Genomic DNA, 136,594 nt, shown 5'->3' with positions numbered 1-136,594 from the left:
TCTTTCTTTCTTTCTTTCTTTCTTTCTTTCTTTCTTTCTTTCTTTCTCAGATGAAGTCTCACTCTATCACCCAGGCTGGAGTGCAGTGGTGTGATCTTGGCTGACTGCAACCTCCACCTCCCAAGTTCAAGCAATTCTCCTGCCTAAGCCTCCCCAGTAGCTGGGACTACAGGCGTCTGCCACCTATAATGGCATTTGTAAAATACAAATGCTCAGCTAATATTTGTAAAATACAAATACTCAGCTAATATTTGTATTTTTTAGTAGAGATGGGATTTCACCATATTGGCCAGGCTGGTTTTGAACTCCTGACCTAGTGATCCACCCGCCTTGGCCTCCCAAAGTGCTGGGATTACAGGCATGAGCCACCACGCCTGGCCCACATTTGCTTATTTAATCTATTAGGAGTACTGATTCATTAATTGAGTCAGTAAGTCCTTCTCCACCTGCTCCTTTTCTGGAAAACATTTTGCCTTTGAAGTTGATTTTATCTATCATGCACTGCCTAACTAGCTTGACTCTTGGTCTCTGGACATGTCTCCTGGTCACCAATGGGCCACCTCCAAGGCAGGACCTCCATTGTGCCAACTCAACAAAGCAGGCTGGGCTACATGTCCAACAAGTGCGGTGGAACAGTAGAAGGGAGAGCCTTTACTCGGCTTATTCAAAGAACTTCATGGAATGGGTGGGATTGGTACAGGTTTTGGAGGATGCTGGAATTTGAATAGGCAGAAAGAAGAGGGAGGTGGTATATTTAGGTGAGCAGAAACTTGGAGGAAGACAAGAAAAAAGAGGTCACAGGCCTGCTAAGGAGAAAGCTATGAAGGAGAATCTGGGGAGGTGAAGGCGGAGAGAGTTAGAGCCAAAGGAGCTCATGCAGTGGCAACGGGGAGCCGTGGAAGGCTTTTGTGCGGGGTGACACAATCAAAGTATAACTTCAGGAAAACTAAGCTGGCGGTGGAAGAAGAGCCTGGTTTTAGGCAGATCGAATGCCAAGTAAAAGATTCCCAGAATAGAATTATAAATAGAGTTTCCACAAATACAAAAACTCTTGCCCTAGTTCACCCTAGGCATCTGTCTGTGCAGGGGGATTAGAATTTGTCACAAATGGAACTCCCAAGAGAAGGGTAAAAAGGTAATATTGTGCTGCTATATTCAAAAATAGCATTAAGCAGCAAAAACACATTTTGCAAGCCAGACTGTTATCTAAAGAAAGGATCCCCCAAGTTTCTTTCTTCCTTCGGCATGTCAGCATGTGGGCTTGGAAGACTCAGCCCACAGAGTTCTCCTGCAGTGCATAGGAGAGATCCCAGTTCATCACTAAAGCTTAGCTGGAAGCAGAGTGAAGGAAGATATGATGTAGGAGAAGTAAATGAAAAGCCCACGTTTTTTCTGGCTTGGTGGATGGAGGAGAGAGAGTAAAGAGAGTGAGGAGATAAAGCAGGCAGGCGTGGGACCCCCCATGTCCCCATCAAGGCTTGCACTTGGACAGGGAAAGGGAGCATTAAATAAGTTCAAGGTTGACATCAAGGACAGATGATCATATCCAGGCTGCCTGCCATGGCAGGATGAGGTGGCTCATGGCAGAAGCTGGGGAGGGCAGCTGGGCAGGAGGGCAGGGGCAGGACAGGGCAGACACTCCGGGGCTGCAGCTAGGGTGCCCCTATTGAACCCTAATCACGTAAGGGAAGACCGAGTCACAAGGCACTCCAGCCTCAGACGTTAATGGGGCAAGAGGAATTCAGGTGGGTCAAACTCATCACCTAGGGAACAGAGTGGGAGTGGACACCATCATCGAGGACTCCAAGCGTTTACGTTGCGGTAAGAAAACGTAAACCCTTCTCTGATACCACCAGACACCATCTTGGAGCCAGAAGAGGTGACTGAGAGACTGAGTATCTGTATCCAAATGCAAGACAGTTTCCTAAAGGGGCCATTTCAGTGAACAGATCGGACCATGTTTATGCAGGATTGAATATAACATTAATTGTTTCCACTAATCAGTGGGTCGGGGTGGCTGGACCTCAGGAGAACAGACCACATTAAGGATGGAAAAATTTTAAATTGCACTCTCTTTCCTCTGCATATCCGAGGGGCAGTGAGTTACATTTTACTCTACCAAATTATGAACTAGGTAGAAGAGACAGGAAGCTGTGGGGTCAGAAAACTGGGACAATGTTTGGCTATGCCCTCAAATTGTACCTAGAAAACCCAATCGTCTTACAGAATGTGAACCTGTGCATGTCTCTTGTTTCTGCTAAAGCCACTGTTAATAAGAACATCTGTCTCTCCCTTTTATATGAAGCAGGGTTACAGCTGGCAAACTTCCAGCACTAATTAGCACTCTGCAATAAGCAGCTCTCCATCTTGAGGGCTAATGTCCCTCTCTCTCCCTATCTCGTGCCTCGACTCTCAAAGAAACAAGCCCATAAACTGGGCATGGATCAACATTTCACAACCCGTATCATCATGCAGCGTGCAGCTCTTGTGTATATCCTAGTGGAAGCTGAATTTGTTGGCTAATAGGATACAAGACAGGAAGAGCTTAGAATCAAGGGTCCAGGAGACAGAGGAGTAGGCAAGACTGTCTCCATTACTTTCTCCTCTGAGACTGAGGACAATTCACACAAATGTGGTCAGAGACTCGCACTCTGAGAACTGAGAGAGCCAGCGGTAGGGGAGTCATTTTTGGTTGACAAAGAAGCATTGCAGTGGATTGAACTGATGAGAGACAGGCTGCTTGCTGGAGTCTTAGCAACCACCTTTTCTGAAAGGAAAGAGAGGCAGGTGACCACACTGCCAGCACCTTCTCCTGACTGTCTTGCGTTTGCTCTCCCCTCACTGGAACCTGATAACTAATTCCTTGTATAGTAAGGGGATACTACTGAAGTTTTCAGTATTGTTAACATCATCCAAAAACACTCTTATGTTGCCTTCATATACGTACATTGAAATGCTTACTGCATTTATTTTCAATGTAAAGAGCTATGTGATAGCAACCTTAAAGGAAAAAAAAAGTTTACAAATCAAAATTGGCCAGGCGCGGTGGCTCAAGCCTGTAATCCCAGCACTCAGGAGATCGAGACCATCCTGGCTAACCCGGTGAAACCCTGTCTCTACTAAAAAATACAAAAATCTAGCCGGGCGCGGTGGCGGGCGCCTATAGTCCCAGCTACTCAGGAGGCTGAGGCAGGAGAATGGCATGAACCCGAAAGGCGGAGCTTGCAGTGAGCTGAGATCTGGCCACTGCACTCTAGTTTGGGCGACAGAGCGAGACTCCGTCTCAAAAAAAAAAAAAAAAAAAAAAAATCAAAATCACCCATAATCCCAATATTCTAACTCAAAACAGCCTTTTCCTGTTTTGCACACTAACTTCCACATCCACACTTGTTTTATAACCTCGTAGTCAAGTGTATAGACAGTATGGTATTCCCCTTTTGTTTTCATTAATGGTATGTCAAAAGCATTTTCCCACATTTTCATAAAAATGATTAATAATGGGGCCGGGAATGGTGGCTCATACGTGTAATCCCAGCACTTTGGGATGCCGAGGTAGGCAGATCGCTTGAGGTCAGGAGTTTGAGACCAGCCTGGCCAACATGGTGAAACCCTGTCTCTACTAAAAATACAAAAATTAGCTGGGCGTGGTGGTGGGTAATCCCAGCTACTCAGAAGGCTGAGACAGGAGAATCGCTGGAACCTGGGAGTTGGAGGTTGCAGTGAGCCGAGATCGCACCACTGCACTCCAGCCTAGGCAACAGAGCAAGACTTTGTCTCAAAAAAAAAAAAAAGATTAATAATGGCTACAATCTATTTCCTCATATGTCATATCATGATTTACACCATGTATTTTTTAAGTTCAAAGCAGAAACTCTGTCCCACCTACCATGGTGCTCTGCCACAGTGGAACCTCAACAGATCTGTCAGGACGTCATGTACAAGATCAATACTCAATAGCATGACAGCATCAGTATTCATCTTGGCCTTTGTCAACCTCCAAGGTTTCCTGCCTCATCCCACTGCTGCCTCTGCCTATGAATAAGGTCTCTCCTCTCTCAGCCCATTTCCTACACAGAAGTGGAAACCCCAGGTGGGCACACTGGCTCACAGTTGGCAGTCCCAGCACTTTGGGAGGCCGAGGCAGGAGGATCACTTAAATTCAGGAGTTCGAAATCAGCCTGAGCAATATAGTGAGACCCTGTCTCTATAAAAAATAAAAATAAAAAATTACCCAAGTGCAGTGGCACGTACCTGTAGTCCTAGCTACTTGGGAGGCCAAGGCAGGAGGATCACTTGAGGCCAGGAGGTCAAACCTGCAGTAAGCCATGTTTGTGCCACTGCACTCCAGCCTGGACAACAGAGTGAGGCCTTGTCTCTGCGGGGAAACCCCAGAGGCCCACAGTCCCAGCCCCTTCCAGGCAGGCCTGAAAGGAATGGCAACCAAATGGAGCCACGGATGGTTCCAGAGGGCTGCAACAGTGGAATGGCAAGCCCCACTGCCCTATGTTCAGAAGTGGTCATAGCCGTGTCCCTTCGTGTTGTGGCCCTGGCCAAGGCTGTGGTCATTGCCCAGTTCTCAGCTCCTGTTTATTTCCCACGCCTGTCTCTGCAGCCCTCTGGCAAGTCTAAGAGCTACCCAATATGCTGTCAATAAATCTCTTTTCTGCGTCAACTAGCCTGAGTCTGTTTCTGTTTCTGTTGTTTGCAGAGACAACAGAAACAGATTGGTTCAATCCTCATTTTCTATTCCTATCAAAGCCTGTCCAAGAGAGAACTAAAAATCTATTTCCACTGAAGCAGAAAAATACCCTCTCTCATTCATACAAAGCTTTACTACATACAATATTCTTTTTTCATTATGCATGTTCTCATTTGATTTGTCAAGTCAAAGCATTATAACTTACCTATATGTATTATGTTCAACTAAAAGATAAGAAAAATAGGGCCCAGAGTGGCTCAGTGAATGATCCAGAGTCACACAGTAAGTCATTGGGTCTTGTAACTGGAAATTCCGAGCTATCTTCACTTATCAAGCTACCTCCCACATCACAGGCTCGATTTCAGGCATTGCAGGATGGCAGGAAACTAACTGGGGACAGGGAGATGGAGTACAGAACGGGGGAGGCTTCTCAGATGGAGAAGTTAGAACGAGTAGGCATATAGAACAAGCAGTGATTTCTGCCAGTTGACGGGGAAAGAGGTCTTGGAGACACATTCACATGCACACACACACAACACTCACACACTCACCTGGCTTACACACCCTTTCTGCTTTTCCATTACAATGTGCTAAGCCTCCTATGAATTGGTGAGCAGCCACCCAGCCTAGCAAAGCACACCTTTGATGAGCTTCTATTTTTGTGACACTAAGTATTCCACCCTGCGGACTTGAAAACCTAACGCCCTCAGTTGAAATGACTCACACGCTGAGACCCTGGTGAGGTAAAGGGAACAAAACTGCTGCTTTGCAAGTTTGGTATGAGGGCAGCCAGACCCCAGCCTCCTGCTGCTGAACCACCCTTGCGCTACCTGCAGGCGGGAATTCAACCAGCTTTGGAAAGGTTCAGACATAAATGCAGGGAGCAGCACCAAACAGGTGACAAAGAAACGTGAGAGGTAGGCCCCTGACTGTGTGAGGCAGACCCCTAGCATTATGAGGCTGAAATCACAGAAGACGAGTAGAGGCTCCTCCCACAGATCCACTGCCACTGACCAGCTGAATAGCAGGTCAGTGCCACTGAATAGCAGGCTCCCGCCGGGCAGGCACAACACAATGGAAAGCACACGGCAGCACCGGGGATGCCAACCTGCCAAAACGAGAAAGTGAGGAAGCTGCATCCAGCTGAGCTCTGGAGCTAACCACGATTTATTAGACACAGGAAGGTGTCTTAGCTTGGGTTCCATTGAGAGAATAGCCTGGGAGGAGGATTTGGGAGCTGGTCTTTTATTTGGGAGATGGTCTCAGGAAGGAGTGTGGGAGGGGGAAAACCCAGAAGAAAAGACAATGAGTGTGTGTTACTGACAAGGGGTGGGCACCCTGTTTTAATACATTAATGATAAAGGTTAAGTATCATGTACGGTGATAATAATAATACTAAAGGCCCACAAAAGATGGTTACTATTGTGGGTAATAGAGGCTCAGTCTTGTTAGGGACCCTCTGAAGAACCATGCAGAATGTGCCTCAGAGTTATCCGACCAGAGGATGGGGAAGTTGGAGAATGTAGGTACCACTGGGTTTTTTGGCGTTTTTTGTTTTTTTTTGAGATGGAGTCTCACTCTGTTGCCCCAGCTGGAGTGCAGCGGCACCATCTCTGCTCACTGCAACCTCCGCCTCCTGGGTTCAAGCGATTCTCCTGCCTCAGCCTCCTGAGTAGCTGGAATTACAAGCATGTGCCACTGTGCCTGGCTGAATTTTGTATTTTTAGTAAAGACAGGGTTTCACCATGTTGGCCAGGTTGGTCTCAAACTCCTGGCCTCAAGTGATCTACCCACCTCGGCCTCTCGAAGTGCTGGGATTACAGGCATGAGCCACCGTGCCTGGCCCCATTGGAGTTTTGTTTTTTGTTGTTGTTGTTCTTTGATTTTTTTTTTTTTTTTTTTTTTTTTTTTTTTGGAGACAGAGTCTCACTCTATGGCCCAGGCTGGAATGCAGTGTTGCAATCACTGCTCATTGCAGCCTCGACTTCCCGGGCTCAAGGGATCCTCGTGCCTCAGCCTCCTGAGTAGCTGGGACTACAGGCGCATGCCACCATGCCCAGCTAATTTTTATTTTATTTTTTTGTAGAGGTAAGGTCTCATTATGTTGCCCAGGCTGGTCTGGAACTCCTGAGTTCAAGTGATCCTCCCACCTCAGCCTCCTAAAGTGCTGGGATTACAGGCATGAGCCGCTGTCTCCAGCCATTTCATCAGTTAATGGTTGTCCCGGGAGCGTCAGTCCTTTCCCCATTACCTCCCTCTCCTGATGAACACACACAATGTCAGGAGAAAACCATGAGTCAGTGAAGCAGAATAACAGCTGCAGTGCTTAACGTGGGGCCACAGTTTCCAGAATGTAAGCAATGCTGAAACCAGGCATGCCCAGGCAGTGTGGCATGCAAACCTCCGCTACCCCGGGACGGAGGAGTGTGCAGTGTCACCGTGTGGATGCCGTCAGCCAAATCCAAACAACTGTGGAAAATGTCTGCAGGACTCATGACCTGGTTTCTTCCACAATTAAATGGCATTAAAAAGAAAAAAAAAAGAAGGGGAACAGACATAAGAAACACACCTATCCAACGCCACACTTACTCTTTTAAGGATCCTAATTTGAACAAACCAACTGTAAAAGACTGTTTTGAGACAACTGAGGAAAACTGAATGTGGCCTACATGTGAGATAATATTAAGAAATTTATTGGCTGGGTGCAGTGGCTTATGCCTGTAATCTCAGTACTTTGAGAGGCCAAGGTGGGAAGATCACTGGAGCCCAGGAGTTCAAGACCAGCTTGGGCAACATAGGGAGACCCTGTCTCTACAAAAAATTTAAAAATTAGCTGGGCGTGGTGGTATGTGCATGTGGTCCCAGCTACTCAGAAGGCTGAAGTGGGAGGATTGCTTAAGCCCAGGAGGTCGAGGTTGCAGTGAGCTGTGATACTCCAGCCTAGGGGACAAAGTAAGATGCCATTTCCCCCACCCACTGCTCTCAAAAAAGAAAAAGAAATATATTCTGTTAGGTCTGAGAATGGCATGTAGCTGAGTTTGTTTTTAAGTCCTTTCCTATTAGAAATCTATACTGAAATCTTTATGGATGAAATTACATGATGACTGAGATTTGCTTTAAAAGACTCCTGCAAAAACAAAATGTTGGTGTGACAGCAGATGAAATAAGAATAGCAAAATGATGATCATTGTTGAAGCTGGGTGGTAGGTATAATATGGTAGTATGCAATTTTCTCTACTTTTATGAGAAATGTCTCTAAATAAGGTTACATTTGGGGAAAAAAGGAAAGCAATGATAGGCTCCAGGAGGCATCATCTATCCACTGCTTGTTTATTAAGTAGCATTTTTGTGTGTTCAAAGATGAGTAAAATCGTTGTACCGTCTGTGAGCAGAAGGTGGAGGGACAAAGAGGAGCTAAGTCCTCAAGCCTTGTGCACAGTTAAGAAGCAATACCACACCACCCCTGGAGGCTGCCTCCCAGCAGTGATGAACCAGCTTCCATGGGAGTAATATTGACAGCAAGTGCTGGATGGAGCCTGCACTGGAGAAGAGAGAAAAGGTGTGGGGCTTCACACCTATCCCTTTTGTGGAGCCTACAGCTTAATCGCCTATATTAAAACCTTCCTTCTAAACCCTCATTTTTATAAAATTCAATTTGATTTCTGATTCTGAAGATTCCTGTACATTCAGTCAGCTAATGCACTCAAATATTATTATTAGTGTTTTGAGAACACCTAGGCTGGAAGTGAGAAAGTTGGGTCAGAATTCCACAGGGCCTTGGCATCGGGCTCATGCCTAACAGGAAGGAGGAAGCAAGCTTTCAAGATGGGGTGAGGGTCCCATTCGTTTTTGCAAAGCTTTGCACAGAGTCATGTGGTACCCCTGGCCTGGGGCCAAGGGCACCGAGCAGGTTCTCCTGCAAGTGCTGTTCAAGCCGAAGTGATCAGGAAGAGCTTCTTCCATCGAGGACACCCAGGCAACTCTGTCTCTGATCCCCAGACTGAAAGCGGGGAGTCATCACAGTTCAACTCAGTTAAACATTTTTGAACTTTACTGTGTGTCAGGCCACACACTGGCCCTGGAGCTACGGAGACCAAGTGGGTACGTTCTCTTTGTCAAGGTTCTTTGATAGTACAACAGAAGCGACCTCCGGATGTGAGGGAACTCACAGTCCTAATGGAAAAGCTGAAGAACCAAGCTTCAGAGAGGACAGACACCAGAGGAGCTCTGGGGACCTAGGGACTGAAGCCATAGGACAGGCTCCAGCCATGTTCAGCCTTTTTGTCACCCCACTCAAATCCAGACACCGGGAAAGAGGCTTTTGGAGGGACCATCAGAAGCATGCTTGGTGGCAGATGTGCTACCCCTCAATAAGAAAGGTGTTTTGTTTGGTTGGTTTTTGTTTTGAGATGGAGTCTTGCTCTGTCTTCCAGGCTCACTGCAATCTCTGCCTCCCAGGCTCAAGTGATTTTCGTGCCTCAGCATCTCAAATAGCTGGGACTACAGGCATGCACCACCACACCCAGCTAATTTTTGTATTTTTAGTATAGATGGTGTTTCGCCACGTTGGCCAGGCTGGTCTCAGACTCCTGACCTCAAGTCTATCCGCCTGCCTCAACCTCCTGAAGTGCTGGGATTACAGACATGAGCCACTGCGCCCAGCCAATAAGAAAGTTTTTAAAAAGGGAAGTTACTAGCCACTCCTCTCAGTCAGATGCACTGGCTTCTGGCTGTCTGGGTTGTCTAGAGGCAGACTCCGTGCAGGCTGAGCACAGCAGGGAAGGGGCTCCGTTAGATGGGGGATGAGTCTTTGTTTCACACTGACTCATCCCTGCATCCTGAGGCTGTTGACTGTGTAGACTCAGCCCTGGCGTAGGTGAACTGGGGTCAGGCCTGTGGTTCTCACTTGTAAATCTGAGATAATCTATAAATGGTTTTCTCCCTAGTTTTCTTTCCCAGTAGAAGCAGTTCTTTTTTTTTTGTTTGTTTGTTTGTTTGTTTGTTTGTTTGTTTGTTTTTGAGACAGAGTCTCACACTGTTGCCCAGGCTGAAGTGCAATGGTACAATCTCGGCTCATTGCAACCTCTGCCTCCAGGTTCAAGTGATTCTCCTGCCTCAGCCTCCCTAGTAGCTAGGCCATAAGTGCATGTCACCACGACCAGCTAATTTTTTGTATTTTTAGCAGAGACAGGATTTCATTATGTTGGCCAGGCTGGTCTCAAACTCCTGACTTCATGATCTGCTCACCTCGGCCTCCCAAAGTGCTGGGATTACAGGCGTGAGCCACCACACCCAGCCTAGTAGAAGCAGTTCTTACGGAAAAGTTTCTGTTTGCAAGAGAGGTGACTCAAAACTTGATACTTGATTTTGTTTTGCTGTAAATGATGCTAAACATTTTTTTAAATCCTCTAGAACTTTGGAAGGGGAGGCTCCCCTGCCTGGGGCTGCAGACTGTGGTAGTGGCTGCCAGTCACATCAGTGGGGGCTGGGCACACCCAGGACCCTCCAAGGGCTCATTTCTTACCCCGGGGTCAGGGTAAGCATCTTTGGTGACCACAGTCAAGGTCGGCTTGGAGCCACAGATTCTATTTCATGCTGACCCGTGCCTGTGAAGTGCACCCAGTCCGGGGAGTTGGAATTACTCATGCCCAGTCAGTCAGCTACTGAAGATAAAAATCAGAACAAAAACTAAAGACACTTGGGGTTGTGGCGTGGTTGAATAGCTGAGTCACACTTCATCTTCTTCCACTCTCAGCTCAAAGATCGAAAGGAAGCCCAGAGTCTGACAGTCATCGAGTCTGACGTGCTCCCACTGCAACAGAAGTTTGAATACCCCTCTCCAGCATTCTGGCCACCGAGTGGTCCCTGCTGTCCTTGAGGGTCTTTGGTGACAAGGAACTCACCTTCCAGGGAAGCCTCTTCCACCTTAGGACAATTCAGATTATGAAAGAACTCTTAGATACGGAGCTGAAACTGTCTTACCTAATTGTTCCTTTTGGGTTTCACAGAAAAAAAAAAAAATTTTTTTTTTTGAGACAGGGTCTGGCTCTGGCTCTGTCACCTAGTCTGGAGTGCAGTGACACGCTCTTCAGCTCACTGCAACCTCCACCTCTCCGGCTTAAGCAATTCTCAGGCCTCAACCTCCCAAGTTGGAACTATAGGCACACACCACCACACCCAGCTAATTTGTTGTGTTTTCAGTAGAGATGGGGTTTCGCCATGTTGGCCAGCCTGGTCTCAAACTCCTGGCCTCAAGTTGATCTGCCCACCTTGGCCCCCCAAAGTGCTGGGATTACAGTGGTGAGTCACTATGCCCAGCCAGAAAAAAAATTGTTTTTGTTCTTCTTTCAATGGATAGTTCTTCAGATATATGATAACAGTTTTCAGAGTCTCTCCAAGCTATAGCCTCAGTCCTTCAGGTTATCTCCTGTGACATGTCTCAAACCTCCCCACCAGCCCTAGTGGCTCCCTCTGCATGCAGTTCAGGCTGTCCCCATGTCTCTGAATGCCTGTGAGCACAACAGTCCAGTTTTCTGGGTGAGCAGCACGTGGCTGCTAATACTGCGTGATGCTTGGCACCACATAGGCAGCCATAAGCACTGTGGAAGAAAGGAGAAAAGTGGAGTAGAGAAGACAGGAGGGAGAGGGGGAAAGAAAGGGAAGATGAAAAGAAAAGGAAGGAGGAAGGGTAGATGGCTTTCAGCCAACACCTGCATGTCATTTCTAGCAGAGTTGCTGTTGTTGCAGTCTCCCCTGCCTGGGCTGGACTGCGCTGTCCCAGACCCTGTCCCCAGGTGCCCCCACAAACTTTCTGCAATTCAGAAGGCTGGCTGTCTTGGAGTCCTCAGCATACCTGCTCCTGCTCCTGGAGAACTGGGCCCTGGAGAGAGTGCAGCACACAGAGGCAGCCTGGAAAGCTGACAACCTCCCAGCCCCATTCAGCACCATATCCTAGTACTTAGAGCTGGGGCCCTAGCAGGGATGCAGAGGTCCAAGTTTGGGCTCCGGAAACTGCTGGCCCAAGGCAATCAGTGGCTGCTCTGCTTCCAGTTGTGGAATGCACTTCAGAACTCACCCCCAAACTTCCACACCACTTTCTAGGGCCAAGAGAAAACAGAGACAGGAAGATGTAGCGAAACGACGACCAGAGGCATTTTCACTAACAGGGCGCTTTCGTACTCATGATCTCATTCAGGCTCGCTGGGACCTTTATTTTCTCATTTCACATATATATAAGCAAAGGATCAGAGAGGCCTGCCCAAGGTTAATCTCAGTATCATTCAGAGAACTATAGTTCTGTAGAGTCTCACAGCAGAACCCAATCTCTATTTCATGTCATTCTCTCCTCTCCCAGGTCCTGGTAGATAGATGTTGTTCTTACTTTCAGAGATAGAAACTGACAACCAGAGATTTAGGTTAGTGGCCCAAGGTCACACAGTGAGTGAGCATCTCGGAATAAAAATCCTGGTTGTTCAGGCTAACACACATGCTGTGTCCACTTGATTTATATGGGAAATAAAACACCCCATTGAGCTAACGATACGAGTAAGCTGTATGAAAAGTCTGTTCTGTTCTGTTCTTATGCTAACTCCTTAGTCTGTGGAAACAAAGCATTTCACAGACACCCAATAGAAGCCATGAAAACATCTCCCATTGTCTTTTCCATGATGTGCTCCTAAGAGGAAAACTGATGTGCCAACAAGGATTGGCCCCAAGCATGGAATCTCCATGAAAGAACAATGCTTTTTTTAAAGAAGGCATTATAAGCAGAATACAAAATTAGAGGTTCACTGTGATCACCACGGAGGAGGATGAAATGCATATGGAAATAGACAAAGGCTGGAAGGGAAATGCAAACATTCAATCAGTTCAATGGCAAAGGGATGGTTTATTTTTCTTTCTTAAAAATGTATTTAATGTCTTTATCATATTTGTGCAATAACAAAAAAGACTCTCATATAATGCACAAATATTATAATCTGAAATACAGAAGACCTCCACGCAGTGGTATAAACCTAAGCTGCAGCTGCCAGAGTCCCTGGGATATTCCTGCTTGGTTGACCATGTTTGACCTTGACCAGTTCCCTTAACAGTCACCATAGAGATGGAGCAGAGAGGGAGGCAGAGCAGTCTTTCCACCATGCAGTTTGGCTGACTGCTTGTTACTATAACATTTTGAACACAGACTGTTCCCGACGTCTCCGTTTTTGTAGAGCCTTGTCTTCAGGTCAGAGTTAATTAAATTCTGCTGACTTCCCAGAGCACCTACTATGTGCTGAGCCCCGGATATACAAAGAAAAGCAGGATAGGTCCCTGCCTAGTGACAGCTCATAGCAGGCTCAGTTCCTGGTGGTTTTTGGAGCCTGTGGAGGGTGAAGAATCATATGCTCCTAAACTGCTTCAAAACTTAAAAATAATAGAACCCATAATGTACCCTCTGAGTCTCCAAATCTTGCTAAGTAATTGCTAATCTTGCTAAGTAATTGCTAAGGCTTTTTCTTTTCTTTTCTTTCTTTTTTTTGGCTCACTTTCTTTTTTTTTGCTCACTAGACAGGACATGAGATATGTATATTTTATGTATATTTTATTTTTATCCCTAGACTGTATCATCAACTTCTGGAGAACAGAGGCTGTGCTTTAATTACCTATATTCCTGGCATAGGGCCTAGCACTGGCCACTTACTGAGCAGTAGGGACTCAGTGTTTGCCGAATGTACTAAGCATCCAGAATGAACACTGCATTGTGCTTCTGAATGGAAGAGTGAATGGATGGGTGCATGGATGGATGAGGGGGTAGAAGGAAGGTGGAAGGATGGATGGATGGATAGATAGGTTGATGAGTGAATGGATGAACGGTGGATGGGTGATGGGTGGATGGATGGATGGGGGTATGGATGGTGGGAGGTTGGATGGATGGATGGATAGATGGATGAGTGGATGGATGAACAGATGGATGGGTGGATGGATGGATGAAGGGATGGATGAAGGGATGGATGGATGGATGGATAGATGATGAGTGGATGGATGAATAGGTGGATGGGTGGATGGATGATGGATGGATGGATGGATGAATGGATGGATGGATGGATAGATGGATGGATGGATGGGTGGAGAGTAAGGCACTGCATCAAGATACAGATGCAGAAGTTGGGAAACAGTAGGAAAGTTTAATCAAGAACTATTCACAAAGTGGAGGAAAATGTTTATGGCAATCAGTAATGGATGCAGTTTCCTGGGGTAAGAAACAGAAGGAGCAGTTACCACCCCAGTCCTGAGGGACAAAGGGAAAAAAATAATGACCAGAACCCAAAGAGAGGAGCTGACCAGAGAGGAAGCATCAGGGAGAGGGAAGTAGGCAAGTCACACATACAATGTGTGGCCTTTTCCCTCTGACTTTTTTCTTTTTTTAATTATACTTTTAAGTTCTAGGGTACATGTGCACAACGTGCAGGTTTGTTACATATGTATATATGTGCCATGTTGGTGTGCTGCACCCATTAACTCGTCATTTACATTAGGTATATCTCCTAATGCTATCCTCCCCACTCCCCCCACCCCACGACAGGCCCCGGTACGTGATGTTCCCCACCCTGCGTCCAAATGTTCTCATTGTTCAATTCCCAGCTCTCAGTGAGAACATGCTCTGACGTTTTTCGTGTAGCATAATGTCTTCAAGGTTTATGCATGTTGTACTTTATTTCGTTTGTTGTCTAGTAGCATTCCGTCCTGTAGATATACTACATCTTGTTTATCTGGAATGCATTATGAATGCTGCTATGAGCATTTGTGTGCAAGTTTTTGTGTGTACATATGCTCTCATTTCTCTTGGAAATATATGCAGCAGTGGAATGGCAGGGTCATGTGGTAACTGTTTAGCCTTTTGAGGAACTGCTAGACAATTTTCCAGCCACTGTTAAGTGTCTGCCCCATTTAACATTCCCACTAGCAGCACACAAGGGCTCCAGTGCCTCCACATCCTCAACACATTATGATCTGTCTTTTTGATATGTAGCTGTCTTTTGATGCATCCTAGTGGGTGTGAAGTGGTGTCTCATTGTGGGTTTCATTTGCATTTCCCTGAGAGCTAATGGCAAACATAGCTTTGCCTTGTTACTTCATCTGCAGCAGTATCAGTAAAAGACAGTGTGTTAGGTTTGGAGGGAACTTGGATGTCACTGCTCCAACTTTGTCATTTTCTAGATGGGAAAACAAAGGCTCAGAGCAGACCAGGGGCTTGCCCGCATTCATGCAATCAGTCAGGGGAAACCCTGGGGATAGAGCTCAGGTTTTCTGACACCTAGACTGTGACTTCTTTCTCTGTCATCTGGATCAGAGGACAGGTGCTATGTCCCTCCAGCGCTGTCCCACCCTTCTTTACCCTGCACTGTGCCCAGAGAGGCTGGCGCATACCAGCTACATCAATGCATCCCTTGCCCTCTAGTTTCTTTTTCTTTTTCTTTTTTTTTTTTTTTTGAGATGGAGTCTCACTCTGTCTCCTGGGCTGGAGTGCAGTAGTGTGATCTCAGCTCACTGCAACCTCCATCTCCCAGGTTCAAATGATTCTCCTGCCTCAGCCTCCCGAGTAGTTGGGACTACAGGTGCGCACCACCATGCCTGGCTACTTTTTGTATTTTTAGTAGAGGTGGGGTTTCACCATGTTGGCCAGGCTCGTCTGAAACTCCTGATCTCAGATGATCCACCTACCTCAGCCTACCAAAGTACTGGGATTACAGGCATGAACCACCATGCCTGGCCCTAGTTTCTTTTTCTTTTCTTTCTTTTTTTTTTGAGATGGAGTCTTGCTCTGTCGCCCAGGCTGGAGTGCAGTGGCACCATCTCAGCTCACTGCAAGCTTAGCACCACCACACCCTGCTAATTTTTGTATTTTTTGTAGAGACAGTGTTTCACCGTGTTGCCCAGGTTGGACTTGAACTCTTGGCCTTCCAAAGCACTGGGATTACAGGCATGTACCACAGTGCCCAGCCGCCCTCTATGCAGTTCAACCAGTGGAAGGCACCAGCTAGAGATTGGCGTGTAAGAGGTGCTGAGGCTGTGTGACCTGGCTCCCTTGAGGGTGGACCAGAGAGTGAAGAGAGGCTGGGAGGGAGACTAGGTGAGGGGAGCAGCCAGCCAGCAGGAGCCTCCTTCAGAGGAAGATGTGGGTTTATTTATCTCTCTTGCTCTCTCCTATGCAGAAAGCTCTTCACTGCTGCTCAGCCCTGGAGAGGCAGGAGAGGGGCAAAGCTCCCCCAACCCCACAACCCCTTGCAAGTGATTGCTAATATTTATCATGTGTTTGCCAAGTGCCAGGACAATGCCAAACACCTCAAAGGTGTTAGCTCATTTTATATTTGCAGGAACCCCAGGAGGCAAGTCCAGTTTCCAGATGAGGACGTTCAGGTGCGGAAGGAGTAGCTGTCAAGGTCACGCAGCAATGCAGGTGCAGTCGGTGGCAGGACTAGACATAGAAACTCCTGTTTCGGCACAATCCACACTCCATTCCTCACCACTCCCCCTCCCCCAAACCCTGCATTCTGCTGCAGGGCCAGGCCGTGCCACTGACAGGTCACCATCTGTAGCACCCGCCTGGCTGCCTTGAGGTCTAGAGTCCTGGGACTGTGACAGGACCAGGTAGGTACCAGTTGGGAGGCAGGCCATCCATAAAGACCTCATGGGAGCTGAGCAGGCCTCACTGGGCATGGAAAACAGCCCTCCCTACTGCACCATGGGTCACTGTTGCACCTGGGGAGGGAGGAAATCCAGGTGTATTACACTCGCGGCACATCTCAACGCAGACTCATCACGTTTCAAGCGTTCAATAGCTACGTGTGCTTAGTGGCTACCATATTAGTGCATTTTGAAATGAAATTTCATAATAAAATTTTAATAATAAAGGCTCAGGAAAAGCAAGTAACCTTTCCAAGGTCACATAGCTAGAAATGGCAGCGTTGAGGTATGAACCTTGCCTTTCTGACACCAAACCTGGGCGTTGCCCACTACCCCACACAACTAGGGGCCTCAGGGTGCAGATCTGGGTGTGGTTTGGAACATTGCATCCTGCACAGCCTGGGCAGAGGGGCTGCCTGCTGACTTCCAGCTCATGACTTCTTCCGGTTATGAAGATGGCACTCAGGGGGTGCGGGGTCGGGTAAGGAGGCAGAAGGATGCAGTTTGTGTGTCCTGTAGGGAGGACTTGTACCCAAGAAGACAAGAGAGCCCTAGCGGTTGAAGCAGTAACCCAGAGACAATCAGTCATTTTCTGCCACTCATTTCTGTCTCAGCAAAGCCCACCTGGTTGCAGGGCCCAGCCCTCCCCAGGAAAGCCAGGAACATGCTGTTTCCAAACTCCCAATATTTGCTGTCCTTGCAAACCAATAAGGCCGCAGCCTGCAAAGAATGCTGATGGAATCAATGGCAACTGAGGGTGACTTTGAAAAAGAACAGGAGCACTGCTGAAACAGCTCACTCAATGACAGGGACATCAATGAGAGAACTAGAGAGGGATCAATACCCTGAAGGTGAACCGTTTGCAAACTAGAACCACTATTGAGCAACTGACAAGCCAGCCTCAGAAGTGGGCATCCATGGGAACATAAAGGGAGGTGCTTACAAGCTCCCCAACCCATCTTTTTTTTCAAGCAGAAAATTCTGCTTATGCACATGTAATGGAAGTCTCTTTACCAAATCATGAGTCTCTTTGATTTTCGGAGCTTCAAAAGAGATCCTGGCTTCCTTTGACCTGAGTATCATTTCACGAACCACTTCAGGTGTCAATAAATAAGAAATGGTTTCAGCTCTGAAGGGCCTGCTTTACACACATAGTGCAAGGGTCTGGAACCAGAGCCAGGTTAGAGATCTGGATTCAAGTCTTGGCTCAGACATTAACCAACTGGGAGCTCTCAGATACCCCATTTACCTAGTCTGAGCTGCAGTTTCCCCTTCTATAAAGTGGGTCTGGATGACGTGTGATGTCCAAGGTGTGCCCATTCCTTAGTGACAAGGGGGAGTCAGGATTGCTGGGAAGATTTGAAGAAAAATATCTCACGTATAGAAAGAGCTTAATAAGGGATTGCAAACTGAATGAAGGTAACAGGTAAATTCTAGATCCCCCTGAGCTCCATTTACCGTTTTTTGTACCCACCCCCTCTGCCCCATCTCTCACTTTCCCTGCCTGGTACTTGAAGCTCCCAACGTTATCTCCCTGTTTGTGTCTTCCTGAGCACACTGTTTTTCATGTATGACTGTCTTTGCATATGCCGTTTCTCCTGCCTAAAACTCCCCTCCATCCTGCACCGGCTTGCCTAACCCTTATTCATTCTTTAAAACCCAAGGTAGGCGTCCTTTGCTCCTGACCTCCCTTCCTGTATGTTATGAGTGAGTTTCCATCCCCAAACAGCATTGATCTCTTCTTCTCTGGGGCTGCCTCAGCACTGTGGAGACTTTTGTCCCTGTGTGTAGAGAATTGTACTGTAATTGATTTTTATCTCTACTGAACTGGGACACCCCAAGGGCAGGGACTCCTTGTTCCTCATTGTGGCCCCAGCCTGGGACCATGTTCAGGAAGATGGGTATGGTTCTAACTTGTTCCACAGCACCTTATTCCTCTGAGGAGGCCCGAGGATGTGCCAGACATCCTATCTGGGGGGGCTTTTTTCCCCTGAAGAATCCAGGCTTTCCTCTATCCGGGAGATCCCTTCCCCAAACACTCCCCAGAGATATGTTCTCCCTGCAAGTAAACATGAGGCTGGGTCTATGGGGGCTGGGCGCTGGCAAGAGCCTGGTGAGGAGCCCTCTTTGCAGCCAGGACACACCAAGCCCACCCTTCCTCTTCTTCCTCCATTGCTGCCATTGTCCATTAAAGCAGCACTGCCCCAGAGGACCAAGGGAGCCGGAGGAGTAGACAGGTTATAGGGAGTTCCCCTCCACCCATTCCCTCTCCTCCCCTCTAGCTCTCTTTCTCCTTTAAAAAAACATTTGTGGACAGCTTGCCACGGGATCCACAGTTACTTATCACAGTTACTTGGGATACAGCAACCATCGTCACAGGCCCTGCCTTGGGAGAGCTCATGGGCCAGTGGGAGGAAGCACAGAAGGAAACCTATGGTTGCAAGGGAGGGCAGGAAATGCAATGCTGAGGTCCACCAGCTGCCAGCATGCAATGAGAGAGCAAGGGGCAGGGCAAGGGCAGACACTGTGCAGATGGCTGAACAGGGGAGGGAGCTTCAAGAACAGCCTGCACCCTTGGTGGGCTGCCTCTGCTGTGCCTCTTCTCTGGATGTCTCCTGAACCTTGCAAAAGCACCATGGTGGGCAGTGGTGGCCCTGGGGTCCGGGCTGTTTGGAAAAGAGTTAGAGAAAATTTAGAAAAGAAGAACCTTGGTCTTAAAGGATGAGTAGACCTTTGTTAGTAACGAAGAGCGGGACGTTCCAGGTAGAGGGAAGAGCATGATGCAGGGAGGGAGGAGGGCGGAGGAGGGGCTGGAGAGCAGGGGGACTGCCAGAGAGAGCGGAGAGGTGGGCAAGGACCAGGACTGGGGTCCTGATGCCACGCTCAGGGGTTTAATTATCCTGGGCAGGTGGACAGCCATGGAAGGGGTGCACATGCAGGGGTGACATCATCTGCCTCTCCTTCTACTTAGGTCCCCCAGAACCTCTAGGCTCTCTGTAGGTAGAGCCACAAACACTACTCACATGCCATGTGTTCAGTTTCTCAGCCTCCTGAGGCCTCCTCAGGATTAGCCCCAGAAGCAGCCAGCTTCACTCTCCTGAAGTAGCCACGTCCTCGCACAGCTTTCCTCACTGGGAACCCATCGATGCAGGTCTCCAGTGCATCAGGTCCAAACCACCACTGCCAGGAGTGACAGTCAAAATACCTCACCTCCGACCCAAAGACCCAACATGGCAGAGTCCCAGAAGCAGCAGAGCTGGAGGCCCCCACCCACCACCCCCAGGGCTGGGCCAGGCATTAACCCTTTCATTGCTAGATCAGGGTGTGGAGAATTTATAGGGTTCCAGAAAAGAATGGGAGCAACAGGGGGGCACACATGATGCTTGTGAGCAGCAAATCTTTACTCACGGGAGCAGCCTATTTCAGTATGTTCACAACCCACACACCTGTCCGGGCCACACACCATCCACATCGGCCCTTAGGTAAAGACCTAGAAGAGATGCTTCCTGAAGTCCCTTCCAGCAATGACAGGGAGGCCCCTAATCCAAGTGATGAAGGGCTCAAAGTCATGTTTAGTGAGATGGAGGGCTCACTAAACATGACTTTGAACTGGAAGGCACTTTTGTTGGTCAGTTACCATAGCACAGTTACTTCTGCGTTAACCAAGAGAATGACTCTGTACTTGAAACTCTGGTCAGTGATGAAACTCACTTTCGAAGAACTTTGGAGTACGCGATGGTTTTCCTGCCTATGCTTTTTCACAAAAGCTGCCAGGAGCCTAGAATTCTGCACCGGGAAATACAGACAAATACTTGCTGTCATCGGAAAGCTGTAAAACTGGTCACCAAGTGAAGAGCCTGTGTGAACAGGGTCTCTGATGAGACATTGGTCCCTGCAATGCCTGCTGGATACTCACTTTTCAATCATCATCAGCTGGCCACATGGGAATCCAGGCAGACACGTACGAAAACGTATAGCACGCACTGATCACAGGCAGTCCCGAGTCGTGTCTCACTTACTTGAAACAAGGAATTAGGCCTGGCAGGTGACTAAGTTGGAATTTCTGAGGTTAATGATCTAGAATAAATAATGTGTGCTACAAAAGATGCTCGCAATTAATATTTATTGAATACCTACTACGCATTCACCACTCTGTTAGGTGCTGGGAGAGACACAGACACAGTCTCTGCCTTCAAGTTGGGGAACTACCATGGCACATGGTGAACAATAAATTGCTTTTCAACAACACTGAAAAATGTAAAGGACCCTAAAACTATAGGGTGATACAGAACCTCAAGCCTCACAACCAAAGTAACTTCAAAATAGATGTTTAACTTCATGAGCAATTTCTAAACACAACTTGAAGCTTTTTCCATCAACAAATATTTGACTCTTACCAATCAGTCAATCGGGTATGTGCCTAGCCCTGTGGATTGTTGTCTACAAAGTAAATGATTTTAAACTACATACTGCGAAGAAGAAAAACACATGGCTTCTCTCTTAGGTAGGGAGCTCCTAGCCCTGTGGGAACAGTCCAGGCTAAAGCCGTTTCCTATTGTGTGGGTTTCCAAGATGCCTCCAATCCATGCACCTTCACTCTAGCACCTGTGTCTCTTCTCAATCAATAGAGTTCACATTGGCCCACTCTGTGTTTCAAATACAGATGTCAGCCCTGCACCAAATCACAGCCCAGCAGCCACCTCAGAGCTCAGAGGTGTCCCTCAGCCTGGCCTCCCACAGGGAAAGTCCCAATATCTGAGGCTCTAGACAAGATTCTGTACCCAGAACACAGCTTTCAAGAGGGCACCCAAAGGGGAGCTCCGAGTGGCAAGGAACGCTCTGAGGCTCAGAGATAGGGGGCAGAGGAGCTTCAGGGAGGGGTCTATGGCCTAAGAGAGAAGAGAGAAGAAGGTCTCACCCCTTCTCTACCTCTAGTGCGCCCAGATTCAGAGGAGATGTTGGCATCATGGGGGCAAAAAAGGAAACAGCACAGCTGCTAAGGAAGACTAGACAGGGTGATTTGGGACCAGAGTAAGTTGGGAGAAGTGAGAAAGGAAGAGAATGAGGCTGGCGGAAATGTCACACTCCAGAAAAGCTGAGGCTTAGCCTGCAGGGATGGGGGAGGCCCCGCAGGAGGGTGGGACACTCTCTTCAGAACAACCAGGAATGGACAGTTTCGTCTCCCTCTCAAGAACAACTGCAGGCCGGCGCGGTGGCTCATGCCTGTAATCCCAGCACTTTGGGAGGCCAAGGCGGGTGGATCACAAGGTCAGGAGATCGAGACCATCCCGGCTAACACAGTGAAACCCCATCTCTACTAAAAATACAAAAAAATTAGCCGGGCTTTGTGGTGGTTGCCTGTAGTCCCAGCTATTCAGGAGCCTGCGGCAAGAGAATGGCGTGAACCCGGGAGGCAGAGCTTGTAGTGAGCTGAAATGGCACCACTGCACTCCAGTTTGGGGGGCAGAGCAAGACCCCGTCTAAAAAAAAAAAAAAAGAACAACTGCAAAGCGCAGGGCGTCAGGGCTGAATGAGTCCTTGGAGATGATGATGATGATCAGTGTTATCATAACAGACAACAGCAACCACTATGAGCTGAGCACTCACTGTGGGTCACATGCTGCACAGGGCTTTACACAAAGCATCTCATTTAATCCTCACAACAACCACTGCGCTAAAGAGGAAACAGAGATACAGAGAAGTTAAGCCACTCTCCCAGGGTCACCGAGTTCGTGGCAGACTGGACTGGAACCCGGGTCTTCTGATCACTTCAGATCCTGTGTTTAGTCAGACCAGCTGTCTTTTGAATGCAAGCTTCAGATAATTCTTCTTAGTACAGGAAATGTTCTGAATTGTCATTGCACATTTCATGACCATAAACTACTTTTGTAAATGATTTCTCTTTTATGAAATGGATTAGAGCATGCAATGGTCAAACTTACCCTAAAGTCCTCTCACACATCTTACGGGAATGATATGGGAGGATGTCCGACACCCTCTAAATAGCCTGTAATTTTGAAATATTTATGAATTGCTAGGGTCAGAGGATTATTTAAAACTCCTGTACGATCATAATCGCCTCTCTGTCTCACACAAGAATGGGTGTGGGGGTTAACACCATGAAAATAAAATAGAAAAAGACGCCTCGGGCTGAGTACAGTGGCTCACGTCTGTAATCCCAGCGTTTTGGGAGGTCAAGGCGGGCGGATCACTTGAGGCCAGGAGCTCAAAACCAGTCTGGCCAAGATGTCAAAATCCTGTCTCTACTAAAAATACAAAAATTAGCTGGGCATGATGGCACGCGCCTGTAGTCCCAGCTACTCAGGAGGCCGAGGCAGGAGAATTGCTTGAACCCAGGAGGCGGAGGTTGCAGTGAGCCCAGATCACACCACTGCACTCCAGCCTGGGCAACAGAGTGAGACTCTGTCTCAAAAACATAAATAAATAAATAAAAATAAAAAGATGTCTTGGAGTGACCTTGGATGCCTCTTGATTTCCGCATCTAATCAATATCTCCGCAATCTCTCTCGTCACCCTCCTGCACGCACCCCCCCAACCCACTGCCACTGTCATCGTCACCTCTGGAGTTCTCTGCAGTCGCCTCCTACCCCAAATCCTCCAACCTATCCTTTACAATGTAGCTGTGGGGACTTTTCTTAAAAATCCCAGCAGGTGGCCCTCGGGCTTAAAAGCGTTGATGATAGAGACAGAAAGTAGGATGGTGGCGGTTGCCGGGAACTAGGGTGAGGGGAGCATGAGGGGTGGGTGTTAAATGGGTGCAGAGTTTCAGTTTTACAAGATGAAAGAATTCTGGAGATGGATGGTGGCGCTGGCTGTACATCTGGAGATGGATGGTGGTGCTGGCGTACAGCATTTTGAATGTGTTTAATGCCACTGGACTGTACACTTAAAAATGGTTTACATGGTAAATTTTATGTTATGTATATATACCACAATAAAAACATCAATTTAAAAAGTATCTGATGATTTCTAATGGTCTCAGGATACAATGTCTTTTCCTCAGGGAGATACTCAAGGGTCCTAAGAATGTGGTTTCAGGCAAGGCACAGTGACTCACACCTGTAATCCCAGCACTTTGGGAGGCTGAGGAAGGAGGATCACTTGAGGCCAGGAGCTTGAGACCAGCCTGGGCAACATAGCAAGACCTCTGTCTCTACAAAAATAAGAAAATAAAACAAAATGTAAAACTCAATGGGTTAAAAAAAACAAAAACAAAAAACAACAACAAAAAACCCCAGCAGGTTTTAAAGATTGGGGTAAAAAGAACGTGGTCCCAATCTTTGTTTTTTTTTTTTTTGTTTTGTTTTTCTAGAGACGGACTCTCACTTTGTCGCCCAGGCTGGAATGCAGTAGCGCAATCTCAGCTCACTGCAACCTCCACCTCCCAGGTTCAAGTGATTCTCCTGTCTCAGCCTTCTAAGTAGCTGGGATTACAGGCTCCCGCCACCACGCTCGGCTGATTCTTGTATTTTTAGTAGAGATGGGGTTTCACCATCTTGGCCAGGCTAGTCTCGAACTCCTGACCTCGTGATCCACCCACCTCAGCCTCCCAAAGTGCTGGGATTACAAGCGTGGGCCACCGTGCCTGGCCATGTGGTCCCAATCTTTAGCAGCGACCTCACCTCCCACCTCCTTGCCTGCTGCCCACACACACACCATATCCCAACAAATCCGTTCCAAAACCGCCACGCCTTCTCATGACTCCTTGCCCTGTACATGCTGTTCCTTCTCTCTGGGATGCACCTCTCCCTCTACCAATGGCTGGGAACATCTTAAGACCCATTTAAATAAGTCACCTCCTCTGCAAAGCCTTCACACCTCCACGCACTTGGCACCCAATGTGACCTTCTTCTCAAAGGCACAGGCCACGTCTTTGTGCCCTAGGTCTCCCCAAGGCCTAGCAGACACTCAGTGAATGTTTGTTAACTGTTTAATGAATATGAGTTTTGTCCTCATCTGGGGGAGCTTGACAAGACCTACATAAATGAAGTAATTCATTTCTAAAAAGTGTGATGCAATCTAGAGGTAGAATCACATCTTCAACAAGAGGGAGATCTTTGTGGGTCTCGGAGGAGGGCAAGTTTGGGGAGGGAAAAGCCTTCCAGGTAGGGGCATCAATGACAGTAAAGCTCCCCCAACCTTTTCCAGAAAGAGAAAGATGAAATCCAGGCTAAGGCTTTTCCCAGGCTCCAGCTTCTGCACACTGTCCATGCATAGCTTTTGCTTCCTTTTTCTGCCATGTAGACTGGAAACCCAAGTATAACTGCAGGGAATGTGCTATTTTGGGCTGCCCAGCCTCTGAATCCCCTTTCTTTGTTGGAAGAATCCCCCACTTTATGAATCTTAGTGGGAAGTGGAGCCCAATTTCCCCTTTGAAAGGTGTACATTCTAGATACTTACTCTCCCTAGCTTATCTTGAACCCTGGCATGGCACGTGACTTGGGCCCGGCCAGAAACCACAGCCAGGATTTTGAATCTGGAGTGAATGATCCAAAGCAGCAGGGACTGTGGAGAATTCCTCTGTGGGGCAGCAGCAAGGCTTAGTGTCATGGATTTCAATGAGAGTAGAGGGTACTGGACTGTGTTGGCATCCAGGTTCCAGGACCTGGTGCCATGGAGTCAGTGCAGCATGCTGTGATGTCTGCTGTTCAGTGGCAGAAGCCACAGGGATCTCCCTGGGAGAGGTCTGCACAGTGATTTGGGCCATGGTTCTAGCTGCACACCCTCCCAGTGCCTGCTCATTCGATAAGCCTGCTTCACCAACCTGCCTCACCATCAGTAAGAAGTAATAGTCTTATATTTCAATCCACTAGAGTTGGTTTCTTTCACTTGCAAATAAGGACTCTGATATAGTAATTAATACAGACCAAGCTAGGCCCCTGGTCTTCAGGAAAGGGAAAGAAAATATGCATTTTCTGAGCATCTACTAGGTGCTTACTAGTGTTCTAAAAAATTCAGCTAATGTACTAGATGTGCTTTTTTCCTGGATGCTTTGAGGATCTTGGAGTGATAATCTCATCTGCACTGCCCAGACCTCTGACAGTGTAGGGGCTGTGAGAGCCCTGCTTCAACATCACCTCCAGGCCGAGGTTTCAGCATCAGCCTCCAGATCTCAGCCCTGGCAGGGACAGCTTATATGGCAGCTACAACTGTCCAGCAAAGACCCAGGACTGCCTGCTTTGGCCTGGTGAGCTAAATCTTCATTTCACCGACTTCTTGTATTTTTTATTTTAATCTCTCTCATTTGGTCTCATGTTCTAAATCTCTTGGCTCGAGCAGCAACAAGTTGCTACCTTTTGTCCTCTATTCTAGGAAGTTTGTGTGACGGTGGTAGCAGCTGGATTCCGTCTGAACACATTCCAGCAATTTGCCTGCTGCAGGATCCTTCAGAGTGAGGTTGGCCGCATCAGTCTGGTCAGCTGCAGCTCTGAGTTTCAGAACCACAATCACTGAGTGTGGCTGGGACCGTTTGCATCAATTACAGCAATTGCTGTCCCCAGGCAGAGAGCATCTCATATTAATAGCTGAGTGGGTTGGTGAAACTCCGTTTTTTTCCAGGGGTGGCTTTTGATGCAACAAGCTTTTATGTCTTTTGTCTAGATGAATGAGGGCCCCAAATATCTTACCTGGGTTTTCCCTGGTTTAAGGAAATCCAGAAGAGAAATCATCCAAATAAATCAGGGTGATTGATCACATTCAAAAGGGTTCTTTTCTCTCTCTGCAAAAGGTTTCTTCTGGGTTCTCTCAGCTGCCTTCTGGTGCAGTTGAGAATTTGTTTACAGAACTGGACATGACTAAGGGGAAGGAGGGCGGTCAGGGGCTGCCTGGATCTTCCAGCCCCTCCCAGCTAGAGTCACGGGTGCCTCCAGCTGTGTGCTGGAGCCTGGCCAGAGCCTGAAGCTGTCCTGACTAGCAGCCTCAGCTCTGTCCTTTGGGTACTGTGCACTAGCCTATGACTCCTCCTTCCATCCTTTGTGAATTCGTCCACTTGGCCATTGCTTTCTTGGCACCCAGCATATCTGCCAAGCACTCTGCTAGGCACTGGGGCTACACAGGCAAATCACATGGATGTAGCACCCCCTCTCTGAGACACCTTCAGCTACTGGACAAGTAGACCAGGGGAAGCAACATCAAATAACTACCTGCTTGGGGAGTCCAGGATGGAGGAGCTCACCTAGCTGAGAGGGGCTCAGAGCCCTAGAACACCCCAGGGAGAAAGTGCCATTTCCTCGAAGACCTGAGAGATGAGTGGGTAGCCAGGGGAAGATGGCAGCAGAGCAAAGCCCAGAAGAGGCTGAAGCAGAGAGAAGGAATGGAGCCAGAAGGGAAGACAGAGAGGAGTCGGGGAGCTCCTCACCAGCCTTCCTCCCTGGAGCTTCCTAACAACCCTGTGGGCTAGGACTCTCACTACCATCATCCCCATTGGCACAGAGCGGCCAGCTGACCTGCCCAACGTCACATATCTCATGAGTAGTGCAGCCATGATTTGAACCCAGGTCATCTGGCTCCTGAGTCCAACCACCATGCTGCGCTGCAGCTGAATAACGGTGAAGGGTTTTAAGTCACAAAGCACAATGAAGGTCACACTTGCGTTTTTTACAGAGCTGCTCCTGCTGAAGGGGTTGAGGGTAGCACAGCGAGTCTCCCAGCATGTCCTGTGCTTTTAAAGTGCCCACGTGCTTGGTGCTGAGCTGGTTAGGGCAGGAGAAGGAGAGGTAGAAGAGTCCTCTGCACCACGGCTGCCTAGCTCTCCTGGCTAGTCACATTCCAACTTCGAATCCAGATCCACCTTTTCGGGAGTCAGCCCCGTCCAAACGAAACTCCAGCACAAGGAGAAACACCTGTGCCTTCCTCCCTTCCCAGGGGCCCCTCCAGGGGCAGCAGGAAGGATGGAAACACAGACTGGCATGACCTCAGTGGCTGTCCCCACAGGGGTCCCTTTCACTCCATAGCCTTCGGGTGCCTGAGCCCACACTCATGTCTCCCTTGCCTCAACTCCCATAGCACTTATTGTGAGAAGCACACAATCAACTCCTGTGTGCATTGTTCTCTAGCTGTTTTGTGGTCATTCATCTCTTCAACTATCTCGAATTGTCTGGAGATGAGTCATAATTAGGGAGATGATTATGTACCAAAACTTAAAAAAATCCCAACTCTCATATATGTCCAGAGAGAGACAGAGAGAGAAGGTATATGTCTACATATAGTATGAAGCATAAAAATACGAAACATAATGACCATTTTTTGGTGATGATTAAGGCTAATTGCTGCGTACCGAGGGCCTGCCTGGGACATATGGGCCATGTACCTCGACATTATTTGGCCCTGGCCTCTCCAGCTTTTTTATGAGCTCTTTATGGGTTTGTCGTCTCTGCCTTGTCCACTGATTGCCTTGCATAGACCATAGAAATGGGCTCCCCAAAACCCTACCTGTCACTCTACTCAAAGTCATCTGCGGAAATGTGGAGTAGATTTCAGAGGAAGTATCGGGAATAATTCTGCTCCCACCTTCTAAGTAGCCACTTCTGGACTGCTGTGGACCCGGAAACTTGGTAACTGAACAACTTGCAACTGAAGAGAAAGGGGATTTTCCCTGCCTTTGCTGACCTCCAGGTTAGGCACCCACCTCTCTGTTCTCAGTCAAGCTCCTTCTAAGCACAGACTGTGTCTTAATCATGCTGGAAACCCCAGCCCTTAGGACAGCATCTGGCATGTGGAAGACCTTCAAACATTTTGTGGAATGAATTAGCAGGAAATTGAGTCTGAGCGAGGGCTTGGAGAATGCTCCTCTAAGTCTTGTACGTGTGAGCATCAGTCTGTGATCTTCTGACAGTTTTCTGATGGCTCAGGGACCTTCTGTGCTGGCTTGAAGGTTCTGGGTATACTCTTCCGAGCAGAGGCAATCCTGTATCTATGGAACATCTGCTGAAGACGCAGCTCCACCTTGTGTGCTTTCCTACTGTGGCTTTACTATTCTAGTGACTCTGCATATGGTTGGGCACATAGTAAGCACACAAGGCCAATGGTCAGCGTTATTGGAAATGCATCCTGAATGGTCTGGATCCACTCTCCAAACAAGCCTTCACTGAATGCCTTCTGTGGCCCAGTAAAGTCACCAGGGACATGCAGGTCAGATGTAACTTCTCCCACTGGGAGGTAGCAGTCTGATGGTGGTAGTGGGAGAGGAGGAGAACCATGTAGACAATTAAGGGGAACAGACAAGGGACAAGGAGGCACCTCTTTCGTTGCTGGATGTGTTGAGCATAGAAACATAGCCTTCCACATGAAAATAAAATCAGCCTCTGACTCACGGGTAGATACATATTCAGCCGCCCACCAGCCTCAAATAACTAAACATTGTTCCCAGGCCAGCAAACACTGGAGCTTCTGTCTTCCATTGCAGGTAGCACAGATCCTTGCTTGTTGTAATAGAAGATTGAAATCAGACAGACCTGTTTTTAAGTCTTAACTCTAAAGTTTACCAATTGGGATAAGTAATTTAACCTCTCTGAGCATCAGTTTAGTCAGCCAGTGGGAACTATAATAGCTAAGTTTACCTAGCTGTTGAGCAGTCACCGAATACAAGATTTAAAACAAACAAACAAACAAACAAACAAAAACCCTTACCCTCAAGAGGCTCATGGTCTGGTAAGGGAGAGAAGAGAGACTGGTATGTTGCAGACACACATTAAAAGCTATTAAAAAGATATCCGGCCGGGCGCGGTGGCTCAAGCCTGTAATCCCAGCACTTTGGGAGGCCGAGACGGGTGGATCGCGAGGTCAGGAGATCGAGACCATCCTGGCTAACATGGTGAAACCCCGTCTCTACTAAAAGATGCAAGAATCTAGCCGGGCGAGGTGGCGGGCGCCTGTAGTCCCAGCTACTTGGGAGGCTGAGGCAGGAGAATGGCGTGGACCCGGGAGGCGGAGCTTGCAGTGAGCTGAGATCCGGCCACTGCACTCCAGCCCGCGCGACAGAGCGAGACTCCGTCTCAAAAAAAAAAAAAAAAAAAAAAAGATATCCATATCTGACCAGCCGTAGTGGCTAGCACCTGTAATCCCAGCACTTTGGGAAGCCAAGGTGGGCAGATCACCTGAGGTTAGGGGTTCAAGACCAGCCTGACCAACATGGTGAAACCCCATCTCTACCAAAAATACAAAAATTAGCCAGGCGTGGTGGCATGTGCCTGTAGTCCTAGCAACTTAGGAGGCTGAGGGAGGAGAATTGCTTGAACCCGGGAAGTAAAGGTTGCAGTGAGCTGAGATCATGCCACTGCACTCCAGCCTGGGCAACAGAGTGAGGCTCCAAAGAAAAGAAAAAGATATGCATATCATTTGTTGGGTAAAAAAAAAAAAGGTTACTAAATGCATTCAATAGAATACACACATGTATTTATATGTATGTGTATGTGTGTAAAGAGAGAGAGATTTATTAAAAGGAATTTGTTCACACAGTTATGGATGCTGGCAAGTTCAAAACCTGCAGGCCAGCAGGATGTAGATCCAGGAGAGCTCATGTTCCCTTTCTAGTTCTAAAAGCATCCGCAGGGGACACAGGAAGGGCCGGCACTTCGGATGGAGTCTGAAGGCAGTCTGCTGGAGAATTCCCTCTTGCTCAAATAAGGATGCTCTTTGTGTTCTTTTCAGGTCTTCTGACTTGATGAGGCCCATCCACATTAGGGAGTGCAAACTGCTTATTCAAAGTCTACTGATCTAGGCCAGGTGCAGTGGCTCACGCCTATAATCCCAGCACTTTGGGAGGCTGAGGCAGGTGGATCACTTGAGGTCAGGAGTTTGAGACCAGCCTGGCCAACATGATGAAACCCTGTCTCTACTAAAAATACAAAAATTAGCCAGGCATGGTGGTGCACATCTATAATTCCAGCCACTCAGGAGGCTGAGGCAGGAGAATCGCTTGAACCGGGGAGGTGAGGGCTGCAGTGAGCCCAGATCACACCACTGCGCTCCAGCCTGGGTGACAGAGTGAGACTGTCTCAAAAAACAAAACCAAAAAAACCACCACCAACAACAAAGTCCACTGATTTAAACGTTAATCTCATCCAAAAACACCCTCACAGAAACACCCAGAACAGTGTTTGACTAAGTATCTGGGTATCGTGATCCACCAAGTTGACACATACAACTAACCATCACCCTGAACAAAGTGAATAAAGTTTCAAACTAAGGAATATGTAGAAAGACTTCCTTGACCAGCCTCCCTTGATTTCCCCACCTATCTGTGACTCTACGAAACCTCATTTAGCACCCACAGGCCAGGTGGGGGCAACTCTTTATCTGCCCACTGCACAGAAGCACCGACAGTAATTATATGAAGATTTTGGGTGAAAAGTCCCACTCAAATGTTTGCTTGTCACTAAACTAGCTGCCATATGGCACGAAAGGAAGAAGTTTCTGGCGATCCACTGGTCTGAGTAAATAAATCACTGAAACAATTTATGAGAGTGAGCTCAACCAGGTCTCATTCATTCTGAAATGTACATGGAATGCAGTCATTCTGTAGACCATTAACTGCACTAATTACAACAATGATTCGAGAGATAAGCTTTCACTAAACATTTAATAAAGTTCTAAAGTTCCTTGCAGCTGGAGAGCATCCCCCCAGCACTGTACCCCATCCCCAAGCAGAGGGAAAGAAGGAAAAAAGAAAATGCTACTTACTGAACACCTGTTATATGCTCAGCATTTTCCTATGTGACAGTTCATCTAATCTCCAAACAACTCTTGGATGTTGCGATGATGATGATGATGATGATTTTTGAGACAGGGTCTCACTCTGTTGCCTAGGCTGGAGTGCAGAGGTGCAATCATGGCTCACGCCAGCCTCAACCTTCTGGCCTCAGGTGATCCTCCCATCTCAGCCTCCCAGGTAGCTGGGACTACATGTGTGCACCATCACGCCCAGATAACTTTTATATTTTTTGTAGATACAGGTTTTTGCCATGTTGCCTACACTGGTCTGGAACTCTTGGGCTCAAGCAATCTACCATCTCAACCTCCCAAAGTATTGGGATTACAGACATGAGCCCAGCTGGGATTATTTTTCTAGATTACAGATAGAGGGAACTGAGTTTCACAGAAGATCAAGGTATCCAAGCTCAAATCACATATAAATAGCAGGGCTAGATTTTAGGGTCTTCTGGCTCCATGTTAATGTGCTCTTTTTTGTTCCAGGAGTTTCTTCACACCAGGTAACTTAGAAAAAATAATAAGAACTTCATAAATAAGGTAATAATTTCTCAGTACTCCCTTTGCTAGCTGTCTGTTCCCTGCACTTCTTCCCAATATGTTGGATGTGATGTTTAACAGGTTTCATATTTACTAGGGAGAAACTTCTAGAAGACAGAGGCGGGTCTGATCTGTCCTAGGTTCTCTACAGTATTTAGCAGAGATCTGGGGAGGCTTGGTGAGGCAGCCTCAGCAGTGGTTAAAAAGATGGGCTTTGGCACCCAAACTGCATGGGGTCCATATCCAAGTTCTGCCGCTCTCTAGCTGTGTGGCCCTGTACATCATGCTTGACCACCCTGTGCCTTCATTTCCTCGTCTGTGAAATACAGACGGTGAGCATAATAACACCTACTTTGTAGTGGCATTAAGCAGATTGGATACGTTAATTCTTGCTAAAAGACTTAAAATAGTGTTTGACACATGCAATCACTCAACACACATTAGTTCTTTCTGTGTCCAGGGACTTCAAGTTCCCAGAGCCTTATTTCTCTCCAACCCGAGTCCTTTCAGGCACAGAAGCCTTTAGCTATGCAGAGGGTCCTCTGAATCTTCCTAAAATGCAATTTTATACTGCATCATTGGTTGGAAGCAGTTTTTACCCATGATTCCAGATGACTGCAACTAGATGAGTTGGTGTTCAATAAATATTTGATTGAATGAAAGCAGAAATTTCAGAGACTGAGGTACAGAAAGCAGCAAAAACTTGCCCACGGTCACTGGGGGAGACGGCAGCACAGCCTAGACTTTCTGACAAAGAATTTAGTGTGCTTGCTCCTTCTGGTAGCACCTCTCCCTACCACAGAGGTCCCATCCCCTGATGATTTCCTCTCCAGGGTCTCTATCCCCCATCCACCTCCACTGGCTTCTCCCCTTGCCCGCGTTGCCTCTAATTTTGGTAAGCTTGAAATTCACTGGTCATACAGAAGGCATTTTATCTGACCTTCCACATGCAAATTCTTTCCATTGGGATTTCTTGGTGTCCAGCTCCACCCCAGCCCACAGGGCCATAAACACTCATGTGTCTGCAGTGGGGCCCCAGGGATTCCAGAAATAACAGCAGGGCCCTCCATTAGAAGGCTGGAACATAGTAAGGCATTTCTGCCTTAAGACACAGGCCCTTTCCAATCCAGGCCGCTCCTGTCTGTCAAAGCACAAAGCAACCTTTACAAGTCAGGACAGGGAGGGGCAGTCAAGAGGGAGTCTGAATTTCTGGAAAGTCGGCACCTTCTGCTCCCATCTGTCTGCACTCTCAGATCTCCCATTCTAGAGATTCTCCGGATTCGCTCAGGTCTCCACCGAGAATGGGAAATTCTTTCTTGCCTGTGGCATTCTTGGGCCTTCTATGATCCATTCTCCCTAAGACCTGCTGGAATCGGGATCATAGCAGCGTGAACCCAGAGGGCAATTCTCATCTTAAGATGGCACAAAGGCCACTCGCCAGACGGGCAGGACAGCCACCCTACCTGGATGGAGTTAGGGGACTGGAGTGCCAGGAGAGACAGGAGTGGTTTAAAAGGAAAGGGAGCTGCCAGGGATTACCCTGAATGGGAGGGGCCTGGGGAAATCTTTCCCACTTCAGCAGGGTGTTCCCCAGGAGGAGAAAATCAGAAATCGACATCCAGGGAGAGGATTTCGGCTTTTCAAGTGTGCTCTTACAAATAATACCGGAAACAAAAAGCTGTGCGCACGTGACAATGATGTGAAAAATTATAGATTTAGATGCATAACCTGGAAAGCCTGAAAGAAACATAAAAATTGCTTTTTTAGGGGGAGCGATGTTATGGGCAGGGTTTTTTTGGGGGGGTGGGAAGGGGTGGTTCTAGGTGTTTTCCTGCAGATGGTGCTGAATGTCATTTCCCATTTTAAAGAAAACCACAATACTTGGCATTGTCACAGACACTCGCCTGGATCTTCTGGGACGTATCTTTTCACAAGGGAAGTTTTTGTTTTAGGGTGCCCATCTGAAAACCTGAATTCATCACATAGGTGCCATACTGAAGCCACTGTCTCCAGGAATCAATTATTCTTTAATAGGGATGCGGTTTGCTTAATTCCCAGACCTAATGGCAACGTGATTAAGGTCTGGGTTTAGTATCTTGGGATCCAAACCTTTGTCACAGAACGGAAGGTGGAGGAAAGAAAGGCCCCTGTGCTCCAAAACAGCTGAATATGTCACCCTCCAGTCCAAACTCGTCCAGAGACCTTGAGATGCAATGCACCATCCGCACCGGGAGACGTAGTCTCCGCTTCGGAGGTCGTGCGCGCCTCTGGGTCTCGTGCCGCACCCAGAAGTGCCGGGGTGGTGGGGAGGCTGAGGGGAGTTGGTAACGGCATCGCCATGGCAACAGTGACGTCCTTTTACCCTGGATCTAATTGGAGGAAACCCCGTGGCCGAAGCCGCAGCCTGCCGGCCAACCGAACTTCCCCGCGCCGACCCACCCTCCTAGCCTCCGCGTTCCCTCCCGCTCCGCCCCCCTCGCCCCCTTCCGCGCGCTCGGTCCTCATTGGCCAGCGGCGCGTCGGGGGGCGGGACTCTCTGGCCAAGCTCGGCGCATCATTGGGCGGCGGACGGCCCCTCGGCTCCGGGGTAGGCTGAGACGGGAGGGTCCTCAGCTAAAGCCAAAAGCAGATCAAAGTGGTGGGACTCGCGTCGCGGCCGCGGAGACGTGAAGGTGAGCGCCTGGGTCGGCCCGCGGGCATCCTCCGGCCGCTCTGGGCTCTAGGGCCGGGCGGAGGTGCCGCCCTCGGGAGCAGCCGGCTGTCGATGCCGCTCCCCTCAGGGACGGCTCCGGGCGGGAAGGTGCGGGGCCAACGGTCGCTTCCATCTTGGGCCGGCCGGGCGGGGGTGGCGGGAGCGGCCGCGGCTCGGGCTCCCTGCATGCGGGGCCTCCGCGCCGCCCCCGCCTCCTCCCGCCGCGGGCCGCGGCCTCCCCGGGCGCCCGGCGGGGGCGGGGGCGGGGGAGAGGGAAATTCAAGCGGCCGCATGTGCGGGAGACAAAAGCGGGCGGCGGGCTGCATTGTCTGACGGCGCTCCCTCCCTGCTTTTTGTTCTCGCCTCGCCGCCCCGCCCCTCCGCAGCTCTCGAGGCTCCTCCCGCTCTGGGTCGGCGCTCTCCCTCGCTCTCCTCGCCCTCCACCCCGGCCCCGGCCCCGCGCCCGCCATGGAGAAGACTGAGCTGATCCAGAAGGCCAAGCTGGCCGAGCAGGCCGAGCGCTACGACGACATGGCCACCTGCATGAAGGCAGTGACCGAGCAGGGCGCCGAGCTGTCCAACGAGGAGCGCAACCTGCTCTCCGTGGCCTACAAGAACGTGGTGGGGGGCCGCAGGTCCGCCTGGAGGGTCATCTCGAGCATCGAGCAGAAGACCGACACCTCCGACAAGAAGTTGCAGCTGATTAAGGACTATCGGGAGAAAGTGGAGTCCGAGCTGAGATCCATCTGCACCACGGTCCTGGTGAGTCCTCGGCGCGGGGAGCAGGGGAGGCCTTTTGTGCGATACTTTTCATTGAGAGTTTCGCGGGCACGGAAAGAAAGGTGAGCCGGGGCTTACCGGAGTGTCTGTCGAGGTGGACGGTTTCAGGTGAGCCCTGACTTCCCTACTGTCCCTCTCCGGTTCTTGAGAGTCAAGAAGACGCTTTTCCAAGGATAAGTTCTTTTTTTTTTTTTTTTTTTTCTTTCCCCCAGATGCTGGGTAGCTACCAAACGATGGAACTTGGAAACATCCAAGTAGGTCTCTGCGAGACTGAAAGGCTTTTTTAAGTTTCTTGTGCGGGGAGATCTGTGAGCTCTCTAATGGCTTCAGGCAGTTGAAAGAAGGCGCAGGCACCTTTTTGTTAGACAATGTAGTAGGGATTTTTTCCCAAACCCAGTAATGGAAACTTACTTCGAAAATCTGAACAGAGACTTTATTTTTCAAGCAAGAGTGTGTGTTGGGCTTCCCCCCCACCCCCCATAAACAGGAGAGGAGGGGAGTTCGGTAAATGTGAAAAGGGCACAGCTCTCTCTGAAGAACACAGTGTCCTGGTAAATTTCAATATTTAATAACATTTCCTTGCTGTTGCACAGCTGTGCTTAAACACTAGTGTTGACGTGAATTCGTTTCTAGTGTGGAGCGGACAAGGAAAGCTTTCCAGGTTTTGAACTGTCCAGTCTTAGCAAGGACGATTGTTGGGTGGAGTAGGTGGCTGCTGTGATTCACCCTTATTAGTGAGAGAGAACATTTTTAGCTTTGTCATTGCACGGATCTTTTGATCCGTAGGATAAGTTTTTCAAATTGAAATACCAACATTATATCCAGGAGTGTTTTTAAATGTTTCAGTGCTGCAAAGAGTCATTTCTATGGATAAAATAGGAAATAATCTGATATGGTTTGCCTTTCTTTAAGTGTCACTTTTACAAGAGGCCTACTTATTTTTGATATGTTTGTGCACATCATATTTTAGGTGGGCTTTGATAGACAAGCATAGTAGACTGGCGATTTTTTCAGAAGAGAGTGGAAGAAAGAATTTCTCCCTGGCCCCCTCCTCCACCCCCGAAGCCTTCTTTCTTCATGTCATCAGAATGGTGGGGCGGGGAATATGTTCCCCACCCCTTGTTTAAAAAAAAAAAAAATTCCACGAAACCTTTTTAACCTTTTTTGATGACAGGCGATCCGGACAAAATCATGGCTGATGGAAATAACTGGTAAAGGGGGAAAGAAAGTATTGTAGACAGAGTGTGTACTAAAGTGGAGAAAACTTGAGATTATTTACTTTATGAAGTCAAAACTTTGTTGTATTTATCCGTGTGCTCTTAGCTTCCAGTCCCTGCTTGGCATTGAAGAAACACTTGTAAAAGCTTTTTGGACTGAATTGCTTGTATTAAAAAATTTTGCCAACTTGAAAGTAATGGTAGACTTCAACTTGAGTAACATATGGTAATGGCTATTAACAGCATTATCTGTTACCAAGGGAAGACTCACAAGAATTACATATGTTAAGGTTTTCTATATATGTATTTTGGGTGCTCTCACAGCATATTTCAATCTCTTTCTGTTCAGTTTTTTACTTTTCATTTAGTTATCTTGAAGCAATTCAGAATCACCACATGATTTTTCTTCTTCTCGAGCAAAGTGACTCTGAGCCGAAGGAATATTCGTTTTATTTTGTGGCTCTTATAAATTCTGATTTTTATGATGGCATTAGTGGCATTTTTATGATGGCATTAGAGTTTTGCTTAGTTGATATGTAGCTTGAGAGACAGACCAGGCGACATTAGAATAGAACTTTCATACAGACCATTTCAATGGGGCCAACCCCTGAATTTAGGACAGTCTCTTTTATATACTGAGAAGAAATAGAATAGTTTAGCTTGATGAATCTGAGACACCAAGGTGTAAATGAAATATTCATAAAATGACATAAGAAGCTAACTGGGGCTTGGTGGCCAACCTATAAAAAAATATCTTGGGAAAGCACTTTTTCAAGTTGGCAACTGTATTAAGAGCTTTCTGTGTGCCAGGCATTGTGCTCTAAGCAATATGGGGAAGTACAAAACAGAATCGTGGATTTTGCCCTCTGATGATTCATAATTTAGAGAGCATGTGAGAGACACACAAACATAAATAACACAATATTCCCATCAGATGGTTAATGAACACAGTGCTGTGTAGTCTGAAGGAAATAGAAACCTTTGAAAAGGCTTCACAAAGATAGGTTTTTAGGGGCTGAACATTGAGGAAAGAGGCTGGCGGAGGTGTCAGTATTAAAGGCCGAAGGAATACCTGAATATCTGGGATAGGGCTTTTTCAGGAAACAATGTGTCGGCATGGCTGGAGCAGAGTTCATGTGTAGAGTTGTTGCAAGAGACAAGCCTGGAAAGGAAGGCAGGAATGATCATTTATAGAAGGTTGGAGTAAGGGGATTTCTTCATTTGGTTGTTGGGAAACTGGAGTTTTTTTAAAGTTTTATTTATTTATTATAGAGATGGGGTCTTGTTATGCCCAGGCTGGTCTTGAACTTCTGGCCTCACGCAGTCCTCATGACTTAGCCTCCCAAAGTCCTGGGATTACAGGTGTCAGCCACCACTGTACATGTAGCAGCATCTAGAATTTGTGGTTTGAGTGCTAACTAACCAGTCTGATCTGAACTGATGGACAAGGAAGTGATAGACAAGTGAACAAGAGTCTGATAATTGATGAGTTAGTAATTTAATAAGGAGTCTAGGAAAGTAGAGTAAAACCTAAAGTTTCTGAACATGCATGCTAATACAGGGTTTTCTTTTTTTCCTTTGGTGAACAGGAAGAAAAATTTGGTGTGAAGGAGGTGAGACTTGACTTGGTGGTTATAGAAGACTAGTAGAAGTAACATGAAGGATAGCCAAAATTTTGATAGAAAAGAGCAGATATTCTCAGCCTCTTCTTTCCCTTTCATACAGTAGATTGGGGCAGAATTACCCGAACCATGTATTCAAAATAACTCTGTGAACAACTCTCAACCCTTATAATCATTGTATTGAAAGAGGTTACTGAACCGTGGAAGCAGAAAAAAGTTAAAATCCAAGAGTAAGGAACTATAAGTGGACCAAACTCTCTAAGATGAGAGGAGTTAGAGAAGATTTCATCCAGTTAGAGCTGTCTGTCAGTGTCATTGTAAAACCGAAGACTTTGGGCTAAACTTTCTAAGTCTCTTCCAGTTCTCATAGTTTGGGGCTGTAGGGTAAGTAGGTCCTAGCCATTCTGCTCTGCTCTGACATCCTTCCACCTCTTAAATGAGTAATTTTTAAAGTCCAGATTGAAGAATGTGAAGAATACATAACAGGTTGAAAACTGGTGACTTCAGTGAAATGGCTTCAGAAAGAAGTGAAGCAGAAGTCATTGGTGATCTTACTGAGTGTTGGGAAGAGCAAAATCTAGGCAAAAAAAACTGGGCTTTGGCTGTGGTGGCTCATGCCTGTAATCCCAGCACACTGGGAGGCCAGGGCCGGTGGATCACCTGAGGTCAGGAGTTGGAGACCAGCCTGGCTAACATGGTGAAACCCCATCTCTATTAAAAATACAAAAAAATTAGCCAGGTGTGGTGGCACATGCCTGTAGTCCCAGCTACTTGGGAGGCTGAGGCAGGAGATTCGCCTGAATCTGGGAGGTGAAGGTTGCACTCCAGCCTGGGCCACAGAGCGAGACTCTTGTCTGAAAACAAAAACAAAACCCTGGGTTTAAATATTACAGGTAAGATGTTTAGGAGTCATTAAGAAGAACTTGGGTGTGAGGAAAGGGCAAATGGAAAAAGTTAAGAGGGATTCACAAAGCCCCGTCGGGACTTGGGAACAAAATCTGTCATTTACAAAGTCAGTGACCTTGGAATAAGAACCAGGCAGTTTGAATGTATACAAGATAATTTCTATCTTAAACATCATATTATCCTCTCCTGTACATCAGTTCTAGTAGAATTTCAGTAAATTGCTTCAGTATAATGCATAAACAAGTTCAGAAACTAAAGTGCATATTATGATTTTTAAAAATAAGAGTCAGTTAAAATAATATGTAGAGAATCTCTGAAAGTTGTCTGTCTTAGTGTAAAAGCTTTGTAACCTTAATTGAGTAATATGCTTGAATTTAGTTGTGTTTAAATTTAATCTCAATAAAAAAATGTCATATGCTGGCCATTATTTTTGAGTAAGACTGATAGGTTTTTCTTCATAGTTAATGAATCTGAATGTGATTTTATTGACACAGTGGAAAAAGTATGGACTCTGAATCAGTTTTTGAATCATTGCTCCTTTACCTTTTAGTTTCACGGACACTGGCAAATTTCTTAATCTTTCACACTCTTTCTTCTGTAAATTGATGATGATGGTGCCTGTTTTTGTAGACTTGTAGTTAGAATAATGGCTCATAATTGACATTTACCAGGCATTCACTGCACACTAAACACTATTTTAAGCATTTTATACTCACTTTGCTCCCCTAAGGTAGGTTGATAGTATTTCTGTTTCACAGTTGAGGAGAATGAGGCGTAAAGAAGTTAGTAATGTGGTCAAGATTATAAAGCTAGTAAGTGGTAAGAGCAAGGATTTGAACCCAAGTGGCGTAACTGCTTATGACATGGACCACAGTAGGCCCTAAGTGCGTGGTAGCTCACTTAAGACCATGATGTGAATTTATGTTTTGAGGAATTTGTGCATTTTAATAAATACAAGACATTTAATGCTTCTAATGAGGAAGGAAGGTAGATCTGTGATGGGCAAAACTCCCAGTCTGTAATATTGAAGACTTTCTTATACACACAATACTGTAATAAGATTTAAAAACTCATTGACATTGAGGGTTTTGCCTTTAGGTTGTAGGCTGCTTAGAGGCAAGAATTTTGGGGACGAGGGGAGTTGGGTGTTTTTTTTTTTGAGGTGGAATCTTGCTCTGCCACCCAGGCTGGGGTGCATTGGCACCATCTCAGCTCACTGTAACCTCTGTCTCCCGGGTTCGAGCAGTTCTCCTCCCTTAGCCTCCCAAGTAGCTGGGATTACAGGCATGACCACCATGCCTGGCTAATTTTTTTGTATTTTTAGTAGAGACATGCCTGGCCAGGGTTTTTGTTGTTGTTGTTTTTTAAAGAATGAAATGGGCTGGGCACAGTGGCTCATGCCTGTAATCGTGGCACTTTGGGAGCCTGAGGCAGGTGGATGACCTGAGGTCAGGAGTTGGAGGCCAGCCTGGGCAACATGGCGAAACCCTGTCTCTACTAAAAATACAAAAAGTTAGCCTGGCGTAGTGGCGGGTACCTGTAATCCCAGTTACTTGGGAGGCTGAGGCGAGTTGCTAGAATTGGGGAGACAGAGGTTGCAGTGAGCCGAGATTACGCCATTGCACTCCAGACTAGGCGACAGAGCAAAACTCTTGTCTAAAAAAAATAAAGTGGAATAGAATATTGTAAGTTTAAGGTTAAATCCGTGTTACCCAACCAGGTGATTTTTACCCACTCCCCACTGCCCCCAGTGGAATTTTGGCAACATCTGGAAACATTTAGGGTTCAGACTTGAGGAAGGAAGGTGCTGCTCATGGCTAGTGGGTGGAGGCCTGAATGCTACTAAACATCATGCGGTGCACAGGACATTCCCCAACAAAGGACCCAGCCCCCCAGTGCCAATAATGCCAAGGTTGAGAACACCTTGGATTAGACCATAAATAAAATGAGCTGTACTAAGTTGTATTGGATTGTGTCATGCTGTCCTTTGATTTCTTCCTAACGTGTTGGTATCTTACCTGAACCTCTTGTCTAGCTAGACTTGTTATTTTTCCCCTTGTCTTTATTGTGTGTATGCTGTTAAACTCTACAGTTCACCTTACTGAAAGTTATTCAGTGGGTCCTATTTTTTGTTTGATTTGGTTTGATTGTTTTTATTTTTGAGACAGAGTCTGGCTCTGTGGCCTGAGCTGGAGTGCAGTTGCGCCATCTGGGCTCACTGCAACCTCCACCTCCCGGGCTCAAGCCATCCTCCCACCTCAGCATCCAGAGTAGCTGGGACTACAGGCACTTGCCTGGCTAATTTGTATTTTTTGTAGAGGTGAAGTTTTACCATGTTATCCAGGCTGGTCTTGAACTCCTCGTGAGCTCAAGCAATCCACCCAGAGTGCTGAGATTACAAGTGTGAACCACTGGGTCTGGCTGGATCCTATATTTTCAAAGTGCCACCTCTTCGTAGCTGTCTCCAAAGCCTTGAGATTTGCTCTTTTAAAAACTTTGCACAGACTGCAATTGTATTGAAATCTATAAATGCAGTGAAAATTGATGAAGGGCAGATATACTCCCCTCCATCATAGTAGCTTGGCATATGTGATTCAGACTTCCTTTTTTCTTTTTGTGATGGAGTTTCGCTCTTGTTGCCTAGGCTAGAGTGCAGTGGCGCAATCTCGGCTCACCTCAACCTCTGCCCCCGGGTTCAGGCAATTCTCCTGTGTCAGCCTCACAAGTAGTTGGGATTACAGGCATGCACCACTACACCCACCTAATTTTGTATTTTTAGTAGAGACGAGGTTTCTCCCTCTTGGTCAGGTTGGTCTCAAACTCCCGACCGCAGGTGATCCTCCCGCCTCTGCTTCCCAGAGTGCTGGGATTACAGGCGTGAGCTACTGCACCTGGCCGTGGTTCAGACTTTTTTTTTTTTTTTTTTTTTGAGACGGAGTCTCGCTCTGTCGCCCAGGCTGGAGTGCAGTGGCTGGAGTGCAGTGGCCGGATCTCAGCTCACTGCAAGCTCCGCCTCCAGGGTTTACGCCATTGTCCTGCCTCAGCCTCCCGAGTAGCTGGGACTACAGGCGCCCGCCACCTCTCCTGGCTAATTTTTTGTATTTTTTAGTAGAGACGGGGTTTCACTGGGTTAGCCAGGATGGTCTCGATCTCCTGACCTCGTGATCCTCCCGTCTCGGCCTCCCAAAGTGCTGGGATTACAGGCTTGAGCCACTGGCCTGGCCTTGTTTCAGACTTTTAACCCAGGGGTGAACATTTAGGTTGTAAACAGTTTTTCTCCAAACAACACTGGGAAGAAGATCGTTGTTGCATGCTTTATGCTGGGATTTACTTAAGTTCTTGGAAGTGGAATTTCCAAATCAAAAGATTTGCGTTTTTTTCCAGATAGCTCTCTGAAAAGGTATGCGTGTACGCTGTCATCAGCAGTGGTTGAGAAGGCCATTCATTTCCCCTAACCCTTTCCAGCACAAGCAAGTTTAAGTCTCATGTAGTTTCATTTAGAACGTAGCATGGCATGGGATTAGTTGAGTCAAGGTGTTGGTTTGGCAGTTGGGAAATCTGGTTGGCTGCTGGCTGTGTTAATGTTCTCTATTTTTGTCGTTAAGACCAATTTTTGTATTTAGCACTAATTGTTTCTAAATAGCAACAGAAAATGTATCTGAGTTTATACCATTGACTTTCTGGGTATCAAGGGGCTGGTAGAGAGGCATCATTTAATAGATGTGAAGAGAAGACAGGTTTATCAATTGCTACTTTAAACTCTTAATCTATAGGTAAGTCAGTGATAAACATTTTATGATAAATTACTAGATTTTAAAGCATTGTTTGCATATTGAGTATTTAAAGACAAAATGATGATAATATCTAGGACTTCAAAGTAATTGGGGGAATACAGATGAAACAGGAGTGTCTATGAAGTAATATAGTTGCAGCTGGCTTTAATTGGAATTCATTGTACTATTCTCTGTTCACCTGTGTACCTTTAAAATTTCCCATTACAAGTTTTTCCTCCCCTAGAAATTCCACTCTTAGGTGTTTACGCAAGAGGGAATGATACATGGGGCCAAGATGCATAGGTACAAGAATGTTAATAACAGCTTTATTCTAAGAGCAGAAAACTAGAAATAATCCACTAGTAGGAAAATTGATAAACACTGATGTATATACAAGTGGAATACTACTCAGCATTAAAAAGGAACAGACCACTGGGCGCGGTGGCTCAAGTCTGTAATCCCAGCACTTTGGGAGGCGAAGATGGGCGGATCACAAGATCAGGAGATCGAGACCATCTTGGCTCACCCGGTGAAACCTCGTCTCTACTAAAAAATACAAAAACTAGCCCGACGAGGTTGCGGGCACCTGTAGTCCCACCTACTGAGGCAGGAGAATGGCGTAAACCCGGGAGGTGGAGCTTGCAGTGAGCTGAGATCCGGCCACTGCACTCCAACCTGGGCAACAGATTGAGACTCTGTCTCAAAAAAAAAAAAAAGGAATGGACCACTGATACTACAGTGTGAATGAATTTCAGAAACATGCTAGGTGAAAGAAACTCTGCATGGAAAAGTACATAGTGTGTGTGATTCCATTTATATGAAATTTTAGAACAAACACAACTTGTTTATGGTAGGAAAAAGAAAGATCAGGAATAATGACCTCTGTGGGAGAATAGGCAGAGATTGATTGGGAAGGGGCAGGCTTCTAAGATAATTGTATTTTTTTTTTTTTTTTTAATACTTTTAAGTTCTGGGATACATGTGCAGAACGTGCAGGTTTTTTTCATAGGTATACACGTGCCATGGTGGTTTGCTGCACCAATCAGCCCGTCATCTACATTAGGTATTTCTCCAATGCTATTCCTCCCTTAGCCCCCCACCCCCCGACAGGCCCCGGTGTGTGATGTTGCCCTCCTTGTGTTCATGTGTTCTCATTGTTCAGCTCTCACTTATGAGTGAGAACATGCGGTGTTTGGTTTTCTGATCTTGTGATAGTTTGCTGAGAATGATGGTTTCCAGCTTCATCTGTGTCCTTGCAAAGGACATGAACTCATCCTTTTTTTATGGTTGCATAATACTCCATGGTGTATATGTGCCACATTTTCTTGATTCAGTTTATCATTGATGGGCATTTGAGTTGGTTCCCAGTATTTGCTATTATGAATAGTGCTACAGTAAACATACATATGCGTGTGTCTTTATAGCAGAATGGATAATTGTATTCTTTAGTTGATACGGGTTTGAGTTTTATACATTCATCAAAACTCAGCAAATGTGCACCCAAGATTTGTGCATTTTGTATGTAAATTTTGCTTTGAAAGAAAAAACTAGTGATATGTATATACTGATGTCTTCAGTTTAAAACTGCTAGAAATGGATGGGTATCTGATAAAGCAAGTATGGCAAAAAGTTAATGGTAGGATCCAGGTGGTGGGTATATGGGTATTCACTGTAATTGTTGGTTGCCATGTATTGGGTGTTATGATATTTCACATCACTAGTTGAGAGTCTTTAATACATATAGCAAGAAGATAGTGTAGCCTGTGTCTTGTTGTCCTCAAGATATGAGAATGTATAGAAAGGTTTTGATCCCCACTTAGGAGACATGACTGGCACCATCACTTTTTGGTTTGGGTGATGAGTGCTAAGTAGATTGATGGAGTTACCAGATGCTGTGTAAGACCTCTCAATTGGCCATACTCTAGGACAGTGGTTCACAAACTTGATCTCAGAACCCCTTTTTAGAAAATAAAATAACTTTAACAAAAATTGAATGAGAATAGCAGCATTGCTTTTCATTCAACCTATTGTAGCATCACACCTCTTGTAGCTTCTGGAAAACTCCAGTTGTGAGAAAATGACAGTGGGAAAAAAGCAAATATCATCTTAGAATTATGAAAGTGATTTTACTTTGTCTCCTCTCCACCCCACAAAGGGTATAGGGGAGACCTCTAGGGGTTCCCAGACTATATTTTGCTCTATGGGAATTTAATTACTGAAGTTAATAGAACTGCTGTTCCACAAGAATTTTATTACTGTGGTTGGGTGATTGAGCAGTTTATTTTCTGAGGAGTCATCATATGTGGTGATAATGAAATTTGTAAAACCTTCCCCACCCTTCCCATTTCTCTGCCCCTTCACACCATCTTATCCCTAAGAATACAGGTTTGAAGACCAGGAAAATCACAGATGTGATAATGAAGAAAGGAGAATAGTTGATATTAGACATTGGGTAATAAAATTCCCTGTTAATTCCTGGAAACCAGCTAAAGAACTGGTATGTTGGAATGTCTTTCTGCTTCCTTGTGTTGAGAAGGATAATATGAAGTTAATCTCTTCACTTGCCCCTCCCAATACCTGACCAAAAAGCAGAGTTGACATCCATGAAAAATATGGATAATGGTCTTTCAGAGCTGTTGCTTTTAGGTTTTAAAAATACACAGCTTTTGGAGGTAGTAAGTCAGGTTAGCTTTTAACCAGCTTTGGTCAAAATATTTATCAGTGAAACTTGTCTTCATACCAACCTTTGATTGTCAGTTTACATGTTTTTCTATCCAGATAAGTAGTATTTCATGATCTCTTTGTCATCTGGATTTTTTGCTACAGTATCCATTTGGGTTTGGCACAGTGTGGTACTAAATACATATTCTGTAAGATACCCCTCATTAGAACATTCTCTCTCCTGTACGTTTGCTACAGGCTTTACTTAGAGAAATGGAAAAATAATGGTGCAAGTGGTGAGACCATGACGATAAGAACTTACTTAAATTTAAATGCTTTCTTAAAGCATGGTCATAGATTGTGAATGTCATGTTGTGGTGATTAGAGAAAATAAATGGAGAAGTGTATGAAAATGCTTTAAAGCCATAAGCTATACGGATCATCAGATTAGACATTTTATTCTTGATAAACTCTTACTGATGTTGTTCTTCAATAATTAGTACTCCATTTTCCCTTTTGTTTTGTACATTCCACCAAACATTAATTGAATGTGGCTCACAGAATTTTTGCTCTTTAAAAAACTGCAGTTGTTAAACATCTGCAGTTAAACATATTTATACTAGGTGTTCTGATCTTTCAGCCTGGAACTATTTCCAGTAATTTGGGAATATGCTTTTTAGATCTTCACTGCTAGTGTTTGCCCTCTTGGGATTCTGATGGATTAGTGAAGAGGTTGGAAAGGTTACATTACAGGTTTAAAATACTCTTGATTATTTGGGGCCTGATTGCAGAGACCACCATTTGGAAGGATAGAATATCCCGTTAAATACAGCTATGCTCTGTTTACGTTACTTTTTACATAATTAAATTTTTAATATATTTTTAATTTTTTTACATATAACTCTTTTTTTTTTTTTTTTTTCTTTTTTGAAACAGGGTCTCCCTCTGTCTCCCAGGCTGGGATGTAGGGGCACAATCTCAGTTCACTATAACCTCTGCCTCCTGGACTCAAGCACACATATAACATTTAAACATTTAATATCTTTTTTGGTATTACCATATTTCTCTTTTTTTTTTTTTTTTGAGACGGAGTCTTACTCTGTCTCCCCAGCTGGAGTGCAGTGGCCGGATCTCAGCTCACTGCAAGCTCCGCCTCCCGGGTTTACGCCATTCTCCTGCCTCAGCCTCCTGAGTAGCTGGGACTACAGGTGCCCGCCACCTCGCCTGGCTAGTTTTTTGTATTTTTTAGTAGAGACAGGGTGTCACCGTGTTAGCCAGGATGGTCTCGATCTCCTGACCTTGTGATCCGCCCGTCTCGGCCCCCCAAAGTGCTAGGATTACAGGCTTGAGCCACTGCGCCCGGCCTGGTATTACCATATTTCTCATTAGGGTTTTTCAGGTCTTGTTTGTTGCTGTTTTAAATAGTGTAGTGTACACTGATGCAGTTTGAATAACTTAGGTAGGATTTAAGGTTGTATACCTCTGTTTTGTTGTTTACAGTCAGCTGTACATCCCTGGGAAGGTGATCCTTCTTATACAGATAACAGAAAGTACTTAGTGATTTATTTTTTGTCCAGGACAGGTTACTGAGCATTTCTGCTTGTAATTAAAATGGCCTGATAGATGTTCATAAACTTATTTTATCTGTTGATAAAACTATAGTTTTCTTTTAAGTTTATATCAGGACACCAAAGCAACATATTTAGCCTCCAAGTCTGTTGAGTCTTTAAAGGACCCACTAAGATTATTAGTATAGATTCTCAAATATTATTTTTTCAGAAGGATGTATTCCTCTTTTTTCCTGTGGTAGTAGAATTTATAATTAGAATTTATGGAGAAAAAGGACTAAGGGGAGGGGTGGAGGTCACAAATTTATAAAAGCCCTGAACTATTTCTCATTTAATACGTGTTCGCCATTGTTTTGTCTAGAGTGTTATTTTTGTTTGTCATTTTGAACATCTAAAATAAACATAGTCTGGGCAGGGTGGCTCACACCTATAACCCCAGCAATTTGGGAGGCCAACACGGGAGGATTGCTTGAGTCCAGGAGTTCAAGACCAGCCCGGGCAACAAAGTGTGAGATGCTGTCTCTACCAAAAAAAAAAAAAAAACAAAATCAAAACATTGGCTGGGGATGTGGTGTGTGCCTGTGAGCTAACTGGCGGTTGAGGAAAGAGGATTGCTTAAGCCCAGGAGGTTTAGGCTGCAGTGATCCGTCTTCCTGCCACTTGACTCAAGCCTGGGTGACAAAGCAAGTCTCTGTCTCAAAAAACAAAGTGAAACAAAGACAACTCTAAAAAGTATAGGCACATATATTTAAAAGTCATAGTGATGATTGCTACATAAATAATTTCCCTCTTTGGAATTCATTTCTCTAAGGAAACTTAATGATCTCCTTTCCTTAAAGTTTCAAAGACATGTTTACAAAATAATTTGGCTTAGTTGTAGATACTATCCTTATTAGCGAAGCTTTCTATCTTGTTTTTTGTTGTCCCATTTAAAAACTTGGAGTGTCAGTTTACATATATTTTTAAATTAAATATAATTCAAATACATTACATTTTACCTTTTTAAATATGATTCTGTGGTTTTTAGTTTATTCACAAAGTTGTGCAGTCATCATTAATTCCAGAACATTTTCATTACCACAAAAAGAAATTCTATATCCATTAATAGTCATTCACCATCTCCCTTTACCTCAGCTCCTGACAACCACTAATCTGCTTTCTATCCCTATAGATTTGCCTCTTCTGGATGTTTCATATAAACAGAATCATATAATATGTAGTGTTTCGTGTCTGGCTTCTTTCACTTAGCCTAATGCCCTCAAGGTTTATTTGTGTTGAAGCTTGCATCAGAACTTCCTTTTTTCTTTTGGCAGGGGCTCTCACTCTGTCACCCAGGCTGGAGTACAATGGCATGATCATGACTCACTGCATCCTCAAACTGCTGGGCTCAAGGGATCCTCCTTCTTCAGTCTCCCAAATAGCTGGGATTACAGGTGTACACCACCACCCTCAGCTAATTTTTTTGAAACGGGGTCTCACTTTGTTACCCACGCTGGTCTCAAACTCCTGGGCTCAGATGATCCTCCTGCGTGGCCTCCCAGAGTGCTAGAATTACAAATGTGAGCCACACACCTGACCTTTTTTAAATAAAACTCTTGTTGTGTGGTAAGAGACACGTAACATAAAAGTTAGCATTTTAACCGTTCTTAAGCTACAACAGTTCAGTGGTATCAAATACATTCATTTTGTTGTGCAATGCAACCGGCAACCATCACCACCATCCATCTCTGCAACTCTTCATCTTGCAAAACTGAAACTCTATACCCGTTCAACAAACGCTCCCCATTCCCCCCTGGCAACCACCATTCTACTTTCTATGAATTTGACTATTCTAGCTACCTCATGTAAGTGGAATTATAGAATAGTTGTCTTTTTGTGTCTGATTTATTTCATTTTGCATAATGTTTATGTAGAAAAATGTAACAGAATTTTGTGCTTTTTTTGTGGCTGAATAATATTACACTGTATAGAAATACTTTTTAAATCTATTTGTCCATCGATGGACATATTTGGGTTGCTTCCATCTTTAGGCTGTTAAGAATAATGCTGCTGTGATAATTTGCATGGGCATGTTTTCATTTCTCTTGTGTATGTACCTGTTTAATGTTTTAGGAACTGCCAGATTGTTTTCCAAAGTGGCTATACTATTCTACATTCCCACCACAGTGTAAGAGAGTTCCAATTTCTCTACATCCTCACCAATCCTGGTGGATATGAAATGGTATCATGTACTTATTGACCTTTAGTATATGTTTTTTGGAGAAATGTCTGTTCAAATCCTTTGCTCGTCTTAAAATTGGATTATTTGTGTTTTTATCATTAGGTTGTAATCCTTTTTTTTTTTTTTTTAAATATATTCTGGATACTAGACCTTTATCAGGTACATAATTTTGCAGATGTTTTTCTCCCGTTCTGTAGATTGTCTTGTTAGTGTCTTTTGAAGCAGAAACATTGTTAATTTTGAAGTCCTTTTTTTTTTGGTTGCTTGTATTTTTGGTGTAAGATCTAAAAAACCATTGCCTACTCTAAGGTCATGAAAATACATACTTAGGATTTTTTCTAAATTTTATCATTTTAGCTCCTGTGTTTAGGTCTTTAGTCCATTTTGAGTTCCTTTTTGCATATGGAGTGAGGAAAAGGTCCAATTTTATTCTTTTTGCATGTGGATATCTAGTTGCCCTGGCACCATTTGTTGAAATAACGATTCATTTATCCTTGATCTGAAATTCTCACAGAAAATATAATCAGAGCTAATTGGGTATAAGGAAAACTCAGGATTTCTCTGTTCCCTGTGGTCTAGTCAAGTTGGCAGCACTGTATTTTGTTTCCATTACTCTACTGTAATGTATTTCCTCTCCCTTTCTACATGCTGAAATCACACCCATCCTATGAAATGCAATTTGGGTACCATTACATTCTATAGTTACAAATTATAGCTTGTTAATACTTTTCAATTCTGTTACCTAGCACCATCCAGTGTGCAGTTATGGGTAGATAAGACATGGGTAAGGACATTGTAAAGAAATTGAGGCATGTTAATTTACTCAGTTCCACAGCTAGTTAGCTGTGAAACTCAATTCTCCTTTTCTAGAAACATGTTCTTTCAGTTCTACTGCCTTTCATTTTAGAGCCCTCCTTTACAGGACCCTATTCTTCTGAGATATCTCTCCTTTATCTGAATTCTCTTGTGTGTAAATGGGGAAGAATCTAGGCTTTAAATATGTATACCCTTCAACCAGTGTGCTCCCTTTTATCTGTTTTAACATACTGGTATTGCTCATAAAGACTTGGGGAGGGAATAATTACTGCTTCTTCACCCAATCATTACCATGTAAGATGGAGTTTGGGTTCCCTGAGAGGACCTCTAAGACCTTCCAGCGTTTTTCTTCAGCCTCCTTTCTCACTCATTGTTCCCTCTGTCCTCCAACCACATGAAACTACGTGTGGTTCTCTCCTCTGTTGCTCACTTTCTTACCTTTGCTCTAGTTCTTTTTTTTTTTCCTTTTTATTACTTTCTGAATTAAAAAAAAATTCTTTTTAAGAGTAGTCAGGTGCAGTAGTGAGAAGGGGGAAGAGTGGAGCAAGGAGTTTGATTTGTAACTGACTGAGCAATCAAGATAACTCATTACCTTTGGACCAGCCTGCTCTAATTTTCTACCCTGTATAAGAATGTGTGATTATGTTTATATAGTGTCTTCTTTTTTTTTTTTTTTTTTTTTGAGACGGAGTCTTGGTCTGTCGCCCAGGCTGGAGTGCAGTGGCGGGATCTCAGCTCACTGCAAGCTCCGCCTCCCGGGTTCATGCCATTCTCCTGCCTCAGCCTCCCGAGCTGGGACTACAGGTGCCCGCCACCTCGCCCGGCTAGTTTTTTTGTATTTTTTAGTAGAGACGGGGTTTCACCGTGTTAGCCAGGATGGTCTTGATCTCCTGACCTCGTGATCTGCCCATCTCGGCCTCCCAAAGTGCTAGGATTACAGGCTTGAGCCACCGCGCCCGGCCTCTATAGTGTCTTCTTTTTCACTAAGTTTGGTAGTGAGACCCAGTTCAGTTCTTTTTTTTGAGATGGAGTCCCCAGGCTGGAGTGCAGTGGCGCACGGTCTCTGCTGACTGCAAGCTCCGCCTCCCGGGTTCACGCCATTCTCCTGCCTCAGCCTCCCAACTAGCTGGGACTATACAGGTGCCCGCCAACATACGCAGCTAATTTTTTGTATTTTTTTTTAGTAGAGACGGGGTTTCACCGTGTTAGCCAGGATGGTCCTGATCTCCTGACCTCGTGATCTGCCCTCCTCAGCCTCCCAAAGTGCTGGGATTACAGGCGTGAGCCTCTGCACCTGGCCGACCCAGTTCGGTTCTATATTGTCTGGAGTTTACCGGTTTCCTAAGTTGCTCTTGTGACTGCCCGCAAAGTAAATTATGCCCAATTCAGATCAGTATTGGTAAGCTGTAAGGGCATAAGAATAAGGACTTCATCTTTATTTTTTCCTCTATGTACTATTAAACACTACTTCATTTCCAGAGTTTTTATGTTGTCCTTGGGGGTTCATTTGAATATCATCAGTAACTCATATAAGTTTAGTTGTAAATGCAAAATAATTTTCTTCACCATAGGCTCTTAAATTCCTGTTGACTCTGTTCTTCCCTTTGTACCCCATAACAGAACTGATAGACTAGAGGCAGGAAGGGGTTGTATATACTTCAGCTGCAGAGATAAATGTATATGGGATGTGTTAGTTATAAATGGAAAAGTTAGCCTGTAAATAATAACATAATTTCTATAATGTAGTAGTGGCTTAATTCAGTTTGCCATATAGAAAAGGCAAAGCTCAAATCAAAGTATAATTGTGTCCTTGCTAGTATAAACCATTTTCTATCTTTAGTAGTCTTCTTAGGATATAGCAAAACTTGACCCATATATACTAAGTTAGCAAGGCAATTTTGACCTAATTTTGTTTGAGGGAACATCCTTTCTGTTAAGTATCAGGATGTCTGTCCATTTTGATTACTTTGTGACCAGACCAAGATTTGACTCCCCCCCCCCTCCCCCCCGGTTTTAAGGAAAGTTCTTTGTTTCCTCATGATTTGTCCTTTTCCTCCCCAAATTAATGGCTAAAACTGATGTCCTTCCCAAATCAGTAGCTAAAACAGCTCGTGGGTGCTAGTAAATGGTAAATTCTCTAAGGGGAATAAAGTATGTATAGACATTGGCATTTATTTGCCTTGGTTCTTTTTGTAGCACTGTCCTGGAAATGTTGCTAAATGATGGTGATATATGTGTAATTGTTTTTAATGCAGATTGACAGATTGGAAAGGTAGTATGTGTCACCAGTGGAGGTATTAAACTTTTCTTCCAAACCTGAACATCCTGGGAATCTTGGAGTAGAAGGTAGAACATTTTATGTTGCAGTTATGGCCACTCACTATCCAGCTGCTCAAATGTGGGGATATAACATAGGAGGTCAGAGACTGGACATTATGTTTATTGCTAATAACATCGGGAATTGGTTAAGCTGCATTGGATGAAGTGAAAGAACAAAAACTCTGATTTTCTCTAATACTGGCACATTGCAGCTCACACATACCCTTACTTTATTGTCCCATGACTTATCAGAGGCTGCCATCTTTCTGTTAGGTATCTTCACCACTGCAGTCACAGCACCTCAGTACCTGAGTTGGAAGATAGGATGAACATTTTTCCTCAACTACATCTTTATTTTTTTTTTACGTGGTTAATTGTTTGGATCAGGGGCGAGGTAATACTGTGCTCACAAAAAGGCTGTCCCTTTCCCTGTAAGACACCACTGTGCTGTAGCAGGTGTTGATACCAATATTACTGTATGTAATTTTGCCTGGGTTGTGGGATGGTGGTGGCTAGAGATCAGATGGACTGGGAAAAGATGTTGAGAAATATTTGGGTCACGGAGATAATGCTTCTTTGTATTTAGAATCTTGGATTTTCTTCATCTGCTGCTTCCCTTTCTCTTTTGCCTATTTATCCTGTCGGTTTTAGCTCCTTATTTTCTTTAGCCCACAAAAATAATAAACCACTTGATTGCATAGACTACCTACCCTTTGGCTTATTGTTGCTTTCACTATAACTACAGTGGCACATATCCCAGTGAGTGTGAGGAGCCCATATTCTCTGACATCATGACAACTTATTGTTTAATTCATGACATTAATTAGACAAATATTCCAGCTAGTGTTGGGTTTTATGCCTTTTTTGTTCCTTTTAGACTTAAATCTCAAAAGTTTGAAAACCTTTTATGCGATGTGATTTTTAGTCTGCACACTGATATTAATCCTTTTTCATCCAGAAAGGCATATTCACATTAGTGCTCCATATGAAGGCCCAATAAAATTTTTTAAAATATATATTTTTGAAGGATTTTCCTTCTTATCAGGATAAGGAAGAGGTAGTAGGGTGCTAGGTGAGTAAAATAGTAGTGTACATTCATGGTTAAGGGTTTGTCCCCTCCCTCATCCTTATGGGCTCCCATATCTAATTTGTTGGTCTGTTGAGAGAGGAGCTGCGAGGATTAAGTCAGGGAAAGAGACATGATCGAACCGTGTTTATTGTTTTTTGGTAAATGTACAGGAGGACCCAAATTACCACTAGAAGATTGTGTGGTAAACACAGAAATCAACAAGAGGCTGTAGTTGGATGACTTTAATGACCAGTCACTCTTAATAGTGCTGCATCTAGCCTCAGTGTAGCTGCCTTACTGTTGAAAGACTGTATTCATGGGCTCAGGTGGCTTTATCTTTGAGTAGTGCTGGAGATATTTACAGTGTTGCTTTTTAAACTTTCCTCCCAGTACCTGCTGTATTCCTAGCATCCTGACATAAAGAATACTTACATATGTTACTTCTTAGAGTGCCACTTATGTTTTTGTGAGGCACTTTATTGTTGCTCCACATTCCTCCTACTGGTCCAGAAAAGGTCATAATAGACATAAGGTTGATGTCAGTCAGGAGATTGCTTCCCAACTCCTTTTGTGTAATGGCACACAGAATAACCGTATTTGTATAGTACAGAGGAAAATGGATTTCTCACCCTGCTGTTGTGGTGACTGAGGGGATCAATATCTCTTTACCATTTAAATTACTTGGAAGCTCTAGGTTAGGGTCTGATTCTGCAGGACCTTGAGTCTACAGGACAATGTCTGGCTTTAAGTTTATCCTTTAACAGGCTATTGAGGGTTTTGAGCAGGAGTTAACATGCCTGCAATGGAATTAATCTGGCAGCAAGGTGTAAACTGGATCCGAGAAAGAAGAACCCAAAAACCTGGTAGATCAGTTAGATTATTGGAGTAGTGGAAGTGAAATGATATGGTTAACCTGGGTAATAGAAATAGGCATGATACTGAGAAGATAGATTTTCAAAAATACTGTGACAAAGGTGAAATCAGTAGGACTTTGGCAGCTCGTAGTGGAATGGGAAATGGAGAGTGAAAACTCAGAGATAGTATGGATGAACCTAGGTGGCTGGGAGATCAGAGGGTGAGAGAATAATTAGTAGAAATAAGTAATACAGAAACAGGGATGGGCACAGTGGCTCATGCCTGTAATTCCAGCACTTTGGGAGGCCGAGGTGGGTGGATCACATGAGCCCAGGAGTTTGAGACCAGCCTGGCCAACACGGCCAAACCCCGTCTCCTGAAAATACAAAAATTAGCTGGGCGTGGTGGCGCATGCCTGCAATCCCAGCTGCTCGGGTGGCTGAGGCATGAGAATCACTTGAACCCAGGAGGCAGAGGTTGGGGTGAGCTGACAGCGCACCACTGCATTCCAGCCTCTGGGTGACACAGCAAGACCCAGTCTCAAAAAAAAAAAAAAAAAAAAAAAACAAACTATAGAAACAGGTTTGAGATCTAGTAGATATATATATTTCAAAATATGTAAGGATACTCAGGCATGTAACACGACAGAGAAGTTAGGAGTGTGTTGGGGGGGGTATTTCCCAAAAGATGGAGTGGGAGGGTTAGCATTGCTCTTGTGAGTTTACTGCAGTTCATGGTGTGGCCTTTAGCTTTATAAACTATACCAGGGTGGAGCCATCTTTCAAGCCTAGATCCACAGTGATCAAGCTCATGTGACTGGTGCATAAAACCAGGAAAGTTAGCTTACTCATTTACAGTGAGCCATAACTAGCACAAATATTGCAATACTGTGTTGACATGACCAGTATGTTCTCTTTCAGGAGGCAGATAGACTCACATAGGAATCAAGACATAATCAGGAAGTTGCTTAGTAAGTGTGGTATGCCAAAGAAGAGTTGGATGCTGCTCAGATGTTGAATGACCATCGTCTCCACTGTAGGGGTAGATTTGTTAGTGCGTTGATAGTGGTTCACCCTTTTTTAGACTATATATTGGATCCTTCAGTGTCCTTATGTATCAGACCCAGACAAGAAAATATCTTTTCCCTCAGGGGCTATAAAGAGAAGAGAGATATATGTTCTCAAAGTATACTATGCTTACTTGTCTGAGAAAAGTTTCCAAATTAGTCTTGACTTCCTGGAGAAAACTACTTCCACGGGCTTGGGTGACTAAATATAGAAGGCAGGGGAAATGAGCCCAAAGAAAGCAGTAGGGTGACACCTAGGTTTCTGCCTAGGGCTCCTGAGTACTTTTCCTAAGACAGAAAATTGAGTAGGGGAGCAGAATCAGTGGTAGCTCGTGTCAGGAAGGTAAATTTAATTTTTAAAAAATGAGTAGGCAGGACGCGGTGGTTCATACCTGTAATCCCAGCACTTTGGGAGGCCCAAAGCAGACGGATCACCTGAGGTCAGGAGTTCGAGACCAGCCTGACCAACATGGAGAAACCCCATCTCTACCAAAAATACAAAATTAGCCAGGTATGGTGGCACATGCCCGTAATCCCAGCTACTTGGAAGGCTGAGGCAGGAGAATCGCTTGAACCCAGGAGGCGGAGGTTGCAGTGAGCCGAGATCACACCATTGCACTCCAGCCTGGGCAACAAGAGTGAAACTTGTCTCAAAAAAAAAAAAAAAAGGTAACGTTTAAAGTTCCAGTGGTCCATCCAGATATCAATATATGTAGGAGGCACTTGGTCTGGTATGTAAGAGAAAGATTTGTGTCATGCTGTATGACAGCATTGAGGGTTATGTACCAAGCAGAGTTTGTGTTAACTCATTTAATCTTCACAACAACTCTGTGAAATAAGAATTGTCATTAACTATTTTACAGATGAAGAAACTGAGATACAACTAGGGAAGGAGCAAATTTATGAGTTATTAGCATGTAGGTATTGGTTAAATCATGCCAGTGAATATCTCAAATGGACCCATGTCGTCTTGTCGTTTACCTTAAGATGGCTATTGAAATATTTAGGATCCTTGATTATTCTAGTGAAACATTTTCTCCTGGAGCAAATAATCAACAGTTCAGTTGTCAGATTTTAGAAAGTATGGTCTTAAAAGGCAGACACTTGGTAGATTAAGGAGGAAAAAAATCATGTAACTGTCCTCAAAAATTTAGATAATCCTCTGAAAGAGATGTGGGAAACACTTGTCCTCTTCATGCTTCTTTGCTTTAATAGCCAACTCAGTCCTTTGCAGTACTCTTATTTTAGGTACTATTAATACTCTAATTGATGACTTCTTTTATTCCATTACTTCTTCCTTCCCACTCTAAAAAAGTTTATTTTAGTAATGATCTATGAGTGAGAACGTCTGTCTTTCTGGAAATGTCTTTTTTTTTTTGCACCTGTTTTTGTGTGGTACTTTAATTGGTTATGGAATTCTAGCTGACAGTTGTTTTTCTCAACACTTTGAAGATACTTGATTGTTTTCTGATGAAAAATGAACTGTCGGTCATATTGTTGTTTCTTCCTTTATAGGTAATGTGTCATTTCTCTGGTAGCTTTTAAGAATTTTCTTGTCTTTGGCATTCCACAATTTTACCATGATCTAGGTATGAATTTATTTTTATTTTATCTTGCTTGGGATTTATTGTGCTTTTCCAATCTGAAGGTATTTATACCATTAGTGGGAGTCTTGGCCATTATCCCGGAATAACATCTCATCCTCGTTCTTTCTGTTCTCTCCTGGAATACCTGTTGGCTATTACCTTAGACCTTTTCTTTCTATTTGTATCTTATAACCTTTCCACTTTTTTTCATCTTATTCTTTATTCTGTATTCTGAGTAGTTTCTTCAGATTTGCCTTTTGTTTTATTAATTTTCTTTGTCCAGCTCCAATTTTAAAGTTGTTTTCATTTTTTTAATTCTAAAAGCCCTTCTTCTTCTCTTCTCCCACCTCCAAGCTGCCTTTTAAAATTCTCTGTATATACTGTTCATTTCTCCTGGCTTCTGTTTTTCTTTTAAAATCTTTTTGATTGTCCAGTCAGGAAAAATTTCAAACTTAAACTGAGGTGAAGAAAGTCCTGTAATAACCCTGTGTATCTAGCCTCAACATCTTTAAAAGATTAATTATTTTCAGTGTATTTATGTTTTATTATACACAGTTTTAAAGTTCTTGGGAACTGACCATCCTGTTTGTGTCTGCTAACCCCTCATGATAGAGAATCCGAGAATCCATCCCTTGAGTATTTTTTTGTTTGTTTGTTTGAGTTGGAGTCTTGCTCTTTTGCCCAGGCTGGAGTGCAGTGGTGCAATCTCGGCTCACTGCAACCTCCACCTCCCGAATTCAAGTGATCTTCCTGCCTCAGCCTCCTGAGTAGCTGGGATTACAGGCACCCACCAACACGCCCGGCTAATTTTTGTAGGGATGGGGTTTCGCCCTGTTGGCCAGGCTGGTTTCGAACTCCTGACCTCAAGTCATCCACCCACCTTGGCCTCCCAAAGTGCTGGGATTACAGGTGTGAGCCTGTTATTTTTAATGGCGTGGATGTTGCTTTTTTTATGGCACTTGTGTGTACCTTAGATTGTGAGAGTCTCTCTCTTTACACAGTAGTTTTGATTATTTGTGGGGGCCACACTGTGCTCCAGCCCATTTTTAACATTTTCAGCTTGTGTTTTCATACATCATGCATGAAGTAAACGTTTGACTAGCACCTGCACAGAACATAGGTTGGAGTTTCTTTTTTTTGTAGGAGACTACACCCCCGCAAAAAGCCCAGGAAATAGATTTCTTACTACTTTTTATCTTGAAGTCCCCACCCAACAAAAAGCCCAGGAAGTAGATTTCTGCCTACATCTCAGCGATGACAAAGTTTTTCTGTGGTCCGCAGCCGCCTCCACACTGTTGTTGTGTTGCAAACTTTCACTTATTGCTGTAGCTTTCTTTCCTCTTATCTAGCGCCTGGATATATCTCCCCTTTCCTTTGAAGCTCTACTGTATGTTTTTTCTATTTTTATGTACTTCTACTTAGCATTTAGATTATTTTTAGTAGAAGAGGTATTCTCCTTAAACTCAGTCTATGTTGCCAGAACCAGAAAGTCATGTTTCTGTGAATCTATTTTAAAGTTGTGAGTCACAAATTTCTTAGGTACTCCATACTGAGAGTGAATGCAGTGTATTTTAATCTGATATACTGCTCTTTATTGCTCTAAAATTAGTAACACTTGGCCAGGCTCGGTGGCTCACGCCTGTAATCCCAGCACTTTGGGAGGCTGAGGCGGGCAGATTACGTTGATTTCGAGACAAGCTTGGCCGACATGGCGAAACCCCATCTCTACTAAAAATACAAAAGATAGACGGGCGTGGTAGTGATGCCTGTAGTCCCAGCTACTTGGGAGGCTGTGGCAGGAGAATTGCTTGAACCCAGGAGGCAGAGGTTGCAGTGAGCCAAGATCGCGCCACTGCACTCCAGCCTGGGTGACAGAGTGAGCCTCTGTCTCAAAAAAAAAAAAAAAAAAGAATTTAGTAACCTTTAAAATGTGTTACCATTTCATATGGTCAGGTAGACAGTAAACAAATTCAGATTTGCATTTCAATTAAAAGCCTCCTCTTTGTGTATTTTATTTGTGCTGAAATCACATAGTCATATTCACTTGTGTCTCCTATTGGTCAGAAGTGTTGGTACTGTTTTATCTGATTTAATGTACTAGAAAAATGCCAGGTGCGGTGGCTCATGCCTGTAATCCCAGCAGTTAGGGAGGCTGAGGGGGGTGGATCACGAGGTCGGGAGGTCGGGAATTGGAGATCAGCCTAGCCAGCATGGTGAAACTCAAGTCTACTAAAAATACAAAAAGAAAAAAAATTAGCTGGGCATGGTGGCATGTGCCTGTTAGTCCCAGCTACTCGAGAGGCTGAGGCAGGAGAATCACTTGAACCTGGGAGGCGTAGGTTGCAGTGAGCCGAGATCGCACCACTGCACTCCAGCCTGGGCAACAGAACAAAACTGTGTCTCAAAAAAAGAAAAAGAAAGAAAAAAAAAGTAATAGAAAAATATTAGGCCAGGCGTGGTGGCTCATGCCTGTAATCCCAGCACTTTGGAAGGCCAAGACGGACAGATCACAAGGTCAGGAGTTCGAGACCAGCATGACCAACATGTTGAAACCCCATCTCTACTAAAATACAAAAATTAGCCGGGTGTGGTGGCCCATGCATGTAATCCCAGCTACTTGGGAGGCTGAGGCAGTAGAATTGCTTGAATCCAGGAGGTGGAGGTTGCAGTGAGCCAAGATCACGCCACTCTACTGCAGCCTAGGCGACAGAGCAAGACTCCGTCTCAAAAAAAAAAAAAAAAAGAAAAATATTAAATGCAGTTGTGTTGCCAGACAGACTGTTTACGTATAGTTTCATCTGAGAGACAGCTAGAAAACGAACTAATTAGTATATAGAGTTCCTACAAAGCAGTAAGGAAAAACTCATTAGGAAAAGGGCAAAGGATATAAACTCACCAACATGGTGCAACCCTGTCTCTAGTAAAAATACAAAAATTAGCCCAGTGTGGCAGCACGTGCCTGTAATCCCAGCTACTTGGGAGGCTGAGGCAGGAGAATCTCTTGAACCCAGGAGGTGGAGGTTGCAGTGAGCTGAGATCATGCCACTGCACACCAGCCTGGGCAACAGAGCGAGACTCTGTCACACAAAAAAAGAATATACAGATGTTCACCTGAATTTATAATAAGGAAAGATGCTAATAAAACTGTAGTAAGGTATTTTTCACTCATTAGATTGGAAAAAAAAAATTTTTTTTTTTGTATTTTTTGTATTTTGTATTTTTGTATTTTAGTAGAGACGGAGGTTTCGCCGTGTTGCCCAGGCTGGTCACGAACTCCTGAGCTCAGGCAATCCGCCTGCCTTGGCCTCCCAAAGTGCTGGGATTACAGGGATGAGCCACCACGCCTGGCCGGAAAAGGTGTTTAAAGTTGGTTACACACTGGATTCAGAAAGATGTTGAGAAATGGGAACATTTATGCATTGCTTGTGGAAGTGAAATTAACTCCAGGGAGGACAGTTTAACAATTTATCTTGAGGATCAAGTGTACATTTGGTGCATAGTTGGAAATACCAAGATCGGAAGCAACCTAAGTGTTCCTCAGAGGAAGCTAAATAAATAATTAGGGTACCCACACAGTAGAATACTATACATACGGTGTTATACATAGAATGAGGCAGCTGTTAAATATATGGACATGGAATTATCTCAGAGGGACTGTTAAATGGAAAAGCTAAGATGTAGAATAATGTGTAGTGTGCTAACATGAGGGACAGGGGAACGTACATGGACTTTAAATGTTTTGAATCCTTAGAAGAATGTACAAGAGGCTGGGTGCGGTGGCTCATGCCTGTAATCCCAGCATTTTGGGAGGCCACAATGGGCAGATCACTTGGGTCAGGAGTTGGAGAGCAGCCTGGCCAACATGGTGAAAACCCTCCTCTACCAAAAAATAAAAGTTAACTGGTCGTGGTGGTGCACGCCTGTAGTCCCAGCTACTGGAGAGGCTGAGGTGGGAGAATTGCCTGAACTTGGGAAGCAGAGGTTGCAGTGAGCTGAGATCGTGCCACTGCACTCCAGCATGGGTGATGCATTGAGATCCTGTCTCAAAAACAAAACAACAACAACAACAAAAAGAATGTACAAGAAACTAGTAAATTTCTTGTACTGTCTTAGGCAGGGGGCAAGAATTGGACATATCAAGTGAGGATTTTTTTTAAAAGTACTCCCTGAAGGAGCTTAGAAACAGAGCAGAAGCTGGTGTGTGGTGGCCTCATGCCTGTAATCCCCGCACTTTGGGAGGCTGATGTGGGAGGATCACTTGAGCTCAGGAGTTACCAGCCTGGGTAAAATGGCAAAACCCCATCTCTACAAAAAAATAACAAAAATTAGCCAGATGTGGTGGTATGCATCTGTGGTCCCAGCTACTTGGGAGGCTGAGGTGGGAGGATTACTTGAGCCTAGAAGCTGATGCTGCAGTGAGCCGAGATGTTGCCACTGTATTCCAGTATGAGCAGTAGAGTGAGATCCTGTCTCAAAAAAAAAAAAAAGAAAGAAAGAAAAAGGGAACAGAATGGGGAAACTCATTTTTCCTCAGGAATTTTTGAGTGGTTGTTAGTTACCTATTACATATTATGACTTTGATCAAAATAAATATTTAAAATAATTCAAGTATCACTTCAAAGTGGTATTGTGTATGAAATTCCATTTCTGTTGCATCCGTTTCAACATGTTGCCAGGCCATGGCTGATGTTCATTTGACAAATAATGAGTCCTATGTGATAGACACTGTGCTACATTTTGTGAATGACAAATCCTGAGGAAACATTTTTATTGAGTTCGTCTGCTTAAGAGTTTGCCCTTTTGATTTAGTGCTTCAGAATTACTGTAGATTCTTAAAATGAGAATATTTTTTATTATAGCCATCGCTCTGTATCTGAGGGGAATTGGTTCCAGCACCTCCTTGTATACCAAAATCCACACATATGCAAGTTCCTCATTCAGCCCTCTGGAACCTGTGGATACAAAAAGCCAGCCCTCCTTATATGCAGGTTTTGCATCTCCTTAATACTGTGTTTGTGATCCATGTTTGGTTGTGGTTGCGGAACCTGCTGATAGGGAGGCCTGACTGGAAAAAATCCGCAGAAAAGTGGACCCATAAAGTTCAAACCTGTGTTCAAGGGTCAAATGTATTTTGTAGAAGAGGAGATGAAACTGAGGAACTTGATCTAAACTCATACTCTAAAACCAAATTGCTGGTCCAGTGCTCATTCCACTGAGTCAGTCAAATGTAATTCATAGTGAGTACTGTGAAATATTGGTGTCTTTAGTTCTCTTTGTGGTTAGAATTCCTTTCTTTTGTATTTTTTTTTTTTTTGAGACGGAGTCTGGCTCTGTCGCCCAGGCTGGAGTGCAGTGGCCGGATCTCAGCTCACTGCAAGCTCCGCCTCCCGGGTTTACGCCATTCTCCTGCCTCAGCCTCCCGAGTAGCTGGGACTACAGGCGCCCACCACCTCGCCCGGCTAGATTTTTGTATTTTTTAGTAGAGACGGGGTTTCACCACGTTAGCCAGGATGGTCTCGATCTCCTGACCTCGTGATCCACCCGTCTCGGCCTCCCAAAGTGCTGGGATTACATGCTTGAGCCACCGCGCCCGGCTGGAATTCCTTTCTTTTATAAAGATTACCACCTTCAGTGACTTTCTACATCTTTGTGCAGATAAACCTTTTCAAATGCCAGTCTTTGCCTTGGAATGCCTTTTTCCCCTGTATTTTCTGCCTCTCATTTGATACCTTCTTAAGAAAAATTCTTCTAATTCCATAACTAAATAATTATTTTTTATTTTGAGCTCCCATAACACTTGTATATTCCTTTCTCTCAGTGTTTCTGCTCAGGTGGGGAGGGTAGCACTGACTTTGGACAGAGAGGTCAGTGATGCTACACATCCTTTAACACTTAGAAGTCCAGGCCTGTGTAAGGAATTGTCCAGCTGCTCTTTCAGTTAGGTAAAAACACTTAGGGAGCTATCTGAGGCCAAAGCCTAATTTGGCTTTACATTTAAAGACAAAGTTTTAGTTTATGGGTTTTGTTGTTGTTGAGATGGAGTGTCACTCTGTCGTCCAGGCTGGAGTGCAGTGGTTTGATCTCAGCTCACTTCGACCTCCTCCTGGGTTGAAGCCATTATCTTGCCTCAGCCTCCCGAGTAGCTGGGATTACAGGTGTACACCACCATGCCCGGCTAGTTTTTAGTATTTTTAGTAGAGATGGGGTTTCACTATGCTAGCCAGGCTGCTTTCGAACTCTTGACTGTGAGTGATCCTCCTACCTCAGCCTCCCAAAGTTGCCTGGCCTATTTTATGGTTTTAATAACATACAGAATTAACCAGGAATGCATCTACTGTGTAAAAATCAAGGGAAGCCAGGCATGGTGGCTCACGCCTGTAATCCCAGCGCTTTTTGTAGACTGAAGTGGGAGGATCACCTGAGGTCAGGAATTCGAGACCAGCCTGGCCAACGTGGAGAAACCCTGTCTCTACTAAAAAAAATTAGAAAAATTAGTCAGGCATGGTTGTATGTGCCTGTAATGCCAGCTACTCAGGAGGCTGAGGCTCAAGAATCACTTGAACCTGGGAGGTTGAGGTTGCAGTGAGCCGAGATTGTGTCACTGTACTCCAGCCTGGGCAACAGAGAGAGACTCCGGCTCAAAAAAAAAAATTGAAGGGAGAATTGTACTTTGTTTTGCTTGTAACTTGACTGGTCAGGCCATTCATGATATTTGAACAGATTGTAAGTCTGTATTTGAAGGTTGTTTATTGTTGTTGATTCTTAGAGGCAAATATCCAACTACATTGTGTTTGTACTTTAGGTATATAAATGTTTATTGAAAATACTGTTTTATTAAAAATTACTTTGTTCCTTATACCTCAGGAGATAAATGTACATTTTAAAAGTGTTCCTCAGTCAGGTGAGGTGGCTCACGCCTGTAATTTCAGCACTTGGGGAGGCTGAAGCAGGAGGATCACTTGAAGCCAGAAGTTCAAGACCAGCCTAGGCAACATAGCAAGACCATGTCCCTACAAAAAATATATATATATGTGTGTGTGTATGTGTGTGTATATATATATATTTTTAAATATATATATGTTTTTAAAAAACATTTTTAAGTGTGTGTATATATATAGATTTTTTTTTTTTTTTAATCAATCAGGCATGGTGGTTCATACATGTAATCCCAGCACTTTGGGAGGCTGAGGCAGGAGGACCACTTGAGCCCAGGAGTTATCAGCCTGGGCAAGATGATGAGACCCTGTCTCTCCAAAATATAAAAACAATTAGCTGGGCATGGTAGCCCGTCCCTATAGTAGGGCTAAGGTGGGAGGATCCCTTGAGTCCAGGAGTTCAAGGATGCAGTAAGCTGTGATTACTGCACTGCACTCCATTCCTGGCTGGGCAAGACAGCTGGGTATGGTGGGACTCACCTGTACTCCTAGCTACTCAGGAGTAGCTATTTAAAAAAAAAAAAAAGGCTAGGCGCGGTGGCTCACACCTGTAATCCCAACACTCTGGGAGGCTGAGGTGGGCGGATCACAAGGTCAGGAGACGGAGACCATCCTAGCTAATACGGTAAAACTCCGTCTCTACTAAAAAATACAAAAACTTAGCCTGCTGGGTGTGGTGGCGGGCGCCTGTAGTCCCAGCTGCTCGGGAGGCTGAGGCAGGAGAATGGCGTGAACCAGGGAGGTGGAGCTTGCAGTGAGTCAAGATTGCGCCACTGCACTCTAGCCTGGGTGACAGAGCGAGACTCCTTCTCAAAAAAAAAAAAATGTGCATAGGTGTATTATTACCTACTAATTTCATTTTAACCTAGTTAAGGAGGCATAAAATATTATAAAAGGACTTATTTTTATTTATTTATTTATTGAGACAGGGTCTTGCTCTGTCATCCAGGCTGGAGTGCAGTGGTGTGATCATAGGTCACTGCAGCCTTGAACATCTGGGTGCAAACAACCCACCTAAGTAGCTGAGACTTACAGGCACGAGGCACTCTGCCTGGCTAATTTTTAAATTTTTGTTAGAGACAAGATCATGCTTAGCTGTCCAAACTAATCTGGAATTCCCGGCTAAAAGTCATCCTCATTCCTTGGCCTCCCGAAGTGCCTTGATTTTAGGCATGAGCCACCACACCTGGCCAGGAGTTATTATATTAAAGGATAATTGAATAGAGGAGGAGGGACAGAATATTTAAAAAGTAAAAGCTCTAACGTATCATTACAAAAGTTGCTTTATTTTTTGGCATTAATGAGGTTAATACTGTGGTTCTTTGTCTGAATTAGTATCTGTTCATTTGACATATAGACAACTTTTTGTTTTTAATAATCTTAAGAACCGGTCAGGCGTGGTGGCTCATGCCTGTAATCCCAGCACTTTGGGAGGCCGAGGCAGGCAGATCACCTGAGGTCAGGAGTTCAAGACCACTCTCGCCAACACGGCAAAACCCCGTCTACTAAAAATACAAAAAAAAATTAGCCGAGCATGGTGGTGGGTACCTGTAATCTCAGCTACACAGGATGCTGAGGCCGGAGAATCGCTTGAACCCGGGAGGCAGAGATTTCAGTGAGCCGAGGTCACACTACTGCACTCCAACCTGGGTGGCAGAGCAAGACTCTGTCTCAAAAAAATAAAAAAAATCTGAAGAACCGCTCTTAGTCATGGATGGCATCACATGTGTGGTTCTCAGTGCGTGCCTGAGGAAGTTTTATTACCTTTTATGTGAACGTTAAATGGTACACCAGGATGATTCATTTTTTACCTTTTAAGTATTGAAGTAATAATTTTGAATTATATTTTTTGTTTGTGGTGGAGTTTCTAGGCTGGGCAGGACAGCTGGGTATGGTGACAGCTAGGTATTCAGACTGTGCCCGAATTATAATATTAAGTTTTATCTACAGGATGACCACACAATGTCTTCCAAAGTGGGATATTTCTAAGAATGAAAAGAAATAGCATTAATAATTGCAGATTTGGTTCTAGACCACCACAATAAAGTGGATTATCTCAATAAAGCAAGCCACACAAATTTTTGGTTCCCTAGAGTGTATAAAAGTCATGCTTATACTATGCTGTAGTCTATTCAGTGCCCAGTAGCATTTTGTCTAAAAACCAGTGTACGTACCTTAAATAGAAAATAATTGCCAGGAAATCGATCATCTAAGCCTTTAGAAGTTTTTATCTTTTTGCTGGTGGAGGGTCTTGCCTCCATGTTCATGGTTGCTGACTGGTCCTAGGAATGGCCGTTGCAATTGTTTAAAACAAGGTAACAGTGAAGTTTGCTGCATTGATTGGTGCTTCCTTTCACAAAAGATTTTTTTTTTTTTTTTCTTTTTTTTGAGACACAGGCTGGAAATGGCACAATCTTGGCTCACCACAATCCTCTGCCTCCCGGGCTCAAGCAATTCTCCTTAGCCTCCAAAGTAGCTGGGATTACAGGCATGCACTGCCACGCCTGACTAATATGGTATTTTTAGTAGAGACGGGGTTTATCCATGTTGGTTAGGCTGGTCTCGAACTCCTGACCTCAGGTGATCCGCCCGCCTGGGCCTCTCAAAATGCTGGGATTATAGGTGTGAGCCACGATGCCCGTCCCTCAAAAGATTTTTCTATATAGCATGTGATGCTGTTTGATGGCATCTCAGCTGGAATAGAATTTCTTTCAAAATCAAAAGCAGTCCTCTCAAACCCTGCCACTGCTTTATCAACTAAGTTTATGCAGTGTTTTAAGTCCTTTATTGTCATTTCAACAGTGTTAATGGCATCTTCACCAGAAGTAGATCTCAAGAAACCACTTTCTTTGCTTATCCATGAGAAGCAAGTTATCATCTGTTCAAGTTTTAACGTGCGTTTGTAGCAATTCAGTCACATCTTCAGGCTCCATTTCTAATTCTAGTATTTCTCTTGCTGTTTCCACCACATCTGCAGGTGGAAGATTTCCACTGAAATCTTAAAGTCCTCAAAGTCATTCATGAGAGTAGAAATCAACTTCTTCCAAACTCTTTTTAATGTTAGTATTTTGACTTCTTCCCATGAATCACAAATGTTCTTAATGGCATCTAGAATGGTGAATCCTTTCTAGGTGGTCTTCAATTTATTTTGCCCAGATCCATCAGAAGAATCACTGTCTATGACAGCTATGGCCTTATGAAATGTATTTCTTAAATAATTCCACTTGAAAGTTGAAATTACTCCTTGATTTATGGGCTGCAGAATGGATGTAATTTTTTGTTAGCAGGCATGAAAACAGCATTAATCTTGTACATCTCCCTCAGAGCTCTTTGGTAAACAGGGTCTACATTGTCAGTGAGCAATTATAATTTGAAAGGAATCTCTTTTTTCTGAGCAGTAGGTCTCAACAATGAACTTAAAATATTCGGTGAACCATCCTGTAAACAGGTGCTGTCATCCAGGCTTGGTTGGCTGTGCCATTTGTAGAGTGCAGGCAGAGTAGATTTAGCATAATTCTTAAGGACCCTAGGATTTTTGGAATGCTAAATGAGCATTGGCTTCATCTTGAAGTCACCAGCTGCACTAGCCCTGGAGAGTCAAGTCCTTGATGGCATCTTCTGGTATAAGGCTGTTTCCTCTACATTGGAAGTATGGTACTTTGTGTAGCTACCTTCATTCATCAGTGATATTAGCTAGATCTTCTGGATAACTTACTGCAGCTCTACATTAGCACTTGCACCTTCACCCTGTACTTTTATGTTCTGGAGGTGGTGGCTTCTTTTGGTCAGCCTTATGAATCAACCTCTCCTAGCTTCAAATTTTTCTTATGCAGCTTCCTTACTTCTCTCAGCCTTCATCGAATTGAAGAGAATTAAGGCCTTGCTCTGGATTAGGCTTTGATTTAAAGGAATGTTGTGGCTGGCCTCAGCTTCTATCCAGACCACTTAAAGTTTTCTCCATATCATCAGTAAGTCTGTTTTGCTTTCTTACCATTTGTGTGTTCACTGTAGTAGTGTTCACTTTTAATTTCCTTCAAGAACTCTTTGCATTTACAACATCGCTGTTTGGTACAAGAGGCCCAGCTTTAGCTTATGTTGGCTTTCAACATGCCTTCCTCACTAAGTTTAATTATTTCTAGCTTTTGAAAGTAAGAGACATGTAACTCATCTTTTCACTTGAACACTTAAAGGCCATTGTGGGGTTATTAATTGGTCTAATTTTATTATTTTTGTGTCTCGGGGAATAGGTAAGCCAGAGGAGATAGAAGAGATTGTTGGAGCAGTCAGAACAGACACAGCATATATCAATTAAGTTTACCATCTTATGTGGGCATGCATGTGGTACCCCAAAACAATTACAATAGTAACATTAATGACCACTGATCACAGATCGCCATAGCAGATATAATAATCATAAAAAGTTTGAAATATTGGGAGAATTACCAGGTTGTGCCACAGAGACATGAAGTGAGCACATGCTGGTGGAAATTGGCTCTGATAGACATGCTTGATTCAGTGTCGCTACAAACCTTCAATTGGTTAAAACTATAAAAACACACCACAATATCTGCAAAAGACAATAAAATGAGATCTGTCTGCTGGAACAGTGGGCTTAAACTGGAATGGTCCTGGGCAGCCAGATCACATGGTTGCTTTACTCCTCCAGTATACTTCATTGTTAAAATGCGGTTGTAGAGGTTTGGAATTTGGTATAGGATTAAATGAAAAGTTTTAACCTTGGGGATGCAAGGATGTAAGGATCTGATTAGGCTTTGCAACTTGAGTTTGATGTCTGCTGTGTGGTGTCTGCTAAATCCCACAGAGTATAGGATCAGTCACATTGGTTATAAGGTTGCTTCTGGCTGGGCATGGTGGCTCATGCCTGTAATCCCAGCACTTTGGGAGGCCGAGGCAGGCAGACCACCTGAAGTCAGGAGTTTCAGACCAGCCTGACCAACATGGAGAAACCTCGTCTCTACTTAAAAAGAATTAAATAAATAAATAAAGAGCGAAACTCTGTCTCAAAAAAAATAAATAAATAAAAGGATTGCTTCTATCTCTGAAAATTTTTACTTCATTCCATACTTCGTTTTTTTGAAAATGAACTTAACACGGACACCAGAATGGGGTTGATTCATCATTCTTGGATTCTAAGTCTTAACAATTTTCGATTTTTTTTTTTTTTAATGGAGTTTAATGGAGTTTTTTTTTTTTTTTTCTTTTTTTTTTTTGAGACGGAGTCTTGCTCTGTCGCCCATTGAGACGGAGTCTTGCTCTGTCGCCCAGGCTAGAGTGCAGTGGCCCGATCTCAGCTCACCGCAACCTCTGCCTCCTGGGTTCCGCCATTCTCCTGCCTCAGCCTCCCGAGTGGCTGGGACCACAGGCGCCCACCACCTCGCCCGGCTAATTTTTTGTATTTTTAGTAGAGACGGGGTTTCACCGTGTTCGCCAGGATGGTCTCGATCTCCTGACCTGGTGATCCGCCCGTCTCGGCCTCCCAAAGTGCTGGGATTACAGGCTTGAGCCACCGCGCCCGGCCTGAGTTTTTTTTTTTTTAATGGAGTTTTTGCCCAGGCTGGAGTGCAATGGCGCGATCTTGTCTCACTGCAACCTCTGCCTTCCGGTTTCAAGCAATTCTCCTGCCTCAGCCTCCTGAGTAGCTGGGATTACAGGTGCCTGCCACTATGCCTGGCTAATTTTTGTATTTTTAGTAGCGACAGGGTTTCACTGTGTTGGCCAGGCTGGTTTCGAACTCCTGACGTTATGATCTGCCCACCTCGGCCTCCAAAGTGCTGGGATTACAAGTGTGAGCCACTGCGTCTGGCCCAACAATTCATAACATTTTAAAATGGACATTTTAAGGACATTTGACTGTTTAATGCATTCATTTTTTTAATGATTGAAAATATTTCCATAGATGAGTTGATGTTATATGATCAACTTGGATTAAGTCTTAGGTGATTCACTTTCTCCTTGGTTAAGGCAGCAAATCCTTTATGAGATTTAATTCCAGCAGGTATAGTCATAAAATGGTAGTTTCTGAGACCAGAGACCTTTAGATAGTAATAGTCTCATTACATAATTACAGAGACAGACACTTGAGAAGATGTGATTTCCTACAAGATTATAGAGCTAACGATAGTATAAAAGTTCCACAAATGATCATCTAATTTCTAAAACTCAATATTCTGATACATAACATAGAGTTACTCTGTCCCTTTTTTGTTTTACTGATTAAATCTCTAAACTGGGTGCTGTGGCTGAGGCCTGTAATCCTAGCACTTTGGGAGACTGAAGAGGGCGGATCCCTTGAGGTTAGGAGTTCGAGACCAGCCATGGTGAAACCCTGTCTATACTAAAAATGCAGAAATTAGCTGGGTGTGGTGGCAGGTGCCTGCAATTCCAGTTACTTGGGGAGGCTGAGGCTGAGGAATCGCTTGAACTGGGAGGCGAAGGTTGCAGGTGAGCTGAGGTTGCGCCACTGCACTTCACCCTGGGTTGGCAGAGCGAGACTCTGTCTCAAGGGGGAAAATATCTCTAGCTTAGATTTGGCCTTTATTAGAAATGCTCCATTTTAGGGTCTGTTCATATCCTGATTAACTGATAATATAGAAATAATGACTGATACATGTATCCTAAAGTTAGAGATTCAGCATGATAATAGTGTGTTTGCCGATGAACCTCAGTAAACTATTAGGAAATTGAAACTTCTTAGAACATTTTTTTTGCTTCTTGTTATTTTGCATGTATTTTAAGGCTCTTCATAACAGTTATCTACTCTTTCTTAAATAAATCAATCCTATAAATAAGCATAATAAGCTTAATGAGAGACAAGAGTAGCTTAGTCTGTAAAATGGAAATCACTTATAAATGAATGTAGAATTAAAAGATTAAGTTGTTGAGTGTTACCGAATTTTACCGCTGAAACCAAATAAATTAGTTTGAAAAAGCGGTTGAAGTAGCAAGTAGGAGTAGGATTGTTTTATACAGTAGTTAACTCTTAAAAATCGTATGGGATTTTGTTGTTCTTCTGGAAGCCTTTTTTCCTAAGATACGCGGGTGGGAGAAAGGAGGAATAGTTACTGTTCTAAATTTGCATTAATGTTATTTCTTGACAGTTTCATTTCTTATATTATTCTTTACAGCTTTTGTGTTATAGTCTATTATTGTTCCCATCCTGTCTTTCTAAGATTAAACTTATTCTGAGTTCCTTTAGCATTTCCTAAAGCAACCTCTATAATAACTTATGTTCTTTCCTTTTGCTTACCTTGTTTCTTTGGTCTAGAGTGTTCTAAATTACTAGTTCATCTTGTTATTGTGGGTAGTACATTGATTGACGTGTTAGTTTTCACATTCTCAAAAAGGAACACACTACCATCCATGTTTTACTCCTCAGTCAAGTTCCACTGTCAGCACCAGAGGGACCTCCAATATTAGCCCACCAAAACTCCCAAGATAATAGAATTTGCTAAAGAGTTTACAAGGGAGAGCTCTTGCTTAATTGATAAGAATAATGTACAGAAGAAATCAGTGGGGGAACTTCTAACTATGCTCCCTCCTGGCGACTTTTTTTTTTTTTCTTTGAGATGGAGTTTCGCTCTTGTTGCCCAGGCTGGAGTGCAATATCTCAGCTCACTGGAACTTCTGCCTCCCGGGTTCACGCAGTTCTCCTGCGTCAGCCTCCCAAATAGCTGGAATTACAGGCATGCATCACCACGCCCGGCTAATTTTGTGTTTTTAGTAGAAATGGGGTTTCACCGTGTTGGTCAGGCTGGTCTCAAACTCCTGACCTCAAGTGATTCACCCGCCTCAGCCTCCCAAAGTGCTGGGATAACAGGCGTGAGCCATGGCACCCGGCCCTCCCTCCTGACCTCTTACCAGTACCTTTATTTGGAAAGACTTTCAGGGAGTTATGTGTCAGTTTGGGGTTTTTGGCCTCTGATCTGTATTTTTTACAATAATTTTAAAAGATTACACATTTGTAGCCTATATTCTATCTGGTATTAATAATATTTGGTATTGATAATACAGATACAGACTTGATTATTTGGGTAAGACAGGAAGCAGAATCCATTATGTCTTTTAGTTGAGCTAAAGTATACATCTTTACTACTGATAGTATATGGAAAGACAGAATTATTCTGTACCTGTTGTTTCCTTCACAGAGAGCTAGTGGCATCTGACAAAGAACCATGATACCTAGCTGAACAACTCCAGGATGGAAGTAATGCCCAAGTCAGTTTATAAAAGCCCAACAGGCCGGGCGCGGTGGCTCAAGCCTGTAATCCCAGCACTTTGGGAGGCCGAGGCGGGCGGATCACAAGGTCAGGAGATCGAGACCATCCTGGCTAACACAGTGAAACCCCATCTCTACTAAAAAATACAAAAAACTAGCTGGGCGAGGTGGCGGGCGCCTGTAGTCCCAGCTACTCGGGAGGCTGAGGCAGGAGAATGGCGTGAACCTGGGAGGCAGAGCTTGCAGTGAGCTGAGATCCGGCCACTGCACTCCAGCCTGGGCGACAGAGTGAGACTCTGTCTCAAAAAAAAATAAAAGCCCAACACTGTAAATCATACGTAATGACTATATGCAAATTAGTAGTCAAAGTTGATAATTTTAGAAAGGAAAGGTTAGCTCATAAGTGGCTGTGTTGTAATGAATGCAGTAGCTGTTTGGCAACTTTCTGAATGCTTGGAAGGCCCTTTGTCCACAGTCCTTGTGAACACCCACACATCTAGCATGCGTGACTCAGGAGAGACTAGTGCTAGAGTGGAAGTTTCTCTCTTCCCTACTCCTCACCCTAAGCCCTTGTTCTGGTCAGACTTTTCTCAGCCCCTGCTCTTACACATCTACCACAGTTAACAGAGCACTAGGTCTTAAAAGTACTGAGTAGCTTTTTATGTGACTGTAAATAATATCTTCACCAGAGCTGGCACCTTTTTGGAGATCCTGTGGAATTTCATTGTAACTTGACTGACTCACTTGGAGGAACAAGGAAAGTGAGAGGCATCTTACTTTACATTAGGGTTCCTTGGTGTGGGTACAGGCAGAGGTGGTATTTCTCTTGGTGTTAATACTATGTTTGCCTTCTTTGATATTACTTCTCAGAATCCACTCATTTAAAGATTCCAATGACTGAGTCAGTTTGAGATGTAGAACCTTTTTGTGACAATCTCACTATTGCCTCCTACACCCCTCCTTCCACCACAACCCTAAATTCATTTCATAAAAATGGTTTTTAATATGAAAGTCATCCATAATACATAAAAATGGTAATAGAGGAAAAAGTTAAAGTAATGTAATTTTTAAGGATTCAAGTGTCTCGGTTCATTACATAACTATTAAAATTATATTGGTGATGTTGAGCACAATAAATTCTGAAAATCTGATTCGTCTGTTCTTTTTACAGTTAAGAGTGTAGTGATGCTGGAGCAGCACTTGTCACAATTGCCTTTAGTTTGGGTGTGGCCCTAATGACCTCTGTTGCCACACTCCTGGCTCAGCAACTTTCCAACTTGAGCCACAATTTTGATACTCATCACTTTTATAATGTATAAACTTCTGGGACTTTGATACATAATTTTATATTAATTTTTTGTGTGCACATGTGCACGTGTGTATGTGTGCATGTTTTAACTTTCTCTGGCCTCAGGCCCTTAAAAAAATATATGTGTATATATATATATATGTGTGTGTGTGTATATATGTTATCTAGATATTTAAAATCTTTTTCGAATTAAAGCATTTTAAATGTTTTTCTGTTTTTTTTTTTTCCTTTTAGAGACATGCTCTCTTTTGCTCTGTCTCCCAGGCTGGAATGCAATGACACGATCATGGCTCACTGAAGCCTCCACCCACAGGGTTTAAGCCTTCCTTCTGCCTCAGCCTTCCAAGTAGCTGGGACTACAGGTGTGTGCCACCACACCTAATTTTTTGAAAATTCTTTGTAGAGACAGGGTCCCATTATGTTGCCCAGGCTGATCTCAAACTCCTGGGCTCTCAAGCAATCCTCTTGCCTCCGCCTCTACTTCCCAGAGTGCTGGGATGATAGGCGTGAGCTGTCGCATGTGGCCTCTGTTTATTTTCTTTAAAAATAACTTATGGGCCAGGAGCAGTGGCTCACGCCTATCATCCCAGCACTTTGGGAGGCCGAGGTGGGCAGATCACTTGAGGTCAGGAGTTTGAGACCAGCCTGGTCAACATGATGAAACCCCGTTTCTACTAAAAATACAAAAATAAGCTGGGCGTGGTGGTGTGCGCCTGTAGTCCCAGCTGCTTGGGAGACTGAGGCAGGAGAATGGCTTGAGCCTGGGAGGGGGAGGTTGCAGTGAGCCGAGGTCGCACCACTGCACTCACACTGGGCAGCATAGTGAGACTCCGTCTCCAAAAACCCATGGATGCAGCGATTGCATTTTGTTAGACCACTTTTAGTCAGATAAACACGAAGAAAGTTCTTGGTTAGAAGTGTATTTTCTAAACTTTTGTTATTTTAAATTTATAAACAGCTTTCATTTTCTTTACCAATTATGTGAATTTGACTCATCCTTAGTTGTTTATTCTCCAGACTTGCCAGTTTGGTATCATAGATAGTGTTTTTATGTAATATTAACTGATTGTATCTGTGGTTATTTTTCCAAAATGTACAAAGGATCTTCTCTCTTCCCTGCTTGAAAACGTGCACCATGAGTTTTGCCGATGCTCCTGGCTGAATAAAATCACTTACTCGGGGAGCTCGGCTCTTGAGATGAGTTTTGCCGATGCTCCTGGCTGAAAACGTGCACCAGTTTCACTTTTCCTAGAGCAGTGCTTTTCAAACTCTGTCCCTGGGCAGGCAAACTGTGTACCTAGGCTGATACTAGCTAACATTTACTGAGTACTTAACATGTGACACTATTCCAGGCTTTTGACATCTGTTACTGGTTTTATTCTCAAAACAAACCAATGAAGTAGGTATTAGTATCTTAATATTTTTATGAGAATTTTGTTTTGCTTTGTAATATTTAATACAAAAAGACTTTTTTTGGTTTGTTTTTGTTTTTGTTTGTTTGAGAAGGAGTCTCGCACCGTCGCCCAGGCTGCAGTATAGTGGCATCATCTCGGCTCACTGCAACCTCCACCTCCCAGGTTCAAGCGATTCTCCTGCCTCAGCCTCCTGAGTAGCTGGGATTACAGGTGCCCACCACCACGCCCGGCTAATTTTTTGTATTTTTAGTAGGGATGGCGTTTCACTATGTTGACCAGGCTGGTCTCGAACTCCTGATTTTGTGATCTGCCCGCCTCGGCCTCCCAAAGTGCTGGGATTACAGGCGTGAGCCACCACACCCGTCCCTAAAAAGGTTTTTAAATGGATGACCTAGCATCAAGAAAAATTGAATCTAAGAAGATTTCTATTGTATTTGTCTTTTGTGACTTTTTATATTCCAAGGCATACCATATCCTGTACCTCTAGAAGTGAAAATTTCTTTGTATGAAATTAGGAACAAAAGACATACTCAAGAACTTTTTTAAAAAAATAGATTTCATAGACCTAAAATTATTCTTTTAAATTGCTGTGCAAGTTTCTAAACCTCTTACTCTCGATTCCCATATTTACCTCATTTTAGATGCACACTTGACTGCAGAGGACACTGAGTAGCACTGTTCTCCCTCGTACTTGATGTTTTAAACATTTTGTTTCCCCTCCCTAAAATGAATGCACATCCCTGTTTTCTGCTTGGTGCATTTCTACTTTTCCTTCTTGACACCTCAAATACTCTTTCCCTGGGAATCCTGTCTTAACTGGAGGCCATCTCCAGCAGAGCCAGATGCTCCCTCTTTGTGCTTCCTTAGCACCGTATCCGTGTCTTTCTTAATGCTTGGTGTGTAGTTGGTGTACTTACAGACTGTGAGCTTCTTGAGGGCAGGGGCCTGATTTTAAGTCTTCTCTATATCCATTATAGCACCTAGCAGGTATGAAAATGTTTGTTGAATGAATGGATGAGTGAACAGACAGGCTGTTTCAAATTACAGTGTTTGGTGTAATCTAGAATCTAGCCTTACCATTAGAAACTATAGGCTACATCATTTAAAGCCTCCCAGGGCAACTAGTGGCAACAACCTAACCCCTGCTGTAAGAACATGTGTTTCAAGTCCAGGCTGGTATGGTATAGTATTACTGTAGTAGTTAATGATTGAAATGCCCACTAGGCAGAAGTTTTATCATTTAATGATAATGTGCAGTAGGCAGAAGTTTAGTGCCTAATGTTCTGTCTTATTTATTTCAGGAATTGTTGGATAAATATTTAATAGCCAATGCAACTAATCCGGAGAGTAAGGTCTTCTATCTGAAAATGAAGGGTGATTACTTCCGGTACCTTGCTGAAGTTGCATGCGGTGATGATCGAAAACGTAAGTATATTTGTTATATGGGCAAAAGTAGAATTAAGAAAAAGAAATGGGGATAAATGAGATACTATAACAGTATACATAGTCTTCAGGCTCTTTGTGACTTAAAAATAATTCAATGTATATCAAGAAAATTAGTATTACCTTACTTTCTCAAAAATGAAAATTGGGTTGTAAATTTACATCATATGCTGTTTAAAAAAATTAAGCTCATCTGTGAACTCTGTAATCTCGTATGGTATTATTTAGAACGGGCTTAATCTTTTATGCTTTTTAGAATTTTGGTTCACCATATTTTTAGCTCCAGAGTTTTTTGTGTAAACTTTATGAGTGATTCTGCATTTCACATGGCCTTTCTGTCATCATGCCTTAAAACTTCAGATCACTGGAAATTACATACAGAACATGGAAACAGGTTGTTGTGCTTTTTCTGTTTGTCATATTAATTCATTATCATCTATTTTAAGGGGTCATAACATTGACTGCTAATTACATATAATCAAATTTCTGAGGAGGAGAGGTGAAATGAGTGTGTTACTGCTGGTGTATAACTTGTTCCACCTTCACAGTAAGTTTGAATGACCCATATGGTTAGGTTTTACTTGAGAAAGTTGAATACACAGGAATTGTTGATTAATTAAGTAGTGGTCATAAGAATAGATTTTAGTATTAAATACCTATTTTTATTTATTTATTTATTTATTTATTTATTTATTTATTTATTTATTTATTTATTTACCTAGACTATCAGAAAACATGGATATGGGAAAAAGTGACCAAATTGCCTAACTTGATAATAAAAAAGTGAAGTGAATTTATTTGCAATGAGTGTCTCCTGGGATACTGGTAGCTGAGTGTAAGATAGAGCTCATTAAATTTAGTGTATGCGCTTGCTACCAGATTTATCAAGTTCTAGGTAATAGAAGTATCAGTTCCTTATTTTTTCTAATAAGTTTGTTATTTTGTTCTTAATTTTGTCCTGTCTACAAAGATATACCCCTACAAATAGTTACTATGACCTGAAAATGAGAGTTTTGCCATCCTAAATATCAGTGTAACTGAATATATAAAGAGAACTTGTACTTGAGAAACTGTTGTACCTTGCTATAACAAAATCTGTATACTAAACTTACTTATTCTGTTACTGATGTGTAATTTCTGTTGCTATGAAGATAAGCAGAATTGGACATGATACTGGCACAGAACTGTATATTTAAGTATCAGAAAGCCAAAGAGAAGTATTTGGGAGATTGAGACATAGCTGTAGCTTTAACCTGATTTAACCCTTAGGAGCTCATTGGCACTTTCCGGTCTCACACGTAGTCCCATTTACATTCTGATAGTCTGGGATTCGTAGATAGGCTGTCTTTATAGCCTAATTGCTGAGACACTGGTGCTTCCTAATTTGTCAGGCTGCAAGAACTTCTTATTGCATGCGGGCTATACCAGTCAGGATTAGATCAATAAATGTGCCATTTCAGAGGAAGGAAAATGAACATATTCAGGTCATAAAGGGATAGCTTAATTCTCTTACATCAGTATCTCTAAAGCTGTAATAGGCCAGTGGCCTCATACAGAAAACTACCCTTTTCAAAACATGGGTATAATCAAATTAGTGTTGGTAATACTGAACATTTTGTGAAAGGAGAGTGCCATTTTAATTAGGCCAGTAATCAAACTCAGGTCAGAGCAGATTTTGTCCTATGTATTGAAACTTTTATATTGCCTTTCACATAGTGTCTCTTGATACTAAGAATCAGTATTTCTCCAAATCAGAAAAATAGAGATTTTGGTGTTGATGATCTTCGTAAAGTTCACATTATTTCGGGAAAGGGTATTCCAGTCAAATTATTATTATTATTATTATTATCATTTTTGAGATGGAATTTCACTCTCGTTAACCAGGCTGAAGTGCAATGGCGTGATCTTGGCTCACCGCAAGCTCTGCCTCCTGGGTTCAAGTGAGGCTCATGCCTGAGCCTCCCAAGTAGCTGGGATTACAGGCATGCACTACCACTCCCAGCTAATTTTTGTGTTATTGGTAGAGCTGGGGTTTCTCCATGTTGTCAGGCTGGTCTTGAACTCCCAACCTCAGGTAATCTGCCTGCCTCGGCCTCCCAAAGTGCTGGGTTTACAGGTGTGAGCCACCGCACCCCATCCAAATTATTTTTCATTGCTGCATTTCCAAGTAATATAATTAAAAGACATAAAATAAGAAAATAGTTTTAGCCTAGGGATGGAAAACAGTCTGATTTACTATAATATCTCATGTTTTTTTCCATTAAGCTGTTTATATGTAAGCAACATTCTAAACTGGTTTTTTGTTTTGTTTGTTTGTGACAAACTCTGTCACACAGGTTCGGAGTGCAGCAGCATAATCTTGGCTCACTGCAGCTTCAACCTCCTGGGTTCAAGGGGTCCTCCCCGCTCAGCCTCCCAAGTAGTCCCCATGCCTAGCTATTTTTTTTTTTTTTTTTTTTCGTAGAGACAGGGATAAGGTCTCCCTATGTTGCCCAGGCTGGTCTTGAACTCTCGGGTTCAAGTGATGCCCCTGCCTCACCCTCCCAAAGTGTTGGGATTACAGGTATGAGCCACTGCACCTGGCCATAAATAAGTTCTTAAATACCCAGTACACAATATTGTTTTCGTGTGTTTGTTTGTTTGTTTGTTTTTGAGACAGAGTATCATTCTGTCGCCCAAGCTGGAGTATAGTGTTGCGTTCTCAGCTCACTGCACCCTCTGCCTCCTGGCTTCAGGCAATTCTCATGCCTCAGCCTCCTGAGTAGCTGGGGTTACAGATCCCCGCCATGACACCTGGCTAATGTTTGTATTTTTAGTAGAGACAGGATTTCGTCATGTTGGCCAGGCTGGTCTTGAGCTCCTGATCTCAAGTGATCCCTCCGCCTCGGCCTCCCAAAGTGCTGGGATTATAGGTGTGAGTCACCGCACCTGGCCATGATAATAGTTTTTGTTAGCTACTGTGATTTTAAAAGACCCATACAGAGAAAAATCTTGGTTCTACCAAGACCTAGTAGCAAATGTTCAAGTTGTTAATGTACTGTGCACTGGATTATTATTTTTAATATTGCGCTTCTTATTTTTTTCTCTTCACAGAAACGATAGATAATTCCCAAGGAGCTTACCAAGAGGCATTTGATATAAGCAAGAAAGAGATGCAACCCACACACCCAATCCGCCTGGGGCTTGCTCTTAACTTTTCTGTATTTTACTATGAGATTCTTAATAACCCAGAGCTTGCCTGCACGCTGGCTAAAACGGTAAGATGTGTGTCCAGGAAACACCTACTTTAGCTACAGTTATTTGAGATACCAGGTATGTTAATTTATACGTATTTTACTTGGTTACCCAGGGATGATTTCTACTATATTTATTTTGAAATCTCCTCTTTTTCTTACCATCATGATTACCTTATTCCTGCCCCTGACACCTTACTCTACCCTATGATTATAAGCAGTGATACGTCTACAGAGCATACTGAGCAGAGTAATCAAAGAACGATAAATGATACTAAGAAGGAAACATAAAAGATTGGAAAGTCATGCCTGCCAGGTTTGGTCACTAGAATAGCTGTGCATTAGCCACACTCCTCAAAGTGGCTCAAAACGAGAGAATAAAGAGGACATTGTACAGATAAATACTACTACTTATTGGAAAGAAGTATATTAAGCATTGCTGCTGTTCTGTTTGTCCTGTGAAAGAACCAAGACATGCTTGTTTACTTAAATGTATAGTTTTATAGAATTCCAGTTATACTCGTAAGTTCTTAAACTGAGAGTGTGAGAGAATGGTTCTGTTGAGTTTGTTGATGGTAGAACATAAGGTGGGTGTTCACTTATTTTTTGAAAATGGTTTGTAATTGTAGAATAACCAGTTTTTGTCAATGCACATATTTTATCATGGATATTAATATTTATCAGGCTTTTGATGAGGCCATTGCTGAACTTGATACACTGAATGAAGACTCATACAAAGACAGCACCCTCATCATGCAGTTGCTTAGAGACAACCTAACAGTGAGTTGTTTACTCTTTAATTTTATTTCCTTTTCAGAAACAAAAATATATTTTATTTTGGACTTCGTGTCTTTTAGGGCAGATACATAAGAGCTGAAAGTATGACATATGTGTTAGTATTTTATAGGATGAATATTATTTTGTAGGCAGGTTTTCAAGTTGAATAGACATTTTATCAGACCTTCCTGAGAAGTTACTAACATTATAGGAACTCAGCTGTTTCATTGGGATGAAGATGTTGATAAATTATGTTAATAAAGAGAGCTTCTAAAGTTTCAATATTTTGGGGCAAATCAGCTATAGCCAGTTAGGGACTATCTAGATATCTAGGCTTTCTTAAAATCACATGAAGTACCTCGTTCTAATAAAAGTTTACTTTATGAATTTTTAGGGAGTAAACCTATACCTAAATTTACTCCTTCTCTGCTTCTAGGCCAAAGTCTCTGTTTTATTTGTCTTTTTCTCCCTGCTTCTTAGATAGGCAATTGATAAAGGAAGTAATCAAGAAAAAGTACATTCTTTTGTAGGTTCAAGTAAATTTGATAGGTAAAAATCTTAGACTTCACAGAATGAAAAAGAAGGGAACAAATCTTTTAATATAAATCTTGTCCTTCTCAGCCCCCTTGTTTAGTGCTTTATCATTTATTAGATAGTATTTTTTAAATTAGCATCATGTCTGTTCAATTTTGCTGAATAGAGTAGTTATGAATCCACTGAAAGGAGAATGAAGACCCTGCATTTCTAGCCATAAGAAGTCCCTGTGGTTGTGAGGGGACAATGGAAGATGATCAGCAAATAGTTCTGCAGAGGAAGAGCAAATTAGGCAGTTATACCTCTTCCCAGATGTATACCTTGGAGCTATCTTTTAATCGGTTTTGTTTTCTCTATTATAGAGACAGGTCTTTGGGGGATTTTGTTTTGTTTATTTTTATTTATTTTAGTATCTTCATAATAACCTAAGGATTATGTAAGATTCCAGCTCTTCTGAAATTAACACTAATGTCTTGGTGTTGGTCTAATAAAGTAGAATTATAGTCAATAAATACTTCTCTTCACTTCATCTTTCTATCCTAAAAATAGAGAGATCATGGAAGATCCACTTAGTTTTAACATTCTGTCTAATTCAAGAACCCTGTCTATACATGCACACATTGCTTCCCTGTAGCTTCCATCGCCCACTTCTATTTAATTCTTGGAGAAACACAAAGTAAGTCTGCTTTTGCTATAGTTTAGCTCTTCACACACTTTAAAATTGTTAACCATGATTGTGGCTTTTTCCTCCCTGTGAAAATTTTTTGCTTTATTAGTCTGTAATAATACTGCAGTAGTGCTTTCAAGAAGAGCATTGGGCTACTGGGAATAGAGACAGCATTAAATTCTAAGACTGTCACTTTGCTTATTATGAAAGTAGAGTGCCTTTTTTAAAAAGTTACTTTTTTTTTTGAGACAGGATCTCGCCCTGTCACCTAGGCTGGAGTGCAGTCTCGTAATCATGGCTCACTGCAGCCTCAACCTCCTGGATTCAAGCAGTCCTCCTGCCTCAGCCTCCTGAGTAGTTAGGACTATAGGCACACACCACCCCGTACCTGGCCAATTTTGTTTTTGAAATTTTTGTAGACATGGGATCTTGCTATGTTGTCCAGGCTGGTGTTGAACTGGCCTCATGCGATCTTCTCATCTTGGCCTCCCTACATGCTGGGATTACAGGCATCAGCCACTGTGCCTGGCCAAGTGCTTTTTAAATAAAAAGGAAGCTGTAAAACCATATATCCAATGACATATGTGTGTGTGCCATTTTGTAAATGCATAGTGAAAGGTCTGCAAGGATGTGATGGTCTTTGGAGTTTTGAGAGAGAACTTCAGTCTTAGTCAAGATCTCCATTGTTTGAGGAATTTACTATTCTTGTAGTTATTTCTGATATGACAATAATACTTAGTGTAATTGCCTAATCTAGAAATAATAACTTAATATGATTCTTTTCTAGCTTTGGACATCAGACAGTGCAGGAGAAGAATGTGATGCGGCAGAAGGGGCTGAAAACTAAATCCATACAGGGTGTCATCCTTCTTTCCTTCAAGAAACCTTTTTACACATCTCCATTCCTTATTCCACTTGGATTTCCTATAGCAAAGAAACCCATTCATGTGTATGGAATCAACTGTTTATAGTCTTTTCACACTGCAGCTTTGGGAAAACTTCATTCCTTGATTTGTGTTTGTCTTGGCCTTCCTGGTGTGCAGTACTGCTGTAGAAAAGTATTAATAGCTTCATTTCATATAAACATAAGTAACTCCCAAACACTTATGTAGAGGACTAAAAATGTATCTGGTATTTAAGTAATCTGAACCAGTTCTGCAAGTGACTGTGTTTTGTATTACTGTGAAGATAAGAAAATGTAGTTAATTACAATTTAAACAGTGTTCCACATAACTTCTTAATTTCTACATTCCCTCCCTTACTCTTCAGGGGTTTCCTTTCAATAAGCAACTTTTCCATGCTCTTAATGTATTCCTTTTTAGTAGGAATCCAGAAGTATTAGAATGAATGGAAAAGCACTTGCCATCTCTGGCTGGGGTCACAAATTGAAATGGCTCCTATATCACATAAGGAGGTCTTGTATATCTGTGGCAACAGGGAGTTTCCTTATTCACTCTTTATTTGCTGCTGTTTAAGTTGCCAACCTCCCTTCCCAATAAAAATTCACTTACACCTCCTGCCTTTGTAGTTCTGGTATTCACTTTACTATGTGATAGAAGTAGCATGTTGCTGCCAGAATACAAGCATTGCTTTTGGCAAATTAAAGTGCATGTCATTTCTTAATACACTAGAAAGGGGAAATAAAGTACACAAGTCCAAGTCTAAACCTTTAGTACTTTTCCATGCAGATTTGTGCACATGTGAGAGGGTGTCCAGTTTGTCTAGTGATTGTTATTTAGAGAGTTGGACCACTATTGTGTGTTGCTAATCATTGACTGTAGTCCCAAAAAAGCCTTGTGAAAATGTTATGCCCTATGTAACAGCAGAGTAACATAAAATAAAATTACATTTTATAAACCATTTACTATGGCTTTGTAACAATTGCATACCCATATTTTAAGGGACAGGTGAATTTACTACTTTCTAAAGTTTATTGATACTTCCCTTTTATGTAAAATGTAGTGATACCTATATTTCTGCATTGTGCATTGTGACACACTTGTCTAGGGATGCCTGGAAATGTATAAAATTGGACTGCATTTCTTAGAGTGTTTTACTATAGATCAGTCTCATGGGCCATCTCTTCCTCAGATGTAAATGATATCTGGTTAAGTGTTATATGGAATAAAGTGGACATTTTAAAACTAGCAGAGTTAATTATGTGATTGTGAGTGCCTTGGCTGTTATTAGAATTGTGCTTCAGTGGATATTCAAAAGGAATGTAAGAGTTCAGATACAGATACTCCTCAACTCAAAATGGGGCTATACTCTGATAAATCCATTGTAAGTTGAAAATACTAAGTCAGAAATGCATTGAATACACCTAACCTAATGAACATTATACCTTAGCCTATCCAACGTTAAATGTGCCCAGAACACTTAGCCCTACAGTTGGGCAAAATCAAAAAGCATGAAACTTATTTTATACTAAAGTGTTGGATCTCTCGTGTAATTTTGAACCCTGAAAGTGAAAAACATTGATTGTATGGGTACTTGAAGTATGCTTTCTACTAAATGCCTGTCACTTTTGCACCATTGTAAAGTCAAAAATTAAGTTGGGGACTCTATACTTCTGTTGGTAAACATTCAATCTTACTATTAGTGAGTTCAAAATAATTTTGGTTTTATAGTATCACAATGGCTGTTTTACTAACCGATCTCAGATTAGTAAAAATAACAGACTGAATGACTTGAGAACTGATTTTTAAGTCAGAAGATAATCTGACAAAATAGCTATGTAGGATTCTTCTTGATCCTAAAATGTGAATGTGAAACAAGGCTTCATTTATACTAGTTTTCCTTTCTTTTTTTTTTTGTTTGAGACAGAGTTTCACTGTGTCCCCCAGGCTAGAGTGCAGTGGTGTGCAACCTCCGCCTTCTGGGTTCAACTGATTCTCCTGCCTCAGCCTCCCGAGTAGCTGGGATTATAGGCACCCACCACCACGCCTGGCTAACTTTTTGTATTTTTAGTAGAGACGGGTTTTCACTGTTGGCAGGGTGGTCTTGGAATGTCTTGACCTCAGGTGATCCATCTGCCTCTGCTTCCCAAAGTGCTAGGATTACAGGCATGAGCCACCACGCCCGATCTATATTTGTTGGGGTTTATTTCTTCTTCTTCTTCTTTTTTTTTTTTTTTGAGACGGAGTCTTGCCCTGTTTCCCAGGCTGGAGTGCAGTGAGCCACTGGCTCACTGCAACCTCCGCCTCCCAGGTTCACGCCATTCTCCTGCCTCAGCTTCCCGAGTAGCTGTGACTACAGGCGCCTGCCACCTCGCCCGGCTAATTTTTTGTATTTTTAGTAGAGATGGTTTCACTGTGTTAGCCGAGATGGACTCGATCTCCTGACCTCGTGATCTACCTGCCTTGACCTCCCAAAGTGCTGGGATTACAGGCATGAGCCACCGCGCCCAGGCCCTATACTTGTTTTTAAGGGGAAATGAAAAAGCAGAATTCAATAGGACTCTGGTACCCCAAAGTTTAAATCAGGACACTATTTTTTAAAAATCTTAGTAAAAATAACATTTTGAATTGGGAAAAAATGATCATGTCTTAAGACCAGTAAAATGGTATGTGCTGAGTAATGAATTATGTTATCAAAGTGGCCTTAAAAAATAGATTATTTTCTAGCCAGGCGCGGTGGCTCATGCCTGTAATCCCAGCATTATGGGAGGCTGAGGCAGGTGGGTCACTTGAGGTCAGGAGGTCGAGACCAGCCTGGCCAACATAGTGAAAACCTGTCTCTATTAAAAATACAAAAACTAGGCTGGGCAGAATGGCCCACACCTGTAATCCCAGCACTTTGGGAGGTTGAGGCAGGTGGATCATGAGGTCAGGAGTTCGAGTCCAGCCTGGCCAACATGGTTAAACTCCATCGCTACTAAAAATACAAAAAAAAAAGAGCAAGGCGTGGTGGTGGGTGCCTGTAATCCCAGCTACTCAGGAGGCTGAGGTAGGAGAATTGCTTGAACCTGGGAGGCCGAGGTTGCAGTGAGCCGACATCATGCCACAGCACTCCAGCCTGGGTGACAGAGCAAGACTGTCTCAAAAAATAATAAAAATTCAAAAATTAGCCAGGCATGGTGGCACAGGCCTGTAATCCCAGCTACTTGAGAGGCTGAGGCAGGAGAATCACTTGAATCTGGGAGACGGAGGTTGCAGTGAGTGGAGATCATGCCACTACACTCCAGCCTGGGTGACAGAGTGTCTCAAAAAAAAAAAAAATTATTCTCGACATTTAGTCCCAACTTGAAATGTCTCCTTGCTTTAGAAAAACTCCGGCCGGGGCCGGGCGCGGTGGCTCAAGCCTGTAATCCCAGCACTTTGGGAGGCGAGACGGGCGGATCACGAGGTCAGGAGATCGAGACCATCCTGGCTAACACGGTGAAACCCCGTCTCTACTAAAAAATACATAAAAACTAACCGGGCGAGGTGGCGGGCGCCTGTAGTCCCAGCTACTCGGGAGGCTGAGGCAGGAGAATGGCGTAAACCCAGGAGGCGGAGCTTGCAGTGAGCTGAGATCCGGCCACTGCACTCCAGCCCGGGCGACAGAGCAAGACTCCGTCTCAAAAAAAGAAAAACTCTGCATCTTTTAAAAGCAGGCTCAGCCTGTGGTATCTCCTTTTGACTCTGCTGTTTGGGCTTCCTTGCACTAGAGGAAGAGGATGTAGAACACTGTTAAGAACTCAGTAGGAGAGAGGACGCCTTTCCTGAGGAAAAGAGAGTAAGTAAAGCTTTGGGCTGGGGGGAGGATTTAAATCTAGGAACTTTGTCTTTAGCTTTTTAAACTACTTTCTGAGATCAGAAATTTTAAACATTGCACCTATTTTGTAGTTAGAACTTACTTGGCAGTTTTCTCTTTAAAATGGCATTTAGATAGATAGTAGTAAATTTTTTAAATTGCATTCTAACACTGACGAGAATAGAATCAGATTTTTATTTCAACATATTTGTACATTCATTTGTTAATCTTTGGCAAAGAAGATCAGTAAGTTTTCTTTTGACACGGTTGGTAGAATATAGTCATACCTTGTAACTTAAGCATGTGTCAGTACAAAAAATTAGCTGGGCGTGGTGGCGGGCGCCTGACTCTTTTAAAAAGTCAGTAGAGACTTTAAAAAATGGTGAAAAATATTAGGAAGGCCATTTAGAGATGCATGAAAACTACAACTGGAGAGTAAATTTAAGAAGAGCAGAATCTGGGTCACTGATTTTGAGATGGGCTAATTTTTAGGAGTTGAGTCAGTCATTCAGAAATATTAGGCATTTTACGGGAACAGACGTGACTTTTTGTCCAATGATGAGTCTCACTGTAGGTTCATGTCATTAGATGTATTTTAAAGTGACAATCATTCTTTATGGTTTAGAAAGACTTTCACTTTAAACTGATAAAGGCAATTTTGCATGTTTACTTTTTGTTTTGTTTTGTTTTGAGACGGACTTTCACTCTTGTTCCCCAGGCTGGAGTGCAATGGCACAAACTTGGCTCACTGCAACCTCTGCCTTATGGATTCAAGCGATTCTCCTCCCTTAGCCTCCTGAGGAGCTGGGATTACAGGTGCCCTCCACCATGCCTGGCTAATTTTTGTATTTTTAGTAGAGATGGGGTTTCGCCATGTTGGCCAGGCTGGTCTCGAACTCCTGAACTCAGGTGATCTACCCACCTTGGCCCCCCCAAAGTGCTGAGATTACAGGCGTGAGCCACTGCGCCCCGGCCACAGTTTTGCATGTTTTATTCTGCCTTACATCTCTATGACTCTCCCATGTAGAATTTGTATTTGGTAAGCTTTGCCTTCTCTGGAATTAATGTTACTTAGCTGAACAGTTTACATTTATCGAGAACTGAATATACAACGGTGATTTTTACTGTATCTTCTGTGTTTAGCTATGTTTAGCAAATATTTAGTGTTGTTGAAATTGCCTACAGTAGTTAGTACGGTAACATGCTGTACGTGTTTGTAGCCTAGGAACATAGGCTTTACTACATAGCCTAGGTGTGTAGTAGGGTCTACCATGTACTTGTTTAAGTACATCCTGTGCTATTTGCACAACAATGAAGCCGCCTAATGAGACGTTTTTCAGAACATATACCTGTTAAGTGACACCACTGCGTAGATGTGAAGATCATCATGAAATCCAATTTGGGGCAAACTTTCGAATTTACTCCTTAATCCACACTTCATTTTAAAGTGGCTATGCTGGCCAAGCACTGTGGCTCATTCCTGTAATCCCAGCACTTCAGGAGGCCGAGGTGGATGGACTGCTTGAACCTAGGAGTTCGAGACCAGTCGGGCAACATGGCAAAACCCCGTCTCTACGAAAAATACAAAAATTAGCTGGGTATGGTGGTGCATGCCTGTAGTCCTTGCTATTCAGGGGGCTGAGGTGGGAGGATTGCTTGAACCCAAAAGGTTGAGGCTGCAGTGAGCAGTGATTGCACCACTGCACTCCGGCCTGAGCAACAGAATGAGACCATGTCTCAAAAATAAAATAGCTATGCCAGTTAGGCGCAGTGGCATGACCCTGTAGTCCTAGCTACCAGGTACACTGAGGTAGGAAGATCACTTGAGCCCAGGAGTTTGGGGCTGTGGTGCTTGATGATCATGCCTGTGAATAGCCACTGCACTCCAGCTCGAGCAACACAAAGACCCTGTCTCTCAGAAAGAAAAAAAAAAAAAAAAGGTTATGCCTTCAGAGCTAATGCTTTAAAGGGGGCAAGTAATAATACCCGGGAGGAAATGCTGGAGACTTCCCCTAAAATGATAACACTTTAGCATGTTTATACAGCCCTTTTAGTTAGAAGGATCCAACGTTTATTGAAGTCTTTTTGGTACCTGGTCATGTACCATGCACATTCATATTTAATCCTCTCAAATGCCCTTATGTGACAGAACATCTGATCAGAAAAAGGTGAAATTATGGCCAGGCGTGGTGGCTCATGCCTGTAATCCCAACACTTTGGGAGACCGAGGCGGGGGGATCATGAGGTCAGGAGATTGAGACCATCCTGGCTAACACGATGAAACCCCGTCTCTACTAAAAATACAAAAAAATTAGCCGGACATGGTGGTGGGCACCTGTAGTCCCAGCTACTGGGGAGGCTGAGGCAGGAGAATGGCGTGAACCTGGGAGGCGGAGCTTGCAGTGAGCCAAGATCACGCCACTGCACTCCAGCCTAGGCGACAAAGCGAGACTCTGTCGCCTAGAAAAAAAAAAAAAAAAAAAAAAAATTAAAAAAAATTATTAGGGCCGGGCGCGGTGGCTCAAGCCTATAATCCCAGCACTTTGGGAGGCCGAGACAGGTGGATCACGAGGTCAGGAGATCGAGGCCATCCTGGTGAACACGGTGAAACCCCATCTCTACTAAAAAATACAAAAAACTAGCCGGGTGAGGTGACGGGCTCCTGTAGTCCCAGCTGCTCGGGAGGCTGAGGCAGGAGAATGGTGTAAACCCGGGAGGCGGAGCTTGCAGTGAGCTGAGATCCGGCCACTGCACTCCAGCCTGGGCAACAGAGCGAGACTCCATCTCAAAAAAAAAAAAAAAAAAATTATTAGCTCAAAGTTAGGTATGTGGGCCTTGTGCCATAGCTCACACCTATAATCCCAGCACTTTGGGACGCCAAGGCAGGTGGATCTTTTGAGCTTGGGAGTTTGAGACCAGTGGGCAACATGGCAAAACCCTGCCTCTACAAAAACACTAGCCAGGCATGGTGATGTACCCCGGTAGTCCCAGCTACTTGCCAGGCTCAGGTAGGAGGATCACCTCAGCCCGGGAGGTCAAGGCTCTGATGAACCGTGATTGCACTACTGCAGTCCAGCCCCAGTGGTAGAGCAAGACCCTGTCCTAAAACAGAAACATTTATGTATGTGTCTATTAAGTAGCCAACTAGAGTTTGAACTCAAGATACCAAGTTCATTTCTGGGTCACTGTTGCCTGCTGTGAGTGCGTCACCCTCCTTACTATAGCAAGTAAATAACGCTGTTTATCTTTTTTTCCTAACATCTTTGGAGATGGTTTTTGTTTTTCTTTTCTTTGACTTTCCCCTTAGTCTGTCAGTTTTGCCCTTTGGGGAAAACCTCAAAAGGGGCAGTGCTATGACATCCTGGGCCTAACTCTCATCTTACGATGACAGAAATGAGCCTAAAGAGACTGCAGACTTGCCCAAGCTCCTAGCAACTAGCTAGTGTTTGGCCTGAAACTAGACAAGAATCAGAGGCAAATAACTCCAAATCTCAATCTCTACTGGCTAAATTAAAAAGAATTCTCAATGAAAATCATTTTTATTTTTCCCTGCCACTCAGAAAATGAAGGCTTTAGTTCATATTTATCTGGTAAGTTTTTATTTTATTTTATTTTTTAAATGCACGAGCCCTCTAGTTGCTTTGCGAAAGTAAGGAAATAAACATTTATTGTCCAGCATTGCTTGTCACATTTATTTTACATGCTTTACACCGAAGGCCCTTATATAATCAATGTTATTTGCATGCTCAATGCTGCAATTGCCATCAGCCAGGGTCCCAGGCCAAGCTTCCCACTCCCTGGCAAGCTACATGGAATCTTGGGGCCAGCATCTTCACTCCTTAATAGGAATGTCGTGTAGGCATCTTCACAAGTAAAACTCAGTTTCATAACAAAGTTTTATTAGAAGGCTTCTCCTGATTTCTGGAGGGGGAAACTGAGGCGCTGAAGTTAGTGACATGACCTAGGACTTGGGCTTCATCGCCAAGTAGTGGTGTCAGGACTTGAACCTGGGCAGTCCTACTTCAAAGTTGGTACTCTCAGCAACTGTGTTATGTTGCCTTTTTTGTTTGTTTGTTTTTAAGATGAAAGCAATAGATCAGTGCCTTTTAAAACTCTAGTCGTGACCAACTGGTAACAAACTTAATGGGTGACAGCCAACTTTTAATAGAAGGGAAAATATGTAGCATGTTATAAGGGAAATTATACTTTGTGAAACCAATTTCAGTTTATACATGTACGAAAAGTGGGTTGTGATGTCAAAAATTGATTTCAAATAAGTTTGAAAGCCATTTCTTACAGACGGTCTTAAAGGTTTCTGCAATCCGTGTCCTAGGACTGTAAATTGGTCCTAATTTTACTGTTGTGAATAATTCCAGAGGTTTTTTCATGATGGGATTGTTGAGTCTCTTCTGCCTACAGCACTGTGACTATTTCTACCTCAGAATTCGCTGAGCCATGAGTATCCCTTAATGCCCTTTAGAAGAAAGGGGAGACTTCCACTTTTGAGAGTGATATTTTCATTACACATTGCTAAACGGGTTATGCAGAGATTCATTTTTCATCTGTTCTTTGTCCTCAGACACTGTTTCTGCAACATATCATAGCCTGGGCCTCCGCGGAAGCCATGGTGGAGTTAGAATTTATTCAGCTAACAAAGAGGCTAATAAGGGCTTTCTTGGGATACAAATTATTAAGCAGACTTGAAACTGGGTTGAGTCCTGAGTAAAAATCAGGCAATACAATGGGCCTTACTACGCTAGGCTCCTTAATTCTTTTGAGCTGTAACACAGTTTCTTCAGTAATATCTGGGGTTCTTAAGTGCTTATCAAAAGAGTTGTTTAATTACTGTAATTTTAGCTAAAGACTTTAGGAATTTTCTTGCTGATTTGACATGTGAAATTGCATACTATAGACTTGCAGTGCTGGGCTGTGGCAAGCTGGCTTAGTTCATTTTATTTGGATGTTTACTTTGCTCTTGCTTATGACGTGCTACTGAGGGTAGTAGCTGCCACTGCTAGCTAGGCTACTTAGGATGCCCTGTCATGGTTATTTTTTTTTAATAGTAGAAACTTGCCCATGTAAAAGAATTACACATTTTGCCAGGCACAGTGGTTCATGCCTGTAATCCCAACACTTTGGGAGGCCGAGGCAGGCAGATACCTGAGGTCAGGAGTTTGAGACCAGCTGGGCAACATGGTGAAACTCCGTCCCTACTAAAAATAACAAAAATTAACTAGGTGTAGTGGCATGAATCTGTAGTCCCAGCTACTCAGGAGGCTGAGGCAGGGAATCACTTGAACCCGGGAGGCAGAGGTTGCAATGAGCCGAGATTACATGACTGCACTCCAGCCTGGGTGACAGAGACTCCGTCTCAAAAAAAAAAAAGAAGAGTTGGCTGGGCATGATGGCTTACTCCTGTAATCCCAGCACTTTGGGAGGCTGAGGTGGGCGGATCAGAAAGTCAGGAGATCAAGACCAGTCTGGCCAATATGGTGAAACCCCACCTCTACTAAAAAGACAAAAATTAGCCCAGCATGGTGGTGGGCGCCTGTAGTCCCAGCTAACTTAGGAAGCTGAGGCAGGAGAATTGCTTGAACTGGGGAGGTGGAGGTTGCAGTGAGCTGAGATCCTACCATTGCACTCCAGACTCCGTCTCAAAAAAAAAAAAAAAAAAAATTTCTTTCTGTGACAGCTTACGCTTGAGGATGTATAGATAACAATGTTGAAAACTAGAAAAAGTCCCAGGTGCGGTGGCTTATGCCTATAATCCCAGCCCTTTGGGAGGCCGAGACAGGCGGATCACCTGAGGTCAGCCTGGCAAACATGGTGAAACCCCCGTCTCTACTAAAAAAATACATAAAAATAAGCCAGCGTGGTGGCAGGTGCCTGTAATCATAGCTACTTGGGAGGCTGAGACAGGAGAATCACTTGAACCTGGGGGGCGGAGGTTGCAGTAAGCCGAGATCATGCCATTGCACTCCAGCCTGGGCGACAAGAGTGAAACTCCGTGTCCCCCCAAAAAACAACTAGAAAATGTTTAAGTCCAACTGAGATTTAAATTGCAGTGTAGCCTGATTTTCTTTCTACTATCAGAAGTGTAGACAAGTTAAAGCACTTAATTAGGCTTAGATTAACCTTCACTTTTCTGTGGAAGTGTGTACTGAAAGCTGGCATTCATTGCAAAGATCTCTGCCATTCAGTTATCTTGTGGACTCTACGCTCCACCATTTTATGGGAGTAATTCAGGTCCTTTAGTCCTTGAAGGAAGCCAGACTATTTGTTTCTCATTTTCTGCTGATATTACCAGGTTTTTTACCCATCTGAAATTTGTTCTGAGAGCTCTTTCTCCATTCTAGCCCTGTGGGTCTTTAGATAAGGCTCTGTGTTTCAGCCATGCCGCCATGCCATTCTCCTTGACACATGGTACTTTTTGGGGGGCTACGGGGGAGGGTAGAGACGAGGTCTCACTATGTTGCCCAGGGTGGTCTTGAACTCCTGGTCTTAAGCAATCTTCCCACCTCGGCCTCCCAAAGTGCTGGGATTACAGATATGAGCTACTGTACTCAGCCTGTGTATGTGATGTTCTTTCAGTTATTTTGGAACTTGGTAGGCACCTTGGAGGATTCATTGGAAAGATTTGGAGACCACTGTGTTCTAATACTGGTGGCAACACCACAACTTGGGAGCTAGGAAAATAAATGGGACAAGATTACTAACCCTTTTTGGAGTTAGACTTGTCTATACCCACAACTATATAATGTGAGAGATGGTGTGATGTAGTGATACAAAGGACCAGCCTGAGGCTGGGTACAGTGGCTCATGCCTGTAATCCCAGAACTTTGGAAGGCCAAGGCAGGCAGATCACTTGAGGTCAGGATTTCGAGACCAGCCTGGCCAACATGGTGAAACCCCGTCTCTACTAAAAATACAAAAATTAGCTGGGCATGGTGGCATGTGCCTGTAATCCCAGCTGCTTGGGAGGCTGAGGCAGGAGAATCACCTGAACCTGGGAGGTGGAGGTTGCAGTGAGCCGAGATCGTGCCACTGCACTCCACCCTGGGCAACAGAGCAAGACTCCATCTCAAAAAAAAAAAAAAAAGAGAAAGAAAACCAGCCTAGAAGTCAAAGATCTGGCTTCTGTGGTCATTCACATACTTGTTAAATATATTGAGTGCTTGTTATGGGTCAGGGACTGAACTAGGTACTAGAACTTTAAACTTCACTACTTTATAGCTATGGCTTTAATCTCACTGAGTTTCCGTTTTGCCTTTTACAGATAAAAGGTAGACTAACTAGCCTGCAAGCCAATGTGTGAAAGTATTTCCAAGGGTAAAGGGCTGTGGAATATATGTAGTGGAACACTCAAGTGGGAAGGAAGTTAGCAGGATAGCCTAATTTTGGAACTGGAAAGTTCTAATAAAGTGAAACGAGTCTTGTGGATAAGAGAATCAACAACACTGAGCAGACCTATTGCCCTAGATTTTCAAGGACATAGTCACGAAAAGAAAATGACTGTGTAACTTGGGAATGTGAAGTTAAAAAAAAAGAAAAAAACAATTAAGCCATGGTTTTGCTTCTAATTAGCACTCTCTGATGGAATACAATGGGAAAGGTCATTCTGTTGAAATAAGTGAAGAAAAATTAGGACCCAGAGAACAAGTGCTAAAAGGAAATGCCTTTGACCAAAAACTCAGTCACTTACCAGCAGTTAAGTCTTGACTAAGGATTTTCGATTCGGTAGGTCTGAGGTAGGGCCCCATAGAGCATTTGTATTTTTAACAAATTGATGCTGATGCTGCTGATCAGGACCTCGTACTTTGAGAACCACTGCTTTAAGGAAGCCTCAATAATGAAGGCCAAAGTAAAGATCGGGTGAGTTTCACATCTGAGTACTAAAAATAAGTCAGAGGACTGGTTGTGTCTGTAGTCCCAGCTACCAGCTAATAGGGGAGGCTGAGATGGGAGGATCATGAGGCCAGGAGTTCAAGGCTACCCTGCACTATGATAGTGCCTATGAATAGCCACTGTACTCTAGCCTGGGCAGCATAGCGAGACCTCATCCCTAAAAAATAATAAAAATAAGTCAAAGGATTTTGGGTTTGAGTCCAGCACATTGTTGAAATCTGTGCCCTAGGGTCTTCCTCTTCACCAGTTGAAATTAATTGAGTTATATGTATAAAACAGCATAGGAGGCCTGTGTTAACTCTCTCCCCACCCCCTTTATTTAGTCACTGCCCACATTGACTCTCTTGTATTAAAGTAAAAATACAGGTTTATTCGAATCTTGACCAGATAGATTTCATGATGTGAAAAGATGCCAATGAGATGATTTTGAGAACTGGTTCTTAAGGTCTGTAGTAAAGAGGCCGGGGATCTGGCTGGCAGAGAAATGTGAGGTCAGACATCTGCATTTAGTATTCATGTGAGGTCAGTGTTGATGGGAGACTGGCCTAAAGCTTGAGACAGGAAGTCAGGGATATATCCCGAGGATGGGCAGGAGGCTCAGCAACTTGTTTGGGCTTTGTGTGAGCTAGCTAATGGTTGTAAAGGTCAGTGAGTCAAAGTAAGAGCCCAAGTGCCCTGTTGCAGTTTAGAGCATTTGAGTTCATTCCCTCTATTCCTCTTCACCAGTCCCTCCAGTTCCTACGTGGTTGATTTAAAGCAAACATGAAAAAGCTTTCACTCTTTTTTTAAAGACGTAATAGAAATAATATGTAGACATTTAGTATTCTGTTGTGTTGATGCATTTCATTTGTTTTTAGGGTTCAGGGCGGTAGAGAAAGAATCAGCAGAAAACTATTTCAGGCCAAACCGCAAGTGTTTCTTGTAGGGGGACAGATAACCTGAAGTGATCTCTGCAAGTCTTGCTTAAATTTCCAGTAGATGGAATTGTGAAAAGGATAGAGAAGTAGTATTTAAGTCTTTGTTGGCCACTTCCAGTCCTGTGTTTGGAAGCAAAGCATTTGAAGACATAAAAGAGCTGGCCTTGCCTCTCAAGTTTATGGTGTGGGGGGACAAAATGAACACATGAAACATCACACATGCTAAAACACAAGGCCGGTTCCATGGTGGCAGCTCAGATGCAATCCAGGAATGAAATATACACAGTTTGTAAAGAGAACTGTCAGTTTCAGAATGGGAGAAGAGTGCATCCTGGAGGAATGCATAAGAAGTAGGATGATTCAAATAGTATAGTATGTTGTCCAGGAGTTTTTTTTAACCAGCTGCTAATAGGAGTTCCCAAAGTTATAGGAACTTCCTTAGATGCTTGTTATGAAGGAAAGTGAAGTCAGATGTCTCTGGATTTGAATCTTGACTCTTCATAATTGAGTAACTTTGGACAAGTGCCCTAATCTGTAAAATAGGCATAATGCTTCAAAGGATTGTTATAGGACTATATGAGATCGTTTACGCATTTTGCATGCAACAAATATTTGATTACGCTGTGACAGACATTAGGCTAGGTGAACAAAACAGAAGGACCTTGTACCTAGCACATAATAGGAACACAGTAGATACCTCCTAAATGTACCTGGTTGTTTCATGCCTTTATAGTATTTTAATTCTTCTTATTTTTTTTCTTTTTGAGATGGATTCTTGCTCTGTCACCCAGGCTGGAGTGCAGTGGTGTGATCTTGGCTCACTGCAACCTCCGCCTCCCGGGTTTGAACCACTTGAGTGATTCTTCTGCCTCAGCCTCCCGAGTAGCTGGGATTACAGGTGTGTGCCACCATGCCAGGCTAATTTTTGTATTTTTGGTAGAGACAGGGCTTCACCATGTTTGTCTGTCTGGTCTCGAACTCCTGACCTTGTGAACCACCCACCTCGGCCTCCCAAAGTGCTGGGATTACAGGCGTGAGCCATGGTGATGAGCCTTTAATTCTTTATTATGCAATAATTTATTTTTCTTTGCTGAGATATTTCAAAGCAGGTAACAGACATTATGTCTTCTCATTACTACTTCTCATTACTACTAGAAACTGCATACATTTCTAAAGAACTATGCAGCCTAGCACAGTGACTCACACCTGTAATCCCAGCACTTTGGGAGGCCAAGGTGAGCGGATCACCTGAGGTCAGGAGTTTGAGACCAGCCTGGCTAACATGGTGAAACAAATATATGTAAATATATATTAATATATAAATAAATTTGTTTAATAAATATATTTATATAGCTGGGCGTGGTGGCACACACCTGTAGGATACTCGGGAGGCTGAGGCAGGAGAATCACTTGAACCCAGGAGGCGGAGGTTGCAGTAAGCCGAGATCACACCACTGCACTCCAGTTTGGGCGACAGAGTGAGAATTCATCTCAAAATGAAAATAAAATTAAAATGCTATAAAGGCATGAAACAACCAGGTACATTTAGGAGGTACCTACTGTGTTCCTATTATGTGCTAGGCACAAGGTCCTTCTGTTTTGTTCACCTAGCCTAATGTTTGTCACAGAGTAATCAAATATTTGTTGCATGCAAAATGCGTAAACGATCTCATATCGTTCTAAAATAAGCCTTTGAAGCATTATGCCTACTTTACATATTAGGGGACTTGTCCAAAGTTACTCAACTATGAAGAGTCAAGATTCAAATCCAGGAGACGGAGGTTGCAATGAGCCAAGATGGTGCCACTGCACTCCAGCCTGGGCAACAGAGTGAGACTCCATCTTAAAATAAATTGGGTGGCCAAGGTGGGTGGATCACGAGGTCAGGAGTTTGAGATGAGCCTGACCAACATGGTGAAACCCCATCTCTACTAAAAATACAAAAATTAGGCACGTGCCTGTAATCCCAGCTACTCAGGAGGCTGAAGCAGGAGAATTGCTGGAACCCGGGATGCGGAGGTTACAGTGAGCTAGATCGTGCCACTGCACTCCAGCCTTGGCAACAGAGCGAGCCTGTCTCAAAAAAAGAAAGCTAGATTGGTACATTTCCCTGCCTCAAAAAGAAATGCCTGAGAAATGGATTCTCATTTGACATTAGTCTCCCTTGCTAGTGATGGTTTTGCAAAATTAATCAGATCTTTAGGAGATGATTAGAGGGATTCATCAGAGATAGGATCTGATTCTCTACAGCATGGTCCCTGGAGTGCTGTTCAAGTTATTTCTCATCCTTTTCCTGTTTTCAGATCAATTGGCTGGAGGACTTAAAGTTAGAAGGAACTCTAGTGAACATTGCTGATATTTGCCTACCGAGCATCTGAAAACTTTCTGTTCCTCAGTGCCGTTGTATGAGCCTTAGCAGGAGACAGAGCCCGAGTCCCATCACCTGGCCATTGGAATGCAGGCTTGTGAACTAAGTTCAGCTGACTGGATGCTCCACCCAGGACTCAGAATCCTGAGGGAAGGGATTAAAAAAAAATGCAGGAATGTTTGAGGATATACTCTTGGTGATATGGATGGTCCAGTGGTATCTAGAAGGCTGTGTTTCATGGTAGCAATGCTGGTGGTGATGTCCTTCCAGACCACTGGGCACGGCTTTAGCTGAGTCTCCGCTGCCCATTTCCCGTGACTCCTGTTTTCTGAGTCTGGCGTTTCAGCTTTCTTGTCAATTATGTGAACTGCTAGATAGTCTTCCAGTAAGCTCTTTTTCTGCTTAGCCTGAATTGGTTCCTTTTGTGAATGACTAGAAAGCCTAAGTGGTAAAGGTTTGGAAGATTTGGCTTGCCCTTGACTTCTGAATTTTCAGCTATGAATTCCTTCCTACTGTCCAGAGAGCAGAATGAGCAGCTTCCCTAAAGTGAAAGAAAGCCTATTGCTAACCTATTCAGTCCTAAGGGAAGAAAGTTCCTGATTGCTTGGGGGGATATACTACTTCTTAGGTAAAAAAGGGTACTAATGATTTTCTTCTCAGTCCTTTATAGGTTAAAATCAGATGAAGAGTGCTTATATACCCAAATTAAGCTGTGCCACTCCCTTTCTGGGGTTTTTCGTTTTTGTTTTTTGGGGTTTTTTTTGAGACCGAGTTTCACTCTGTCACCCAGGCTGGAGTGCAGTGGCATGATCTTGGCTCACTGCAACCTCTGCCTCCCAGGTTCAAGCGATTCTCATGCCTCAGCCTCCCGAGTAGCTGGGATTACAGGCACCTGCCACCATGCCCAGCTAGTTTTTTGTATTTTTAGTAGAGATGGGTTTTCACGATGTTGGCCAGGCTGGTCTCAAAACTCCTGACCTCAAGTGATCTGCCCACTTTGGCCTCCCAAAGTGTTGGGATTACAGGCGTGAGCCACTGCACTAGGCCAGGGTTTTTTGTTTGTTTGTTTTGAGGCAGGGTCTAGCTCTGTCACCCAGGTTGGAGTGCAGTGGTGCAATCTCGGCTCACTGCAACCTCCACCCCACGAGCTCAAGTGATCCTCCCACCTCAGCCTCCCAAGTAGCTGGAACTACAGGTGCACACCACCACACCTGGCTAATTTTTGTGTTTTTTGTAGAGATGAGGTTTTGCCATGTTGCCCAGGCTGGTCTCAAATTCCTGAGCCCAAGCGATCCATCCACCTTGGCCTCCCAAAGTGCTGGGATTACGGGCGTAAGTGTGCCTGGCCTCATCAGCCTACTTTCTTAAGGGCAAATATCCCTCTACCTCACAAAGCGTTAAGAGCTCTCATCTGTTTAGGAAAGCATTGTGCCCTCTCATGTCTCCCAAAGTAGATGTCTCATTTCTTTGAATTTTGCCTTAAATGCTCAACTTGAATGCCTCGTTATTGAGACACTGGAGGTGGCAATTAGTGAATGACTAGCCTTCCAGATGCTCCTTTTGAGTATATTGTGCTGGGTGGATGATCCTGTTACTAGCAAATGTTGGATCACAAATTCATCTGTCAGGTGGCAGTCAAAAACTAGCCTGGAGGCCTGGGCACAATAGCTTACACCTGTAATCCTAGCACTTTGGAAGGCCAAGACAGGAGGATCGCTTGATCTCAGGGGTTCAAGACCAGCCTGGGCAACATAGTGAGACCCCTGTATCTACAAAAATATAGAAAACAGCCAGGCCTGGTGGCATGTGCCTGTAGTCCCAGCTACTCAGGAGGTAGGAGGATCACTTAAGCTGGGGAGTTCCAGTCTCTCCCCGTGTGATCTCTTGGTCATCTTATGACTCGCAAGAGGCTCCCTGCCAATGGGCAGGACCAGGGAGAGGAGAGAAGGAAAGCAGGCCAGGCACACAGCTACTTGATAGTAGCCTTGGCAAAGTGAGTGAGGAGGTTAAATTGCTGAGCTAGGTTGAAAACTGGGAATTACTTGTGGATTTTATTGTTTTCCCTCTAGCAAGGATAAACTGAAATTTGCCAAAAAGCAAAGAACAAATCATTCAAAACTGTTAACGAGTTACTATATTTTATTTTCCTGCGACAGATTCATAAAATAAGGTTCTTTAAATGGAGTGAGCCCGATGCCAAGCTTTCTCTTGACAGTATGTCTGGCGCAAGACAAGGAGGAACCCCAAGCTAGGAACAGAAGCAAAGAGCATGGGGGGAGAGGAGCAGCACACACTTGGGTCCAAACCTACTATGACTTGGTCTCAGGACTTCATGGAGAAAACTGGATCCGGTGAAGAAGAAGAATTAAATCAGGCCAGGCACAGTTGCTCATGTCTATGATCCCAGCACTTTGGGAGGCTGAGGCAGGAGGACAGCTTGAGCCCAGGAGTTCGAGACCAACCTGGGCAACAAGGCAAGACCCTATCTCTACAAAAAAAAATGTAAAAATTGGCTAGGTACGGTGGCTCATGCCTGTAATCACAGGATTTTGGGAGGCTGAGGCGGGTGGATCACCTGAGGTTGGGAGTTTGAGACCAGCCTGACCAACACAGTGAAACCCCATCTCTACTAAAAAAAAAAAAAAAAAGTACAAAAATTAGCCAGACATGGTGGTGCGCCTGTAATCCCAGGTACTCGGGAGGCTGAGGCAGGAGAATTGCTTGAACCCAGGAGGTGGAGGCTGCAGTGAGCTGAGATCGCGCCACTGCACTCCAGCCTGGGCAACAGGGTGAGATTCCATCTCAAAAAAAAAAAAAAAAAAAATTAGCTGGGCGTGGTAGCATGCACCTGTAGTTACAGCTACTCAGGAGGCTGAGGTGGGAGGATCACTGAACTTGGGAGGTCGAGGCTGCAGTGAGCCATGTTCACACCACTGCACTCCAGCCTAGGTGACAGAGCTAGGCCCTGTCTCAAAAGCAAAAAAGAATAATGATTAAATCACGAGAGATTTACTATCAGAATTCAGAAGTAGACATGAGTAGAAAAAGATGTAAATTTACGGTCTCGCTGCTCTCTGCTGGTTACCTGACTCCATCACCCCAAAGAATGGCTTTGAAAGACCAAATATTTGCATAATTGATACCTTGATTTTGGACTCTGGCCTCCAGAACTTGATAAAATAAATGGGATCTTTACAAGATTAAGACTACTAAAAAATGATGGAGACTTGCAGTCTACAAATCAGAATGTTCAGATGCCAGAGAAGGTTTTTCATAGCTGAATACATACAGCAAAGATATTCCAGGCAAGAGGAATTTCAGGAGAAAAAGCAGAAGGGCAGAAGGGGAGGTGACCTTAGGCTGTGTTCCATAAGCATTGTCATGTTTTCTTAGGGCTGCTGTGATACGTTGTCACAAACTGGATGGCTTACAATAAGAGAAATGGCCAGGTGCGGTGGCTCCACCTGTAATCCCAGCACTTTGGGAGGCTGTGGCGGGTAGATGGCTTAAGCTCAGGAGCTTGAGACTAGCCTGGGCAACATGGAAAAACCCTGTCTCTACCAAAACTAAAAAAATTAGCCAGGCATGGTGGCTAGCATGTGCCTGTAGTCCCTGCTACTCAGGAGGCTGAGGTGGGGGTATTGCTGGAACCCAGGAAATCGAGGCTGCAGTGAGCTGAGATGGCACCACTGTACTCCAGCCTGGGTGACAGAGCGAGATAACCTGTCTCAAAAAAACAAAACAAACAAACCAAAACATAAAAAATGAAAATAAATAAAAACCAAGAGAAATTTATTATCTCAGTTCCAGAGGCCAGAAGTCTAAAACCAGGGTGTCTGCAGGCCCATGCTGCCTCTGAAGACCCAGGGGAAGGGTCTTTCCTTGCCTCTTCCTGGCTTCTGGTGTCGTGGCGCTCTTTGGTGTTCCTTAGTTTGTAGGTGTGTAACTCTAATCTCTGCATCCATCACCTGACGGTGCTCTCCCTGTGTGTCTCTGTGTCACTTCTCTTCTTACAGGGACATCAGTCATTGGATTTAGGGCCCAGCCTAATCCAGTATGACCTCATCTTAACTTGATTACATCTGCAAAGACCCTGTTTCCAAATAAGATCACATTCATAATACCAGGGGTTAGGACTTGAACTTATTTTCTTGGGGTGGGGGAGGGGGACACAATTCTACCTGTTAGAAGCATTACATTGTCTCATTTATTTAAATGGGGGAAATTGTGAGGTATCTGGCTGTATGTCAGATAATGATATTTGTTTCATAAATACTGTTAACTGCCTTATGCAGAACACTTATTTGATACGGAAGGGTCCTCACCTTAGGAACTTATGCTTTGGTAGAAAATACCAAAATACCATCAACAGACAACAATGCAGGATAAAATGAAGGACGAACTGTAAGAGAACCAAGAAAAAGTCCATGGATAGGAGACATTTAGCTGGTGTTACGGAAGACAGGTAGCGGCACTGGCGGAGAGGAAGGAGAGGAAGCAGAGGTAAGAAAGTCACTTCAGGTATTATGGGAATGACAGTGAGGGACTAGTTCAAAGGCGAGAGAGTGAGGGATTGAGCTGGACAGTTTCCTTGAACACCAAGTAAGTATATTAACCATTGCTTCTGCAGAGATTATTATTATTATTTTTTTTCTCGAGACAGACTCTCACTCTGTTGTCTAGGTTGGAGCGCAGTAGCACAATCTTGGCACTGCAACCTCTGCCTTCCAGGTTCAAGTGATTCTTCTGCCTCAGCCTCCCAAGTAGCTGGGATTACAGGCACATGCTGCCGCGCCTGGTTGATTTTTGTATTTTTAGTAGAGCAACATGTTGCCCAGGCTGGTCTTGAACTCCTGACCTCAGGTGATCCACCTGCCTCAGCCTCCCAAAGTGCTAGGATTACAGGCGTGAGCCACCATGCCTGGCCGAGAATGAAATATTTAAAATAGCTTTATTTGACCTACAGAGTAAAACATTAATGTAACTAAATGCAGTGTAGTATCCTGGGTTCGATCCTAGAACAGAAAAAGGACATTAGTGGCAAAACTGCAGTCCAGTGGTTTCCAGGGACTGGGAGGAGGGGGAATGGCAAATGACTGTTTAATGGGTATGGGGTTTCCTTTTGGGGTGATTAAAATGTTCTGGAATCAGATGGTGGTGATGATTGCAAAACACTATAAATGTATGGAATGCTGATGGTAAATTTTGTGTTATGTGTATTTTATCACAATTTTAAATTTAATTTATTTATTTTGAGACAGGGTTTCACTCTGTTGCCCAGGCTGGAGTGCAGTGGCACAAACATGGCTCACTGCAGCCTTGACTTCCTGGGCTCAAATGATCCTCCTGCCTCAGCCTCCTGAGTACCTGGGACCACAGGCATGTGCCACCATGCTTGGCTAATTTTTTTTATTTGTTGCCCAGGCTGGTCTTGAACTCCTGGGCTCAAGCAATCCCTCCTCAGCCTACCAATGTGCTGGGATTATAGGAATGAGCCACTGTGCCTGGCCTCATAATTTCTTAAAGACCGTAAGACACATTAAAAAAAAATCTGGCCAGTGTGGTGGCTTACATCTGTAATCCCAGCACTTTGGGAGGCCGAGGCAGGTGGATCAGCTAAAGTCAGGAGTTCGAGACTAGCCTGGCCAATGTGAAACCCCATCTCTACTGAAAATACAAAAATTAGCCAGGTATGGTGGCGCAAGCCTGTAGTCCCAGCTACTTGGGAGGCTGAGGCAAGAGAATCGCTTGAACCCGGGAGATGGAGGTTGCAGTGAGCCAAGATCGTACCACTGCACTCCAGCCTGGGCGACAGAGCAAGACTCCGTCTCAAAAACAAACAAACAAACAAAAACCCTAAATGTCTGCAGTTTAGTTACTAGTATTGTACCAATGTTATTTTTTTAGTTTAACAAACATACCATGATCACCATGGTCAACATTTAGGAAGCCGGGTGAAACAGGAACTCCGTACTATCTTTGCAACTTTTCAGTAAATCTTTTTTTTTTTTTTTTTTTTTTTGAGACAGAGTCTGGCTCTGTCGCCCAGGCTGGAGTGCAGTGGCCGGATCTCAGCTCACTGCAAGCTCCGCCTCCTGGGCTTATGCCATTCTCCTGCCTCAGCCTCCCGAGTAGCTGGGACTACAGGCGCCCGCCGCCTCGCCCAGCTAGTTTTTTGTATTTTTTAGTAGAGATGGGGTTTCACCATGTTAGCCAGGATGGTCTCGATCTCCTGACCTCGTGATCCGCCCGTCTCGGCCTCCCAAAGTGCTGGGATTACAGGCTTGAGCCACCGTGCCCGGTCTCAGTAAATCTAAAATTTATATTAAAAAGTTAATGTGGGCCAGGCATGATAGCTCACACCTATAATCCCTGCACTTTGGGAGGCTGAGGTGGGCAGATTATCTGAGGCTAGGAGTTCAAGACCAGCCTGGGCAACATGGCAAAACCCCATCTCCACTATTATAAAAATATAAAAATTATTTGGGCATGGTGGTGCATGCCTGTAGTCCCAGCTACTCCGGAAGCTGAGGTATAAGCAATCACTTCAACCCAGGAGGCAGGGGTTGTAGTGAGCTGAGATCATGCTACTGCATTCTAGCCTGGGTGGTACGGAGACCCTGTCTCAAAAAAAACACAAACCCAAAAAGTTAATGTGAAAAAAATCCATGATCCTTATTTGTCCTGATGCATTTGGGTGTTTGTGTGTTTATCTATATCTATCTTTTAGAGTATAATTCCTTTGAGGCCAAAGGTATAATGTGTATCTCTTTGGTATAATTCTTAAAATGTTAGTAAAATTTTCAGAATTTAAACACTGAACAATCGAGTTGGGTTTTTCTGAAAAGCCCTAAGTAGAACAGCGTTTCAATTAAGGTTTCTGGCTGAGGTGGAACTGGAGGGTAATTGGTGAGAGTCTCCTCTCTGGGGCCTGTCAACCCCAGAGTAATGACTTCTGGCCACTTCAGACCTGAGGTAATTTCAAACCAGCACAAGTTTCCATTTGTTCTCTTTATCTAGTCTGCCCTCTATGTTCAGTTACTCATGTGGTTCAATTACCCTGAGATCTCAAGGGAGAGAGGCAGGGATTTAAGAAGGAAAAGAACCGACACAGCTCCATATTTTATATAGCATACAATACATAGGATGTATGATACTTCTGCACACAATGGTGGTCCGTATCGGTGGGATGTGGTGACTCACACCTGTAATCCTAGCACCTCAGGAGGCCGAGGTGGTTGGATCGCTTGAACCCAGGAATTCGAGACCAGCCTGGGCAACATGGTGAAACCCTGTCTCTAAAAAAAGAAAAAGAGAGAGAGAGAGAGAGAGAGAGAGAGAAAGAGAGAGAGAGAGAGAAAGAAAAAAGAAAGAAAGAAAGAAAGAAAAAGAAAGAAAGAAAGGAAGACTTTATAACAATTAAACCATCCTGGCTAACACGGTGAAACCCCGTCTCTACTAAAAATACAAAAAATTAGCCGGGCGTGGTGGCAGGCGCCTGTAGTCCCAGCTACTTGGGAGGCTGAGGCAGGAGAATGGCGTGAACCCAGGAGGTGGAGCTTGCAGTGAGCTGAGATTGCACCACTGAACTCCAGCCTGGGTGGCAGAGCGAGACTCTGTCTCAAAAAAACCAAAAAACAATTAAAAAAAAAAAAACTTCCCCCAAAAAACATCTGCTCATCAGCAAGGATCTGCAAATATCTGTGCTTTGTTCCATGCATATTTTTCATTTTTCTAAAAGGTTGATTTTGGCTGGGTGCGGTGGCTCACGCCACGCCTGTAATCCCAGCACTTTGGGAGGCTGAGGCGGGCGAATCACAAGGTCGAGTCGGAGACCATCCTGGACAATATGGTGAAACCGCATCTCTACTAAAAATACAAAAATTAGCTGGGCGTGGTGGCGCATGCCTGTAGTCCCAGCTACTCGGGAGGCTGAGGCAGGAGAATCACTTGAACCCGGGAGGCGGAGCCCAGGAGGTCAAGGCTGCAGTGAGCTGAGATCGGGCCACTGCACTCCAGCACTCCAGCCTGGCAACGGAGCAAGACTCTGTCTCAAAAAAAAAAAAAAAAAAGAAAGATTGATTTTTTTTTTTCTAAAATAGGTTGAAATTTCTTAACTAAAACGTTGGAAACTAGCGTTCTTGGTACATGACTTTGTATAAAGTCCTATTTTTCATTAAGTGGCATCGGTTGTCTTATTTGTGGGTTGACTCATTCTTAAAGGGATCGCTTTACACAGATTTGTTCATCAGCACAAAAGCATACAAATGTAGGAATAATTAGCATTTTAGAAACAGTGAGGATGGCTCTATCCATCTACAAGAACTGGTGCGGTTGGTGTAAGACAAAATTGGCTAATAAGAGAAATAGAGCTAGAGAAATAGACAGAAGGAAACAAAAAACCCAGCCAGAACCAGTTAGTTCTCTTGTCATTTAGACAAGGTTTTACCGGTACTTGTGTGGGTTTGGTAGTTAACTGCAGAACCATATGTGCCTATATGTGTTTAATAATTGCAAATGTTTACACTTAAATTCACTTGTAGTATCTAAATTATGAATAATTAATTCCACAGCATGGGATTGGGGAACCTCAAGAAATATTTTTAATTATCTTTATTAAATCCTAAATGAAAAGCATCACTTCAGGTTAACGTTAAGAACCCAGGATCGGCCGGGCGCGGTGGCTCAAGCCTGTAATCCCAGCACTTTGGGAGGCCGAGACGGGCGGATCACGAGGTCAGGAGATCGAGACCATCCTGGCTAACACAGTGAAACCCCGTCTCTACTAAAAAAAAAAATACAAAAAACTAGCCGGGCGAGGTGGCGGGCGCCTGTAGTCCCAGCTACTCAGGAGGCTGAGGCAGGAGAATGGCGTGAACCCGGGAGGCGGAGCTTGCAGTGAGCTGAGATCCGGCCACTGCACTCCAGCCCGGGCGACAGAGTGAGACTCCGTCTCAACAAAAAAAAAAAAAAAAAAAAAAAAGAACCCAGGATCAGGTCAACATGTTTACATATTTTTTTGAACAGATGATAGTGGCTGTGTGACAAATTACCCCTAATTTAGGAGATTTAGAACCAGGAACATTTATCTCCCAGGTTCTGAGGCTGAGTCTGAGAGGAGCTTAGTTGTAGTCAGACTGTAGGTCAGGGGCTGCAGTGATGTGAAAGCTTGCCTGGGGCTGAATTCCTCCCAAGCTCACTCACAGAGTCTTTGGCAGCTCCTTGGTGTCTGGGCTGCTGACCTGTTCTATTGGGCTTCTCCATAGCTTTCCTGAGTGTTCTCATGACATGAAAGCTGGCTTTCCCCAGTGTGTGTGATACAAAAGGAAACAAGCAAGCAAGAGGGCACCTGAGATGGAGGACAGTTTCTTGCGTCCTAACCTCAGAAGTGACATCACTTCGCCTGCATGCTAGTAGTCACACAGACCAACTCTGGCTCAGTGTAGAAGAGGAAGCAGGTGTCAATGGGGGCCATCTTGGAGGCTGGGCTACCACTGTGGCTGTCAAGTCTTTGAGGTATTTATACTCTATTGGAAAACTTTAAAATAATGACCTAACAGCTTTAATTTTAAATGTCAGTATTTATGCTGAAAGCTTCAAACTTTGCTACTACTACATTAATGATGAAAAACTTTAAAGATATACCTAGGGGGTATATAGTTTTTTTTTGTTTTTTTCTTGAGATGGAGTCTCCCTCTGTCGCCCAGGCTGAAGTACAGTGGCGCTATCTCGGCTCACTGCAACCTCCACCTCCCAGGTTCAAGTGATTCTCCTGCCTCAGCCTCCCAAGTAGCTGGGACTACAGGCACATGCCACTATGCCTGGCTAATTTTTTGTATTTTTAGTAGAGACGGGGTTTCACCGTGTTAGCCAGGATGGTCTTGATCTCCTGACCTCGTGATCTGCCCACCTCAGCCTCCCAAAGTGCTGGGATTACAGGCTTGAGCCACCACGCCCAGCCAGGGGGTATATAGTTTTAAAAAATTATTTTGGTGCCGGGTGCAGTGGCTCATACCTGTAATCTCAGCACTCTGGGAGGCCAGGAGTTTGAGACCAGCCTGAGGAACATAGTGAGACTCCATTTCTATTAAAAAAATGTAAAAATTAGCCAGGTGTGGTGGTGCATGCCTGTGGTCCCAGCTACTGAGAAGGGTGAGGCTGGAGCATTGCTGGAGCCCAGGAGGTCGAGGCTGCAGTGAGCTCTGACTGTGTTCATGGTACTCCATCCTGGGCTACAGAGCAAGACCCTGTCTCAAAAGATAAAACAGAGCCGGGCGCGGTGGCTCACACCTGTAATCCCAGTACTTTGGGATGCCAAGGCGGGCAGATCACGAGGTCAGGAGATCCAGACCAGCCTGGCCAACCTGATGAAACCCCGTCTCTACTGAAAATACAAAAATTAGCTGCGTGTGGTGGTGCGTAACTGTAGTCCCAGCTACTCGGGAGGCTGAGGCAGGAGAATCCCTTGAACTTGGGAGGCAGAGGCTGCAGTGAGCCGAGATCACGCCACTGCACTCCAGCCTGGCGACAGAGCAAGACTCCATCTCAAAAAAAAAAAAAAAAAAAGACAAAATAATTACTGTCCAGTGCCCCCTCTTACCATATTCCTTTGGCTCTTTATCTCCCCCATGTGGTGCTCTTTTATCTTAAAAGTATGCACAATTGATAAATGAAAGATGAACTGCAAATTGGAATAATTTGGGTCCTGATTTGTGAGTTGAAAAGATTACCTGAAATTTGGAATGCCCCTGGAAATCTAGGATTTCTGGTTATTCAGGCCAGGCGTGGTGGCTCACGCTAATCCTGGCACTTTGGGAGGTCGAGGCTGGTGGATCACCTAAGGTCAGGAGTTTGAAACCAGCCTGGCCAACATGGTGAAACCCCATCTCTACTAAAAACACAAAAATTAGCCGGGCATGGTGGCGGGCGCCTGTAATCCAGTTACTTGGGAGGCTGAGACAGGAGAATCGTTTAAAACCAGGAGGTGTTCAGTCGCTTGCAGTGAGCCAAGATCACACTATTGCACTCCAGCCTGCGTGACAACAGCAAAACTCCGTCTCAAAACAAAAAATAAATAAATAAAAAGGAAAAGAAAAGAAAATGAATCAGGAGCTTTTTTTTTTTTTTTTTTAACGGCATTTACTAACCAGCTAAGTACCTTCTATGAGCAAGGCACCGTACAAGAGCTGTTGGGGATACCAAAATAACATAATCTACAATCTACTAAAGTTATAAGCTGGACAGTATGGTGACTGGATGTTCAGAAAAGAAACCAGATGACATTATTATTGTACACCAAAAAAAGCCCCCCAAAAACCATACTCAACTGTCACATTTTTATGGAATACAATTTTTAAAGATTGTATACAATTTGCATGTGAAATTCTGCTTACTTTTTAATTAGGTATGCCACTGAGTATGTTTAATACATTTTATATCTCAGATGTACAGACCAGGTCTGGTTGATTTTAGCCAACAACGTATTGTTGAAAAAGATGCTATTTTACTGCGGCAAACCACCATTAACATAAATTTTAACCACAGTTTGAGTATTTTATTAGGAATAAGGCTTGAAACTTGACTAGGACTAGTATTTTATTCCTAACAATTTACCATTTCATAATAAAGGCTGTCTCACTCTTAAGAGGAAAACATATTATGTCCTACTTTTATAAACTTTGGTTGAACTAAATAAAACAGCAACATGTACCCAACGTTTTTAGACTTTTATTCAGTACCATAAACACTAAACTATACAGAGCTAAAATCATGCAAAAGATTGCAAAACAAACTGCCTTGAGAAATTTCCAGTCTAAGCTAAATGGACTAAGTATAGGATTGCATTTTAACAGGTTGGTGGGAAGATTCCAGCTCTTGTACTCACAGGTAAGGTCCCAGGATTCTATTTGTTGAAATGTTTGCAGACCCACTCCCTACAGCAGGGGCATGGAGCAAATGTGCATTCAGAAAGTGCTTATTAGTCCCCCCAAAGCCTTTTTCGTGACAACAGACGACTCAGACGACTCTGGCGGTCAGACCCTGAACCAGATGCCTGAGCTGCGCTCGGAAGGCTCGTCTCGCAGGAGCTGGCGAGTAGCGAGGGCTTCCGAGGCTGGGTTCGGGGCCCGGGGGGTCTCCGTCCGCAGGACACTCTGTAGCTCGATTCATGTCCCCGCCCTCCCACCTGAGCACACTGCGCAGAGACCCTGCGGCAACGGGGTAGTCGCGCCTCCTCATCCGCCCTGGGCCGGTCGCTGGGCCCCAGGCCGCTTTTTACAGCTCCTTTAATAAAATGGACAGCAGGGATCCTAACCAGACGTGGGCACCAAGACAAAGGAGGTGGCAGACGCGCCTGAAGGCCTGCTCGCTAGCTCCCGCCTCCCCAATCCGCGGTCACCCTGGGACAAAGGCCACGCCGGACTGGGTGGAGTTGGGACGTCTACGTCTGCGTCCAGTAAGGCGCCGGGCGAGCCCCAGCTGGACGCCACGGGCGGGGCCGAACGCCGCAGCCGACCAGAGACCCGCGGCGCACTGGCATGGGGCGTGGCAAGCGGAGCCTCCCGTGATGCCGCGCGGCGGCCAGCTTCCGGCTGTGGGTGGTGTGGGGGAACAGCAGCGGCCGGAAGCGGGCTGAGCCGGCCTCTGGTAACGCCACCTGCACTTCCGGGGGTGTCGAGCCTGGCGGTAGAATCTTCCCAGTAGGCGGCGCGGGAGGGAAAAGAGGTTTGAGGGGCCAGGCCGGGCGGATCCCGTCCTCCCCCGATGTGAGCAGTTTTCCGAACCCCCGTCAGGCGAAGGCTGCCCAGAGAGGTGGAGCCGGTAGCCGGGCCGGGAACATGAGGCAGTCTCTCCTATTCCTGACCAGCGTGGTTCCTTTCGTGCTGGCGCCGCGACCTCCGGACGACCCGGGCTTCGGCACCCACCAGAGACTCGGTAAAGACCCAGGGGAGTTGGCTTAGGCGGCTCATGGAGCGCTCGTTGGAGGGAAGAGCAGGGGAGCTGGGTCTGTCAGGTGTTTGGGGGCGGGGTATTGGCGACGGTGGCGCGTCCCTAAGCTTTCAGTGTAGAAGGGGGTGTGGCTCTCGGAGTTTGGGGAAAGAATAAAGGAGATGGGCCTATCTGTGAGTGGGAAAGGGCTACTGGACGGGCTCCATGTAGTGACTGAGCGCCTGAGAGGGGTTTGCTCCCTAGGTTTGTGTTTGGGGAGGGTGTTGGGAAAGCGGTAAGGAGTGGGGCGGCTGGATCTTGTTTGGAGAGGGAGATGTGGTCAGGGTTCCTGCCTTAGTAAGGAACAAATCTAGTGTTGTGTGTTTCTACCAGAGGCAGAAAGGAAGGGCCCAAAGCTCCAGAATTCTTCCTGGTCCTCTGAGGAGGGAACCAGAATTTCTGCTGTAGGAGGTACTTATGCAGTAATCTCGTTGGGAGGCGGAGACTGGAGTTGGAGTCTTAAGAGTTGTGTTTTTGCGAACATCCTAAGCACGTTCTTGGTTATTTCAATTGTAGCTTATTGGAGGTGCTTGGGAGATGGGGGAAGGCAGAAACCTGCTAAGCCAACTCGTGATGCTGCCACTGTGAACGCTTTCCTTGCACTTTTAAACAAAGAAATTATCAGGAATGACGAGTTTGATCAGTTTAGAGGCTAGAAAGTATAGGGTTCCTATTTCATTAGATTTTCCAGAGAGATTGGATTTTAAAGATGGACATGCATTAAGGGATCTGAACTTTGGTGGAAGTAAGTTTGCGTGAACTTTTAGTGTATTCTAAGATCCTTTTATCTTCCAAAAATTGACATGTAAGACACTTTGGTTAGTAGTAATAAAGTGTGAAATAATGTTTTCCCAGTGTGAAATTGTAGGCTTGCATGGTTGTACTGGTCCCCAAATTTCACCATGATAACATGTGTAGTATTTTTTTCTTTGTATTTAGTGGACAGAAATTGTAATGGATTGATATGGATATTAAAGGTGTTGAGAGTGTTATCACTTGTACAGCTGCCTTATGATTATTTCCGATTGAAATGGATTACAAGTGACTCATGAAAGGCAAGGGATCTAGTTAGGAAGTGCTGAGAAGTGGTAAGTCAGTACAAATTGAAGGACATTTTGAAGTAGGGTTGTGGTTAGGATGGAGGGATAGGGTAAGGGTCTTCATTTTAAGGATAAATGTTAGTAAAAAGAATAAATGTCTATTTTGAGATATTAAAATTATATTTGCACCACCCTGACACAACTGTTTCACTTACGTTATTAATCTGTTGTTCGCATGACTCCTAAGGAAGCATACAGTTGAAAGAAAAACATTACTTTCTAGATCAATTCATAACATTTGCAGATCGTAAGGTTTTTTTAGACCTCCCCCCCTCCAAGACAGAGTCTTGCTCTGTTGCTCAGGCTGAAGTGCGGTGGCAGGATCTCAGCTCACTGCAACCTCCGCCTCCCGAGTTCAAACAGTTCTCCTGCCTCAGCCTCCTAAGTAGCTGGAATTACAGGCATGTGCCACCATGCCCGGCTAATTTTTGCATTTTTAGTAGAGACAGGGTTTCACCATGTTGGCATGGCTGGTCTCTAACTCTTGACCTCCTGATCCGTCCGCTTGGGCCCCCGAGTGCTGAGATTACAGGCGCGAGTCACTGCTCCTGGCCCATATGTTTTTTATTTGTAAAGTGCAGAAGAATGCATAGACTTTCCTTTTTTTTTTTTTAAACGAAGTATTTGAAGAACACATACTGTCTGCTAAGTATTATATGTGGCATTGGAAATACAAAGATCAGACGATATCCATCTTCAAATGATTGTGGCATAGTGAAATAGACATCCATTTAGGACATTTCTAAAACAGCAAAGAGGAGAGTGCTAGAGTACATTATAGCAAGTATTATCACCAAGGGCCACTGGACCCAGCCTGGTTGTGAAGACTTCCTGGAGGAGGTGATACTTCAGCCCAGACTTTAAGGTTAAGTAGATGAAGAGGGAAAAAAAGGGCACTCCTGATGGTGGAACTTAGAGACTATTAGGACTTAGAGACTGATATGAACCTTAGAGATCAAGTCTAGTTTTCAAATAAAGGAGGAAGAAAAGTGAGTCTCAGGAAGGTGCTGTCAGTTGTCAGGTTCACTCAGTGATGAACATAGGCCTTGTGGGTATTCTTCTTTTGAAGAATGACTTTTTTTTTCAGTTTGTTTGACAGCTTACAATATAATTTGTTGCTTAACTTAACCCCACCATTAGATTGAGTTGGTCAAGACTAGCAAATAGTTTCATAGTTGAAAAGCATGGTTTATTATTTATTTTTTATGTTTATTGTCCTACAAATGTTACTATACTGCAGTACTAAATATTGATTAGGCATATGACAACATTTTTCTGAAAGGCAAAAAATACATAATAATTGAAGCCTGGCTTTTAGAGTACTCTATGGGTCACCAAAAATGATTTCAATTGAACTGTTATGAATTGCGTAATTTAGGAAACTTATGAGTCATAAGAGCTTAGTCATGATGATATCTTGTTGAAGTTGCAGCTGGGGTGTATAAGTCTCACTTTGATTTCAAAATTGTTTTCCCTTTGTGTTACTTTTAATAAAAGAGGATGTAGTGGGTGGGAGGAAAAAATACAGGTCACCATGAGGGATGAGAAAGTTTATATCTGAAACATGTATTTTGATTTTACCTTGAGGTTATTGGCATGGGGATTCGCCATATTGCAGTGCTGATTTCATTATTGACAGCACCATTTTACTCAGTATTTTGACATCTGGCTTTCTCTTTTGATGTTAATTTTGCTTACCGGCTGCATTCCTTTGAAACCTAAATGCTTAACTGCCCTAACTGCTCCAAGGGAGATTTAATGTAACTCTGTTTTATACTAGTCTAAGAGAAAAACCGTATTTCAAGAGTAGAAAGGAGAGGAGTTAAGCAGAGAATTGTGATGGGGAAACTGGAGAGATCCTTTTGACTTTCACAGGATTTCCTAGAACATTAAATGTAGGTTTCCTCCAAGGCCAATTGTGGTTGATTTTTGGATCCTTCACCATTTTCTTTTGTGAGAATATAAATGTGTACAGCTGGAAGTGTAATGTGACGAAAGTCTGAAAAAGATTGATAGGAAAGGAGGACAGGAATGGGCTTCATTGAGGCAACGGAAGTGAAATGAAGGGCTTTTCATATATGGGTTGAACATCCCTCATCTGAAATGCTCCAAAATTTGGAACTTTTTGAGTGCTGGCATGACACCACACATTACCCCAAACAAACGATTTTTTCACCATATTAATGGTATACTTTTGCTGTGTAGTACTTATGTGTGAATAGGTATAAGAAAATGATTACTTATTGGTAGCATGTAGGATCAGCCAGGACTGATGGTGATGCCAAACCACAGATTATATATGTGGGTGGCCGAGACAGTGACACCTTTGCTTTCGAATGCTTCATTGTACACAGACTTTTTTTTCATGCAAAAAAAGTTACTTAAAAATATTGTTTAGGCCGTACATGGTGGCTCACGCCTGTAATCCCAGCACTTTGGGAGGCTGAGCTGGGCGGATCATGAGGTCAGGAGATCGAGACCATCCTGGCTAACACTGTGAAACCCTGTCTCTACTAAAAATACAAAAAATTAGCCAGGCGTGTTGGCAGGCGCCTGTAGTCCCAGCTGCTTGGGAGGCTGAGGCAGGAGAATGGTGTATACCCAGGAGGCGGAACTTGCAGTGAGCGGAGATCGGGCCACTGCACTCCAGCCTGGGCAATAGAGCGAGACTCTGTCTCAAAAAAAGTAAATAAATAAATGAAACATAAAGAATTTTATATTTAGACTTGGGTCCCATCCCCAAGATACCTCATTATGTATATGCAAATATTTTAAAATTTTAAAAATTCTGAAGAATGAAACATTTCTGGTCTCAAGCATTTTGGATAAGGGATGCTCAATCTGTATCTCTTTATTTACTCCTAAAATCAGCCAAGGAAATGGGCATCTCTCTGTTTCCCCCGTTTCCTTTGTTGTTGTTGTTGTTGTTGTTACATGAGTTGTACTGGTTTCACTTCATTTGACAGTGTTCTGCTAATGACTACACATGTATCTCTGACCTGGACTCATTCTCTGGAGCTCATATTCAGCTGCTCATTTGGCACTTCAAATATAACATGTCCAACATTAGTTACCTTTTTTTTTTTTTGAGAAGGAGTCTCACTCTGTCACCCAGGCTGGAGTGTGGTGGCACAATCTTGGCTCACTGCAACCTCCGCTTCCCAGGTTCAAGTGATTCTCGTGCCTCAGCCTCCCAAGTAGCTGGGATTACAGGCGCCGGCCACCACACCTGGCTAAGTTTTTTTTTTTTTTTTTTTTTTTTGTGAAGGAATCTTGCTCTGTCACCCAGGCTGGAGTGCAGTGGTGCGATCTCGGCTCACTGCAAACTCTGCCTTCTGGGTTCACGGCATTCTGCCGCCTCAGCCTCCCAAGTAGCTGGGACTACAGGCGCCTGCCACCACTCCCGGTTAATTTTGTTTTTGTATTTTTAGTAGAGACGTGGTTTCACCATGTTAGCCAGGATGGTCTTGATTTCCTGACTTCGTGATCCGCCCACGTTGGCCCCCCAAAGTGCTGGGATTACAGGTATGAGCCACCGCAGCCGGCCTTTTTGTATTTTTAGTAGAGACAGGGTTTCACCATGTTGGACAGGCTGGTGTTGAACTCCTGACCTCTGGTGATCCACCTGCCTCAGCCTCCCAACATGCTGGGATTAGAGACGTGAACCACTGTCCTTGCCAGTTACCTGTTCTTTTGATTACAAGATTGAGTAGCTGGACACAGTGGCATATGCCTGTAATCCCAGCACGTTGGGAGGCTGAGGCCGGCGGATGACTTGAGACCAGGAGTTTAAGACCAGCTTGACCAACGTGGTGAAACCTGTCTCTACTAAAAATACAAAAATTAGCCAGGCGTGGTGGCATGTACCCGTAAGCCCAGCTACTGGGGAGGCTGAGGCAGGAGAATCGCTTGAACCCAGGAGGCGGAGGTTGCAGTGTGCTGAGGTCGAGCCACTGCACTCCTGTCTGGGTGGCAGAGCGAGACTCCATCTCAAAAAAAAAAAAAAAAAAAAAGAATGAGTATCGGATACAGGTTTAGCCTGGGACTAGGCAGGGCTGCTGGTAATTGTGGAAGTTGTCTCATTGCCTAACCTGAAACTTGCATCCTGGTAACTTGTCTTGCTGAAGAGCCTTGGCTCAGGTTAAGTCCTGGGTCTGTTGAGGAGCTCTTGATAGGGAATTAGTTGAAGCAGCTCATACTCCATCCTCCTTTACTGGTATAAATTCATAAAATTGTTTAGTTCCCAGGCTCTGGGGTCTCTGGCCTAGCAGAGAGCACTGCTCCCTTTTTCTCATTCCTTAGTCCCAACAACCCGCACCTGACACTTATTACACGTGGCCGGCTTCCCTGTCCTGTGTGTTTGGGGAGTGCTGAAGAGGAAGGCTTCTGTATCTTTAGCACAAACACAGTAAACACCTCACAGCAGTATGGGGTTTATGTTTTCCATTTCTGATATCAGAAGTAGGAGCATGACACTGATAGTGTCTTTTTGGGGGGACTTTTTGTACTTCATGCAGCAGATCAGTGAAGAGTGAGCTGAGTACCTTGGGGTTCTGCAGTACACTTGCAAGTAGTATTTTAGGAAAATGCAATTTGCTGCAAAAATAAAAGAAATTGATATAAAAAATCCAGAAGCGGGGCACAGTGGCTCACAACTGTAATCTCAGCATTTTGGAAAGCTAAAGGGCAAGGATCACTTGAGCCCGGGTGTTTGAGACCAGCCTGGGCAACATGGCAAGACCTTGTCTCTACAAAAAAATAGATACAAAAATTATCCAGGTGTGGTGGCATGTGCCTGTGATCCCAGCCACCCGGAGGATTGCTCATGCCCAGGAGGTTGAGTCTGCAGTGAGTGGTGATTGTGCCCTGCACTCTAGCCTGGGCAACAGAGCGAGACCTTGTCTCAAAAACAAAACAAAAACCCACACGTTTCCAGAACCTTCTCATATAGCACTTTATTTACATTGTTCTTAAATACATTTGGGACAGTTATATACATACCACTATACATATGTGTATATGTGTTGATATACACACAAAATTATATACATAATTTTTGTTTGTTTGTTTTTGAGACGGAGTCTCACTCTGTCGCCCAGGCTGGAGTGCAGTGGTGCGATATCAGCTCACTCACTGCAACCTTTGCCGCCCAGGTTCAAGCAAGTCTCCTGCCTCAACCTCCTGAGTAGCTGGGATTACAGGTGCCTGCCACCACGCCTGGCTAATTTTTGTATTTTTAGTAGAGACTGGGTTTTACCATGTTGGCCAGGCTGGTCTTGAACTCTCAATCTTGTGATCCACCTACCTTGGCCTCCCAAAGTGCTGGAATTTCAGGTGTGAGCCATTGTGCCCTGCCATATACATATTTTTAAAAGTTTTACGATTAGTTTGAGCTTAAAAATGTCAGCTCTGGGCTTAATGAAGAAAATGTGGGTATACTTTACGTCGGTGCATTAAAGTCAGTAGCCACAAAAGCTTATCCCAGAGATAAAACAATTCAGATAGAAGTGGGGGAGTGGAAGGTTTGTCAGATCTTCTGTAGGCAACTCCACAGCTACAACCAGAAGGCTATTTTGTTACAGGCCTGAAAGCCTGATTTTCTCTTTGTTCTTCTTTGAAAAACTTTAGAAGGAACAAAGTATTGGCTAATTTTTATTACTGATGCCAGTGTTAAGAATCTTGTGATTACGTAGATTTACTCTCCCTGCTGAAAATCACTATATGGCTCATCAGTAACACCACTGCAGACATGATGACTTAATGCAAAGGAAGTCCTATGTAAATGAGCAATGAAATTGCAACTATATATAAGGAACAAAATAGAATATGAAACTCCAGAATCTTTTTTTTTTCATTTCTGTTTTTCCCAAGGCTCTGTCATTCAAAACTCCAGAATCTTTCAGCATCCAATTGCCTCCCGATATCAGCCCCTCTCTTACTTGGTTTTTTTTTTTTTTTAAATCACAGTGAGCCACAACCTAGGAGTCTTTTAGTGGTTTCTACTTGGTTTGCTTTGCAGCCTACCAGCAGATTTCCTACATTCCAGTCTTCTTCCCCTCTAGCGCAGTTTCCACACTGCATTCATTATGAAATTTCTTTCTTTTTCTTTGGGATGGAGTCTCACTGTGTCGCCCAGGTTGGAGTGCAGTGGCGTGATCTCAGCTCATTGCAAACTTTACATCCTGGGTTCAAGTGATTTCTCACGCCTCAGCCTCCCAAGTAGCTGGGATTATAGGCACCTGCTACCATGCCCAGCTAATTTTGTATTTTTAGCAGAGACAGGGTTTTGCCACGTTGGCCAGGCTGGTCTCTAACTCCTGACCTGAAGTGATCGCCCGCCTCGGCTTTCTCTTTCTCCCTTTTTTTTTTTTTTTTTGGATTTTGAGACATAATCTGGCCCCATCACCTAGGCTGGAGTGCAGTGGCACGATATCAGCTCACTGCAACCTCTGCCTCCTGAGCTCAAGCCATCCTCCCACCTCAACCTCCTGAGCAGCTGGGACTGCACGTGTACACCACCATGCCTGGCTAATTTTTGTATTTTATTTTATCTTTGTTTTTGGTAGAGACGGGGTTTTTCTGTGTTGCCCAGGCTTGTCTTGAACTCATGGGCCCAAGCGATCTGCCTACCTTGACCTCCCAAGGTGCTGGGATGACAGGCATGAGCCACCACAGCTGGCCCATAATGAAATTTTTAACTTACAGCTATTGCCATTATCCAAAACCCAGAATCCCTGATTTCCTTCTATAGTCCTCCGTGACCTGACCTGTGCCTCACACCTCATCATATTCTCTCTGTATTGCTCTGCACTGCAGCCTCCTTGAGTTGCTTTCACTTCTTTAACTGTTGTGTTCTATTTTTTTGTGAACTTCACCATATGTTATGCCCTTGACTTAAAGCCTCTCCTTTCTTTTCCTTCTCTGGGGTGCTGCTTCATCCTTTTGGTCTTCAAAACTGTTTCCCTGGGAAAACATCTTTGACTCAGCAGGCAGGGATCATGCTCCTGCTATGTCTGTGCATAACTTGCTGCGGCTACTTCTGTCTTGGTCTGTGATGTACTTTATAATAATTTTGGTCTTTCCTTCACTGTCACAATACCGTAAATCTATTTCTTTTTCTCTGTGTTGTATCCTTAGTGCCTGAAAGGTAGGAGCTTCTTAATAAATATTCGTTGAATAATCAAGTAAATGGAATCTGGTGGAAAAGAGAAAAAATAAGTGTAGAATGTGTGTGCAAGAAAGGAGGGGAAGGGGGATGAAAAAGATAACAAAAGCACATAAAACAACAAATAGCAAAAACTACAAAAAACAAAAGCAGATGACAAAAAATAAAAAAGATAACAAAACGATGATTGCCGTGGCAACTTGTAGAAAGTAAGGAAGGTGCTCTCGTTCTAGAGAGAAGTGGGCAGCCATTGTAGTTTTTTAAAGAGAGAATATGGCCGGGCCGGTGGCTCAAGCCTGTAATCCCAGCACTTTGGGAGGCCGAGACGGGCGGATCACGAGGTCAGGAGATCGAGACCATCCTGGCTAACACGGTGAAACCCCGTCTCTACTAAAAAATACAAAAATCTAGCCGGGCGAGGTGGCGGGCGCCTGTAGTCCCAGCTACTCCAGAGGCTGAGGCAGGAGAATGGCGTGAACCCGGGAGGCGGAGCTTGCAGTGAGCTGAGATCTGGCCACTGCACTCCAGTCTGGGCAACAGAGCGAGACTCCGTCTCAAAAAAAAAAAAAAAAAAAAAAGAGAGAATATGGGCTGGACTTGGTGGCTCACGCCTGTAATCCCAGCACTTTAGGAGGCTGAGGCGGGTGGATCACGAGGTCAAGAGATCAAGACCATCCTGGCCAACATGGTGAAACCCTGTCCCTACTAAAAATACAAAAATTAACTGGGCATGGTGGCGTGCACCTGTAGTCCCAGCTACTTGGGAGACTGATACAGGGGAATCGCTTGAACCCAGGAGGCAGAGGTTGCAGTAAGCTGAGATCACGCCACTGCATTCCAGCCTGAACACAGAGTGAGACCCCATCTCAAAAAAACAAAACAACAACAACAAAAACAGTATATGGCCAGACACTGAGCTGAGATAGACAGTGTGGCAGTGTCTGGTATTAACTGTAATAAACTCTACTGTAAGAAGCAGGTGGTTTATACTTAAGTTTATTGAGAGAATTGGATATGGATAAGAGATAAACTCTTGGGAAATGGGGAGAAATATAAATTCTGTTGGAAAGGCTGTAAAAAATTGAGATTACTAATGGTTAGAATTTTGGAAGTGAAGTGCAGTAAAATGTTGAGTACCCGAGAGAGGTTACTTGTTAGTGAAAACACAATAGCAGTAGTACGTAGCTACAGTTTGACTCCAAAGGAAGAACTATTTTTACTATAGTTTGTAATGGCTTCAGAATCTCCAATTTGAGATATCCAGTTATTAAAAGAGAATAAATTACAGTTGAAATGCATTAGTTATTTTAAAGTGCTTTAGCAAGCTACATTTAAAAAGTGCTTATTATAGAAAATATACCCAAAATAACCAATGATGTTACTGTCTTATGCTTATTTTTTCTAGACCTATTTTTATACATAGTTAAGATTATACAATATGAATATTTCTGAAATCTATATTTAACATTATAACATATGTATTTTTCCATGTTCGTTCATTCATTCATTTTTTCTTTATTTTATTTTATTTTTATTTTTGAGACAGGGTCTCATTCCGTCACCCAGGCTGGAGTGCAGTGGTGCAATCTTGGCTCACTGCAGCCTTGACCTCCTGGGCTCAAGCGATCCTCCTACCTGAACCTTCTGAGTAACTGAGACTACAAGCACATGCCACCACGCCTGGCTAATTTTATTTTTACTTTTTGGAGAAATGAGAGTCTCACCATATTGCCATGGCTGGTCTTGAACTCCTTGGGTCAAGCAGTTCTCTCACCTTGGCCTCCCAAAGTGCTGGGATTACAGCTGCGAGCCACCACCCTCAGGGCCATGTTCTTAAAAACCTTTTGTAAACGACATTTAAAATAGTTACATATTTTTTCCCCTGTCTTTGGAAGTGTTACAACATCCAACCATTTCACAGTTACTAATTTACCTTCATTCTGTTTTTTGTCCTTGAAAATAAGGCAAGGCTGAATAATGAACATCTTTGTGGCTAAAGTTTTTTTCTTTACTTTGAATTGTTTCCTTCCTTTAGCTTAGTTCAGTGGTTTTCTTTTTTCTTTTTCTTTCTTTTTTGAGATGGAGTCTTGCCTTGTTGCCCAGGCTGGAGAGCAGTGGTGCCATCTCGGCTCACTGCAACCTCCACCTTCCAGGTTCAAGCAGTTCTCCTGCCTCAGCCTCCCGAGTAGCTGGGATTACAGGCGTCTGCTGCCACACCCTACTAATTTTTTGTATTTTTAGTAGAGACAAGGTTTTGCCATGTTGTCCAGGCTGGTCTTGAACTCCTGACCTCAGGTGATCCACCCGCCTCAGCCTCGCAAGTGCTGGGATTACAAGTGTGAGCCACCGCACCCAGCCAATTCAGTGGTTTTCATACTTGAGTGTGTCAGCATCACCTGGAAGCCTTGTTAAACACAGACTATTGGATCTCACTGGGTGAATTTCTGTTTGAGTAGGTCTGAGGGGAGACCTGAGCATTTGTGTTTTTAACAAATTCCCAGGTGGTGATAATGCTGCTGGTTTGGGAACTACACGTTGAGAACGACTGGGCTGTATTATTGACAATGAAATTACAACGTTGAGGTTAAGTTCCTAAGTCAGTAGGAGTGATTATGATCTTGAATGAAACTGAGTTCATGTACCAACCTGTATCAGGGAAGTTGAAGAACTAAAGGACCATATTGCATTTCAGCACTGAGAATTCGTGCAGTTTGTGAACATGTGAGTGCTGATATGTGCAAGGTTTTTGCTGAGTATTGTGAGGCAAGGATGTTGTAATGAATAAAATATAGCCCTTTTTGGCCCCCTTTTTTTTTTTTTTTTGAGATGGAGTCTTGCTCCATCGCCAGGCTGGAGTGAAGTGGCGTGATCTCGGCTCACTGCAACTTCCACCTCCCAGGTTCAAGTGATTCCCCTGCCTCAGCCTCCTGAGTAGCTGGGACTACAGGTGTGCGCCACCACGCCCGACTAATTTTTTGTATTTTGGTAGAGACCGGTTTTCACCATGTTGGCCAAGATGGTCTCGATTTGCTGACCTTGTGATCCCCCTGCCTTGGCCTCCCAAAGTGCTGGGATTACAGGCTTGAGCCACCATGCCCAGCCCGGCCTTCCCCCGCCCCCAGAGATGGAGTCTTGCTCTGTCACCCAGGCTGGAGTGCAGTGGCGCAATCTCAGCTCCCTGCAACCTCTGCCTCACAGGTTCAGGCGATTCTCCTGCCCCAGACTCTGGAGTAACTGGGATTACAGGTGTGCACCGCCACGCCCGGCTAATTTTGTATTTTTAGTAGAGACAGGGTTTCACCATGTTAGGCTGGTCTGGAACTCCTGGCCTCAGGTGATCCTTGGCCTCCCAAAGTCCTGGGATTACAGGTGTGAGACACCAGGCACGGCCTCATTTGAGGAAACTTTTGATATCAGAATCTTAGGTTTTTCATTAGAGACTGCCAGATTTCCATATTCCTCTGGAAGGTGAAGGCCTAATTGCTAGCATTCTGGAAGCCAGTTAGGGTAGGAGGGTAGGGTATTGGGTAGAGGATAAAGAAGGGGTTTGGGAAATGCGGGGGTGGGGGGATGTCTCTTGGCAGTTGTATGGTTAAATTGAGTTTTTGTTTTATTTATTGATAGGTGTTTTTCAGGTACATGCGATGTTTTGATACCTGTATGCAATGTGTAATGATCAAATCAGGGTGATTGGGATACCCATCATTTGAAACATCTTTTCTGTGTTAAGAATATTACAAGTCTTCTAGCTATTTTGAAGTATACAATAAATTATTAACTATAATTTCTGTACTGTACTATCAAATATTAGAACTTATTAATCAAACTGTATTTTTGTAACCCTAACCACTTTCTCTTCATCTCCACCACTCCCACTTCCCTTCTCAGCCTCTGGTGACCATCTTTCTGCTGTCTACCTCCACGAGATCCACTTTTTTTAGCTTCCACACATGAGTGAGAGTCTTTCTTTTAAAACTGGTTTTGTGAGCATATTTAACATTAGTAGCAGTAAACTTGTATTTTCAGCTGCTGTTGCTGTATTTTGAGGACCTTCTAAGTCCATTGGAAGGATTTTGAATACCGTAGTGTCTGCAGTGATTTGTTGAAAGAAAGGAAAAGCATCAGTGCAAATATTTTTAAACAGTTTTTAAAGAGACTCAAGTCACCCAATTTGTTTTCTAAAAATCCTTCTAATTTTGGAAGAGGCAGTGGAGTTTCTGTTGATAAAAAATGATTTATAGTTTGTGCTTGGCACTTCCTAATGGATTACATCAGGAAAGATTTATTGTCTGGCACTTTCATTTTAACGATATTACAATTGATTATTAGGTTTAGATGCTAATACCTTTTTTACCTTTATTTCAGAGAAGCTTGATTCTTTGCTCTCAGACTACGATATTCTCTCCTTATCTAATATCCAGCAGCATTCGGTAAGAAAAAGAGATCTACAGACTTCAACACATGTAGAAACACTACTAACTTTTTCAGCTTTGAAAAGGTAATTTGAATTATTCATGGAATAATGTTGGGGCACTGGGGGCTTGGTTTAGCAAAAACAAAAAAGTAAGGGTATCTACTGAAATCTTGGGAAATTACATTTTAAAGATTTGTAATTAATGTAATTACAGTCTGTTATATATACAGTGGTTTTGAAGTATGCTTATTCTAAAATTCATACTGGGGCTGGGTGCAGTGGCTCACGCCTGTAATCCAAGCACTTTGGGGGGCCAAGACATGTGGATTGCTTGAGCTCAGGAGTTTGAGACCAGCCTGGGCAACATGTCAAAACCCCGTCTCTACTAAAAATACAAAAATTAGGCATGGTGGCATATACCTGTAATCCCAGCTACTTGGGAAGCTGAGGCAGGAGAATCGCTTGAACTGGGGAAGTGGAGGCTGCAGTGCACCGAGATGGTGCCACTGTACTCCTGACTGGGCAACAGAGTGAGACTCTATCTCAAAAATAAATAAATAAATAAATAAATAAAATAAAGTTCATACTGGTATTTTTAAAAAAGTAAATAGGTGTTGCAGAGGTCTTAATGATGGTAATGATGTTTCGAAAATTCTAACATAATTTTAATTAATTGAATGCTTATAAAACCTTTCGTTTTTGTTGCTACTTTAGAACCATCAGCCATGTGCTAAATATTATCTTTACTTGATGTATGAAAAGATAAAGATTTTGTTCAGGACTCCACAGCCTGGTGGCGAGCTGGGTCTAGAATTTCGTGTTCTATTTATTTACTTTAGTTAGTTTCCAGGATTTTTTAACCTGCTTCATATTAATTTATTTTTAAAGACAGGGTCTTGCCTTGTTGCCCAGGCTGATCTTGAACTCCTGGACTCAGGTGGTCTTTCCATCTTGGCCTCGCAAGGTGCTGGGATTACAGGTGTGAGCCAACATGCCTGGCCCAAATTTAATGTTCTTTTTACATTGAGTTCTTCTTACTTCTTAGCATAAATTGAATGTTCTGTTTCAGGAGTGATTTTAATACCATGTGTTGTTTTGCACATTGACATGTTAGATAATTGCAGGCCTCTTTTAAAAGTCTTTAAGAAGCTTTATTCAGTATCAAAAAACAGACACATGGAGAATGTAAATTGACTGAATTATTCTTTATTGGTGTTTTTTTTTTTTTTTTTTTTTTAAAATCTTGCTCTGTTTTCCAGGCTGGAGTGCAGTGGTATAATCTTGGCTCACTGCAACGTCTGTGTCCTGGGTTCAAGTGATTCTTGTGCCTCAGACTCTCAAGTAGCTGGGACTACAGGTGCACACCACCACGCCTGGGTAATTTTTGTATTTTTAGTAGAGACGGAGTTTTACCATGTTGGCCAGGCTAGTCTTGAACTCCTGACCTCAAGTGATCCACCATCTCGGCCTCCCAAAGTGCTGGGATTACAGACATGAGCCACTGCGCCTGGCCATCTTTATTCTTTATATGGGACAAGCCTTCTCAACTGTGTTAAAAAAAATAAAAGGAATATGTGCATCTGGTTTAAAAAAACAAGCCGTGGAGGATATACAAAGTTTTTACTTCTAACTCAGTTACACTTCTCAGACCCAGAGGGGTTTCCTGTGTAAACTTCCAGATTTTTTAATTAAATTAAATTTAATTAATTAATTAATTTTTTGAGACAGAGTTTTGCTCTTGTCGCCTAGACTGGAGTGCAGTGGCACGATCTCAGCTCACTGAAGCTTCCGCCTCCTGGGTTCAAGCGGTTCTCCTGCCTCAACCTCCCTAGTAGCTGGGATTACAGGCGCCCACCGCCACGCTCCACTAATTTTTGTATTTTTAATAGAGATGAGAGTTCACCATGTTGGCCAGGATGGTCTTGAACTCCTGACCTCAGGTGATCCACCTGCCTCGGGCTCCCAATGTGCTGGGATTACAGGTGTGAGCCACTGTGCCCGGCCCAAAATATTTTAATGCATATGTTTTGCCTATAGGTCTCTGTGTGTGTGTGTGTGTGTGTGTGTGTGTGTGTATAGGTGATATAGATAGCATATTTTACCTCATTTTATTTTTTTTACTTTGATTTTTTTTGAGACGGTGTCTCGCTTTGTCACCCAGGCTGGAGTGCAGTGGCCGGATCTCAGCTCACTGCAAGCTCCGCCTCCCAGGTTTATGCCATTCTCCTGCCTCACCCTCCTGAGTAGCTGGGACTACAGGCGCCTGCCACCGCGCCCGGCTAATTTTTTGTATTTTTTAGTAGAGATGGGGTTTCACCATGTTAGCCAGGATGGTCTCGATCTCCCGGCCTCGTGATCCGCCCGTCTCGGCCTCCCAAAGTGCCAGGATTACAGGCTTGAGCCGCCGCGCCCGGCCTTTACCTCATTTTAAACAGCTGCATAAATATTCCTATTGCATAGAACTGTAACAACATACTGACTAATACACTACAGATGGATAGTGTTTAACCAAAGTGATTTTTTTAATATAACAAACAATGCTCTAGTGAGTATCTTTGTAAGTATACCTTGGTGAGGTGTTTTTATAGGATATATTCCTAGAAGGAGAGTTATTGGGTCAAGGATATGTATAGTATGTTTATTGATATTACTCTTTCCTCCCAAAGAGATTTGACCAATTTATTCTTCCAGCAGCAATATATAAGTTTACCTGTTTCCTGTTATCTTTGCCAATACTAGGTTTATCAGCCTTTAACTTTCACCCCTCTAAAGGGGATGGTATTTTATAGTTGTTTTGATTTTCATTTTTTGTGACATTGAGCATCTTTTTATATATTTGTAAGTAATTTATATTTCTGTAAACTGCCTTTTTATATCTTTTGACTATTTTTCTATTGACTTTGTCTAACTACTGAATTGTAGCAGTGCTTAGTATATTAAGGAGATTGGTCCATTGTCATATGGTTATTTTAGGCAAATTTTTAATGCAAATTATTTTAATTTTTCCCAGCTATTGTAATTCTCCTTAGGTTATTTTTTAATGACTTCTTTCTATTAGATTTTATGTCAGAATATTACAGTATTGGTTATTAGCTTTCAACTTAACACCAAATTTGAGCAGATTGGTAATAGCTACAGTTAATCAGGTGCTTATTTTCTGTAATTTACTGGCACTTTACATAAGTTATCTCTAAAAGTGATTCCTTTTTTGAAGGAACAACAACAACAAAAAAAACAAAATTAAGGCTTAGAGAGCTTAGTAACTTGCCTAAGACTACTCAGCTAGTAAATGACAGATACAAGATTTGAGCAAAGATTGGACTCCAAAGCTTGTGTTATTTCTGCTATACTGGTGGGGAGTTTGGTGAAGAAGTGGATATAATAGCAAGAGATGAGTAGGAGTGAGGAAACTATAAAATGAAAATAACTCAAAGTTTAGCTTTTTGGGTTTCTTTTAAAGTTGGGTTTGAGGTGGCCTGTAGAATCCATATTCTAGAGGCAAAAACTTCCATAGCCTTATATATTTCTCTTTCAAATTTGGTAGATGACATTGATTCCTTAAGAAAATATTAAATTGTAGCCACTTGTTATCTTTTCTCTGTGTAAGAAAGCAGGGAAGTATGTAATTTGTTTTACAAAGTTTCCATACGAAATATTTAATGGGAAATTTATCTAATAGTCTATGGAATTTTATACCAGGTATTTTAAAATAGGTTATTTCCTTTAATCCCCAAAACCATTCAGTTATTAGGTGATATTATTTCCATTTGTAGATAAATACTTAGGATTCAAAGATTAAAGCCAACGTCAGACAGTGAGTAAATGAAGGTAGGACTTAAGCCAAGTTTGTCAGACTCCAAGCCTTTCTTTTCTATCATATTGTGTTATTAAAGTTTAAAACAACAACAAAAACAAAGATAGCTGAAATAATCAGTTTGTTTCAGGGCTGAATTAACTCTGAAACTACTTATTACCTGATGGTAAATGAGAAGATTCTGTTTTTCAATAGCAGTGGAAGGCAAAGTAATTCAAACTAAGCTCATTGCATTAAATTTCGACATAACTATTAGAGGTGCAAAAAGCTTGGAAATACTGAGAGGTTGTATGAAGAGTTGAAGTAACTTAAGAAAAAAAGAAACTTGTTTAAAATTTGCCTTACAGGTTTCATTTCCTTTTTGTTATAAATCAAGAAATTATTGATTTTAGATAAATTATTGATTTAGAAAATTATTGATTTAGATAAATCAAGAAATTATTGATTACAGGCTGGGCGAGATGGCTCATGCCTGTAATCCCAGCACTTTGGGAGGCCGAGGCGGGTGGATCACGAGGTCAGGACCATCCTGGCTAACACGGTGAAATACAAATAATATAGCTAAAAATACAAATAATTAGCTGGGCGTGGCGGCAGGCGCCTGTAGTCCCAGCTACTTGGGAGGCTGAGGCAGGAGAATGGCGTGAACCCGAGAGGTGGAGCTTGCAGTGAGCCGAGATTGCGCCACTGCACTCCAGCCCGGGTGACGAAGCAAGACTCCGTCTCAAAAAGAAAAAAATCAAGAAATTATCTTATTTTTAAATAATGAAAAAGCTGCAGATACTGTTTTGATACTTTTTTGATGTTGCCTGAAGTTTTTTGGAAAAAGTTAAATGTTTCTCCTAAAGTGAAATATCTCAGATTATTTGAGGAGGTCTAGAACTGATAAAGAAATGAAAGTGATATACCTGACTAAATGGACCATTAAAAATGATTAGGAAAATAATGCTAATTCAAACTGGTTAGCTGGTCTTTAGTTACTGTAAATTCTTAAGTTGAAAGTCAGAAAGATAAAATGTTAAAGAAATTTGTAAGAAAATGACTTCACGTAATTTTGGGAGGATAAAGCAAAAGAAATTTTGACATATTCTGTTGGAAGTTTTGTGACTCAAAAGCTAATACTGGAAAATCAAAAAACATGAATTTTATCATTGCTTGGTCTTTATCTTTAGAGCAGATTCTTAATGTAGCAAATGAAAAATGCAGTTCCATTGATTTCTTTCTGAAAAGAACATTAAGTAATATTGCAACTCTTAGCTTTCAAACAAAATAATAAGACATTTATAATAAGTATGCTTTTGAAAGTTCTCAACATAACTGGAGGGAAAAATCATAACTGAGAATGTGTGGGAAGATATGTTTTAGGATAGCAGAAGAAAATGTTCCAAGGATTTATGAAATAATGTTCTATTGTTGTCTTTTCCCTTTGACCATTAAAAAACCGCAAGCAAACTAAAATTACCTTGTTATGCTCAAAAGTTAAAAATATTTGTTGCCACGGAGATAGTCCCAGTCTAGATTTCTTTCCGGTAGTTTAAAGACTTTCGCAATCCCATGGGGAAGTAATATATTTTCAGTACCACAGCTGACGAAATTTGTTTCTGTGGGTGAGATGAGTAATATATACCTTTCTTTGTCTTTGGTGTTCATGGACACATTGAAAGGCTATAAATAATAATGGAGAAAGTCTTGCTCACCACTCCTAGTTCATGTAAGGACCTAAAGTCATAGAAAACAAAAAGAATGGTAAGCCAATTAAAGAACTGGACTGAAACTCATAGAAAACAAAAAGAATAGTAAGCCCACTAAAGAACTGGAATGTATACTTCCCCTCCCCTCCCCTCCCCTGCCTTCCCCTCCCCTCCCCTCCCCTCTCCTGCCCTCCCCTCCCCTCCCCTCCCCTCCCTTCCCCTCCCCTCCCCTCCCTTCCCCTCCCCTCTTTCCTGTTTCCTGGTGCTGATGGAGTTTATATTCTAACTTCTGTCTTGGATACCTTGTATTTATTTTCTTAACGGTAATTGTGGATTACTGTTTTGCGGGATATGTGGTTTTGAGGAGGAAAAAAAGCATGAGTACTTTTTGTTTTTGCCACAGAGTCTTGCTCTGTCGCCCAGGCTGGAGTGCAGTGGCACGATCTCCGCTCACTGCAAGCTCCGCCTCCTGGGTTCACGCCATTCTCCTGCCTCAGCCTCCCGAGTAGCTGGGATTACAGGCAACCGCCACCACGCCCGGCTAATTTTTTGTATTTTTAGTAGAGATGGGGTTTCACCGTGTTAGCCAGGATGGTCTGGATCTCCTGACCTCGTGATCCGCCCAGCGCGGCCTCCCCAAGTGCTGCGATTACAGGCCTGAGCCACCGCGTGAGGCCACATGAGTATTTTTAAATATAGAAAGCAGCATTTATTAATTTTGGACAGCAATAAGAATTTTCTCATAGTCCACCCAGCTTGATAGTTAGAGACAGCATAATACAGGGTTTTGAAATAAACCAGGTTTATTTCCCAGTTTCACCATTTACTAGCTGTGTAAATTTGAGTAGGTTGATTAGCTTCCAAGCCTCAATTTGTACTTGTGTGAAGTGGAGGTAATAGATGCATAGTACCTAACACCAAGTAGGTGTTGAGTAAATGGTGTATAATTGGATTAGTTTTTAATAATAATTTTTTAGATAATCAGGATTCCAACTTAACTATTCAGTTGTGTGTATTTCTTTATTCTTCAGTGTTTTCCAGGAGTGATGAATGTGTAAGTTCTTTGAATATGTTTTCCCTAGTGTGAGTTTATTTTGGTCTGCTGTTTTTATAGCTGAATAAATTAGTCTGTTTGTCTTTACAGGAGATATATTGCTCTAAGTACCTAATAAGACTTTAGTTGTAACTTACATAGTGTCTTATTAATGTCAACGCTTCTGGCTTTTTAAGAAAGTTTAATTATATGAAAATGAGACTTATAATTTGTGTGCTTAGAGTAAAATATGAATGCATTTTTCTTTAGGCATTTTAAATTATACCTGACATCAAGTACTGAACGTTTTTCACAAAATTTCAAGGTCGTGGTGGTGGATGGTAAAAATGAAAGCGAGTACACTGTGAAATGGCAGGACTTCTTCACTGGACACGTGGTTGGTTAGTATGGAGCTTGTTGGTTTGCCCCTGTGTCTGGTGTGTTAGGTCTCCAAATCTAACTTGATTGCATATTCTTTTCTGGTGCAGGGTAGTGGGGACGGGGTGTCATAGAAGTGCTATTCTTTGCCTGTTTTCTTTGAGGTATATAAGTTTAGAGGTGGAAATATTCTAATAGGAGGAAATGAGTATTATCTAAATGTCATACTAACTGGCTGGTTTAAGGATTAAAATTAAATTCCTCTTAAGTGATAGGAATTTAACCTTTCTTTTCATCAGCGACTGTAAGCTTTCTTTATATTTTAAACAGGGAAGCTTGGAGATAAAATACTTTGTGATCCTATTATGTATGTATTTGAGAAAATCTATCAAACAAGCAATTGCAGTTTACTTTTTGACCTTTTTTTGCAATGAAAAAACAAATGGCATTCAAATCCACAAATAGTACAGTTCCTAGGCCTGTACATTCCAAATCATGCTGTCTCTCTTAGTTCTTCCTTTACCTAAAAGTAGATAAAATTATTCCAGAAGAAAATCTTAGTATTTTGTTTGTTTTAGGAAAGGGATAGGTTTCAAGTGACTAAACTTGAGGCTACCCCTTAGGAGGTGAGATTATCCAGCTGCTTTCTTGGGCCTTTGTTTCTTGTTTTGCAGAGCTGTCACAGTACTAGGCAAATTCCACCCTGAAGGATTTAATTTTTATTGAGAGTAATGCGTAGTTTCTTATTTGATGTAAGTATCTTTAAATAATAAATTTTTTTTTCTCTTAAGGTGAACCTGACTCTAGGGTTCTAGCCCACATAAGAGATGATGATGTTATAATCAGAATCAACACAGATGGGGCTGAATATAACATAGAGGTAAATTTATATGTGAATTTTTTTTCAGTAGCTTATATCTCTGATTTTCAAAAAGCTGCCCAGTTCTGCAAAGGTGAAAAGTAATTATACTTATTTCTTTTCTCTTTTTGTTTGAAGTCTTTTACCAGGAAAGTAGATTTTTTAAAAAGGATAATCTCTAAGAAGCTGTTTTATGATATACCCTGTATTTCTAAGTACCATAATTGGGATGGATAATAGGAAGAGAAAACTTTCCCTCCTGACTCATTTTTTAATTCTTTCTCAAATAATAAGTGTAAACATTCTCAGAAATGAAAGTGAAGTATTATTTTTCAATTTCTCTGTTTTCCTGCTGGACACACTGGAAATGCTAGATCAACGAAAGGTGATAGTTCATAGTCTGAGAAGTTAAAGAGGAAGCTAGGAAAGTCAGGTTGTAGCCGGGCGTGGTGGCTCACGTCTATAATCCCAGCACTTTGGGAGGCCGAGACGGGTGGATCACGAGGTCAGGAGATCGAGACCATCTTGGCTAACACAGTGAAACCCTGTCTCTACTAAAATACAAAAAATAGCTGGGCGTGGTGGCAGGCACCTGTAGTCCCAGGTACTCGGGAGGCTGAGGCAGGAGAATGGCATGAACCCAGGAGGCGGAGCTTGCAGTGAGCCGAGATCGCGCCACTGCACTCCAGCCTGGGTGACAGAGCGAGACTCCGTCTCAAAAAAAAAAAAAAAAAAAAAAAAAAAAGGAAAGTTAGGCTGTGGTTGCTCTTCCACTGAAAGAGTAGCAGTAGAAATCGAGACCACAGTGGCTGCATTGGTTAAGACACATATCTATCTGTCAGATGCTAGTCTACAAAACAAAACGTTTACTACATAATTGTGAATTGAAGTTGATTCTGTGTTTCTTGAAAAATGAGAAAACTCTGGGTAGTGATGGTGATATCACTAAAATGGATCACCTGTGGGAAAACTGAGTCAGATAGGTCAAAATGAAATGTTCAGGTGTATTTGAGTGCACGATAGGGGTAAAACAGTCTGCTGGAGGTATAAATACTATATATTTTAATTATATCCAAACTATGCAACTGTTAGTCTTTTGACTATCCATTATTGTGAAAAAGAAACCTATGGCCTTGCAGTATGTTATATATAGTTTGTTAATGTTTAAACTAATGTCAATGTTTTGAGGAGTCTAGCTTACCAGAAAGAGTCAGAAATTTAGTAGAAAGTAAAGGAACTAGTATTATAAATGCATTCATTCTAGAATAGGCAAAGCATCCCCGGAATGTCTTAAATTTGCTTGTTCTTTCAAATCAATTTATTTTTTAAGAACACCTTTATTTTAAAATATATGCTCATTGCAAAATTTGGAAACTAAATTATCTGTACTTGGACAGATAACTACTATTGAATTTTGACAGACATCCTTCCAAATTTTTTTTGTATGTGTATATACACAAATAAATATACCCACTATTTTTTTCTGCATAAGTAGGACTATACAATATGTACAGTTTGTCTTCACATATTTTTCGTTTAACAATATGATTATGAACCTTTTCATGTTAATATAGATCTAAATTAGGGTGGTTTTTTTGGTTTGCTTGTTTTTTTGCAATGGAGTTTCCCTCTTGTTGGCTGCAGTGCAATGGTGCGATCTCAGCTCAGCGCAACCTCCACCTCCTGGGTTCAAGCGATTCTCCTGCCTCAGCCCCCCGAGTAGCTGGGATTGTAGGCATGCTCCACCATACCCAGCTTATTTTATATTTTTAGTAGAGATGGGGTTTCTCTATGTTGGTCAGGCTGGTCTTGAACTACCGACCTTAGGTGATTTGCCTGCCTTGACCTCCCAAAGTGCTGGGATTGCAGGTGTGATCCACCACTCCCGGCCTAAATTAGGGTTCTTTTTTTTTTTTTTTTTCCTGTCACTAGGCTGGAGTGCAGTGGCGCGATCTTGGGTCACTGCAACCTCTGCTCCCTGGTTCAAGCAATTCTCCTGCCCCAGCCTCCCTATTAGCTGGGATTATAGACAGATGCCACCACGCCCAGCTAAGTTTTGTATTTTTGGTAGAAGTGGGGTTTCACCATGTTGGCCAGGGTGGTGTCGATCTCCTGACCTTGTGATCACCTGCCTCGGCCTCCCAAAGTGCTGGGATTACAGGTGTGAGCCACTGTACTGGGCCAATTAGGGTTTTTATAAAGGCTGTCTATTGCTCCATTGATACACTGTAACATTTATTTAACCAATCCCACTTCATGCTCAACTGTTTTGGGTGTTTTTGTTTTGTTTTTTTGAGATGGAATCTTGCTCTGTCACCCAGGCTGCAGTGCAATTGTGTGATCTTGGCACACTACAACCCCTGCCTCCCTGGTTCAGGCGATTCTCCTGCCTCAGCCTCCCAAGTAGCTGGGACTGCAGGCGTGTGCCACCATGTCCGGCTAATTTTTTTGTTTTTTGTTTTTGAGATGGAGTATAACTCTGTCACTCAGACTGGAGTGCATTGGCATGGTCTCCGCTCACTGCAACCTCTGGCTCCCGGGTTCAAGTGATTCTCCCGCCTTAGTCCCTCGAGCATCTGAGACTACAGGCGCATGCTACCAAACCTGGCTAATTTTTGTATTTTTAGTAGAGGCGGGGTTTCACCATGTTGGCCAGGATGGTCTTAATCTCCTGACCTTATGATCTTCCAGCCTCGGCCTCCAAAAGTGCTAGGATTACAGGCATGAGCCCCTGTGCCTGGCTTCAACTATTTTTGTTTCTAATTTTTGAAATAAAAGGTATTGTAGTGAATAGCCTTGGGCACACCTTTTGGTGCATGTGTTTAGTTGGAATAGTCTGGATGATAGGGAATGGTCTGGGAAGTTAAATGAAGAAACTGTAGGAAGCTCTGTCTAGGCTGTGCCAGGGCTTCAGATAAACTCCCATAGCTGAGTAGCTTAACACAAGCAAGGATTTTTCTTACTCTCCTGTGGCTTGATGTGGATTAGGTGGTTCTCCTCTACTTTGTGGCTTTGACTTTTGGATACATGTCCTCTGTAGTTCTCATAGAAGGGAAACAGAGCTAGAGAATTAAACAGGATATTAAGGGCCAGGCTTGGAAATGACCTTCCATTCAATACATTCTAGAACACTTTATCTCTGACCTGCTATAAAAGAGAATGGGAAAGATAGTCGTAATTTGAGCTCAGAAAGAAAACAGTGTGGTCAATGCACAGCATTGTTTTTGTTGCAGTGCATATGTTTGCTTATTTCCTTAGAATAATTTATTCTTTTTTTTTTTTTTTTGAGACCGAGTCTCGCTCTGTTGCCAGGCTGGAGTACAGTGGCGCGATTTCGGCTCACTGCAGTCTCTGCCTCCTGGGTTCAAGCCATTCTCCTGCCTCAGCCTCCCAAGTAGCTGGGATTACAGGCACGTGCCACCATACCCAGCTAATTTTTGTATTTTTGGTAGAGACGGGTTTCACAGTGTTGGCCAGGATGGTCTCAATCTCCCGACCTCATGATCTGCCAGCCTCGGCCTCTGAAAGTGCTAGGATTAAAGGCGTGAGCCACTGTGCCTGGCCAGCTTATTCTTAAGCTAAAATGTGTGTCTTTAGGATCCAAGTTAAATTTGCTCAGATTACAATTTTTTTTTTTTTTTTTTTTTGAGATGGCATCTCGCCCTGTCACCCAGACTGGAGTGCAATGGCGCCATCTCGGCTCTCCATATCCTCCACATCCCAGATTAAAGCGATTCTCCTGCCTCAGTCCCTTGAGTAGCTGGGATTACAGGCGTGTGCCACCATGCGTGGTTAATTTTTGTATTTTTAGTAGAGATGGGGTTTCACTGTGTTGGCCAGGCTGGTCTTGAACTCCTGACCTCGTGATCCACCCATCTCAGCCTCCCAAAGTGCTGGGATTACAGGCATGAGCCACCACACCCAGCCAGATTACTCATTTTTTTCAAATACTTCCTTTTGGAAAAATAGGAATTCTGTTTCCACCCATACCTTTGTTTCACTAAGAATAAAAATGAGTATAACTAATATTTCATTATAAGATATTTACTTAGCTAGGCGCAGTGGTTCACACCTGTAAAAAGCACTTTGGGAGGCTGAGGCAGGTGGACTGCTCGAGTCCAGGGATTTGAGACCAGCCCAGGCAATACAGGGAGACCTTGTCTCTACTCCCCCACAAAAGAAAAAAAAACTTAGCTGGGTGTGGTGGTACATGCCTGTGGTCTCAGCTACTCAGAATGCTGAGGCAGTAGGATCAGTTGAATTCTGGTGGCAGAGACTGCAGTGAGCTGAGATTGTACTGCTGCACTCCAGCCTGGGTGACAGAGCGAGACCCTGTCTCACACATACACGCACACAAAGATGTTTACTTACAAGTATACTCATCAGATACCTTGAGGGATTTTTGCATGAAATTAATTTTTATTGAAAAATGATTTGTTATTTACAGTGGTGATTTTCATACTCTTTATAATTCTTTTTGATACTTTTGTAGTTCATAAGTGTGGTGATTGGCTGTTCACACACATGTATGAGATGTGCCACCCTAGAACCTTGTTACAATGTTAGCACATTACAAGTCTGACATGAAAAAAAAAAATTCTTTACACTTACCTTGATGTAAAAACATTGTTCATCTGCACTAAGATTTTAGGAATGTAAGTGAGCAAGAAAAAATATATATCTTATTTTTAACATGTCATCATTAAATATTTTATTTATGACAGAGTCTTACTCGGTCACTCGGGCTGAAGTGCAGTGGTGCCATCATAGCTCACTGCAGTCTTGACCTCCTGGGCTCAGACAATCCCTCTCTTCTGCCTCCTAAGTAGCTGGGACTACAGGTGAATGCCACCATGCCCAACTAATTTGTTAAATTTTTGTAGAGTGCATCAAAGTTTTGATGTGGTCTCACTGTGTTGGCCAGGCTGGTCTCAAATGCCTGGCTGTAAGCAATCCTTCCGCTTGGCCTTCCAAAGTGCTGGGATGACAGGTGTGAGCCACTGTGCACAGCCATTAAATATTTTAAACCGTCACTGACTTTACCATAGCTTACTATTTATGTAAATAATCCTGGGTTAAACTTGCATGGTGAGATAATATTTCCCCCAACTTTTATTTATTTATTTGAGATGGAGTCTTGCTCTGTCGCCCAGGCTGGAGTGCAGTGGCGCAATCTCGGCTCACTGCCATCTCCGCCTCCCAGGTTCAAGCATTTCTCTTGCCTCAGCCTCCCAAGTAGCTGGAATTACAGGCACACGCCACTGTGCCCGGCTAGTTTTTGTATTTTTGGTAGAGACAGGGTTTTGCCATGTTGGCCAGTCTGGTCTTGAACTCCTAGTCTCAGGTGATCCACCCGCCTCGGCCTCCCAAGGTGCTGGGCTTACAGGTGTGACCCGCTGCGTCTGGCCTAATTTTTGTATTTTTAGTAGAGACGGGGTTTCACCATGTTGGCCAGGCTGGTCTTGAACTTCTGACCTGTGATCTGCCCACCTCGGCCTCCCAAAGTGCTGGGATGACAGGCATGAGCCACCGTGCTTGGCCTCCCCCAACTTTTAGTTTTCAAAAAGTTCAGTTGGTGTGGTGGCTGTCATCCCAGCACTTTGGGAAGCTGAGGTGGGTGGATCACTTCAGGCCAGGAGTTCGAGACCAGCCTGGCCAACATGGTGAAACCTCATCTCTACCAAAAATACAAAAATTAGCCAGGCTTGGTGGCTTGCACCTGTAATCCCAACTTCTCGGGAGGCCTAGGCGGGAGAATCGCTTGAACCTGGGAGACAGAGGTTGCAGTGAGCTGAGATCCCTCCACTGTACTCCAGCATGGGTGACAGAGTAAAACTCTGTCTCAAAAATAAATAAATAAATAAATAAATAAATAAATAAATAAATAAATAAA

The 136,594-nt window shown here is 43.5% G+C and overlaps 2 protein-coding genes, 1 long non-coding RNA gene and 1 other non-coding gene across 5 annotated transcripts in view; 3 read left to right on the top strand and 1 right to left on the bottom strand.

Moving 5' to 3' along the window:
• Window positions 1-15,844: 15,844 nt before the first annotated feature.
• On the bottom strand, window positions 15,845-26,156 carry LOC111531839. The gene is made up of 3 exons (XR_002728405.1): window positions 26,014-26,156; window positions 23,447-23,540; window positions 15,845-16,441 (listed from the first exon to the last, which is right to left on the bottom strand). It is a non-coding gene; the product is annotated as an uncharacterized LOC111531839 (long non-coding RNA).
• Window positions 26,157-34,147: 7,991 nt separating this feature from the next.
• YWHAQ (tyrosine 3-monooxygenase/tryptophan 5-monooxygenase activation protein theta) lies at window positions 34,148-83,480 on the top strand. The gene is made up of 6 exons (XM_023199145.1): window positions 34,148-34,305; window positions 34,712-35,087; window positions 75,981-76,104; window positions 79,216-79,379; window positions 80,040-80,135; window positions 82,121-83,480. The coding sequence occupies exons 2-6, from the start codon at window positions 34,794-34,796 to the stop codon at window positions 82,178-82,180; spliced, it is 738 nt and encodes a 245-aa protein (XP_023054913.1). The 5' UTR covers window positions 34,148-34,305; window positions 34,712-34,793; the 3' UTR covers window positions 82,181-83,480.
• Window positions 83,481-109,918: 26,438 nt separating this feature from the next.
• The window catches only part of ADAM17 (ADAM metallopeptidase domain 17), a 68,759-nt gene continuing 42,083 nt past the window's right edge, over window positions 109,919-136,594 (top strand). Inside the window, exons 1-4 of one of the 2 annotated variants that reach the window (XM_023199102.1) lie at window positions 109,919-110,193; window positions 122,878-123,010; window positions 129,735-129,865; window positions 130,634-130,722. In XM_023199102.1, the coding sequence (XP_023054870.1) occupies window positions 110,097-110,193; window positions 122,878-123,010; window positions 129,735-129,865; window positions 130,634-130,722 (450 nt within the window). In that variant the 5' untranslated portion in view covers window positions 109,919-110,096. Of the gene's footprint in view, window positions 110,194-110,325; window positions 110,452-122,877; window positions 123,011-129,734; window positions 129,866-130,633; window positions 130,723-136,594 lie in introns of those variants that run through there. The other variant, XM_023199108.2, reaches the window with a different exon arrangement.
• Window positions 135,182-135,285, top strand: LOC111532472. The gene has a single exon (XR_002728557.1). It is a non-coding gene; the product is annotated as a small nucleolar RNA U13 (small nucleolar RNA).

This window comes from Piliocolobus tephrosceles, chromosome 15 (genome assembly GCF_002776525.5).
Source record: "Piliocolobus tephrosceles isolate RC106 chromosome 15, ASM277652v3, whole genome shotgun sequence".
NCBI lineage: Eukaryota > Metazoa > Chordata > Mammalia > Primates > Cercopithecidae > Piliocolobus > Piliocolobus tephrosceles.
The sequence above is the reverse complement of the archived record's forward strand: the minus strand, read 5'-3'. Positions and strand labels throughout refer to the sequence as shown.

Coding starts and splice junctions, on each gene's coding strand:
- YWHAQ (XM_023199145.1), top strand. CDS start 34,794: ATGGAGAAGACTGAGCTGATCCAGAAGGCCAAGCTGGCCGAGCAGGCC. Junction 35,088..75,980: donor CCATCTGCACCACGGTCCTG/GTGAGTCCTCGG, acceptor TATTTATTTCAG/GAATTGTTGGATAAATATTT. Junction 79,380..80,039: donor CCTGCACGCTGGCTAAAACG/GTAAGATGTGTG, acceptor AATATTTATCAG/GCTTTTGATGAGGCCATTGC.